This window comes from Artibeus jamaicensis, unplaced genomic scaffold, assembly GCF_021234435.1.
Source record: "Artibeus jamaicensis isolate MK-2021 breed Jamaican fruit bat unplaced genomic scaffold, CSHL_Jam_final scaffold_1689, whole genome shotgun sequence".
In the NCBI taxonomy this organism is placed as follows: Eukaryota; Metazoa; Chordata; class Mammalia; order Chiroptera; family Phyllostomidae; genus Artibeus; species Artibeus jamaicensis.
The window spans coordinates 12,970,442-13,114,620 of NW_026522029.1; the positions used below are offsets into that span (position 1 = coordinate 12,970,442).

A 144,179-nucleotide genomic window follows, 5' to 3' on the forward strand; every position below is an offset into this window, starting at 1 on the left:
TAGTTTAGTAAATAAATGGAAGAAGGAATCTGATAAGCGCCGTGTGCATTAAGAAGAAGAGCTAGATGGGAGCAGTGGAGACGATGTACACAAACACCCAAACAATTTTACTAGAGGGACATGATGGTGTAACGGTGACTGATAACGGAAATAATCATTGAAGTCCAGTTTGGCACCTTTTTTAAATGGTGGAAAACAAGTACTGAACTTTTAACGAACCAACTTTTGAGCCGTTATCAGTAATGTTTAATGATATTAAACCATTTTTATGTCTATTTCCTAATATCACAGTGAATCATAGTCCAAGAAAACGATGACAAAATGAAGGTGAGGCGTCACATCTGAAACCGCTCCCGAGGCCTGAGCTCGCTGTAGAAAAAGAACACGCCACAGCCCGCCCTTTCATACGAAACTTTTTATTAAAATCGAGTCTTTATAATTTATTTAAAGTGACATGTCCCACAGACAATTACGCAAGAAAGAAATTTCTATAGTTCATTATTGGCATACAAACTGGAGAACATAATTAAAACTAAAGTCCAATATTTATACATATACATATATGCATATATAGATATATAGATATATAGATATCCCAATTTGTATCAGTGATCTGGAATACCTGAGCTTCAACCTGTTGGTTTTCCAGATAGCATGAAACATCTTGTGCCCACTCTGTCAAGGACACGACCCACCCGGAAACAATGACTGTGGCTAATCCGTGCTCCCACCCAAAGGTCACGGAAGTTTCCACGGGGTCAAGGATTCTCTTCGCAGGGCTCTTTGGAGGAGAGGTCGCTCTGCGATGCGAGAAAGGTCTCCCACGTGGCGAGGCACTGAGTAAGGAGAACACACAGCACAAGCGGATAAGCAGCAGTTCACGGTCAGTGTCAAAGGATGGAAGCCCTCCCCGATCTGGCCTACAGCAACCTGACACCAGCTTGCCAGATGCCTGTCATTTTCTACATGTTTTCATTCTTAATGAGGGGAACCAGTGCTCAGTTAGGGGGAAGCCTGTACAAGGGGGAAATATTAGCCTGGATTCGTTGGCTGAAATGAGGCACTGTCACCCCGCTGTCCAAGGTACACAGGAAGGGGTAGACCTCTGGGGTCACAGGGAGCAGGCGCGAGGTGTGGGGCAGAAAGGTGGAGACTCGGGTACACCGTAATCGGACCCGAACCCCACGACAGCCAGGGTGAGTGTGCACCCGTCGACCATCTCTATTAGATTTCTGCAGCGATAGCTCGGGTTAATGACAGTGTGTGCTAATCACAGAAGCAATGGTGAGGCAAAGTTAAATTTACGTCATCTCTATAAATCTCTAGGCAGCATGAACGCCTAGCACAAACCAAGTGCTCAAAAAATGATCAATGATGGAATGCTGGTGCCCAGGCTTGGTCGTTAACGGGCCACAGGGAGTGAAAGAGGGCGGGGAGAGACGGGGATGATGAAGGCACGCACACAGTGATGTGGCCCACCCGCCGCTCTGCCCAGGGCTTGTCTTTGCCCTGTGGCCTGGTCTCGGTCGTCTGTGTGAAGTTTCTCCACCGAACGATCTGAACAGTTTGTGTTTTACACACAGACAGAGAAAGACGAGGGGGACCGCGCTTCTCGTCCAAAATAAGGTGGGACAAAAGTACAGCAACATTTTCAAAGCGGTGGAGGAAAGAACACTGTCAACTAGCATCTCCCTCAAAGACAAAGGGAGAAGAAAGACTCCCGGACTTTCCAAAGCTACAGAATTTATCACCAACAGGCCAATTTTTTAAAAAGTCTGTAAGGTGGAGAAGAAATGAGCAGATTAAAAGAAGGATCTGTGCAAACGAATGAAGAGCCCTGGATACAGTGACTGCATGTTGCAGACGTAACATTTTAGTACTTAAATATTTAATATATAGTTGACTACCTAATTAATAATAGTAATGAGATCTTGTGAGAATTATAATAGATATGAATGAAATGTATGACAAAAAGTGCATAAAGGGGAAAGAAATGGAAGACTATAATTTCGGGTACGGAAGTGACAGGCGGCTACGGTATCACTTGAAGGCAGAGAAGACATACCCGCTAAGTCTGAAGGTAGCCACTAAAAGACGAAACGAAGAGTTATACCTAACAGACCGACAAAAGAGCTAAAATGACATTATGCAAAACTGTCTATTAATCCAAAAGAAGGCACAACCAGGAAAATGGGAGCGAAGAACAGAAGGAACAAATAAAAAATAAACAGCAAAATAACAGATTGTGCAAAAAGTCTCAGTGAATTTAAAAACAGTCAAATCATATGAAGTTTATTCTCTGAACATAATAGAATTAAGTTAGGAGCCAGTAGTAGAAAGATATCTGGCAAATCCCCAAATAGTTGAACTATAAACAGGACACCTATAAATAACCCCCTGTATCAAAGAAGAAATTAAAAGGGAATTTAGAAGTATTTTGAACTGAATAAAAATGAAAACACAACATACGGAAATTCGGGGATGGCAGCAACGCAGGACACGGACAGACTTACAGCACTAAATGCCTACCCTGGAAGAGAAGAGAGGTCTTAAATAAATGATTTAAATTTCTACCTTAAAAACTCCAAAAAGAACAAATTAAACCCAAAGTAAGCAGGAAAACCAACCAACCAACCAACCAGAAAAGATCAGAGTGGGGATCAATACAACATAAATGACAATAACACAGACTACCGAAACTCACTCTGGAAAAGCAGATGATCCAAGTGAATTTGCATATGGTGTTAAATACTTCACATGCACACACACACACATGCAACTCCATCAAACATTTAAGGAAGAATTCGTATTAATTCTACACAATTCCTTCCAGAAAAAGTGAAGGCACAGAAATGCTTCCAACGTACCCAAACCAAAGCTAGTACAAGAAAACTACAAACCACTACTCCTCATAAACGTGGATGCAAAAATCTAAACCAAATGTCAGCGAGTCAAATTCATGACCCAATGGGCCGATCAAATTGTGCACTTGGATAGAAACAGATTCCCTGCCCGCCTCTTGGAAACTCTCTGCTTCCACGAGCACCAGGGCCATTTGAAGATGCTGGAGTTTCTCCACGCCGGGCACACAGTCAGTACTCAGTTAACACACATGACTACGAAGAAGGGTGCACTGGCCACCGAAAAACCTGCATTTTCAACCCAACCGTTAATCCGTCAACACGCTGGCTTGCATGACTGTCTAACTTTGTTTTCCCAGAAAGCCTGTCCCCGACTCGGGGTGCTGATGAATGAATGGGGTTGCCAGGCCCTCAAAGCTGATGGTCTGACCTGACGGTGCAGCTGCTGATACTTCCAGGACTGTTTGGGAATCTGGCAGCAATTTTTTTACTCAATAAATGGGAACTGCCACCTCCTGCCAGTGTTGAATATTAAGCCGTTACACATTTACCCAGTTAATACACATCCATCTATTTCAAATAATAAAAGACAATATCTAAGGCACGTGTCAATCTTTTCACATGCCTGCCTTTTTTGAGCATGACAAAGCTAAGTAAAAACTTAAGAAATGGATCGTTTACACAACATAGGGAAACAATTTAGTTCAGTTCAGGACACTGATAATTGGAGGATAAAAAGAATCACCAAAACAACAACAAAAATCCAAAAACCCAGGGTGAGATTTGTTTACCACCGCAAATTACATTTTTAAACAGCGATTATGCTTCTCATTGTTTTCTATCAAGGACTTGGTTTTTTCCCACTTTTAAATCTTCACAATTGGTGAAGTGAGCGAAAATCTACCAAAGTTAGCGTAGCGCCCCGAGGTACTTGTACGACCATTGCAGAAGCAGCCCCAGGAAACCCACTTCTAGTGACGTCCACACTCGTCTGTTTGCTGCGATGCCAGATAAAATCGAGGACCAGCATCTTAACACCCAGACAACTGGGACCCGTAGACGCCAGTGGCCTCCACAGGGTCCTGTGTCCCACGGACACACCGCGGGCCAGCGCATGTCCTGTCCACACTGCCAGGCACGTTTATCACAAGTCCCCCTTCGCTGGGAACCCAGCACTTCTTCCCCAGGGGACGGAGCCAAGGGCCCCAAACTGCAACTTCTTTTTGCAGGTGGAGCCCAGGAGCCACGCTGAGCCCGAGCTGGGGAGAGACCCCGCAGGTGAACAAAAGCCCCTTGTCCCCACACACCTGCTTGGAAGCCCCTCAAAGACACAGACCTCAGGCAAACCTCTGCCCCTCTCTGGGCCTGTCTATGTGCTCCCAGGCGCAGGGGCTGGGGCCCCAGGCGCCCATTACCTGTCCTTCTAGAACCAGAGGGGCAGGTTCCCAGGGACTGACTGACATCACCTATGATTCACAAATACGCCTTGCTCGGGGGGGCGTGACCTAGTGTGAATGCATCAAATGCAAAATTTCACCCCCCCCTCCGTCTTCGATACCTGTGAGATAATTACCATTTCCAAGAATTTCCAGTGATTCATACACAAATAAGACATATTCTCAGTTACTGTGGTTGCTACCAGTAGGTCTACATTCACCGAAACCTTATCAAGAGCTGGGCATGAGTTGAGGACCACATGTATTTTATCCACTGAGCAGCTGGGACTCGCTGGGTTGGCCAGAAAGCTCATTTATTTTCCCTGCAAGATGGCTCTGGTAGTGCTTAGTTGTCTTTAAGTTCATTGGAAAGAATTTTGTTAGACTGTATGGTGACAGCTGTCATATCAGCTTGCATTTAAAAATTCTTAATCAAAATTGGTGAATTTTTGTGTAGCCATTTTAATATCAAAGATGGATGAAGATAAGCAACAACTCAATGTAGTATGCTTTATTATTTCAAGACAGGTTAAAACACAACTAAAATGCAAAAAATGATGTGTGCAGTGTAGGGAGAAGGTGCTGTGACTGATGGAACGTGTCCGAGGTGGTTTGCGAAGTTCCGTGCTGGAGATTTCTCGCTGGACGATGCTCCATAGTCGGGGAGACCAGCTGAAGTTGATAATGATCAAATTCAGACATTTATTGAGAACAATCAACGTTATACTACATAGGACACAGCCAACACACTGAAAATATCCAAATCAATAAAGTTACCAATGACAATGAAAAGTGTGTCATTTATTTTATGGAAAAAACTAAAGGGACTTTTTGGCCAACCCAATACCTCCCATGTTGGCGGTTTCACGCTCAAGGGGAAGAAGTCCCGACTTAGAGGATAAGCTGGCTGAGACTCCAGGAAAGTATTTCCGGGTGTGAAAGAATCAAAACCAGTCATGTTTGTGACTCACTAGGAGAACTGAAATTTGCTTCTAGGCCTTTTCTTCCAGCTTTCTTCACGCTATTCTGTACACATACACCTAAGTACATCTTCATACCCAAACACATCCATGGTGTGGGCACCATGATTTTTAGCGCCTTAGAGAAGAGGACACTGGAATAAGAAGTCTTCAAGGTCTCTCAGCTCAAGGTCACAGACTACCTGTCCGAAGCCCACGCTCTCAGCCACCTCGCGGTAACACCAACATACAGTGTAACACCCCCATGGGTGAGGCTGCAGCCCGCTCACGAAACAGCCACCAGAAAACCTGGTTCTGTCTGAACAGACTCACAGACACAGAGAAGAGACTGGCAGTCACCAGAGGGGCGGGTCCTGGGGGGCTGGGCAGAAAAGGGGATGGGGTTATGAAATACAGGTGGGTAGGTACAGAACAGTGACGGGGATGTAAAGTACGGCTTAGGGACTATCATCAATACTATTTTCCTAACTTTGTACATGCCAGGTGGGGACTGGAAATATGGGAGGAATCACTTTGTACAGTACGTGACTAACTACTGTACTGCATACCTGAAACTACTACAAAATAACACTGAATGTAAACTATAATTGTAAAATAAAACTTAAAAAATAAACATTGGTTTCACCCAAATTATCCCAAAAATCAAATTAATAAATACTATCTCTATAGCCCTGTAACACAGTAAAATAACCACGCATTTGCCTAAAATAATAATACCTATTGTTATAGAACATGATATAAGCCAAGCCTTACCATATATATTTTTTAAATTTTATTTATTTATTATTTTTAGAGCGAGGGAAGGGGAGGGAGAAGGCAAGGGAGAGAAACATGAATGTGAGAGAGAAACACTGATCAGTTGTCTCTCACACGCCTTGACTGGGGACCGACCCTGCAACCCAGGCCCGAGCCCTGACCCGCAATCGAACTGACCGCCTCATGCCTTGTGGGATGACACACAACCCACCGAGCGGCATAGCCAAGAAGTACATGGCGCCAGTCAAGGTCCACATATTTCTTTCCCAACCAGGCACTTCCACAGTAGAGCACCACCTGGAGTGCTTCCTATTTCCCCCACTAATGTGCGTGTCTAGAAGCACCTTTTTTGACAGCGCCATGCCAACCGCGTCTCTCAATAAACTAAAACTGAGGGCCGTGCCTGGGTGTCCTTCAAGTGCTCTCCCGCTGTCTCCAACGACCTTGGGCTTGGATGACATCACTCTTATTGGCAGAGATACTGAAGCTCAACTACGTAAACGCCTCTCCAGGAAGCCCACCCCACTGCAGAAGAAAATGCCTTATAAAAACTGTGGGCAAGAATAGCATGGGAAATATAGAATCTAAAGGACTTGAGACACATGGTCATAAACTAAAGGGGGGTAATGGTGGGGATGGGGGGTAGGGTGGAGGGGAATGAAGGGGGGAATAGAACAACTGTAACAGCATAATCAATTAAAAAATAAAAAATTAAAAAAAAAAACCTGTAGACCGTGCCCCAGCTGATGGCAAGGAGCTGTGAAATGTTTTGGGAATTTCTTTTTTTACCGCCTAACCCTAAAATTCAAATCAGTCGTGAAACCTTTTAGGAGCCGCGTATTTTAAAATTATAAAGTCAATCTCGAAAGAAATCAGAGATGATGTTGCTAGAGAGAAGCAACATCTATTATTTTTGCAACAGCTCAAAATTACTCAAAAATTTCAGTTTTTGGAAAGGTCCGAATTCAGCTTCTAGGAATCCCCTGCCTGCGTATACGTTTAGAAATAGCAATAACTAAAAAAAATGGGATTTGTATTTTTTTTTAAATATTGCTTTTGCATCTCTCTCAAGAACAAAAGTAACAAATGAGCACTTGTAAATAGTGCAAATAATGAAATGACTGCCCAGCGTCATTTCAGCTTTCAGGCTCATTAGCTGTACACGCCATCTTGTGGTCATTTCTTTATGATTGGTCCTCGATCTCTAACTCAAAATCTGCTAAAAAGAGAAGGAGCCTCGGATTTCATTTATTCCATTTCCCGTTTTTACGGCTGGGAAAACGGCGACTGTACGAGGTCTAAGGCGATCGGAATCTTTTTTAGCAAGAATTAATCCTCCAGTCAAATTTTGAGTGCCTATCTTTCACACCCAGACTTTTTCTATGTCATATCATTGTTTTTGACTAATAACAAGCCAATTAGATGAATGAAGTTGGTCCACTTCAGCACCAGATGCTGCAAATCTGGAACGAGCGTGTCTCCGTTTGGTCAGCCGGACCCCAGAAAGCTGAAATGAGCACATTTACCTTCGAATTACTGGGCAATTACGGAGGCGCAGCTGTGATGTGGGACTGCTTTGTTTTAAGGCAGCTCATGTGTTTTCCAAGAGTCGTGAGGGCCATGTGTGGAGGGGAGGACAGGGAATGGGAGTGGGGTCGACCCCTCTTTTCGACGGGTGGGGACACTGGGTACAGAGAGGACCTGATGAAGATTTCCTAATAAGCCAGAGGCAGGCATCCTGACCCCTAACTTTATTTATTTATTTTTTATCAGTAAACCCATCTTCTTTCTTTAAGACCTTATATCTCTTAAAATACTCTGGATATGAGGTCCCTTTCATTTATATTTGCCTAAATCTTTTAACTCTCCTTGGTGGGAGAGTTAAACACTTTCACTGTCCTTGGTGGGAACAACATGAGTGAAATAAAATCGAAGTCCAGTAGTTCTGTTTTCTGTTTCCTTAGCACAGTTTCCATTAGGAATTCGTCTTGCTTATTTTATTAGCGCTCCTGAATCCCTCTTTCTCCGCCTTCCCAGAGCCCATCTTGTCACTACTGCCTGTCACTACAGCAGGGGTCACATCTGCTTGTTGTCAGCTTCCCTCCTGCTTTTAGAAATGGCCACTCCTCTCCATCATAGTCCCTCTGAGAGTCTGTGACTCTGAAAATCACCATGACCTTTTCTGCCATTTTTTTTAAAACTGTTTTACAACATACAGAAAATATGACCGGGAATAGACAGGGGTTCCTTCCTTTGCTTGTACCTCCCACTTGGAAAGGGCACTTCCCCCCAGAACAGTTCCTCTGGGCCGGGTGGTACTAAACCTAGGAACGCTGATTCCCCACCTTCTCTTTTTAATTCACACGGAGTAGCACAAAGGCCACCATCTATCTGTTCCCAGTGTGTTTAAGAACGAATGAAGTTTCCGAGAGTGATCTGAACTCCAGCCACAGGAGTCTCGTCTGCCAGCAGCTCTATAATAATCACTGTCTGCAGAGATGCATCCCTCAAAGTCACTGCAGGGGGTTATCTTTACTTGGACCAAGGTGTTGGAAACAGTCACAGAACTTACAAAATGGTCCCAAGGGGGTTAGTGCACCAGTGAACTTAAAACTAGTAATTCTTTCACTGGAATCTCTCCATTCCCCAACAGAACAAGGAATACATTTCTAAGGGAACAAAACTATCCTTGAAGGATGTCCGGGAAAGTCAGTTACGTCTAGAAGGGCTGCTACAATTACTAGCTTTTAAAGTAATTTCTCTAACTTGACATGGTCCATAAGTACCATATTTTTAGGACTGTAAGATGTACTTTCCCCCCAAATTTGGGAGGAAAAGCAGGCTGCGTCTTATATCCGAAAGCAGCTTTACATCTACGTTGGTGAAATGTTATGTTATTTATCTTATTAAACACTTTACCACATTTTTTGCTTCAAAAATTTTTTTCCTATTTTTCTCTAAAACCTAGGTGCATCTTATGGTCCAAAAATATGGTCGCTTGACTTGGAGTTTAGGAAAATGAGCTGGATTATTCATTTGGCTACATGGTGCAGCCTCGAGCGCAACTTCTTTGTTCATTTACTTTCCAGAAAGTAGCGCCCACTATAATTGTGTCCGTGCTTCCCAGAATTCCCTGCAGATATGGATATTTTTATTGTTCCACAGTGATGCTGCCTTTCTATTAAGACTGTGCATTTTGGTTCAGGTAATTCTCCATTAAAACCTTAATCGGCTGGATAGCTGTCTTGATCAAGTGCAAAATAACATCCTCCTTCTTCCCTAATAAACTGTAACTTCTCTAATGACAAGATTTCAGTTTGAGTTTGGATGCTCCGCGGTGCTCAGCGCAGGGTTTGGACACCCATGGAAACTTAAGCGAATAGTTTTACAAGAGGCATCTGACATCATGAAGGAGACCAGGAGCATCTGAATGGAGCGGCCTCTGACCTGGTGATGCAACGGCGCCTGTTTATATTGGCACAGTCGGAAAGGGCCACGCAGACTTCTAGTGATATTTTGGCCACAGTGAATCACTTTCCTTCCTGTAACTGCACTTGAACGCACCTCTAGGAGGAAAGGCTGTGGGCACACGGTACATTCCTTCAACTGTCCTCAGCTCTGTCCCTGCCATTCCTGCTTGTTCTCAGCATGCCTGCACGGTGTCATAATGAGACAAAGCAGCCTATGAGAAAAGGACCTCCATCCGCTGACGAGTCTACAATAAACTGTGCACAGGAGTAAGTTCCGTCGCTTTAAGCAGTATGTTCACCGAGCAACACACTGTGGTAGTTGGCAAAAGCTCACCTTATGTGTTCTTTTCAGGATCCTGATAGTAACATTAAACGCTCAAAGAGTAGATCTCCTCCATCTGTAATCTACACGTCCTCTCACATCTGTCCACCACCACCATCATCATCACCAGCATCAATAACAAGAGCAGGTGCTCTTCTGTCCAGGCTGGGGCACAGCTAGACAGGTCCCTGCACTTGACCGGACACATCACGTTTTGTGGTTTTACTGTTCCTTCCTGTTCTAGCAGGAAATCCCTGGCTTTGGTTATTTGGGGACTAACAGACTTTGAAATGATTCAGTCATGTTCAATTGGATTTGGAGTTTTATTGTTTTGCTCTTCTCGTTTTCATAAAAATACCCAATAAGATTATTCTTAATTACTGGTCATACAAGATGGGAATAACTTCATTTTGTAAAATTTCTATTTTATATTTGCTGTCAACTGTCTCGAATTAAATCCACACATCGAAGCACATTTCCATATGATAATAACTGCCTTCTGGGATGGACCTCCGCCTTGGATTTATAATCTGATTTTCCTCTATCATTTTGATGTTTAAATTTAAAGTTATAAACCAGCTGTGACCATTTGACTTCATAAAAGTGAGTCCAAAGGCAAATGGTTATACTGTATTTCATCCATCACATTACAAACAGCCCCCTTGGGGGTTTATCTGTGCAAATGTTGATGAAAACAAGCAATATTTCCATAAGAATGTGATCACATTTACAAAGGGGATGGCGGAACACCTCGCTGCCTGTGTAACTGGGGTACGCTGATGTTAACCATCACAGCGCCTCGCGACTGGACCGTGAACAGAGCACAGTCTGGGGGCTCATCAGGGAGCCTTGGCTTTGGGGCTCCAATCCCCCGATAATGCGTGGACCAGCGTGCCACGCACTTAGAAGTTACTCAGGAACAACAACAAAAAACAACAAAACAAGTAACTGGAGCCATGGTGTCTCCTGAGGTTACAATAACGTAAACCAATGATTCCTGCAAAGTCACGTATCCAAGATGAAGGGTGCCTGATGTGTGCATATATTAAGGAACATTTAGAAATATAATTCACTCATGGGAAAGCGTAAAAACACAGCATACCGACACCAAATGCTGTGAAGAACACAATTTGCGACGTGGCAACATGGCACGTGAGGTTAATGTAATTGCTTCTAAGAAAATAGTTATTTTGTATAAATGGAATTCAACCTATGGGAATGACAGAAGTGCGTATTTACGTGAGAGGTATGATCAAAACCAAATACTTCCGTGGGAGTTCTACAGAATGGCTGTGGGCATTTTTTCTTAAAAAAAGAAAAAAAGTCCTAACTTAGAACAATTGTACAGTTCTTATCATTTAAAGGAAAATATAGTAGGTGCATTTGTCATGTGATTTTTATGCCCTAAATCACTTCTGTTTTATCATCACAATCAATTATGAGATATTACATACTCTAATCTTCCAGGCATTTACTTAGGAATGATTTCAGTTGGTTGTCTACTAGCTACTCCGTGAAGAAGTACAATCTTTTAGTTTATGTACCTTCAGACTGACAAGCGCCATAGACTATAAAGCGTGAAACAGTTTTCCTAATGTATCAGTTTCCTGTATTTGTTAATTCAGCCAGAGACAAGGTTAAAGATACATGTTGAACACATACCTTCTAGAACATGTTTAGAACATGCTGGATGAAGAAAGTGACAGAATAAAATTCATTTAAAATAATAACTGCTTTGGGGAACTGTTAGTTGTTCAAATAATAATAATCATTTGAAAAAAGCAAAACAATGACTAAGTTCTTTCTTGGATGAAAACAAGTAAGCAACTGAACTAAAAGGACCTAAACTAAAAGAAAAAGGATGGCTCGCCCCTTCCCTGACGTTTTGATCAGCCACAGAAGGTCGGGCAGGCAGGATCACGAGGGGTGGGACGTGGACGGACTTCTCATTGTAACCACTGCTTCTTTCCTCACTTTGCTGACCCTTCACGGTACAGGAAAGGGAGAGACAAGAGAAGGAAGGCAGGAGAATCATCAGGAAGCCTTACCGAGCCCTTGCGAGGATTGCAAATCCTTCCAGAACAAGAAACTGAGGGGCAAACCACCAGCCACCTGGTGGTATATTCTCTCCCACGTGGAGCTCAGTGGCCGAGGCCCTGGGGGCTTGTGTGGAAGAAAATGAGTCATCCGCACCCTCGTTTCAGTGGGTGGGCTCAGCATCACTGTATTACCCGGCAAGACCATTGGCACCGAGCCGCCAAGTGGCTCGTGAATGTGACCCTTGTTTCCTTAGTACTCTTCCAACACAGGACAGAGAGAAAGTGCAGGAGGAGACAACTCCGCAGACAAATGAGGCGCGACCCAGACCACGAGTCACCTGTTCGTAATACTGGACGTTCCGCTCGGCCATGTCCTCGAACGCCGACCTGATGTCATTCCGCATGCTCTGTCTCCACCTTTCCCAGTCTGCCTTCAGCGCATTATTGGCGCACTCCACCTTGTCCTCCAGTTTCCCGATCTCTTCTGTGAGCTGAATCAGACACAGAGAGGGAGAAGTTGATCGACAGATTCTGGCCCCTAAGCCAAGTCACCGAATCTAAGCCGAGCATTATGTCAAAACAGCTTACGAAGATATATTTTCTGAAGAGTGGCCGGAATTGACTGCGCACAAACTGGTTAAAGTCGGAAGGACACTGGATTCGGTCGGAGGTGTTGAATGGAGCACCTCCAGAGAGCGCCTGGTCCTGGCTAACTGCCACCGACTTGGGCTTCAGCTTCACTCGTTATAAAGCAAAGGAAACTGAACGAAAAGCCATCTTCAAGTTCTTCTGCACTAACACTCTGATTAGCCCTACTGTGTGTGGTGGTAACGTTGATGCTGAAGGGCGTGGTTTCATTCCCTTCTGCTTCCCATTCCTGGGCCCCAGTTTTCAGTGTTCTCTGCAGAACGCTCCACAAACTGGCGTGTTATGACTTCTGCAAAGACGCCCGCATCCAACTGCAAGGCCAAAGGGACCCGTCTGCCAAATTTCACTCAGATAGCAGGTGACGGAGCCGGGTTTCTATCTCAGGATGCCGACAGCTTTCCCACACCCCCCCACAGGCCGAGAGGGACACTTCCACCTCCTCTCACCTTGCCCACCAACCTGCGTGATCCATCCAAGTGCTGTTTTCTATTTGGCATATCTATATTTATATGCATGCTTATATACTTATACATACTTTATATTCACTTATATTTATTCGTATGTAAGTATGAATTTATACTTCATTTCAGCATATATTTATTAAGCACTTTTCCAGGACAGAATAAAGGCAGGCAGCCTCATCAGCAGGCATTGGGCTTTAGACAGACTGTACGTCAGACTAGCCCAAGTTCAAGTCCTGCTTCTGGCTGTTCCAAGCTCTGTGACACTGGGTAAGACTCCCTGTGGAAGCCCTGGTTTCTTCACAGTGCACATATACAAAGATCACATTCTCTCACATAGGAATTTTTATAAAATTGCATATACCGAACATTAGTTGATTTGCACAGTGCCTGACAATGACCTCCACCATCACCACCACCATCCCCGCCAACATTGCCACCACGATCGCCTCCACCCCCTTCACTAGCACCACCATCATCATCAGTGGATGAAATTGAACTGATTTCCTATCTTCCCGGGTACTCTGGTCCCTGGAAACCAGCCACCCCTCTGCCAGGGTCTAGCTCTTAAGTCACTTTCTAGTGCCAATTTTATCCTCTTCTCGCCAAATGTGAACACCTATGTATATGTTTAAGTATACACGGTCACTTCTTGCCCTCTTTGTGGTTATAGCTGAGAATATTTTCTTGCTTTGATTGCTTCATCATTATCTTAGTCAGCAAAGAAGGCATGAAGCTCCTCACGATTTCAATTCAGGAAGCTCTGATAAAAAGCACAAAAAACCCTCTGTCTTTCCTAACAATATAGAAAAAGCATAATATTATTAGATGTGCTTTCCATCAGTTGACTTCGAGGTCGGCAAGTTCTCTGGGACAGGAACCGTGCTTTCAGAGGGTGCCTCCCGGCCCAGCCTTTGAACACACGCCCTCGGTAAAAGTTAACCCAAGTGGGAAGGAAGGCGACTTAGCAACCTGGCGGGCCCAAGGCGCCTCTCCGACCACACGGCGGGCGCCAGTAACTCCACAAGGAGGAAACTCAGCTCCTGTTCTTTGCTGGAAAATAGCACCAAAAAAGCTGCTGAGAAGGCTCTAAGCTCTGACTATTCTTTTCTGAAAGACTGGAGGCTAGTTGGCCCTCTGTTGGTGGAAGCAAGAAGCAAGCAGCCTTTTTTATTCCCCAGTAAAATGTAATACCAGAATAAGTAATCAAAGGTTGTAAGCGAGTGAAGAACAGATTTATATTTAACAGCAAGGCTAATGGGTAATTTTTGGCCTCCGTCGTTATGTATAGCTAGAAATCAGCCATGCCATTAAGTGAAAACCGTTAATACTGAGCGCTCAGGCAAACAAAACTCTCCAATGGTGAGTGCCCCCATTGGTACCAAGCACAGCAGCTGGAATAATGACCGCCTGGGAAGCCATACATTATTTCATTTCATCTGCACAATAATGCCGCGAATTTGGTAGCATTATCTTCCTCCAACAAGCTGGGACCTCAGGAGGAAGGACTGAAAGAGATCGCATGGCTTTTAGCAGCAGGACAAGACTCAGTCCGAGCCTGCCGGGGTGGACGCAGGCCCCCCTCTCCACGCTGACTGTGCAGAGCCAGTGCCTGCCAAGGTCAAGCGGGTTCAGCCCTGACCTCGGGGAGACTGCCATCTCGGGAACACAGACGTGCAAAGATAAAGCAAACCCAAAGGCTGCTGTGCAACGCAGAATAGGATTTGTATCCTAATGGAGGGGAAAATGAAGTGGTCTCCAGGCTTCAGAGGAAGATGCATTCTGGCTGGGGTAGGGGAGGCTGTGGCTGTGAATTCAGTAGGCGGGGACTTGGCAGGGGTGGCGAGGTGACATCTGGATGAGGGGCCGGTGTGAAGGAAACCACAGACTCGGTATGCCGAGGCGGGGGGCAGAGCGTGAGGAAAGGTAGGTTAGGAGACGGGAGGTGGGCAGAGAGGCCCGGGGACACGGGGGTAGGGGGCTGGAGGACCCCTGGAAGTGGGGGCGAGCCTGAGCAGGGCATGGAGTCCGCAGGGAACGAGAAGACAGGGCAAGTTTGTGACCAGGGCAGGGCGGTACCTGCGATGGATTCCCGAGTCTGAGACATGCAGGAATGGTGAGCAGATGGGAGGAAGATGAAGGAAACCGGCCACCTGAAGCAGAACGATGGAGACACAGGAGGTCGTGACAGGGAGGGTTTGCTTCCTTCCGCTCACTCATCCACCCTCCACTCCACAGCCCCTGCCCTGCGGTCTGTCCGGGAGCTCACCCTCAAGGACTCGTGGTTAAGGGGAGGAATGAAAAAGCAGCCGAGGAAAAGGTGCTTTACGTCACATGTAAAGCAACTGGCAGGTGGCAGTCCTAGCAGCTTTCTCTGGGGTTCCTGCAGAACTGCAGGTGGTCCGTGATGGCTGCTACCTAGTGTGTGACTAGGGGACCGTTGTGAGTCAGGGACGGGCAGAAGATGAGGAAAGAGAGGGACACTTGTCAGATCCTAAAGGGTTTCCGCTGAGAGTATTTGGATTTTAACAGAAGTACAACAGAAACACTAAAGATGCTTAAGGAAGGGGCCGGGCCGTTGAACAATCAAGTCTCTGATGCTGGGGTCCTGGGAGGAGGGGGACTGAAGTGCTGGGCTTTGGCAATGGACTGTGGGTGGGCGCAGGGGGAACAAGGCTGCTTGCTGGTCAGGTGTCCTGGAGGAGGGGATGGGGCTGGGGAGAGAAGGCCTGAAGGCAGCAGCCGGAGCCCTGCTGGGTGGGGTGCACCCCCAGTGGAGGTGCAGAATGAACGCTCATTTGCATCCAGAGCAGCACACGATTTTTGGAGGTCAGCAGGCTCCACGATCTCACACTTAAGCTGTGACACCTCCAAAGTGACCTGCTGTGGGAATCTGGATGGTGACATCATCTGACCAGATACACGTGAGCACAGCTGAGCCTCTGAAACGATGAAAAATCGGAGCTCTTTGTCCTAGGGAGAGAAGCAAAATCACAAGGCAGCCACCCAGAGAAGGTTCTCTGCACCTCAGAGCAGTGGCCAGGTGATGCCACCCAGCCAGAGCGAGACCTCGGTTCCTTACCCGGGTTTTTGACTCAGGGTTTTCATGCTGCCCTAGAATTCCTTCTAGGACAGAAAAAAAAAAAGAAAGAAAGAAAAGGAAGTGATATGGGTGCTTTAAAAACTGCTAGAAGACTCGCTCCTATAGCATGTCGGTTGCCCATGGTATTAAGAAGCTGTTTTTGGCTCCTCCTCTTTAGAAAATTCATCATCACACGCCCCAGGTCGGTGACCTTAGAGCCTGGCTCTGAAGTCCTACATCAGCGCAACCTTATACAAGTTCAATTCTTGGAAAGGTGAAGTTTGCTCATCTATATAGCAAGGAGTAGAGAAAAAAATCTACTTCACAGGATCATTTCGAACGATGCCTTTCCCTCAGGACTCCTTCAGACTGCTGGGCTGCAGGTTCCGACTTCCCCACCTCCAAGGAAGTGCTCGCTTTTGGTAAAAATGTTGGAACTACAATCGTCACGAAAATACGTGTCAGAAGTGAATCTGCCTAACCACCAAACTGTATGCTCTTGGCACGATAATTCCAGGGGGGTTCATTGCCATGATCACCAGCAATTTGTCCAAGTATCATTTATAAAAATTACAGATGGAGAACGCAGCTTCCTCATGGTCTATTTCTGCAGCAGTAGTTGCCCGGATGATAGGAGGACACAGATAACCTTTTCCACGCTGGTCCTCTCTCCCCACCACACAGCCGTCTAGGGGGACCCCCCCCCTGCAGACTGTTTCATCACCCACCCTTCCTCACTGATCCCTGAGACGGTCATCTCGCAGCCCTTCCCATTGCCACCCCCGGAATGTATCTCCTTACAAGCTCAGCAGTGGGGGTGCACGTGAGCAAAGACTCCCCACCCCACAGGGCTAAACGGAAGACGAGGGTCTGCAGCTAATGCACTGCAGGAAGTTTCTTTCCCACAGTCACGAATGCTGGCAATCTCCCACAGATTAGTCCAGCGGGTGGAAACATACGATGCCAGCATGGCCTTGATCCAAAAACTGACACTTCTGCTGTGAGCAACGGCACTCACAGGTCATTTTCCCCAGCTTCGCTGAGGCGTAATGGACAGATCTGTGTATCTGTCTGTGTACCACGTGACGACAAGGCATTCTTATTCAGAAACATGGATAAAAAGTCCTAGAAAACTGAGCAAGCCAAATCCAGCACGGGCCACCCCCAGGGATCCACAGTTGGTTAAAATGAAAAATCTCATAATGGAGAAAAATCATACGATTACCTTAGTAGGGATGGAAAACCTGTCAGTGAAATCCAGCAGCCACTTAACATGTCTGGTCACACAGGAGCAGCTAAGAATGGCCTTAATCTGATTAAATACATGTATGTGAAAATAGATACACATACTATGGCAAACATCCTTACTCTAATGGAATAAACCCTGAGAGCCTTCCCTTTAGAATTTGGAATAATACAGGAAAATCCCATCACAAATAACATTATAATGCATTTTTTTAGCCAGCTCAGTGAGAAGTGGAAAAAGAAATGCAAAGTATAGTGATTGAATGAATGAGACAAAACTACCACATGTGTCTGTGATAGAATTTCCTACATAATAAATCCCAAAGAGCCTACAAATTATGAAAATTAAAAATAATTTAGAACATTGCTAGATATAAGATTAATATGCTAAAGTGAACAACATTTCTATACTCTGGCCAAAAATAACAGTGAGGGAAATTAAAAATCCCTAAATACATAATTTACGATAAATAAAAACAGGATAGACATAAATTTATCAAAAGGTGTCGAAGACCTTTTTGGAAAAAAAACATTTTAAACTTTATTAAGAGATATCAAAGAAGACAAATACATGCCAGGGTGTCTGAAGAAATTATTCTATTTTTCAAGCTTCAGGCTAATTCTCTTTTAATTCCAGCTTAAATGCCAGTTCCTCAGATAATCCTTCTGAGCACGGCACTTCTGTACAAGACAGGTTGTTTGTGCTAATTTCCATCTCAATCTACTGCTCATTTCCTCAACGCTCATTAGAACTAGCGATTATTTTATGTATTTGTCTTATGTGCTTCCCTGTCGGAAGACAAGCTTTGCCACGAGGGCACAGGGACCCACGTTTTGGCCACACGATCCCCAGTGCTGACGCTAAGTGGGAATTTGATAAATATCGGTGGAGTGAATGATTTTAGAAAAGTAAAATATTAGGAATGAAACTAAGCTTATTTCCCTACTGCCTATGCCTAACTCTAAAGGCGCATGTCGCCAACATTTTTGAGCCGAACAATATAATTTGAGGATAATAGCTATTCTTACTTAAAAAAAAATATCTTCATTGTGTTCTTTGTTAGAGGGCTCCTCTGTTATTCCCTTTTATGGAATAAAATCAACCATTCAATCTATTTATTCAAATGCTAAAAATTTCCCCTCATAATCAGAAAAGCTGGGAAATTATCATTTCGAAAAGTTCTTGAAAATAATATACCTAAATAAAAAAAAATTCGATTGCCACTCCATCAGAAGACAATAGGAAACTCAAGAATTCAATTCTAATCTGACAGCTACCTCTCCTTAGCAAGCATTAATTAAATTGCAGGGGAGAGATAAGAGCTCTTAACAAGAAAATTACGTTATTTTGCGATTTGCGGGAGAGGCAAGATGTGTCTGAAGAAATGAGATGCTTGATTATACAACGCTGCTCAGGCGAACGTGTGATTACTAAGTAGCACCTTTGTCATACACTTCACAATACGCACTTGTCTTCAGGAGGAGAAGCCCCTCTCCCTGAAGCCCACGGTCGACGCTGTGCACAACACAGAACTTGGTGCAGCGAGACACAATGCACTTTCCAAAAATGACAAATTGAGTCATAAAATACCACGAATGTCGGTGACCCATCACCTGTCACATTGGCGCCTCCAACGCCATTAACATCCCTCACAAAACAGAATAATCGGAGTTTCCTGCAAAGCCAGAGGCAACAGGAAGTCGATTATTTACATGGTCCCTTTTAGGACATGCTCTCCTTTGAGTCCTCTGCACGGCAGAGACACAAAAAACACACATTCGACTGAAGAGGATTCATTTCTTTCTAGGGGCTTCCATGAGTCCTGTTAATATAAACCCTCAAGAAAGAAGAGTGGGTCTCCTGAAAAATAAAACCAGTCCGGGGTCTTTTAACCAATTAGATATGACAATGTCCTGTATTGGTGTCTAAAGAACATTATCTAGGCTTAGGGAAAATGGTGCGTTAACATCAGTACTGAGGTTAAAAATTATTTCAAAGCTCAAATCTGAACTTACTGATGTTACAGAATTTCATGGGCTATATGATTTTGTCATAAAATATTTTAATTACAGCCCGTTCTTAGCCAAACAGCATCTCAAAAATTATCTCATCAAATGCTCATCATGCAGCCACCGATAACTACTGTTTTCCCCATTTTACTAACAAAGAAAAGTAAGGCTTATTGAAGATTAAGTGAGTTTTTTGGTAATTTCTTATGACCCAGGTTCTCTCTGTGATTCGATTCCCCAGAAACAGCTTGGTCTCCAAAGCCTAGAACTAGTTTAAATCAAACTGCACTTAATTTGGAGACAGGGCACCATGCAAGAGGAAAAACTATGGCTCTGTTCTTTGTGGAAATATAATGGGTTTTTTTTTTTTTGCTTTTAGAAGAACTATTTAGATGATTCAGAGTCTCTAACATATTATTCTTTTGTACTTTTTCCCTCTTAACAAGATTTTTTACTGACACAAGCTCTAATTTATACGCATTAATTCATCTTCAAAATATTTTTCTTCAAAGGAAGCATTATTTCTGCATGTTCATGGCTAGAGAATAATTAATGTCTGATTAAGGTCACAAGTTAAGTAACGGTGAATCGAAAACATCCCCTGGCCTCAGACTCCCAGTGTGTTATCGCTCAGAGCATCATCAAATGTTTATTGAGGCAGGGCCTGGGGGGGCTGGGGAGATGTGAAACAGACCCTCGGGGCACATTCCTTATTAACAAAAAGCCTAAATTAAAAGGAAAAGGAATTTCTGTTGCGTTTCTACCTGGGACTGCTGTTGAAACTATCGTATGTCGGTACGCACAACTCCACAAGCTCCCGCCCTGCAACTCATCCACAAGGGTACCCCACGTACCTGCTTTTCAATGCTGGGACGGAATGACCGGGGTCTTCACTCACCCTTTACTCTTTCTGCAGCAGGGGAGACGGTGGGGCGGGGACACTGTTGCTGGAGAAAGTCAGAGAGCTTGCATGCACTCTGTCTGCAGCAACTGGGGGTGGCCATGCCCCACTACAGTGTCCCATTGTCCCCACACACCCACCTGCCTGCCTGTCCCCCGCCCACAGGCCCTAGTCACCAGGACCGCCTGGTGGTGTGTTCTGCTTCCAAACCAGTAACCCTTAAAAATGCAACCACTTCCCTAAGCAAAATTCCGGGATGGGGAATTTTGGAAGAGGCACAATTTTTTCCCCTCGCCCTCATGTTCTGCACGGTAACAGCTGGCGTGTGTCAGCTCAGGTCTGTGTCCCCAACAGACACACGGGTGTTTGTGGATCCCGAAAGGCACAGAACTGAGGACACATTTGGGGGTTACGAATATGTAGCAGAAGCTGCGTAAGTCTTTGAGATAATTTGGAGTCCTTTACCTCTAGTTCTCACTTACTGATTTGTTTCTTCCTTGTTTCCTCTGAGTTAAGATGGCTTCCACAATTCTACCGTAAATACAACTAGTTCTGAGAGGTTCAGTAGATCAAAGACCCTAGTGCAAAGGGGACGTAAGAACAGGGGACACACAAGGTAAAGCTGGGGATGAGGAGCACACACCCAGACACGAGTGGCAGAGAGAGGGGGTCCCAATGGCTGGTGGCCTGGATGGTCTAGAGCAGGGGAGTCTAAGTCGTTTTCACCGGGGGGCCACATCAGCCTCACAGTTGCCTTCAAAGGGCGGAATGTAATTTCAACTCCCTGACTGTTAAGGAGCAGTTACGTGTATCCAGTCCTAACATTATTTCGGCCCTTTGAAGGCAACCGCGAGGCTGACGTGGTTCCGAGTGAACTTGAGGTCGACACCCTGATCGAGTGACTAATGTGAAGAATCGGTGGAAGCAGGGGACAGTTCCAGGTACAAAACCTACTACGTGATGGGCTGGAGAAAGCTAACGGCTAAGGAGAAACGAAATCCTATTGTTGAGACGAGAGGGAGACTTTGCTCCCGAGGCCTCACGAGGGAGAAGCATAACGCAGCCGGTGCAGTCAGCACCGCGCACAAAGTGGTCCACGGTTCTCCTTACAAAGTGTCCTCCTTACACAACAGCGGTGCACACCCAGGTGCAGTTCCGTTAGGAGTGGAGGCTGGACACACCTCCGATGGCCCGTACAAACTCCAATACATCTTGAGGCGGCTAATCTCAGGCCAATTACAGACTTTTTTTTCTTTACACAACACAAAGGCCCAGCAAGCAGGATGACAGATACCATTTTCCGAACTTCGATCTGGAAGAATGAAATGGCCGATCTATACTTCCAAGAATGTTCCTCTAGCATTATTTATAAACTGTTTATAATCTAAGCCTAGTTAGGCTGGGCTATGAGTTTCACATGCTGATTTAACAACCCTCTGGGGAAGCTATCACCCCACCTCTCATGGCTGAGCTGACTCAGCAGGACGGTGGGGCACCGTGTCCCCGATGACAAAGGCAGACATACAGTGCTGACATCACATGCAACCCTGCAACTGGGTTTGAGACCTCACAGTTCTCAGAGGCCGCTCTGGGCGGAAGAGCCAGGAGCCTACGGATCGGTGGCAGGGGGAAGGAGTGATGAGGCCGGATTCTACAGAGATGTCCCAGGCTCAACAGACTCGTATTCACAGGGTATAGCTGCTTTTGCAGTTTGATTGAACATTATCAATCATCCTTTATGAGCCTCTATGAACAGCAGGACGTGGGCATCCTTCCTGGCACTCCAACTCCGATGTCTGAGTGAGGGGCCTGCCCGAGAAGGCACAGGGGAGCAGTCCCATGGCTGCCCGGTCCCGTCCTGCATTCTGGGAGGAGGCAGCCAAGGCCCAGGGTCGTCTGGGCACGGCATCACTGGTCACCTAGCCCCCAGCCCCACCCAGCGTGTGTCCCCACTCCGACATGCTGCCGCACTAAGTATGTGTGGTGCATATTTAGAAGTTGTTGACCTGAAATCCATCCCCTGCTGCCCTTCTCATGACCCGAAGGAGCCCCACCTTTTGCCAGGTATTTGCCACAGGCTGCATCACAGCTGGTCCGAGCCAGCTCTGATGGTCACATGCTCGCTTCAGGCAGCCATCTGACTGTGGACTTCTCACAGCTCCGGCCAGCGAGATGTGAGGTGTGCTGATGCCTTCTATGGCAAACCGATAAAAAGAAATCTACAGGAGCCCTGGCTGGTGTAGCTCAGTGGATTGAGCACCGGCCTGGGAACCAAACAACCATGGTTCCATTTCCAGTCAGGGCACATGCTTGGGTGGCAGGCCAGTTCCCAGAAGGGGACACGCGAGAGGCAACTATACATTGATATTTCTTTCCCTCTCTCCTTCCCTTCCCCTCTAAAGAGAAATAAAATATTTAAAAAAAAATCTACAGGGATGAACCCCCTCCCCCCTGCACTGGGGCGTGTCCTTCACCCACCGCTGTGAGAGTGTGGGCGTGCGGGCATCTGTGTGTGTGTGTCTCTCTCACACACAAAAGGAGTAGAGAGAAGAAAATGAATGCTAGCAAATGAGACATATAGAAAGAAATCATTTGTAAAAAGGTCAGGAGAGAAAGGTAAGACGAAAATACCTGAGAAGAGGCTGGGGCAATCTCATACCCTGCTCCCCAAACACACACACACACACACACACACACACACTCAAAAGCTACATCAACATTATCATTCTGTTAAAGCTCAGAGACAAGGCAGCGTTGTTCTGTGAAGCGCGCAGGGTACTATCAAGAGCACGCGAAGATTAATAACCATTATTTGAAGATAAGGGTAAAATACTGGTTCAAAAGTAGCTCGTCACAGAGAGCAAGGACCGGCTTGAATAAATTTGGTGTCTGTTTGTATCGACTGAATGTGGCTATATGCAAATCCAGGCTATAATGATCTTATGAAAGTGCAAATTTATTTTTTGCTCGCAGAAATACCCTGCGAAACAGCGATGGCATTATTTCCAGCTCCAATGCTCAGATTCTGTGCACAGATTGCTAAATGTCAAATGTATTCATATTCATTTATAACGGAATGCTGCTTTGAGTGGAAAACTATAGCTCACCCATTCAAAAATGAAAAATAAAAATAAAGTGGGCACGCAGCACTATTTGGCACCACTGATGAACCTTATTTATCTTACAGTTAAGCAGTGAAGTGAATAAGCTTTTTCAAGCAGAAGCTCTGGCTCTGAAAACGTACAACTGAACTGCAAACACCTCAAGCTCCTCGGGTCGTCTGGGCTTCCTCATCGTCCCGGTTCTCGTCACACCTTCAGCTCCATGGCCACAAATTCTCTGCCTTTGACTGAGTAGCTTGACTGTCTTTTTCTTTGGGGCCCATAAGAGAGCTGTCGCTGTTTCCTGAAATCCTTTATCATCTACACTTCTCTTACTCATTTGGCCTCAAGCTGATTTCATAAGTGCCTTGTAAATGGGGACGTGCCTAGGGAAGCTGAATGACCCTAGATGCATGTTGAGGTCATCGTATTGGTCCAGTGACCTCCCTACAGCCGGAGCTCTGTCCGTCCACTTTTCCCGCCCCCACTACTCCCCCCAGACACCCCCTCTCTGACTGTGCACGTCCAAGTGGGCCAAGGGTCGGTCATGGGAGCTCTTCATTCGCATCTTTTAGTGACCTCCACAAATCTCATTGCTTGAAATACTGTCTGTCTGCTAATGACTCCCAAATATGTACCTCCACGTGGATTCCTTCCCTGCCTCTGAATTTTTATACTGATTTTTGTACGTAACTCCGTCTTCAGCATGTCCACCTAGGAATCTGATAGACACCTCAGCTTCTTTTTTTTTTAAGATTCTATTTTTATTTATATTTAGAGAGAGAGGAAGAGAGGGAGAGCAACATCAATGGGTGGTTGCCTCTTGCATGCCCCCAAGTGGGGACTCAGCCTGCAACCCAGCATGTGCCCTGACTGGGAATCAAACCAGTGACACTTTGGTTTGCAGCCTGCGCTCAATCCACTGAGCTACACCAGCCAGGGCTTGACGCCTCAGCTTCTATGTCCAAATCCAATGTCTCTTGAATCTGTTCTTTGCAAAGGCTTCCCTGTCTCAATGAATGCGACTCTTACCTTTCAGTTGCTCAGTCCCAAACCTCGTTATCACCCCTGGCCCTTTCCCCTCTCCCAATCCGCAGTCCTCTAAATAGCAAACAGCTCTGTCTTCAAAACATGCTCCAAACCTGAGCTCTCCCCGGCACTTCCGCCCCTGCCCAGCTCCACTGTCTCCAGCACCGACGGTCCCCCATCCCACACACACACCGCACGCGTCATCCTTGTCTCTTCCAGGATCAGCGGCTGTTTTACAGCTTTGTGTCACTCCTCTGCCCCCCTGCTCTTTCTGTCTCACTGAGACCGCACCCTGCGGCTGGAAGATGCTGTGGGATCTGACCCCTGGTTCCCTGTCTGACCTCACTTCCTACAGCTCTTCCTCTTGCTCCTTCTGTTCCAGCAAGGCTGGTCCCCAGGCTCGTCCTGAAATGTGCAGGCATTTCTGGCCCGGAAGGCTCTGGGCCCCTGGGTGGGTCAAAGCCTCACCTCTTCCAGGTGTGACTTAATCCCCTGTTGGGAAGACGTTTCCCGGCCCCTCATTTTAAATGCCACTGCTCCCCAGCATTCTCTCTCCTCCACACGCAACACTCATGAACCCTTTATTTCTGGCTGTCTCTATCCACTCGAACACAGGCCTTCGTCTCCCAGTGCTTGCCTCTCATGTGATGGGTAGTGACATGGGCTGAAAGGTCACTTGGACAACCCTCCCTTAAATGTCATCTCACCCAGACAGGAAACGGCACATCTCTGATTTTCCTCTTTCCTGCTCTAGTTCAGTTTATGGAGCTACTGTCTGCCCTTCCTACAGGCCAGAAAAGTGAAGACTCACTAACAGCTTGGAAAGTTGGCTGCCCCTCATGCTGCAGAGTCAACCAATCCTTCCACCTACATCTCTCTCAAGTTCATGACCCCCCACCCCGCAAGTCCACGGCCACTGACCTCTTCGGTTCAGGCTCCTGTGGGTCCCCACTGCCTCCTCCCTGACAAATGACGAGGCCCCCTTCCCACTGGACTGCAGTTGCCTTCAGAGCACTACCCCACCTCCCCTGCACCCCGCTCTCTCCTCCCCACCTCCCCTGCACCCCGCTCTCCCCTCCCCACCTCCCCTGCACCCTGCTCTCTCCTCCCCACCTCCCCTGCACCCTGCTCTCCACTCCCCACCTCCCCTGCACCCTGCTCTCCCCTCCCCACCTCCCCTGCACCCTGCTCTCCCTCCCCACCTCCCCTGCACCCTGCTCTCTCCTCCCCACCTCCCCTGCACCCTTCTCTCTCCTCCCGCCTCCCCTGCACCCCGCTCTCCACTCCCCACCTCCCCTGCACCCCGCTCTCCACTCCCCACCTCCCCTGCACCCCGCTCTCCACTCCCCACCTCCCCTGCACCCCGCTCTCCACTCCCCACCTCCCCTGCACCCCGCTCTCCACTCCCCACCTCCCCTGCACCCAGCTCTCCAATCCCCCACCTCCTCTGAATCCTGCCTCTACACCACAATCTGGTCTCCTCGGGTCAGGACGCTGCTGGAGGTTTTCCTACTTTCCAGCACATCCACCGATGTGAAGTGTCTTCTATGCTCCTCAAGGAACAACAGCCGCGCCGTGGAACAGGACCCATCTCGGACATTAAAACAATGGCAGCTTCCCTGACTGACGTGGCTCAGTGGGTTGGCCAATCGTACCACAAAGCAAAAGGTTGCTGGTTAGATTCCCAGTCAAGCACATGCCTGGGTTGCGGGTCTCTGGTCGGAGCACATATGAGACAACCAATCAATGTTTCTCTGCCTCTCTTTCTCCCTCCCTTCTCTTTGCTCCAAAAATAAAATTAATAAAAGAAATAGCGGCTAATGACTTCTGAGTGCTTACTCTCATCCAAATAATTTTCTTTCACTGTATTATTTAATCTTTAAATAAGCCTACTAGGTCGGTACCAATAATTTCCCCAAATTACCCATGATAAAACAAGGCTAAAAGAAGCTAAGAAGAAAAAAAAAAAGAAGAAAAAGAAGCAGCAGCTAAGAAATGTGTCCTGGGTCACAGATTTAATAAGCACATGAGCTAGGATTTGATCCAATGTCGATATAATTCCAAAGCCTGAGTGACCAGACTCTAAATGAACAGCTGAGCTGACCTTCATGTGAGTTTGCTCAAAGTCTCTACTGGATTTAGGTCGTTTCGAAGCCATCAGTTTTATTATTGTGAGATAAGAGCTACAAACCACAAACCCTGAGAAGCAGCTGCTCTACAACTGCCCAGGTGATAAATCAAGAAATTCACTCTAAAACGTTATTGTAGTTGGCAGGAAAACACGTAATTTTTGTGGGCATGTCTGAGTGATGAGAAGAACTAACAATAATGCCACCATTGCCGGCGTGCAGCGGGTACAACGTCAGAGCCCAGGTACAGACCGGGGCCTCGCACTGACACGCCAGGAAGCCCACCTACAGATCACCCGTGCGTCCAGCGTGACCTCCGTCCAGCATGACCTCCGGAAGGTTACATCACTACTTCCTTTCCACCCGATCATTCTAACTCCCCCGGTCCTCAGGGGCCCTTCATTTCAATGGCCTCTACATTCCGAGCTGCTTTGCTGGGTCTTCGTACAGCATTGTGTCCAGAGGTGACTTGGATGGAGCCTGTGAAGGCCGCCCCAGTGGGTCTCCATAGAAATGGCCCCGGGGTTGTCTCCAAAGTGGCCTTGCTTGAGTTACCATGGCAAACAACCAGACTAGATTGCTATATTCAGTTCTCTGCCAGGGTCGCCATGGTGACTGCAAAGGATGGCTCCTTAGAAGGACCTCACAAGGGTGCGTTTCCATGGCGACCCTAGCCTGCATATTTCTCAGCCACGTCCCTTCGGTCGTTCTGTGACCAATCACGGCAGGTTCACAATGAAGGTTTCTCCCGAAGATGCCATCATAATGCATGGGGATTTCGAAGAGAGATCTGCAAACAAATAAACTGCTTGAAGGTGTGAGAGGTGCCATTTACCAGTCATTTGATTCGTCCTTGTACGTTTTAGGAGGGATCCGTTTTGATGGGTAACAGAAAAATACGTGCCATGTCTCTGTTTCAAATGTTCATTGATTAAAACTATTTTACAAAATACAGTGCAGATGACTGAGGTTTCCAGTGTCTCTTACAGCACAGCAGCGACCTTGGTAAAAAAGAATTCTCTATAGTGTACCTGGCACACACAGACACGGAGCCAGAAATACAGATGGATCATTAGGTTATAATGAGATATCAAGGAAGTTTTCACAGAGCAAAAGACAAAATATTTGCAAGTCAAATGAAAAAAAAAAAGTGCTTTTTTAGCTGAGTTGGGAAAGCCGGGCCGTATTTGGGCCCGAGCTATTTCTTCCTGTGTTTTTGCAGTTGGAATAAACCCAGCTGTTCTCTTTTCCCCTTAAAATATGAATCTAAGCCGTTCTGAACAGATGCTTGGTTTTTTAAGCCACTTTACTATTCTCCTGAAACTTGAAAATAATTTACTTTTTGAGTATTTGGTCAAGGGCACACTTTTATCTAATCACTAATGTCCATATCCTTAAAAATTATCTCACATATAAAAATATCTACAGCTCAAAAGATATGATTACAATTTCTGTACGAGTGCCCCTCCCCACTTTTGTTCCTTCTCATGGACTCTTCTCATAAAATTAAAAAGTAACACACACACACACCCTTATTGAATGGAAGAGGTTAATCTTGGGTCAGTCCCACCGCCTCGGCATTTTCTGGTATTCCCTCTCAGAGAGCCCACTCCGCTCCTCTGCCCTCAGTGGCCCCCCACGCTGCACTCACACCCCATTCAGGAGCATGAACCTGAGTTTGAAAATGGACCTCATCCAGAAAGATGAGGATAATTCACTGTCATGGTTTAGTGAAGTCTCGGTGTTCTGCACAGAGTCTGAGTTTGTAGAGACGTCTTGCTTCAAGCCATCAATGTAATGGGTCATAAAAACTGTTATCGGTCAGTGCAATTTTCATCCATTTGCTCCCGCCCTGTTTACAGTGCCTTGGACTGAGCCCTGCGAGAGGGGCTGAGAGCCTCAGGAAACAGATAAAAGTCTCCTGCCCGTCAGGTGCATAGATTACAGACAAGGAGGAAAAGAAAAAGAAGGGAAGGAAGGAAAGGAAGGGGAGGGGAGGGGAGGGGAGGGGAGGGGAGGGAAAAAGAGGGAGGACATATAAAGAAAACTAGCGAGGGCATCATATCTTGGGCTAGAAAATGACTGAAGTGAGGGAGCCGTTAAAGCAGTTTCGACGGGGGAACTATGATACTAGGATTAGTGGGGGTTTCAAGGGTGCCCCTACTCACCTGCTATCAGTATACTCAATACTCATCTACATTCTTGAATTTAAAAAACAGATTAAGAAAGTCTCTTTCACAGAACTCAGTAGAAGTTAGTCAAAGCACTGATCTTTCCCGGGTGAACTTGTCCTCTGAAGGGCATCTCGGTCTGAGGCGGGCACGTGGTTCCATCACTCCCGATCCCATCTCCGACCAGAGCCGAATCAACTCGGCCACCTCCTTCCTCCTTCCGAGCCTCTGGCTCAATTTGAACGTGAGAATATGCATTCCAGTCTGATAGCATTACTCTGAGATGATGTATAGATACTAAATATTGTGGGTGCTAATATCATGCCTGGAATTAAAATGTCTAGAACAAAAGTGCCCTTTGAAAATACTCCAGGAAAAAAACAGTGAGAGAAGGAGAAAAAAAGGTAAATGAAACAATTTGAGTAAATACTAGGAAATAATGAAGCCCCAGCGATAGGTATCTGAGTTCATTATATTATTGGGCCTCTTTTTATCTCTGAAAATTTTCATAGAAAGGTATTTGAAGAAAAGCTTAAACGCGAAAGCAAAGATACTCCACCTTTGTACAAGTTTTTACATATCTAGACAAAAGTACGTAAGAACACTAAGTATTTTGTATAAATATCTTATAAAACTAGATAAGTGGATTTATATACCGAGTACTTACTAACCTTCTAGAACAATGCTAGGTACTCTTCATACCTTCTTCTAACACTCCAATTCAAAAATGTGAACTTCATACTTTACGCATCGTCACAGACAACATAAGACAGACAGATGAGCATGACTGTGAAGGTCGAGGGCTCACTGGGAACTCAGTGTAGAACAGACTTTGGGAGAAGTTTTGAGAGGAATTTTGGGATCACTTGCCAAATGCTTCAAAGCAAGCCTGGAAAATGGAGTTCCACACTCCTAGTAAACATTCAACGCGCCAATTCTGTAGAATTGTATCAAGAAACACACACTTACCAGGTCCGTATCTGCCCTTTTATAGGTCAAGGCTTCCACTTTGGAGTCCAGTTCTGCTTGTATTTGGTCTCTTCTTTTCATGACGCCCTTGGGGTTAAAACACACGGACTCAGTCATCTTTGCGTAACAAAAATACACGTTTTCAGAATATAAATTACCCTCATGACTTGAAAAATTATTTTAATCTCTAAAAGCCAAACTGAAAGCAAGTATTTGGAAAGTTTTTCCATAAATCCTGTAGTTTTCCCAATGCACCTGTTACTGGGGTAGGTTTGTTATACATGGAAAGAGCAAAGAACGAAACAGTGAGCAGGAGCCCCGCAAACTTGGCTCTGGTGTCAACTCACTACTGCTGGGTACAGAGGCCGCCCTTTCATCTGGCTTCCCCCCCACCCCCAGCCCCCCACCCTGCGTGGCTCGTCAGTCCATGACAGCTGGGAGCCAGAACATGGAAGGGTGCATTCACATCTGAAGATTTTATTGTAGCTTAAAATATATACGTATCAATCAATTAGCCATGCTTTGGATGAGAAACCATGGCCTCTTTTCTCACTGACAGGGGTTCTATCCCGTTTTCTTGAATGACCAAGACTTCTTGGGTCAGGGCTGAGGCACGGAACATGCCTCCGCAAAGGAATCGGCGTGCAGAACTCGCCTGGGACCCTGACTGTGTTTGCTGGTCATTTACAGCGTCTTCCCTTTGGTGACGCACTTTCCTTGCAGGACATCCTGCTTGGGCTTTGTGGACAGGAGGACTCCCATGATTTGCACTCGTCTGTCATGGAGTGTCTAGCGTTAATCAGATCGTGACACTGTTATTGTGAATACAAGTGGCCTCAACAGGTTAAGAAAAAGAACATGATTCTACCAGGGAGAGTTAAAGGAAAGACATACAAGACAAGGGATTTCATGAGACTCAGGTCTCTTGGGTGTTTTCAGAAGCAGGGAAGAACCTGGATGAAAACTAGTTCAATAGAGGCCAGAGGAGAAGAATCTACAGCACTCATGTGAGAACTGGGAGGCTTTGGGGGGAGAGTGTCCGGAAGATTGCCCGGTCTGGTTCTGTGCCCCCATAACAGCCCTGAAAACATTCAGAAGAGACGGCAATCTCTCCTGTTTTAAAGCAAGCCTTACATAATTCAACTAATGACCACAACTTCTTTTATACTGACGTCCCTGGTTAATTGCCACGAATGTCAGAGACCCTTTCCCTTCCCAATGACACAGATGACAGTTTAGTCCCCTGTATTTAAGATCTGTTTCCATAAATAGAAAGCACTGAGCTTCCTGTAAGTAAGACTGTCAGGTATGAGGTTGACGGTTCAGAAGAAAATGGGTAAAAATTACCCCCATGAAATCATCTCATTGAGGCACATGCTTTTCACTCCTTTGGCTCACACTGAAGAAACCTCCCCTTGGAAAACAGAAGCAGATGGTGACATAAATGCCACTGATTGTACCCAGGAGTCTAACAAATAATACAACCGAATGAGGGCCTAAAAAAACAATTCTTCCTGGTTGCTAGGATAATTTTCCCACACCTTGAACGATACGTGATTTAAATTGCATGATTTCCATCTTGACATGATAAAGAGCAAAACCCCCTAATAAGGGGAAAGAATACAGAATCCGTGACTTTAAAGAATACAAATCGTCTCTTTGAACAGTCCCACAAAGCAGGGATCAATGATGAAGTCAAGCAACGGAGTGTCACCAAGGAAACCGAGGAAGATGAGGAGGAGGAGGGACACGCGTGAGGCCTTGGGGAGACGAGATGGGTTTGTCCACAGCACAACCCAAGGAAGGCAAGTAACAGCAGCAACCCGAAATAGCCACCAAATACTTAATGACTCGGTCAGAGGAAAACCTAGGGACCGTAAATGCAGAAGGGGCAGGTCCCCTGCTGAAAGGGCAAGGCAGCTTTTCTTACCAAGTTAGAAGCAAAACTAAAAAAATTATAACCCCCCTCCTGCAAATCAAGAGTGCAGGCAAACAGAAACCAGATGTGACTCCCATGAGAAGCGTGGAGAAGGTGGGCTCTGCCTCAGCCTGCAGCTGCCTTGGCCCCGCCGCGGTGCTGAAACCCCAGGCCTGCGGGAGGCGCTGCAGGCCCAGCGCCGCGCAAGAAGCACGGGAGCTGTGCAGACGGCACCGCCAAATCCCAGCTATCTGGAAGTCTTATCTCGAACTGAGGAGGTTAAATGCAAAACTTGGCTCCAAGAGGGAGAAAAGCCTTTTCAAATAGTGGCAGAAAAACATTTTCACGGGAAGGATTTCTTTTCAGAAGCACCCGGAAGGCAGAACAAACATGGAGAACCAGCTCAAGGGCTTTCCTGGGTAATGACGCGGACTGTATTGCTGGGGCCAACGCGCCACCGCCCAGCCGCGGGGAAGCGGCGCTCTCACCAAGAGAAATGTCTCACGCACTGCCAATTTTTGAAGATTTTAAAAGGTTGGAAACACGACTCCCATTCCCTAAGTCTTGTTGGAGGATGCTTCAAATCTCCGCATAACATCACGAACTGTTGTTGGTACTGCTTTATAGTCCTCTCTTTTACAGATGCGATCTTCCACCTCTCCATTCATTGGTGCGGTGTACGCACGTGCGCTCTGACTGCGCGCTCTTACCATTAACGTCTCACTGTAGAGCACGTACTCGTGCACGACCGGGAGCAGGGCCTCTGGCAGTCCCAACAGTCGCCTCTCGGTGGCGGTGCAGCACCGGGCCAGGCAGCTGGCCACCCCGCTCAGGGTGTCAGCCAGACCTTCTTCGGACTCCGCCCACAGACTATGAATTGGGCCGTATTCCTTCATTTCGTCCAAGTATTCTAAAAACAAAACAAAACAAAAATAAGTTCTTCCGTTTATGGACGTTTTTAACATCCCTGCTGATAGCAAGAAAGGGCTCATTTTTGTCATCAATTTGCACTTGTTTATACACCAACATGGGAAATGAGACATCATCCTTCATTAACTTGACCCATCACACTGGTCTGCTCATGTCAGCTGGCGAATGACGGCCGTGCAGGGCTAAGAATTAACAGTGTCCTCTTTCATTCTCAAAAGTGTCCTGGCTTGGAGTGTACACTGTGTGGTCACCATTTCTTCACAGGCTTCTGCCTGACAAACATGCACTGCCCTTGAGTGTCTCACAGCAACTTGACCTACAAGAAAAACGTGTCTTCTTTCTCCCTCCTCCCGATTCACGTCCGACGGCTGATGGTAGATGCTCCCAGGGAGCTGAGCCAAAAGTCCCAGCTGCATCCGGGCCTCCCATCTGCACGGCCAGGCAGTCACCAGGTCCCCTGGATCTTCATCGTCCACCACCCGCCTTCCCTCACCTCCATTCTCATCAGCATCTCTAACTTGCACTCCCACAAAGGACTCTGACCTTGTCTGTCTCCTCCTTTCCCTTTGGGTCACAGAACATAAACAACTGACTTCCTTAGGAAATAGAAAGTTCTCATTTATGATCCGTCCTCACCTTGCCTCTCCGAAGCCAACTCTTGAGATTCTCTCCCACAGAGGTTTTAATCGCAGCCCCAGTTCTCGCTCCTGTATGAATCTCTCCTGACTTCTGCTTCCTCAGACGCTGCCTGTACCCGTCAGCCATTGCCACCATCCAGCAAACTGCACTCGGTCCTTGAAATCACAGTCTATGTAAAGCCCTTCGGATCCTGTTCCAAAGGGTTCGGAGATGCTGTGTCCTCAGCGAGCCCCGCATAATGCTACAGTCCTCTTCCAGCCTGTTAGAATTTTATGCTTCTACTATTCCACTCTACAAGGACGGCTTGCATAACCGACAGACTCCTAGGCCATATGCTCCTTAAAAGAAGGGCTGAGACTCATTATTTTTTTTAAGCCTCAAAGCCTGATACATAACGTGTTCAATAAATATTTTCACATCAATGAAAGAATAAATGAATAACAAAAGGACTATTCAAGGCTTGATAAGCCATTTATTCAAAAATTTGAATTTCATTTTAAAATCTGAATATTTTTACATTTTTGCTTTCACACTATCAACTTTCAGCAACAGTTTTTTAAATGGTAGCAAATGTATAAGTGAGCTTTTTTTCTTTTTGCCTGATAACCATATAAATAAAACTAAATTCTCTATGTTTAACCATCTTCTACTCATTAGGGTTAGTTGTAATGTCCTGTTGCTCAAAATTAAAATGTTATAATTTCAAAAGCTGGTACGATAAAATAAACTGAAAAAAAAAGTCAAAAATTTAAAACAGTGGAAATGTTGATGGTCACCTAATGGAGTTAATTAGGTTTGATGACCTTAGACCGCTTCCCAAATCACTCTCCTTACCTAGGCCTACCCTGTATTTTGAACAAGGGCCAGAGTAAAATGATGTTCCTGGAATAGAAAATATTCTCCTGTATTTCTGTTCTCAATCTGTGTATATCTCAATGTGTGTCACTGAATGTGCTCATATTTATTTTTTTAATAATTTAAAAATTTTTATTCTACTACAGTTGTCCCAATTTTTCCCCTTTGCCCTCCTCCGCCCATCCCACCCCCCACCCCGCTCCCACAGTCAGTTCCCACACTGCTGTCCGTGCCCATGGGTCATTCAGGCGTGTTCTTTGTCTAGGCCTGTCCCCTTCTTTCCACCGTTATCCCCCTCCCCCCTTCTCCCTCCCCTCTGGTCTCTGTCAGTCTGATTCTTGTTTCTATCCCTGTGGTTCAATTTTGTTCTTTCGTTGGTCTTGTTCATTAGGTTCCTCTTATAGGCGAGATCACATGGTATTTGTCTTTCACTGACTGGCTTATTGCACTTAGCATAATACTCCCCAGTTCCATCCATGCCGTCACAAAGGGTAGAAGCTCCTTCTTCCTTTTTCAGTAATATAATAAATATAGAGCTTCTGTAAAATTTGAAAGTATGCTTACAGAGCACTCAGGCACATTCGCTTGCAAACGTTTAATGAGTTGCGCTGTGGTTGGTCTGTTAACGTGTTTGTTTCCCCCACTGGACGGCGAGCTCAGCACAGGCACCTCATCCCTCCTCTAGTCTCCAGGCGGATGAGCAGCAGCACAACAACTTGCCGAATAAACCGGGGAACCCAAAACAAACACACTCAAAGAAACAACTGAATTTAAAAATAAAAAGGGAGACCACTGGTTGTGATCACCAGATTCTCTGATCTGAATGTGAGCACAGGACCCTCTACCACCTCGGCCCCCAGAGCCGCTGAAGAGGACACTCCTTCATACCGAACGGAATCCTCACAAGTGGGCTTCGCACTCTTGACACCAGAAATCCCTCAGTGCCCTGGCTGGTGTGGCTCAGTGGATTGAGCACTGGCCTGCGAACCAAAGGGTCGCCAGTTTGATTCCCAGTCAGGGCACATGCCTGGGTTGTGGGCCAGGTCCCCAGTAGGGGGCGTGTGAGAGGCAACCATACACTGATGCTTTTCTCCCCTTCTTTCTCCTTCCCTTCTCTCTAAAAATAAATAAATAAAATCTTTAAAAAAAAGGAAATCCATTCACTCCCTGAGAAAGGAGAGATCAGATTTATCAAGCTTGTCACACAAAGGCCAGTGCGCCTTCTGAGAATTTCCCAAACAGGAGTGTCCACCTGAGATTTCTCACCTGTCCCCTTGCAATGGCCGACCCAAAGCATGTGGATATTTTATAAACCTCTTAAGTGTTCGGAGAGTTTCCAGGGGCCTCTCTGAATTGCTACTCCACTTACCGAGGCATCAAGAACCTACTTAACAGAACGGGAATCACAGAACCTAGTTAAAACAATGAGCTTCTTGGGATTAAAGACCAAATGACAAACGATGATGACAAGGGGGGACCAAGAAGGCTTGAACACACTGTTAAACCACATTCAGTCCCGACGATGCCCTCATCCAGTGTCAACGCACGGAAAAGGCTGAGAAGCAGCCGACTGATTCCCGATGAAGCACATTTTCCTACCGCCACAACGGACGCCCATTCATTTAGTTCTTCGGTCACTGAACAGATTTTGACTGAGTGCCTTCTCCGTGTGAGACACTAACTAGATCCTAGAAATACAGCAAACATCTTCCCTTCTTGTCCTGATTGAACTTACAGTTTAACGGGGGGAGGGGCACAAATAATAAAAAACACCCCAAATCATCAATATAGGGACCGTCAATAGTTCATTTCTAGAGTCAATGTATATTAGGAAATGTAGTTTATGACTTAACTATCCATTCAAAAAATAGGTAAACGCAATTAGAAAGTTAGCAAAAGTCATCATCGAATTAGGAAAAAAATCACGGAATAAACTTTAACTTATAAACTAAAAACATAAAACAAACAGAAAGAAAGTAGAAAAAGGAAATGGTGATAGAAAAAGAAGAAAAAAGTCCTTTTTTCTAACATATAAATCTGTCACACTTGGAGAGACACATAATACAGAGAGGACTTGTCCCTTCCAAAGTCACCCAAATATGTGGAAACACCACTTCCGGAGACTTTACTGCTTTTACTTTAAGTTATGGTCCATGTTGAACATTTACACTAACTCAATACAACTGCATCCCAAATCGTAAGCTCAGGGCTTGCTTTGCCATTACTATCTGTAAGTGGGAACAAGAACAGCTACTGACCGATGAAAGCAAATGAGGACTGGCCATGACTACCTTCCAAAGCAGGTAGGAGTCAGAAATTTGCACACAACGTCTGGACACAAGAGACACTTGGAAAGGGAAATTCTAACTTAATGTCACGTGACTCCTTATAGAAGGACATTGGAAGTTGCCACCAGGTCCTAACAACCAGTAAAATGCTGACCAGGCTGAAAAATCAACATCTTCTCTTGGACCCGCAAGAGAGGGGAGGACTCAGGACCAACCGCTGTCCTGGGGAATGGAGTGACAGGCAGGCATTGAGCCTGCCTGGCCCACAGCCTCGGGAGTGGAAACTAGGTCTGAAAAGGGTGGGGCAGGGAGATGGGGCCTGGGGCTGAGACTCTGCTGGGGCCAGGTGGGCAATTCTGAGGGGTGAAAACTCCAGGGGCCCCAGTCCCCAAGATTTTGTGAGGTTTGCCCCCAGGAGGTCGGCTTGGCTAGGTTCCCACAGTATGTGTCCAACAGAAGCCACGCCTGCTTTCCACAGGGGCTGGGAACAAGCACCCTGAAGTAGCCAGACCACTCAGCTCTTCCTGACAAAGCCTGAGCTCAGGGGACATGGCTTACAGGGCCTCACCTGCTGGATGTCACCCGGGCCGCACCCACCTGCAGGGAGGGAGATCCCCAGCTCCCAACCACTGGGGCCAGCCCATCCCAACGAAGGGGCGGCAGAGAAACCGAGAACCTTATGAAGGTCAGTCCAGAGGCTGAGACCTCATCACAGGTCCCCAGGACACTCCCCTCCCCACACTTCACCACCACGTGGCAACTATTTAAATGATTGCTTGTACCAGGTACATCATGTCTGGCTATTAATGAAAAATTACTAGGCTTATAATAAGCAAAAACCACCATCCAAGGAGATGGGCAAGCCCTGGACATGGCAGTGGTACTGAACTGTCAGAGTGGAGTTGGAGATGATGGTGACAGACACTTGGAGGGCAGCAGTGGGTAGGTCGGTGGCAGACAGGACAGACCAGCGCTGAGAAAGGACGGCAAAGGGGTGCCACCCTCCCACTGTCGGACCGCACTGTCGGGCGTGAAGATCCGCCAGAAAGTAAGCAATGTTCAGTCGAGAACCGGCGACCTACGTACCCCGTTCCTCCTTGTAAATCCTCTGAGATATTTTGTCTATTAAGTTTATTTTCTGGCTGAATGTTTCGATGAAGTCATTCATGTCCGTGAACTCCTCGGGGCGGCTTTTCACCCCTCGCACCGACCAGGCCACCGCGCGGACTGTCTGCCCCATCTTGCTAAGGAGCCCAGGCCCTTGCTTCTTGTGAGAAGACAGCTCCTAGAAATTAAAAAAAAAAAAATTGTCGTCAAGCAAGCAACAACATTCCAAGACCCAACAGAAAAAGAAACCTAGTTAGAAAAAGACTATAAAGAGAACGAAAGTGTTTTATATACATCTTGTTTTTTCACGTTAGTTTGAAGCAGGTGAGTTTTATGGGGGTACAGTTCTTCCTGAACATCTCAGTCACCTCGATAACACTCCTCGTCAAAGTAAATCATGTATCTGAGTTTCCTCAGGGTCTTTGAAAGAACAAGGTTTATAGAGAGAATCGTGCTTAGGAAGATCTTAAAGAAGATGGGATGAGAGGATCGCGACACACACTTTACTGAGGGACTTCATGGGAAAGATGATCGAGAGAAGATTGCTCGGAATCTAAACCACTCCCTGGAAAAGGGCACGGGGAAACTTCATGAACTCTTTAGTACCAAACAGAATAATAGCAGACACGTGTTGCAAGTTTGATACATTCCTGGCCAACCCTCGCATTTTTCTATACATAAGTGATGATACCATGAGGAGGGTTCTGTTATTACCCTCATTTTCCAGGATGAAACAGAGACATGGGAAGTGAAGGAGCTTGTTCATGGCCAAGAGCAGTAAGGACAGGGCTCGGGGCCAGGTGGCATCTGGCGCCAGAGGCTTCTCTGGGAAGCACTGACCTGCTGTCTTTGTTAAGTCCCCAGGATAGTGTGTAAATGAATATGAACTATCCCTGACTGTAGGTAATGAACCTACTGAAGTGGGCCAACTGGTATACCACCTCCCTCCACTGGCTGGCTGTCTGCAGAGAAAGATTCTTTATAAGACATGTCACTAGCTGTTTCACGGTTAACCCAGGAGGAACAGGGACAGACTGGCAACACAGAAAAAATTTCCAAGCAGTATCATTCTGCGTGCAAATGAGAACAGGTGCCCTGCCTGACCGGGCCACATGCCTGCCCAGGAGAGTTCCAGCGTCACTCAATGGTGTGAACACCATCAGAGACAGCACGGGCCACGCTGGCAAGCTGTGACGGCCACTGCCGACCATAGACAAGGTTCCTAACAGCTTCTCCGGTACTGGAGTCGGGCCGCAGACTCAGCTCACGTGAGCCACGATGGGCTTGCAGACAGCAGGACTGTCTGTGAGGACGGAGACGATCCGCTTTCTACCTTCCATCACTTTGGCAACAACCGAGAGGTTGATTAAACTCAGCACCAGTCAGTGATTGTTTAATACTGACTGCTTGTCCTATCCAGGATTTTACTTGATGAATTCTATCTTCACAGTTAAATATAAAAAAGAAGAGGAACATATAGTGTATGTACAGTAGAAATTAGAGTCCCCTCCCCCCAAAAAATAGTAATTGAAGGGAACTTAAGAAATTGCATTATCTATCCAGGTTATCTATCATTCTATCCACGTATCCATCCCAACCATCCATTTAATAATGACTTTTACCCTAATTTGAAAAGCCCTAACTAAAATACCCATTACTACTCAAAATAGTGTCAATAAAAGAAATAAACATATTTGCATATATTCAGTATTGGCTATGCATGAATTAAAAAATCAGCTACCAAGAGAAATGTGAGTATGTAGGATGTGAGAAAGGTACAAGGTTTCTGTAATGTTTACGCATCGATTTGACACAGGGTTAAATCTGAAGGTACCCCTCCAATGCTTCAAAATTCTTCTTAATTCCAGGCCCCTGCTGTCTGGTTTATAGGGGTAAACAGGGGAAGGGCACCACCGTCTAGCCACGTAGGCACTGAAGGATTGCATATGTCAAACGTCTTTACCCACGCTTGTGCAGTAAGAAAAACTTTGAAGTCTTCATTGAATGTCAAAGTGGGATGATCGGCAATTCGGTTCAAAAACGCATGGAGTGCCTTCCGGCGCGTCTCGATGAAGTCATCGTTGAAGCGCTCCACCATCCCCTTCACTATGAACTTTTCTGGCAATGGCTGAGGGGAAAGAAGAAAAGTTAAAACCGTATCTGAGTATGAGGTGGCAAAGGCTTGTAAGGAATTCTGCATGTTTCCACGTTAGAAGACTATTTGTGCCTGTGATCATTTCTCATAAAAATAATTCTAAAAATTCACAATGCTAAAACCCAAAATGACAACATGTTAACATGATGACGGTTAGAAATAAGTACATCTGTACTTAGATGGAGAAGTACTTAGATTGAAAAGTTTAAAAACAAATGTTTCCGAGATAAAGGAATTACCCAGAATGGCAAGGTCTGACATTGGGTCTTGGGCATTTATTTCTTCGATTCAGAGGAGAGTAGCTATTCAATGAAAACCAAGGTCAACTTACTGGAATGATCAGAGTCGGGTGTGCCTCTTCCAGCTTTCCTTTTAACCAGAGGAAATCTTGATACCGCCTCCTAACTTCGAATTCACTGGAGTCAAATTCCCCACGAGACGTCTGCAGGAAGCAGGAGAATAGAAAGACACATGCGACGTGAGATGAAGACATTTGCCTGCTGTTAGTTTAGACTTTCTAAAATAAATGGGTCTCTAAGAAACATGAACAAATTCTAATTATTCAGTGTTTGTCAGCCTGGGCTTTTCATTTTTTTTTTTTTTTGCAGTCACTAATTCATGTAGCAGATGAAACAAAGCGAACTTTCCAGTATTTCCAGAAAGAAAGCAAACATCACACTCAAATTTAAAATCCAAACTGAAAAAAAATCTGTCTCAGAGCGACCATCTGCCTTCCACAAGATTTAACGACGATCATCTTTGGCATGCCTTTCTCGCTAACGAGAAAGTGTGTTCTGAATTTAGGTTTCAAAGATATGTCTTCTCTCACGATGATCAGAATTCAGAATTTGAGGAAAAGTTCTATTATTGCAACTTGGAAAAGAACTTGAACATAACTGAGAAAAAAATGTTTTCCTGGAATTTGTGCAAATGGATTGCTTTGCTAAAACCTGCTTTCTGTATATGAAAATTCTAACATTTTATAGAGTGATTTTACCCACTGTTTTAAAAAATGTTATTAATGGAGACTTGATGTGGAAAAAAAAGTGTTCCTGTCATTCGCAAGGAATTTTATTTTGGGTGATATGCTTAACTCCTAAAAAAATTAAGCAAATATATTAAAATATCTGTTCTCAACAAACCAAAGACCTATGCCAGCACATTGACAAGAACACGGGTACAGTATTGTCAACCTCCCCTCGACTGTCCAAACCTGCAGCCAAACACAAAAAGACCCGCTCACACACACTTGCCTCTCAGAAGACAGTCTCGCCCGCCGACATCTTATTTAACGGAATTTTTGCATATTAGAGCTCATACGCAGTAACACTAAGGTTGAAATGTTGCTACAGGAGGAAAGAAGACAATACATGGCACACACGTTTCACGCTCACCAGAAATCTCGGTCACACGCACACATGCACGCACGCACAATTGTAAAAGGAAGCCATTCAAGTGGTCAGCAACCTTAACTGTGGGAAGTAAGGCTCACAGAAGCTGTACTTTGCGATTTAGTCTTTGGAAAGGACTGTTTAGAACACCATACAGTGTATCTCAGTAAAACATTCCCTTTTTTGGTGGGGAAAGTGGAGGTAAATGAGATGCGGAAATCTACAGAACTAAATGCTCGCAGACCACGGCACAGTCTTGACTGTTATGCAAAGTGGTGCACATTATAGCAATGGTAAAAATAGGAAGACTAAATTTAGTAGAAACACAGTTTAACAATATATATGAGTTGGTGTGCGTACACATATAGCTATGTGAATACACACATATGCACACAAACCATGCTTTAGAGCCTCTCGTCAACAAGTTTTTATTGAACACCTCTTGTACCGGGCATAGATGTCCAGGCTCACTGCTGATTTCTTAGGGGAAAAAATGGCCTCGCTAAAAATAAAAACACTCAAAAACTGAGCAGTAAAGATTGAGCTTTTCGGGGGGGGAAAAAAGGTCGAGTTTTTCGTGCCCTCGAGAATGTCTAGCACTTTAAAGAGAGTGAGACAAGAGGAAGATGTAAAATGAAGTCATGTGACAGTTGACTCTGTCCGCACTGTGGCCGAGGACCCAAAGCAGTCCCCTCCCATCCCTGCAGCGGCAGGGTGAGCACAGGCCTCAAAGGCAGCAGTCCTTCCCTCCTGCCGCCAGGCTGTCTCCTGCCCCGGAAAGGTTGTGAGATACGTATGTGGCTGTGACGAGGAAAACAAGTACCACTGGGGGGCTTCAGGTCATCGCTAATTTCCCCAGAGCACAGACAGCAGCCTGGTCCCAACAAAAGCGGCGAATCGGGGTCATCTGAAGACACATGAAAGCTGAGTGATGAGATTTGATGACCGATCTCCAACTCCAAAAAGATGTGTGATCTAAAAAGTGAATTTGGATCACAAACCACGTTTCCCGTTGAGAATACAGTTTTCCGTGGGTGTTATATTGGAAATGGTATTTAATTGTTCATGTCTGGCCACGGATGATTGGGTACTAGAGTTTAAAACTAACAGCCTCATGTGATCAACACCCCAAAAGGAATTCACTCAACAAACTCTGACCTTCGGTCCAGGACAGTGACTTCGCACTGAGGACACAGAAACTTGTTCCCTTGTGTTTTTGAGGGAACACAAATCTAGAACCAAGAATGTACTTGAAGCCCGACCTGGACTTGGGCGGGCGTTTATGGTTTGTCTTCTCGGTGCACGTGTGTAAGGAAAGACCCTCCTTCAAATGTCAGGTCTCATGTTCCTGTGCACTAAGTGGTGGGCGGGGGGGTGGGCACAGCCTTAAGGTCTCCAAAATAGAGAGTGCTTCCCTAGAGCGGGCCCCTCCCAGAGTCCCACCTGGAGAATGGAAGGCCATTTCCCACAGGGCCACAGGTGCCAGGAACGAGGGCTTCCTGGGGTCATTGTCTACGGTCAGGTCATTCTTAAGGGTTCCTGAGTGCGTGTGTGCGGGCCCACCCTTACGATCTCAGTGCCCATCGATATCAATTTTTATGGAACAAAAATCTCAGGAAATGACCTCTGAACCTCGAAATTAGATGGGGTACCCCATGCTCAACAAAGCGTCATTTTTCTCTGCTATTACATGTGTAACTACAATCGAGTCATGAAGCATATAACTGAAGGTCCATAGTGGTGGGGGCACAGTCTGCTTTGGTTGATGTAGTCTTAATAAGCAAGCACCTGAGACATAAATGACATTCCATAAACTTTGTGGAATATACACATAGATGAAGCCTTGAATAACAATGGAAATCCTATGTCTGATGACATGATTTACATCTACAAAATGTTTATACTCTTGTCCTTGTACCTGCAAAGCACAGTCTGCTCTATCTCGTATTGACGCTCAGGCTATATCCTGGGAGGGAGTAAAAAAAAATAACTAAAAAGAGAACAAAGAAACCTGAGTTTGTAAGAGTTCCACTGGAAGACAGAGATGCACAAATGTGTCACAGGAAACACGTGTAGCACGAGCGTAAACTGTTTGGGGTGAAATCCCAGCTCGGCTAACCGCTACGCGGTGTAAGCTTCGGCAAGTTCACACAGAGCTGGGTCCTCACGCACAAAACGGGGGCAAATCAGAAGGGCTACAGCCTGGGAGGGCGGTGACCTTAAACTAGCTCCTAGGGACTCGGTGAGAGCGCCGCCTAGTGGGCAGGCGCGGTAACGCACACGAATTGTAAGCTAGAATCAGTAGGACGTCCACTTGGGGCTCATCAAGAACGTCTTCCTGAGAGAAACAAACGATGAGAAAATTATCCAGTTTCACAGTTTCTTTGCTAGCAAAGGTGCTGACAAGGGGTGATTATAATTATAACAGTAGTGACAGGAGAAAGCCGGCACTGTTCTTAGTAGTGTGTCTGAACACATTAAATATTCACAATGACCCTCCCATGTGTTGGCTGTTATCCAAGTGACAAAGAAAGAAACAGCTTAGAGAGGTGAATTCAAGCGCCCAAGACACAGAGCAAGGCAGGGGAGGAGTCGGGATTCAACCCCACGCAGCCTTGCAATGCTGAGGAGGCTAAAAATTTCTTCCCTCACCGACTCGTTCCCCAAAAGGCAAACTCCTGACTTAGGATATAGCCCAAGGATTGTGGTTGGAATTGCGGAAAATGAAGACACAGTGAACCCTCCTTGGGCAGCTCACATACTCACTGGGAACAAACACAAACACATGCCCCTGGCCAGTGTGGCTCAGCTGGTTGGAGCGTCATCCTGTAACCAAAAGGTTGCAGGCTGGATACTCAGTCAGGGCACAGACCCAGGTTGCAGGTTCAATCCCTGGGGGAGGTGCGTACAGGGCACAGGGGGAGGGGCGCACCTGACTGATGTTTCTCTCTCTCTCTCTCTAAAATCAACGAACGAGTCCTTAGGTGAGGATAAAACAATTGTAGCGGAAGCAGAAGAGGGCTGCCAGCCTGCAGGAGCGGGCGCGCAGGTGTGGACGCCCTTCTGAGCGCTGTCTCGAGACAGAAACAGCAGTTGTTCCGTCGGAGATGTGGCAGGGCGGACTGGACAGGAAGGACGCACAGGCGGCGTCAGGAGAGTGAGAAGCGCCCGCAGACACTCGGTGACAGACGCAGATGTCCAGGTGACACAGTGAAGGGGCAGAGGTGAGTCCGGCCCAGGGCTGGGCTCAGGGCTGAGGGTGCTCCGGTATCAGACCACGGGTGTGGGCGCTCTCTTGGAAATGGGGGGCTCGGAGGGAGGTCAGGCGGGTCACTCGAGTGCAATGACACACGGTGGGAGGACAGTGAGAGCGGCACTGGACAGGCAACTACAGGACGACGGCCCCAAACCTTGTCAGCTCCAAGAGAGACGCAGGGCGACGCCGTGTAAACGGAATATTACAACTTAAAATACAATTCCTACAGGCTGCCAGGGTACACAGGACCCTTTTTAAAATTGTTATACTACAGGGTTGCTTTATTTTATCAGAGGTCAAGTCATTTTGTGGCTCTTGTCCTGGGATTAGGGACCCCTGGAGTCGAGATCTGCCCTGGAATCACTGAAAACCAATAGTCCCTCCTGTGTAAGGTACAAAGACCGCCAGCCCTTCTTTGGAAAAAAGATGACGTTCTTTGTTGTAACCTTCAGGAGGAATGGGACTATAAAATACCGCATCATGTTCTTAGCACACTGCTCTCTCTATGAGCCAGCCAGGGCTCTTCTTTCCCAAAGATATTTCTTTTCCATTTTTTTAAACTAAAACCTTAAAATGCTCTTCTTTTAAGAAGCACAACTGCTAAGAAACGAGTGACTGTTACTCAAGATACCTCGAGTCTGACTGATCTGACGCAGAGAGTGAAGTGTAGCAAGGACGCGACGTCCAAAAGGCTTGAGAAGCACAGAAGTCGGTCCAGCAAAGATTCTCGGAGGGTGAGAGCCCCAGGGAACAAGAGGCACTTCCCACAGTGGAGAGGCGGCCACAGGACTCAAGAACGTGTCTGCTCCGTGCTTACCTTGGTAACGACCCTGTAGGTGATGAAGGTTTCGAGGGTGGTGACGTGGCTCTCGGGCTCGTCCACCGTGATGAAGAGATCTTTCAAGTCTGGCTCGTCTTCGAACTTGACCTGGTTGATCATGGATAAAGGGGACGTTGGCATTGTAGGGCTGAGGGAATTCATGTCCATCAGTGAGGCATCCTAAGGAAGAAAACGGTCCAACATTAACAGCTATAGAAAAAAAAGTTAAGATCCTCTTTTTTCTTAGATGCCACAATGGTTCATGAAATATGTCAGGAACAAAAAGGGCCGTTGGACACCTGGTTCAAGACTGTATGCTGAGCATGTGATTTTTTTTGTCTTAGCTTTCTCTCAAGCCCCACAAATGACAGTGAAGAGACAAATAAACTAATAAAAACCAAACCAAACCAGAAGGGATAAACCCTCGAGGTAACAAGAAGACACAAAGCGAAGTTTTCTTTTTGGAAACTGGAAGTCTGGTGACTGAAATGTCAGCGCACAGAAAGCTGAAAAGTAACCCTAGGAGAGAATGGTAAGTTAGGAAGAAGGCAGGTTAATGACCGAGAATCCCAACGACACTCAGAATGAGAGCCACCAGGAAGCGTGGACAGGGAGTAGGGATAGAGCTAAAGCCAGAGAATTAGTTGAAAAGCTAATAAAACAAAAAAAAGAGTTAGCACCTCAGAGTCCCTCACCTATCCCAGGGGTCAGGTGGCCTTTCCCCTCAATTCTGCAGAAAACTGTAAGTTTCTTTTCAGAAGTGTCTCTGATCTCAAGGGCACCAGGCAAGATGGCGGGATGGTGGCCCTACGAACATACGAACTTTAAGACCAAGTCCTACATCCTAGATGGACTGGTACCCATCCCCATGCCTCACAGGCCCCAGAATGTCGGCAGGAGGGCTCTTATTTTTCCTTCAAATCAGTCTGAGTGCTTTGAAGCATCAGAAGTATTCAGAGCGCTGGTCTTGGGTGCCCCCCTCTACCCCACACAAAGTTAGTGGTGTGAACTTACAATTCAGCGTCTGGGTAAGCTCTCAGTACAATAATGTAAGTGATGTTAGGGTAGCACACTAGTCGAAGAGACAAGAGTAGCGGTTGTTTTATTAAGAAGGTTCAGGTTACTGTGATGACAGAAAGGTTTGTGAAACAAAAGAGACAAAAATCATCTAGGAAATCATCTAGGCAATCATGGCGAGGACCAAAAAAATCGGAGACCAGTGACAGTTGGGTTAATCAGACAAGCAAAAGCATCAAGACAGGAAAGGTCTTGCAACAAAAGTTGAATGAAATAAACTATGGCACGTCCCTTTGATAGGGTATAATCAAGCGATTAAAAGTAATGTTTTAGAAGAATGTATAGTAACTGGGAAAAAGGTTCACCGTGAGTAATTAAGAGAAAATCACGGTTCATAAAATGTGTGTTCAAGTAGATTCTAATGTGCACACGTGTGTGACGGAGGGTAGCCAGAGGAAGGAGAGTAGAATAGTGTGTGTGTGTGTGTGTGTGTAAGAGAGAGTGAGGGAGAGGGAGGAGGGGATGGAGGGAGGAAAGACACACTTGGGATGGATGAACGGAAAAGTTACACAAAAAAAGTTAACCGCTATTCCAGGTGTTGGGATTGCTGTTGAATTTCATATTTTTTTCTACATGTTTATTTTTTTAAATAAAAAATAAATGCGGATTTTGAGACAACACTAAGCCCATCAGAGTAAACACTGAATGTCGTGCAAGAGGTGGAAAGAGCCACTGATATAAATGAAAAGGGTCGCCCAGGGCCATTTTGGCAGAAGACCTTGGGGTGACATTAGATGTTCCCCTTAAGTCACCAAAGTGGCAGAGTTCCACGGGAAATTTAAAACTAAGCTGGAGGCATATAAAAATGGGATTGTCAAAATACATTATAAGAAGCTAAGACAATGGCACACTGAGCAGCCGTCAGAAACAGAGTTTCGAGGTTCCAAATAGATGTGCAATCGGCAGGCACACAGATCTCCCTCAATAGCCATTCCATGTAAGTGGCAGTTTTTTTAGGCTGACGAATTTTGATTTGATGGGCAAACGTCCTTTGGAAGTCCCCCCACCCGGCCTCCGACCACGGCTCTCATGCTCTCTGATGCCACCCATTTTACTCGCCACAACCCACGCCTCGCACCTACTACATAATTTAGCAATTCTATTTCTCCTGCTTAAAATGCATCCTTTTGTGGAGCGGGGAAGAGCTGCATGCATTTACAAAGGCTCGCAATCCCACTGAGTGTACTGCAGTGTCGTGAAAATATGCCTCCGCACCGAGCAAAGGAAGAAAATTACAGGCTGAAATTTAGCAACATCCAAGATTTCAGCAGAAGGATTTAAATGACTATGAATCACTCAAAAAGCATTCTTAAAACCTCAATAAAACCGACTATCCAAAGTGTTTTTACATTCACTTCCAAAAAAAAAAAAAAAGAAGAAGAAGCCGGGGGGGAGGGAGAAAATATGCTGATAATACATTTGGACAGGAATAAATGAAGAAGGGTTTGAGGTGACCCAAAAAGCACTTAACCAAAAAGGGCTCCGCTTAGCCTTTGGTGGCTGATGCTTTTCAGGAGAAATGGATCATTAAACTTTGGTTTTTTTCCAAGCAAAGGCCTCGCCTCCCCAGTGATGATGCAGGCTGGTCCTCCCTCTTTCCACCCCTCCTCTCTCTCTCTGCACACACACACACAACTTCTTCCACTCATTCATTCATTCTTGGCAATTGGGCATGTGCCCATTATCTTATGAAAACGTATCTTTTCATTGTTTTCTTCGAGCAATTTAACCAAAGGGTCGTTACCTGTGTGGTAAGGCTCTAGGTCTTAAATACCACCCAACACCACCTCTCCTGTAGCTGGCAAGCTGGAAAGATGGACACAGATGTCCACAGCTGCCCACACTCACGCAGCCAGGAAGTTGTGTCTGGTTTCAAGGTGAGAGCTGAACAGGTGGAGTGGAGAAAGCCCTCGGCTGCAGGAAGTCATTGTCTTTTGTCCCCACGCCAACCCACGGGAAGAGAACCCACCCAAGGGACCTGACTGAAGCGAAAGAAAAGGACATCACTGGAACCATCACTGGAGACTGAGACTGACTGACAAAGCCACGTCCAAGTGCAAGGATTCCTCGGGTTCCTCTTGGTTTACTGTGAGCCTTTGTTAAGTTGAATTGTGCCCTTCCAAACTTCGGATGTGGAAGTGGCCTGGTTAGTGGCCTCTTAGAATGTGACCTCTTTTTGGAGAGAGGGTCTTTATAGAGGTAACCAAGTTAAGACATGGTCATGGGGGTGGGTCCTGATGCAATGTGATAGGTGCCTTTATACAAAGGGGACGCTGGACCCGGAGACTTCCACAGACAGAGGACAATACCACCTACAAGCTGAGGACAGAGGCCTGGACATACCCCTCCTTGCTGCCCTCGGACAGAAGCAGCCCCGCTGAAAAACCAGACTTCAGACGGTGAGCTCCGGAACTGTGGGAAAATAAACCTGTGTTGTCTGGGCCACCTGGTCTGTGGACCTTGGTCACGGCACTCCCCCCCTCCCCACGGATTCCCAGCACTCCTAGCAGAGAGCCGCACAGGGTAAACATCTAAGGCAGTGAAGGGACAGAGGAGGAAGAAGGCATTATGATGGAAACCGTTCAGCCTTGCCCCACGCATTGCTTTTTTTACAGGTTATCCATCCACTTCTGCAATTTCTGAGAAACGTGGGTGCCTTCCTCCTTTCCTATTAGGTGTGTCCAAATTGCTGTTGAAATACATAAAAAAAAAGGCAAGGCTGGAATGCGGAACAAACAAGGGTTTGCGGATGTGTGTGTCCTCTGGGGGGCAAAACCAGGAGAAACGGGTCAGCAGGGGAGACAGGGCCTCTCTGTGGGGTCCTTCCCGCAGGGACGTCTGTGACCTGCGCACAGAACCGCTCACAGAGACGCGTGGGTGCCTCGGGGAGCCCCACACCGCGTCCGCCATCTGTGCCGGCGGCTCGTTCCCTTCTACACGTGGAGGGGGTAGCCATCCACACCAGAAGTGTGATAACCCAGAAAGGGCCACGCGAAGAGAGCCGCCGATGCCCGCGGGGGGCGCACACCCGGACAGCGGATGGGACAGCGCCTCGCACGGGAGGAGCACGCCGTTCTCAGGGACGCTGGTGTGATGGGGCTAAATTTAGCCTCCGCAGCTGTGTTTGGGCCTACGACTCCTTCCAATCTGCCTGCGTGTAATCATAATGCTGAATCGGAAAGGCCCGCCGTGGAAGGCTGGCGAACGGACGACGGGGGCGGAGCCGCGGGCCCCGAAGGTGCGCACAGCACACGCGCCCCGTCTAACGCACGTCCAGTCTGGGGGTACAGCACCTGTGCCCCACACGCCCTGTCCTCCGCCACCTCAGCAGTGTTTGTGCTGCTAGCACTTCCTTTTTCCAGCTGCGTTGCCTTGCCTGCATGCACTTGGACTTGAGTGCGTGCACACTCGGGTTTTGTGTGCTACAAGGCTACACTGACCACAGAAATTTTTCACATAACTTTATTTGACATGATTGTCCCCTCTGACAAAAAAAAAAAAAGAGGTATATATATTTTAAAAGTCTTTGTAGTAGCTAGGCAGAGCTAAACCTAGTTCAAGTTTACACATACACCACCTGTGTGAGTCTGGGCAAGTGGCACTACTTCGGAAGTGCAGTTTTCTCACTCGTGACCTGCTAGAGAGGCCATGTCCTGGATCAGAGAAGGATGTAGCAGAGGTTACAAAGAGGTGAGTAAACGTGACATGTACATTCTCTGCTTGAAGGGTTTACATGAATTAGCTTACACACGCCTTCCCACGACCCGGGCCAGCACGCTCTGTTACACAGCGAGAGAAACCAACTACACCTTCATGCAAGAACAGAGGTAACCCCCGTAATTAAACCCCCGTGGGAGGGGAAAAAACAAAGCAAAGAGGAATTCATACAGGACGACATCACTTTTAAAAGTCCTGAACCATACAAGATCCAAAATCGTATAAATCCTTAAAATATATTGCCTCAAGATATGTATAGAAACTTTTATGAAAACCAAACAAATAATGAACAAAAGTCAGATTCTTATTTTCCTTTAAGCAGATGAAAGACAGTCCTGGGGAGGACCACACAGGGATATCAGAATGTGGGGTTACGTTTTATTTCCTAAGCTGAGTAGTGGGGAACACAGGATGCAAATTTTATTATTCTATTACTAGGAGTCTGCAAACATTTTCCAAAAAGGGCCAGATAGTAAATTTGGGCCCCATGGGCGATCTGGTCTCTGTCACCTTGCCCACGGTAGTGAGTATACATTCACAGGAAATACAATAATGACCAGGTGAGACTGGGTGCCAATAAAACTTTATTTACAAAGCAGACCAGATCCGGCCCACAGGTTGTCATTTGCCTCTATGGATGTTACATAGATATATAGAGAGACAGCCATAATATACATACACTTTCATATATATTCTTCTGTATGCATGAAAATATTCTACAATAAAAAATCATTTTAAAGTTTTAAGAAGCATTCAAATGGTACGATCAAATAGGATAAGGGTATATTCTTGATTATTAAAAATAGGGCATTGATTTTCTTCTCACGGTTTCCTCATGAAACCTAGAAATGAAAAGAAAGTCCTTGACCTGTGCAAGGTCGGCGGAAGGTAAGTCTGTGCTGGGAGTTTTGGCATCTGCGTTCCTGTCAGGGGCGTTTTCAAACCCTCAGACCCTCACGCACACACACTCACGAACCCACGGTGTTACTCCCCACCCATAAAAATGACTGAAGCAAAGAGCAAGTGAGACGCTGAGGCCGAAAGCTAGGCAGAGCTTCCACTAACACACGCAGCAAATGCATGTTAAAGACATTCCAGGTCGGGGCCGCGAAATGCACAGATGACCAGGGACTCCTGACGCTGCCTGAAACTATGCCTGGGGTTGACACCCGACAGCAAAAAGCAATCCAGGCGCATTTCAGAAGGGACTCACTAGATACTTAGGGCATCAGGAAAGGTAGCAGCTAAACCTGTGCACCGAGAACTCTCCTCCCTGGTGCTTCCCAGTGGCCTGGCAGATACCTGGCTAATGACTCACGCTGAGTGGAACTCGGTACAAATACAGCCTTTCAGAAATGAGGCCAGAACATGGGGAATGTTCTCAACAGTAGCCGAAAGCACACACCTTCATTATCTCCAGTTAAAAGCTCCCCACCTCAACTTCATCTCCACGGCCTGCGTTGACTCCATAGGATTTTCCCGTGGTTTTCGTGCAGTTAGTGTAAGTCACTGTGGACAGGCACGTGTCCCCACCCCCCTACCAGTGCACAGCCGGGGGAGCCTCCCTTCCATAGCAGAAGCTCCTTAAACACAGGGACACCTGTGTGTCTGGGATTCTCTGGAGATCTCACTGCAAATGCAAAACAGATGCCTATACCAGTTAAAAACGTTCACCTTAAATACAGTAACAGCAAATACCGATTGCTTTCCGAGTGCCCTGGTACTGTGAGCTTGCCTCATCCTGTGGGATCTGCTCTACAGCCCGATGGGCCCCGGCAACCTGGTCAGAGCCAGCATGTCCCAGACAGCGCTCTTCCAGGGTACGAATGATGCTGCTTCCCCCCAAAGCACTTAGGTCTGAATGGCGGAGCCAAGACCCTGCCACCCCCCCCCACCACTGCCATCACTGCCACTCCCTCCCACACAGAGCACCCAGTGTCACAGTGTCACCCTGTTTAACAAGCAGTCATTGAACGCCCCCCACGTGTCGGCCCCGGGCTGGGGATACAACAGGAGCCAAGTCTGACCTGGCTCCTACTCTCAGGAGCTTACACTGTGGTGGGGGGTGGGGGAGGGTAACAGCTAGTAAACAAATATGCACAGGAGAACAATTCCAGGTATGACCAGGCGTTGGGGAAGAAGGGGGTGAATTCCAGGGAAAGAGAAGCGGGCTGTGAGAGTAAAGGGTGGGGGCCCAGGGCAGGAGGATGCTCGGGCCAGAGCTGTGGGTGGGTGGCGCTGTCTTCATGGAGGGGGAGGGGCTAGCCACGGGGGACAACCGGGGACAGGGTCCCATCAGGAACACACAGGTCTAGGGCAGGAAAGGACTGAGGGCCTTGGAGGACGGCCCAGCCACAGGCTCCAAGGAAAGGGGAACCCACAGACCTCACGTGGAGATTTACTGGGTCAGCACTGTGCGTAGTCACGTTTTGATCGCCCAGGTCTCTAAGACGGAGAGGAGAGCGCCCCCTGATGAACGAAGGCTGCACCCCCAGCTCCGGAAGTGAGACATTTGGTACACGGCCTGAGGTCTTTGAGGAGCTGCATGGTCTGACTCAGACGACTCGTGAGACGCATTAGCCAGTTGGAGGCTATGAATTATGACTCATGCCTCTCCATGTACCTCGGTTATGCTCGGGCAATTTCTTGCCTGGTGGAAAATTTCCTTTTTCATATTTGACACAATAGGAAAAAACTGGTTTTCCTCATTCTGAAAGGCCCAACGTGCCACTGGCCTATAACTCGGCCACCAGAGCACTGTGGGAGGTGGGCTGATTGTTCTCGATGACCCCTCACCTTCCCACGGGAAGGTGACGCCTCCTGGTCCATTTCCAGGGGGCTTCCAGCGTCTCCTACGGAAGAAGAGTTCGCCACCTCATGGGTTTGACCAGGGACTTGCTCTGGGTAGCAGCGTGTGCGTCTGAGCAAGATTCGGAGCCACACCTGAGTCCAGGACGATGTGTCCCAGGCAGGGGTGACTCCCTCAGTCTGGGCCCCAAAAGGGAGAAGATTGGAAGCAGATGCAAAGCCTGGAAGAGACGCCCAGCCCAGCCCAGCCACAGGTAAGGGGCACACGAGCCAGAGACAAGTCTTGGCTGTAGGTCTGCCCCTGAGATCCTAAGGTTGTGTGGACTATGGCCTGACCTCGGGTGAGCTGATGATAACACTGTTCAGTGTTTGATGAGATTAAACACATGCATGTACATGTGTGTGGACATATGTAGACACATACACACACACATTTAACCTGCTCAAAGTTAGTACAAATGAACAAATTAGGGATTCCGCCCCCCCAGTTTTGAAGATTCACATACCAAGGGTTTGCCATGTGTTTTTTGGTCACACATAATAAGGCTCTTATTTTCATTTTAGACAGAGTTTCTACTAATGTGTCACCTTAAATGATTAAGCTATGTTTTTCATTTTAAAGCTTTACTTCATATATCAAAAATTAAATCTATGACTAAAAAAATAAAATCACAACAAAAATAAGCCTAAGATATTATGCTAAATAAAAGAAACCAGGCATAAAAGATAACATGTCACGTGATTCCATCTATATGAAATTTCCTGGAAAGCAAATATATAAAGACAAGAAGTAGCAGATTAAGGCTGTCTGTGGTTCGGAGTGAAAACCGATTATCTGTAAATGGCCTGATAGATTTGGATTTGGAGGAAGGGACACAGAAATGTTCTAAAGCTGATTTACAGTGATTATATAATTCAGTAAGTTTACTAAAAAAAAAACCATTCACCCCAAATGGGTCAATCTTGTTGTTATGTAAATTATACCTCAATAAAGTTAGTTGAAAAATCAATAACAAATAGTATGTCATACCAAAGCTATGCTCAGCATAAAAAAAATAAAATGATTTCAGTTGCAATTTTAAAAACTACTGGTTTAACCTTCTGTTCTGTCATAAACGTGTGTTTCTGATTTTGATGTCACCGCTTGCTAACTCCTTTGGTGGCCCAAAGGCACCCTCTTTTATTAGTCCTACTGACCACGCTGTGCTCCCCAGCACGACCCATCCACGCAGCATCAGAGCCGGTCACACATTCCGCTTCCATCAAACGGAACCTTTCCATCATGCACCTTTTCACTCATTTGTTGAGAAATTTTTAAAGTGTATTCTTAAAGTGTGTAACTGCGAATGTAAGTTTTCCCTTCAGCCTTATACTCTCTCTGGCAGAGGCTGGATACCGGCCAGTCACCGATGAACCCGCAATGACCGCACAGCCACTGGGCTTCGCCTCTGATGCCACTGACCGCTCCTGAGACAGGAGCCTGCATCCGTTCAACTGCGCTGGGGCGTCCACCAGAACCGGGAGCACGCGAGGATCTCAAACTGCACCTGCACCACTCTGTCCAGGACATTCTGAGCATGGAATGTGCAAGCCTGGAATCTCTCAACATCGTTTTTCCAAAATATTTGTGGAAATAAAGAAATGAAATGCTGTTGCCTGCACAAGCGAACGGTGGCCCCCTTCCTGCAGGTCCCTGGGGTGCGTTTTCCCTTTTCCTTTTGGTGGCATGACATCCACCCACCTTTGCAAACAGAACGTTGGCTTCTGGTTTTAATCTCTCCTTCTGCACCTGCGTTCGCAGCCCCCGCCCCGGGTCTACTCCGGAAGCTGCCTACTACTCCTGCTGGAGTGGGATCCACTCCCTTGCAAAACAGTCTGCGAATTCGAATTATCACCATCCCCCCATTGAGACAGGTGCTGTTAGCTTAAAGGGATTTATTTTCCAAAGTTCAGAAAGGTTCCTAAATAATTTCACTGGGGTTTTTTTTGTTTGTTTGTTTACGCTTTGTGTTTATTTCTTCTAACACAATCCAAAGAGAAGACCCTGTCCAGACACCTGACATACCTCTGTCACCAGGCCATCGCCTTTGCTCACCATTTATTTATTAGATTCACCAATTCGTTTTAATTACATCTGCCCCAGCATCCTGCTCAGAAAGACCAATACAATACAAACTGAATTTTCTGAAAACAGATCAATGAGAAATTACAGTCATAATTGGGTTTGTACACAGGAAAAAGGTCACGGGCCATGCCCTCCGCTAATGTCTTTATTCCATAAACATTTCGATTTCCTCCTCTTCTCCCTTCCAGGAGATTAATCCGTTAGAGAGGGACAAGCCACCAAGGTTTTGGAGGAGAGAAATACCAATGTATAAGGTATTTACTTCGCTCGGAATCAACTGAGTTCATGTATTCAGAAATTATGAGATTTTGAAACCCGATTATGAGGAGCAGAGTGGAGAATTCATTCTAGCTGGAGATGAAGAGGCTCGTAGGGAGGAGTCAGCTTTCCATGGGGCCGCAGATGACAGGAAGGACCTTGTCTTGTTGGCCCAACAATCACTGAGACAGAGGCCGGGACTTACAAAGTTCATGTCATGGCCCGTGGACCGACCTAGTTCAGGGCTTTTCAACTTGCGAGGGGCCAAAGAATCACCAAGCCCTGTTCTACTGCAGACGCAGCCCCACTGGGTGTGTGGTGGGCTCCAACAAGCTCGCGGGGGACAGGGTGGGTACGCAGGGCAGGGGACAGAGTGGTGAGGCAGGACAGCCAGGGGCAGAGCCTCAAACGGCCAGTGTGAGGACAGGATCAGCGCTGTGTGCTCTAGAAACTCACCAGCTGCAGGCACACGGGACAGAGTCAAGGCCGAATTGCTGAGGCTGCGACTGGAGACTACACGAGGGCTCTCGAGGTAACCATGCTGACTGTAGCCATGGAAACCGGAGGAGGGCACCAATTCCGAAGGTAGCAAGAACATGAAGCAGATGCCGGTGTGGAGAGTGAGTGAGAGGGATAAGGAGAAGGGACCACTGGGTATTTCATCCTGGATGTCTGAGGGACTGTCACCTCATTAGACCAGCATTAAACGGGAGGGAGAACAGGTGCGAGGAGAGAAATACGTGAGAATTAGGAAATGGCAGAACACAGTCCAGTGTGGGACTTGGGTTGAACGGTGAGTAGGGCCATGTAATTAAGACTTTCCATTGCTCCGGGAGTTCAATTTAGTAGGTTAAAACTGCATTTGTGACAGCTTCTTTATGTAGGAGGGACAGTCCAACCATCGCGCCGCCCTCTTTGCTGGGACAGTTACTCATGCAACTTGTACTAGAACATTCCTAGCGACAGAATTCATGACCGTGATGAGTGATCCCTTTCATGCTGGACCTTCCACTAGAAAAGCCTTCCTGAAATGGACCGACAACGTGGACTTTAACGTATGTTTGACCTAGTGGTTCTAGTTGTGCCTGCAAACATCCATTTAATCCACCTGGACCATCCTAACTTGTCACAGAAGACCTGTGCTCCTCCCCAGCCTTTCTTCCCAGGCCCTGGCTGCCAGACACACAGGTGAACCCCCTTTGCATGGGTCCTTCCCAATGGCCCGTGATGGCAGCCCCTCACCTCCTCGCTGAGGCCCAAGCCCCCCGCCTGCAGAGCCCGCTCCAGACCCGCGGCTCCGTCCCAGTCTGTGCAGCAGCCCAGGCATCCATGGCCAGCCACCAGGGCCCTGACTTCTGCAGACGAGGTGACAGCCCTCTGCCATCTTCTGCCGTGAACTGTCCATTCCCCTTTAAGATTCGAGAGTGGAGGGACCGCAGAAGTGACAGGGACGGTTCCGATTACAGTCCACCAAACGCTCCAAGTGACCTTGGAAAGACGGCGTCTGTTTAGACTCAAAATCACGTCTTTGTGTAAGCCGATCTTTCCGTCCCTGAAAACCACGAGGGATGTGTGTGCGTACCACGGCCCTGCACAAGGTCCCCCGCCCGTTCTGCAATGTCCTCGTGTGTGTTACTTCCACCCAGAACCTGAGGACTTTTCTTTTTTTCCCTTGCTCCTCTCCCCTTCCTCCCCCGCTCCCCCCGTCTCAGAGACACAGGAAACAGTACTGACCGTAGCCAAAGCCAGTGATAGCAGAGAGGAGCTTCTGGGGGTGAGAGGCAGGGGGGTGGATATAGCAAATAGTCCAGATCAGCCCTTTGCCTCATTGGCTCGTCTTTTTTAACCACCTCACTCTTAAGACCCTCTGAGGCGGCATCAGCCTGCAGGCGAAGGCAGCAGGACACAGGCCCTGCCTGCTGGAATCTGCCTGCCTGCTCTGCCGTGACCTGGGCAGTTGCATATTCATGCAACACATATGCACTCATGCATGCATTCATACGTGCACACACTGTACATGCTTGCTGTGTGTGTGTGCATGCATGGGTGTACTGTGTGTGTACAGTGTTTGATATAGCTCAGCAGAGCATCAAGGCAGGAAACCACTCCTTCATTCAAGGATAGTCCTGCTTTGTTCCCGAACTCGGCCTCGAATTCCATGGCTCCTTCCTGAGTTATCTGTCTTCATTTGGATGAATCACTGGAGAGAATTCTGACTCTCATTGGGGCCAGAACCAGGACAGGGACACAGCAGACAGTAAGGAGAGAAGGTTCAGAGAACAGATGGGGAAAATCGATACCCAAACTTCCAATATTTTCTCCTAAGTATTCGACAGAATTGCTGAATGGCACCCCCACAGCTCTGCACCCGCACACTGAATTTCTGGGTTGGCCGAGATCCAACACCAACAGGCGCTGGATGCCGCAGCAGCTATATCCTACTATTCTTTCAAAAATAATTACTTCCATAAACACAAGGCTCTTTCAAAACTGTGTTCAAATACACACGTTTGTTGTTATATTTCTGATTAATCATGAAAACAATCTTAATTTTCCATTATTCTTATAAAACATGATCACCTCTTTGTTTTTTTAAGTGTTTATAAACAAAAGACTAAATTGTTCTGTAGCTCCGATAGTTTTGCTGGAGACTGAAATGAAGCCTAACAGTCTGGAACATCCTTTTTGCCGATTATTTTTTACAAAGACAGCTATCCTAGCTTGCGGGCACCATACCCGGATTCTACAACTTCTCAGAGGTGATTAGTGGCAATGAGGATAATCAGGTCTGTAAAGTCTCTGAATACCCTACAGGACAGAGACCTCATTTCCTCATTTCATTTTACACCCCCGAACACCTCGAGAAAGGCCGGCAATCAGGTCTGCCCTCTCCTGAGAGCCAGAGAGGCATCTCGGTGTCGCTGGGACCCGCTGGCCAAAGCTGTGACTGTTTCAGTGACTAGTTCTTCTGCATGTCATGTCGCTGAGTAAAAAGATAAAGGTCGATTTATTTATTGTAATATATTATTTTTCATCTGAAGGAGAACTTTTCCCTTTAAATGTACAGCAATGGTTCCCCCCCCCCAACTTGGTCTAATTAAGATGTTTGCAAGCCCCCTCTCATTTGCCCAGGCCCAAGGCTGGTCTTATCCTATCGTAATTTTCAACCTTCTTTGTTGTTTGAGTCATCGGTTCCGCGCTCCGACCTTCCAACATCAAAACTTGATCTTTGAGGTCAATGCCTTGCACCCGCCCCGAGGTCCCTGGAGGCAGGGCATCATCTCTCCTCACTGGATGATTCCAAAACTTAGAACAAAGCTCGCCTGTTGCACTTTCCAGGTCTCTCCATTGGTTTGCCGGCTTCAGTGCTGCCCCATCTCCCCCCTGGGCTCCAAGAACGGAATCTCACAGTTCTCCTTTTCCAAAGAACCCTTATTAGCACAGCATCGTATGCAAAAACACTTAACATGTGTTTACCAAGTACTTCTACTATACTGGGGGGGGCAGTAAAAAGAAGTAATCGTAAGTCAAAGATCCTACTCTGTCTGGTCACGGGCACGGTATAAACTCACAAATTATCTAAGGGAATAAGGGACCACGATGGTGAATAGGACAGCCATCGGCGTGAACACACTACAGGGCAACATCAGAGTCTCCAGGAGTCATCCCCATGCCGTGCTGGGCCAGGCCGGCCAGCGGCAGCTTGTGCAGAAATAGAGAGAGGCCAACAGAGAGGGCTTTCTTAAATGTGCCTGTTTGACTGCCGGTGGTTAATGGTTGAGAAATTCAGCGCACTGGAGTATCAGTGGAAAGCTCATTAAAAAATTTCCAGGCATTCTTTTCTGATTTTCACCGGCACTACCGGCTCACCTTAATCTGTGTGGCCACCTTCTAGAGAGGCGGTCCTTCACTCTTCTCAGTGTCTGACCCAGGTCCTTATAAAACACTGACAAGCTGGGTGGAGCCGGGTGTATGGGGCAAGGCTTACATTCTTTTAAAAAGGAATGTAAAATTACAAATGCAAACTTAGGCAGGAAAACAGGTTTACATTTACAATGAAAAAAGATCTCAACCAATGACTGGAGATCTAAAAGCAGTTCTTCTGAGAGCTGGAGACAATTAGCAGAAATGCTAATTTACAACTGCTTCTGGTTGTTCCCCTACCCCTGCTTAAACCCTTCACCTTTTTCACCCAGTCCCCCCCCCAAGCCCTCCTCCCCTACACAGCTGTCAGTCTGTTCTATGTGTCTATGAGTCTGTTTCTATTTTGTTTTTCAGTTTATTTTGTTCATATGGTACTTGTCTTTCTCTGACTGGCTTATTTCACTTAGCATAATGCTCTCTCTCCAGGTCCATACACGCTGTTGCAAAAGGTAAAATTTCACTAGACACCTGTATGGTTTTATTGACTAATGTCACCCCAATAAATTCAATAAGAATAGAATAGAGAAGTGCTTCTGGCTGCAACCTGTCATTTCCTTCCCCCCTAAAACACTATCAGCTCCCGGGTATCCCCAGTATTTCCAGAGGCCTAAGCCAATGAACACCCAGAGATCTGAGTTCATTAGCTTCCCTGAGGACTGTCCCTGATAACAGGCGCTCATTAAGAGAGGGCTGGGGCACTTAGAATCTGGGACAAGCAGTCACATGACAAGTTTGAAAGGATCCCAGCTGACTCCAATGCACAGTTGCCACTCCCATCACCCCGAGCCCTCGGAGGTGGGCAGGTTCACAAGGCAGAGCCATACCCTGACATTCACCCTGACATTTGTGGACCAAAAGCCCCTTAGAAGGCAAGCAGAGAAGAGGCAATTGCCCTTCACTGAAAACAAAGAATATGTGGAATAGAAAAGGCAGTGTTAACTTGTTACAAGTGAACCTAAGTAAGTCCATTGTCTTGCAATGGAAATACCATGAAAGGTCAAATGACTTTAGAAAGAGGACAAAACTGCCACTGGCTGAACCACTTCATGTCATTTTAAGGGGAAAAAAGTTCTACAGACTCCTCTTTGGGGTCATAAAGTAATTATTGTTCACTTTCCAACTTGGGTCGCTGTCCCAGAATAAAGCAATGGTTACATCTGCTGCTTTACCTGACACCTCAAAGTAACATCGACCCAGTGCCCGGCCCTCCTAGTAACGAATACAATGTTGTCACCTCAGGTCTTCCACCAGCCTCAAGGAAAGAAACCGGGTGGCATTCTACGGCCCCGCAAAAAAGAATTCCTTTTGCAAAAAGAAATTGCAACCACAGTCTAGCACACACGAGTCCGCGGCAAACCCGAGTCAGTCTCCCTCCAACTACAATACGCGCTAGGGGGTCGGCGGGGGCGTCCTAGACGTCGGGAGGGGGGCGGGGGATGGAAGCGTTGGCTGTGGGTCTGGTGGCCGCGGCTGGTTGTCTGAGATCCTGGGCTCCTCAGCGGAGCTTCCTATTGGAGCCCCGAACCGGCTGCTCGAGAACAGGGGACTCCGTGGCACCAATTCCTGCCAGACTTCAGACGCACCTCGGGTGTCTCCGGGTCGCAACTCCACTACCAGCGACACTAAATCAGGCTGGCTGCGCCTGAAAAGAAGCTGCTAGGGGCGGGGCACTCTGGGCCACCGCCTCCCGGTTTGGGCACTGTCCCCAGAAGTCCACGTCGGAGAAGGAAAGAGCAGATCCAAGGGACAAATCACAACTTTGCAAACTCCATGAAGCTACAGCCCTGCCCCGAGGGAGGTCAAAGTGCAGGCAGAGGAGGGAGCGCCGGCGGCCGGACCCACCCACCTCCAGCCCGCGGGGCGCACGGGAACTTTCGGGGACGCCGCCGCGCTCACCTTACTGAACACCTCCAGGTCGTCCTCGTCCCCGTCCAGGTCCAGCACCTCGGCCGGCAGCAGGGCGGAGGGGCTGTCCCCGCCGCCGTCCCCCGCCGGGAGGCCCGCGGAGCGCTCGGGAGCCGCGGGGAGCTCGCCCTCCATCCCGACAGTGCGCGCCCGCCGCCCGCCACCCGCCGCCGCAATCCAGGCCCCGGAGCGCGCCCATTGGCTCCCGCGCAGCCCGGCCTCCCGGCCCGCTCCAGCCCCTCGGCCGCCGCGCAGACGCGGAACTGTCGCCCGGCTCGTCCCTCTTGGCCCGGGGCCGCGGAGGCGCGGACTGCGCGCGGGCGCGGGGAGGGACGCTGACCACGGAAGGCAGCGGCGGGTGGGCGCCCTGGCACCGCCCCGGCCCCGACGCGGCTCCTCGCGGCCCAGCGAGGGGTTCCGCGCGCGCGCACACGTGGGGGTCCCGGCTTGGCGACCCGACAACCCTGCGGACCCGCGGCGAGGCTGGGAGGCGGCCAACCTGGCTGTCCGGCCCAGGGAAAAGGCCGATCCTGTGTTTTAATGGTGGCCTTTCTTCTCGGCGTGTCTTTCGACTCTTTCACTAAGACGAGTGCAGAAAAACTAAAAGACGTGAAAAGCTCTTTTCGGTTTCGGAATTGATTTTTGACCCAGTGACCGGATTGTGTGGTCATTTCACTGTCAAGACAGGGAAGTTGGATTGAAAAGCTATTTTCAGCCACGTTCAAGTGTAACTTTACTACGGGGAGCCTTCTTGGCGTTCTTGAGCTAGAATCAGGGAGCAGGACCGGTCCCTGCCACCAAGAAATTATCTTCAGTCTCTGCCACTGCAAACCTGTGATTAGTCGTTAGCTTTTTATTTTTTAAAAACCCTAAGTTCCAAAAATAGTGGCAAAATTGAATGCAAATGGACATATTTTGGAACTGACTTCAGGCTTTGCTCCCTTAGGCCCTAGAGAGAATGTCTGAGATGTTTGCACAGAGCCAGGGAGCAGGCTGATTCAGACTTGAATTCTCAAACCGCTCCTGGCAAAAGATGTGTGGCCCACTGTTTAAAATTGTTTCACTTTAAACAAAGGACAAGATAAACGCAAGATAATTGGGGAAACACAGAATTACCCTATTTCTGATCGGAGGGCAGACCTGAATAATATATTCCCTCTGAACTATTCAAATGGTTCCTCTCATTGGTTTCTGTTCTCCACACTCCTTGGGTCAGAGTGGCCTCAGGTCCGTGAATGTCCAGTGTCCCTGTTCCCAAAGTGCCATCCCCTGCCCATCCTTCTGGAATTAACGACAGCCCCATCTCTTTCAGGAAGACTTCACAAGTGACCCAGTCTCTCAGCATTTGATTTTATTCCATCGTATAGATTGCGTTTATTTCATGTAAATGCCTTTCTTTGGCAAGGCATAATATTTTAAGGTCAGGGATCACATTATTTATTAATAAACTGCAGTATCTGATACTGTCCCTTAGAAAGCCTCCCTGCTGAGGCCTATACGGAATGCAAGATATGAAAAGACTATTTTCCTCCTCTCTAAGCTCATTCTGGCTCCTGAGGAAGTTCAAGGTTTTCTCACCACGATCTGAGCCAGGAAATCCTTCGGGATACTGGGACTCAGCGTTGCCGGGGAGCACAGAGCCCGGCTCGGAAAACGGGCAGAAGGAACCCGGCCACACAGCGGGGTCACAGCGGACTCCTCCGTAGACGTGAGGGGGCATCCACGGTGCTCCCGTTGTCCAGCACTGGCCGCCGCAGGGCCCCCATATACTCACCCACGGGATCGGGTGGGATCAGCCAGAGCAGCGCTTAAGGAGAAATCTACGCCGCTAAACATTAATACCGGAATTGAATGAAGATCCTAACCAATTACTTCCGTGGCAACCTCAACAAACTGCAATAGAAAAAGAGGAGCAAGTAAAACCCAAATACATTAGGAGACATAATAGAAGTCACAGGGAAAATCAGTGAACTATAAACCAGAAATACTTATTATTTGAGATCAATAAGACTGATAAACCTCTATTCAGATCAGTCAAGTAAAAATTAAAGAAGGCACAACCTATCAATATCTGGAATAAGAGAGATAAAATTATAATTTCTCCAGATACCAAGAAGATGTTCAAGTTATAATATCTCCAGATAACAAAAGGATGAAAGCCTACATGTTATTTAAATCAACAAATTATAGTAACCTTATGGAAAAAAGGGGAAGTAAAGCTCTAAAGAAATAATTAAAAAGAAATGTGTCCTCCAGGTGTTCAATAGTCCAGTAGTTTACATTTATTCGGTGTTTTCTCATGATGAGGCTGACGTTTGGCAAAGAATACCAAGAAGATAAAATGTTTCCCTCTCTCACGTGCTCTTGTATAATCGAATGTCCCCCACCCGGGTCCCAGGGACACAGATCTGTCACCTCTCTTCATAGTTTTCTTTTTCACAGTAAGTCATCTACAAAGAAAGTCATACAACATGTAGACTATTTAGCTGGCCTCTCTCACTTAGCAAAATGCTCGCAAGCTCCATCCATGCCGTTATGTTAATCACTTCATTACTTTTGATCATCACCGAGCAGTAGTCCATCGTGTGAGAGTAATGCGGTTTGTTTAACATGCACTCATCCGGGGACAGCTGGGTTGTTTCCGTTTCCTGGTAATTGTGAATAAAGCTCTCAAAGTGCTTACACACACTTCTGTGTGAACGAAAGGCATCAACTCATTGGGATAAAGACCTAGCAACAGGATTGCTGGGTTTATCTTGTAAGTGTCTGTTTAACTTTGTAAGAAACGGTCAAGCCATTTTTAATTTTGGTTAAGCCCAATACATTATTTTTTCAAAGGGTTTATATATTTATTTTAAGAGAGAGGGGAAGGGAGAGAGAAAGAGGAGAGAAACATCAATGTGTGGTTGCCTCTCAATCGCCCCCTACTGGGGACCTGGCCTGCAACCCAGGCATGTGCCCTGACTGGGAATCAAACCGCGATACTCTGGTTCACAGGCCCGCGCTCAATCCACTGAGCTACACCAGCCACAGCCCAATACATTATTTTTTATGGACTGTGTTCTTAGCATCATATCTAAAAACTCTGCAAAGCCTGAGATCATACTACTTTTTAAAGAAATTTGATAGTTTTGCATTGTGCAGTAACACCTGCCATTCCATGTGAGTTCGTTTTGGGGTCAGGGGCCAGCAGTGGCTGACACTGAGGCCAGGCAGGCTATCCCGAATACAGTCATCGTGATCACTCTGGCAAAGACTGGGCCTTCCCCATCGAATTGGTTTTGCATTTGTGTCAAAAATCAGTTGATTATATTGTATGGGTTTATTTGGGGCTCTTTATTCTGTCCCACTGATTGGTGTGCCTACTTCTGTTCTCAAACAGTACGTGTTCTTTCTTTTCTGCGTTACTGTACCTTTTATGCAGTCTTGACATTGGCAGTGTGAGTCTTCCATTTTAATTTTTTCAGAAGTGTTTTGACTATTCTATTCCTTTGTATTTCTGTGTATAGTTTAGAAGCAACTTGTAAATTTTTTTTAAAAAGCCTTGGGATTTTTATTAGAATTGCATCAATTCCACTGTATACACTGAGGGGGATTTGTATCTTAACAATACTGTATCATAAATTCATAAACACAGTATATTGTTCCATTTTTAAGGTCTTGTTTACTTTCCATAGTTTTTAGTTGTAAGCACATAGATTCTGCATGAATTTTGTTAACTTTGTTCAAATGATTTTATATTTTAGAGTGCTATTATGAGTGGTATTTTTAAATTTTCAAAGTTCAATATCTCATTGCTGGTACTAGAGAATGTGAGTGACTTTTGTATATCGATGCTGAGATGAGCCTAAAAATGCTAACTAGTTCTAGAAATGCTTATGGAGACTTCTGTGGTTTTCCTGCATACGCAATCACGTATTTGGATATCAGAACTATTTGAGACAGTACTTTGGGACAGTCTTTTGGGAGACCGTGTCTCCCAAATAATTTACATTTGGGAGTGAGATGATTACCCCCCCTGTAAAAAAATTAAACAAGTAAAATGCATGAGATTATTCATTGCATTAAGTTTGCAAAAATAACCTTAAGATGTGTTCATGTTGAAGGAAAAAGGACAGGTTCTCAAAATTCTAATCATAATAAAACTATCGCCTAACTAATATTTTGAAACCTAGCTAAAGAAAATACTACTAGATATGGAATTTAGAAAAGATCAGGTATAGGGGCATGGTGTGGGCATTTATGGGTTAGCCAGAAAACCAGTGGCACTTTTCAGGGAAGACGGATGTCACATCTGAAGGAAGATGAGCGAGGTTTCTCTTGCGGACAGGAGAGACTCATTGTATCCCACGTGGGCTGCAGACAGCTGTTCCCAGAGGCGTGACTTCTGCAGCCCCCTCTGTGCATTGACCCAGGCGATTTTGGGCCTCTTGTTGATACTACTTTTTGAAGAGTTCAAAACGACAGGATCCACAAGCTGGGCATCCATCTTGGCCCAGAAGTCCGCCATCAGTGGGATGCAGGACAGTAAAGCCCCCATGTCTCCACAATCCACAACTAACTGCCGTTTTGCTGTCTTCAAAATGCAGCCTCCTATATCAATGGCATGGCCCAGGGCCCTGATTATTGGAAAGCAATCCAAGCAAGGGTGATTTAGAGAGAGCAGCTCCAGGAAAGATAAGCAAAGTCAAGGAGAAAAACAAAGGTGACTTATAAAACTGACCCAAATCAGAAATCAAGTGGGTGTTAGGATTCGAGCTAATATTTACCAGTTGCTTAGAAAAGAGATTTCCCTGCAAGAAAAATAAAAATGGTGTTTGAAAGGCTGTAAATTAGTGAGATGTCTATAAGCATTTAGACAGGGATACAAAAAAAGAAAAAAGAATGGGAAGCCCTAAATCGCAGAATTTTTTGAGTAGAAATCACAGACTTTTTGCATCCACTTGAAACACCCACAGCTATGCGGGGCTTCCCTCTGCACCCCTTAGCCCGTCTCATTGTTTCATGTAATAAAAAACATCAGAGTTGCTTGCAGTGTTTTTAAACTTACATGCAAAAGGTATCGTTGGTGTTGGTAATAGGTCCTTTCACGTTTCATGAACAAATAAGCCGGGCAAGGGTCCAATCAGACCCCACGCCTGGGGACTCCCCACACACAATAATCCCCATGGTGACTCCACTTTCCAAGCACAGTGCACGCCTGTGTCCCGTTTGGTGTTTATTTCCTGCGTCACTCACCGGGTAGTGGGCTGGGAGGGAGCGGGCGGTTCCCTTCTACCCCATCATGAGGAGTAGATCTGTTGGTACGTGGCGAGCGGAGGGGAGAACAATGAACACATTTAACTGATTGCACCTACGTGATTTTCATTGATGACTCTCCGGTTCCACAGTCAGGATATCGTGACTGAGCCCCAGAAGAATAGGACTTTTCATTTTTTTTAGCTTACTACACAATTAACCCAGCCGGGGACCCAAAGTAAAACTCAAACAGGAACGCCAAGTGCCGGTGGGGAATGGTGAACTATCACTGACTTTGAGCTAAATTATCAAATATATCACAGAGACTCGAGGGAAACCTCTGGCAGTGTCTGTTAACTCAAAACAGCAAGACTCTGAAACCTCTCCAAAGCCCTCCAAAACCCCCCAAAACGTGACATCAGTGCAAGTCAGTGTTAAAAACTCATCCGATTTGCATTGTTAGTGAAACTAAGTTTGTTTATTTTCTCATGGAGTCTTCAGCATATAAAGAAAAAATACATTAAGAAGCAATATGCCTGTCTTCTCCGACTTGGGCAATTCTGCCACAGATGTGATTATGCTGCTTGTTTCTATGATTAGCATTTTTACAATATTTTGATTCCACGAATTCTTTGTCAATCAATACTTAGAGCGTTTTTTCTTTTCTTTTTTCTTTTTTTCTTTTTTCTTTTTTTTTTGCAGCAAGTTTGAAAGTCTGCTGACAAATCTTAAGCCTAAAATATTTACCAGGTGAAATGCTACCAAGTCCTTAATTTTTTTTGTCAAGATCTAAAAACATTGGCTATGACACCCTAGAGCTGGACGTATTGATTTTTTTAATGGGTACACTCTTCTCAAATGGAGTCCATCACTTAAATCCAACATCCGCTCCTTTGTTGAAGGAGCAGTTTCTTGTTTCCAAGTAATTACTGTTCTCCTTTTTGCCACTGATAATGCTGTAATATTTAAGAATCTATATATTCTCCCAAGGAAAGTTAAAGTTGGTCTTCTATGCCGGGAAGCAGAGAGGAGATTGGATGTTAATAATTGATACGTTGTTGTGTTATTACACAGAACTTTAAAACATAGAATTTTAAAGATGAATTGTGAGCTTTATTCTGCATAATAAACATACTTTCTATCTGGGTGTCTCCCCAGATGGGGTGGGTAGGTCTGCTGTTTTTTTCCACTTTGTATAGATCCCCTCGAGAGGTTGGGGACTGCCGAGGCTGCCAGAGGTTATGACGCTCTATTCCACAGGAATGAAAAAGAGTAAGTGCAGCCTGAGCACGAGGAAGTCGAACCCTTTCAGCCCAAGTTCCGGTCACTCAGATGGTTGGTCACCTAAGCACTAGGTATTCCCTAGTTAGTCAAGCTACGTGGTGTAGAAGGTGACAGAGAGGGACTGCTCTGCTGGATTTGCCAGGACCCTCCTGTCTTGGGCCAGGTGGGGTGGAGATGTGTCTGTTCTCTCTCTATTCTCTCTAGCTCTCTGGATGAGGCGCCCTCGGTCCATTTTGACCCCTACTCCCTGCCGCGGCCTTGCTCATAGAGCCGGGCTCTCCGCCAACGTTCAGTCACTGGAACAAAGCTAGCAGATACCCGACGAATTCGAGGACAGCTCGGTCTGTCCCTGCACAGTGGGGGAGGGGCAGGCCAGCCAGAGGAAGCAGAGACTGGGCTCACAGTGGACAGGATGAGAACTTGGCGGGGCTGAGCTGTGGCTGCAAGAAGCTCTGGAGGAGGCCAGGGACCAGCAGGAGGCCGGCCAGCCGGCCAAGGAGGAAGGAAAGGGAGCCATCAGGTGCCTTACCTGCTGCCCGTATTGAGTTTGGACCCAGTTCTGAAGCTGGAGACCCACTGGGTGACACCAAGCAGGAGAGGAGCGTAGGAACCCTTGTTTTGTCTTGCTTTGTGAACGTTCACCCAGGAAATCTAGGGAGAGAAGCTTAAAGCATGGAGACTGGAGGCCCTCTGAGGGGGAGGAAGCTCCTGACCACCTTGCTCAGACACCTGAATGCACCATCCAAGGAGCAACCATGGACCGATGTGAAGATGAACTGGGAAGATGGGGAGAGAGAAGGAGAGGGGTCATTTATCTCCTGATGAGACACGGGGATACAGGGAAAAGTCAATGTCTAAAGTGGCTGCAGAATCTGCTTTGAGTAATGGGGCGGAATTGTAAATCTATCGTTTATCTTATATACCAACACACAATTTTTCAACAAAGTTTAAAGTGACTTCAAAGAATTATGCTTAAGATGATATTACAATAAGAACTGTAAAAATTCAAGGAATTCTTATAAAGATAAGTAGAATTTCAATGTTATACATTAAAAAATATTTTTCAACTCTACAAATTATTAGGTTTTCAACTTCCAAGCTTCAGTGCATTTTTTACTACTCCAGCTCTTCATCTCTGATCTTCAGCATCAGGTAAAACTCAACAGTAGATAGATTATTTTCTTCTAATGTGGGTCACTCGCGCTTGATTTCATTTTAACTTCCTCATCAAAATTTATCTTAAGTTCTTTAACAGATTCAAAGGCACTAATCCACTGGATTTCTATCAGCTTCAAATCAGCATCCATTCAATGGTAAGGATTTTTAAAAATCATAAATGTCAGTTCAAATGATTAATGCTTTCAAAGCAGAACTTATGGATGCATTAAAAAAAAACCAACAAATCCTTAAATTGTATGTTTGATTAATCTAATGGACATGGGAGTCCATGTCAGTGTGTCCGCTCTCCCTGTTTATACCCGAAGTCCTGCATCTGGAGACGGAGGGGGACATGGGTATTTAAATTCCTGCCGTTCATCCCCGGAGTTTCCAGATGAAGAAACAGATGCTTAGAGACATCATGTGGCTTCTCCAAAGTCACAGCAGTGATGGTACCATGTTAAGGGCTTATTATCCTTGAAATTTTCCCAAAATCCCAAGATTGATTCAAGGCCATTCTGTTACTCCTCTTTTTGCATGAGAAAAGAGCAAAGTCGGGATATCAGGTAACTCCTTTTTTCTAATTTTTTTAAATGTTTTAAAAATGATTGAATTTGCTTTTAGTGAGACCAGTTGATTCCCGAAATGTTCAAAGCTGCAATCAGTCAGAGCGATAACAAATAGTGACTGAACACTTACCACTGAGCCCTTTGGTCCTGGAGACAGTGGGCTTTACTTTGATCTTAACACTTTACTCAAAAACAAGAATGACACTATGTTGCTAAGTCCCATGAAGGGACGTTTGGGGGAAGGCCTTTGCTATAAACCAGCCAACCGACCAACCGACTGACCGACCAACCGACCAACAGCTCCGTGGACTTTCCACCGATATGTTTTCTACCCATCCCTGCATTTTAAGTTCCCAGTATCTTCGGTTGTCAATACAGGTGATCAGGGGCAAGTACAATGCAGAGACAAACTGGGACCCAACTATCCCACTGGAGCTGGGCCTGGAAACACGTGGGGGACCAAGATGGAGAACAGGTGGTGGGAATGGACGCGGACACCTCAGAACACCCAGGGACCAAAGTCGTCAGAGGAAAAACCAGAAGCACTTGAGATGGCAGGAGGTGGACAGAGAGGAGCTTGTCAGTGGTAACCCGGTGGACCTTGAAATGAGGGTCCTGCCGAGGTCCAGGAATCGGGGCACATGAGACAAGAGACGGAGAGGACAACACTGTCCCGGGCAGAGGCTCCCAGGCAGGACCGTTTGTGGAAGCGTGAGGGGCATTTTGAGAACAAGTACAGGTGAGGACACTGTCTGTACCCAATAGAAGGTTCATATACACTCAGTGCCAATAGAAAAGAAATTAAAGAAACAAGTGTCAGTCAGTAAATCAGTCAGTCCTGGGCTTTGCACAGTCCAGAGTCTCCTGGGGAGAGCATGTGAACGAATCAAACTGGATAAAGAAGAGAAGAGAAGAGAACCCACCAGAAGCTACTAGTCCCTGTTTTCTGTCAGATGGGGTAGTTGGCTTTCCTCCTACTTAAGATGTACTGCTCTGTTCTTTTTTAGTGATTTGTTTTTAGAGAGAGAGGAAGGGGGAAAGAGAGAAGCATCAGTTTGTGGTTCCACTTACTTATGCATTCATTATTTGCTTCTTGTATGTGCCCTGACCAGGGATTGAACCTCCAACCTTGGCGTTAGGGGATGATGTTCTAACCGACTGAGCTACCCAGCCAGGGCCTGTAGCGCTCTATTATTATCAGTCGTTATTTGTGCGGCTGCCTCTGTAAATTCTTCCACCAGAGCATGATGTTCTCAGACACAGTGTATGTGGTCAAGTGTCGTGGCCTCGGGAGTATTTATATCCCTGGGCAGACTGATAAAACATCCGTGTTGCAGACTTCAAAGACCTCTCCTTCCCCTTTAATACTTAAGACGTTTGGCAAAATAGGTTAGGATTTGCCGAGTGTCAGGACGACCTCCTATTAAGTATTATAACATGAAAAACTGTTGGCTTGATATTTGTCGTTTGGTGTCTTAATTTTTGCACCTCTGGAAAAATTTTCTTTTTTAACCCATGAACAATCATCTTCACTATTTTCCCTGAAACACTTTCAACGGTGAGCAGGAAAAAAAGGAGCATAATTTATATTCTTCCGTGAGCTTTCCTCGGGCTTTGTGCAGCGGGAAAGTTGGATGTCTGATTAATTCTGCCCCTTGGGATTTGCATCCTTTCATCCACCTGGGCTACCATTTCTACTTTGCATGTCGGACATGCATCCTACATGGTGTTCATGGAGTCAGGTGTGTGTGCGCAGCCCGGAAACACGAACCAGCTCACCTGATCCTTCTTTTTCCTTTAGAGGGGAAGGGAAGGAGAGAGGGAGAGAAATATCAATGTATGGTTGCCTCTCACATGTCCCCTGCTGGGAACTGGCCTGCAACCCAGGCATGTGCCCTGACTGGGAATCGAAGTGCAATCCTTCGGTTCACAGGCCTGTGCTCAGTCCACTGAGCTACACCAGCCAGGGCTCACCTGAGCCTTCTTTACAAGACTGATGTCCCTTGGTGCACTGCTGCATTGTCACCGCTACAGACACAGAGCCTTCGACGTTCGTAAAGTTGGCCGTCAATGTGACATCATGGTGTCTGATGAGTGCTTTATGGCAGATGTAAGTTAATAGATGAGCCGGAAGATGGTGTTTTGTGGAAGAATAGAGTTTTATCATTTCTGCCCAGGGCTTGATTGTAACCTACACTATGTTAAGTTCTGAAAGGTTAGCTTTTTTAATGGAAAAATTAAGGGTGAAAACACCTTCATTTCTCTCCCACAAGTTCACCATGTGAAGAGTGTACCATTTAATAGTGGAACAAATGACAATTTTCCTGATGGAGGAGAGTGAACATGTATACCCTGGGCCATAGCGTAATGTCACTAACTTATAGGAAGAGTGTCCGTGGAGCCGTGTGTCATTTGCCACAGCGCCAGTGACTGGGAGCTGATCCAAAGCTGCTGAGGGCGATCAGTGCCCAACCTTAGCAAACAGTGACACAGACACACACAAGTTTTTTCAAATAACTGGGTCTGAAATCAGAGAAGGAAAGTTTTTACCAAGGTCACCAAACAGAGTAATTAAAAGGAAGCTTTTATTTTAAGCTCTCATGGCATTTTGCCGGGTGAGATTTTTGCCTCTGCTTCTTTTCTGATGAGTAATTCGGATCACCCACAAATAATGTGGAAACATGGAATAATGGGTGTGACTTTAAGGAGAGGACACCAGCGAAAAAGAGGAGAGAGGAGCGCTCAGAACTGTGCACACTAAGGCACTAGGTAGACTCTCAGTGCCTGTGTGTGCGTGTGACCGGATAAGGGAATAAATGTTGGGGGAAAGGGGAGGGACAGGGTTGTGGACAGAAAACAGACGTGAGGATGCTGAAAGGCATGCTTTGCAGATAAGAGGGGAACATGGACCCTGTATTGGCTCCGTGGCTTTTGGCGTTCAGCGTCGTCCTTCCAAGCCGGGCATCCCTTACGGGATTGGAGAGCCCCCCACACGAAGGGGATTTTAGAGGCTCATACAGGAGTCTCCAAGTGTGGACAACCTCCCTTGCTCCCAGGAGATCTCTGCAGTGTCAGAGCGTCCAGGGTCCCCAGGGGAGAGACTGCTCATAATTCTCACGTTCATGGCCTTGGAACAGACTGGGGTTCAAATCTGGGCTCTGTTCCTGCACAGCCGTGTGATTTACCTCCAGCAAAAGGCTCCACCATTCAGAGCTCAAGGGGGAGACTATATTCCAATGGCAAGAACCATGATGTGCACCTAGTAGGCACTCAATAAATGTGTACTTAAAATACACAATTTACACAAATAAATACTTTTGAAAACAGGATTTCTATATGCTGTAGGTAGAACCTTCCCTTACATACTCTGATTTGCTTTTATTTTCGGTCAGGCTGTTCTGAGCTCTTTTCTGAACTGATGAAAATATCTTCCGACTTCTGCCGACCGCATACGCAATTAACCTACGCCATTCTTTGCAGGTCTTCTAACAGGTCTTGTAAGTCTACGGTTATCTGCTGAACTAAAAAAAAATATTCATGTAAAAGAAAACCTGTTCCTATTGCTGATTAGACTGTTTTGACCATAGAGATGTATTATTGTGAATGATTTCACAAATAAGAATGATCTATCCATATTAAAATGTTCTGTTCATGCAGCTAAGCACCCAGCCCAAATAAAGCCTGCGTGATGGATTCTTATTCTGAATCTCCCTAACTTCCTGCTTCCTTTTTCTTATCCCTCATTCTTTATTCTAGAGGCTAGTCTTCCATAATAAAATAATGGGCCATAAGATCCCTGCCTCAGGCTACGATAACCCCCAAATGGAAATGTCTAGTAAGCAACTGGATAGACAAGTGTAGAGTTTAGGGAAGAGGTCTAAAAAGAGAGACTTTGGAGTTGTTAGCTTGCTGATCAAACAGGCAGCCTATAGACCGACTCAGAAGCCCAAGGGAATGAGTGTTGCTGAAGGAGGCGTAGGGGGACCGGAGGGTGGGACATTTCATTATCCAAAATTTACAAGATGAAGAGCAGCAGCAAAGGAAGCCGAGAGGGAACAGTCGGTAAGGTAAGAGGAAATGAGGAGACCGTGTGGCTTCTTAAAGTCCTGAAGAGCGTCCTTCAGGAGAGCAGGAAGGACAGTGCCGTCTGCTGCTAAGGGCTGGCGTAGGATGAAGATGGGGTTTTGACCATTTTGTTTGTCCACACCGTGATCGCTGTGTTTTTGGGGACAGGTTTTTGCTGGGTTCTGGGGCCAGATTCAGACGGATGAGTTCAAGACAGGATGAGAGAGTTGGAAGTAGTTACAAGGAGTATGGATAGCTCTTACGCATTTTTCTCTTTGCATTTATTCTGCTGATGACCGTAAGCAGTTTAAATGCATTAAATGTCATCTACCTATTGAAAATGCCCAAACACACATATCCAGCCCAGACTTCTCACCTTTTCTATAAAAGTGTGTGTCCAAATACTGTCTCGACATCTCAACTTTGATTTCTAATAGATAATATACATTTAAAATATCTAAAACAGCTCCCCAGCCTCTCCCAAAAAAACCTTGTTCTCCTTTCATCCTCCAGTAGCTCAGTTAGTAGGCATTTCATTCATTCCAGTTGTACGTCCCCAAATCTTAGAGTCTCTCTCTCTCTCCGTCTATACCATTACCTTTGTTAGTGAACTTGCTTTTCCATCCTGGATGTTTCTCCGAGTCTGGGAACACTCTGCATTTGGGGCTTTTGTGTCGGCTGTAAACTCTGTCTGGAACACTCTTCCACCCTGTAACCAAAAAAAATCGTTTCCCGACTTCAATCAAGTCTTTTTTGCCCAAGCATGACCTTCTTAATGAGGTCGTTGGAACCCAACCCTGGCTCTCTCTGTTCCTCTTACCTTGTTTTATCATTTTTTTCCCTGTACTACTTACACTTTCTAACACTTGTAATTCATCTACTACGTGAGCTGTCTTCTTCAAGGAGAACGCAAGTTTTTTTCACAGAGATTTTCATCTGATTTATTCTTTGTTGTGTTTTTAATACCTGGACTACTGCCTGACATATAATAAGTATTCAAAATATATTTGTTAAATGAGTAAAAATCATTATTGATACACACACATATGTATATGCATTTCTTGGGCAGAAAATGTTGGTAAGATTTTTTAAACAAGCGTGGTATCATCCACATTGCAATCAAACTCCCTTGATCCGCCAGCTTGCTCTAAAACCAATGTAATCTTTGCATCGAGGATGTACAGTTTTTGATGTCGATGTTCAAAGGTGCTTGCCAGCTCTGTCCCGGCATGCTGGGATGCTCTCGCTCCGGTGGAGAGCCAAAGATAAGGCAGCACCAAGGAGAGGATGAAAAGACAGGTGTGACACAGGGATATTTGGGGACATTTGCTCACCAAACACAGAAGTGAGGTGTGTGGCTATGGGTGTCTCACTCAGAGCCAAGTTGGGCGACGCATCCCATTTCCAAAGCTTCTAGCTCTTTCCTTAGAAGAATGTGGTGAACCTTCTGTTTTATTGAAGCTTCTGGTGATAAGAATATTGGGCTCAGATTAATTTGACATCTCTTCTTTTTCTTGAAATCCAGTGAAAGCATTTTATCACCTATGAGAAAGACATTTTACATTCAGATGAAAAATAGCAAAAAAAGTCAGCTTCTCACCGCGGGCAGTCTACATGGGGTTTCAACCTATCGCTGTTAAAGACCACTTTCTTCCATTTTCTAAACAAAATATGTTATTTCTGAAGACATCTTTTATTCCTCCTTAGAGATGTTCTGAAACTCAGCAGAGAAAAACAGTTTGTTAGCGCAGGACTTAAAAACGAAACAACAAAAAAGCCCCCAACACAAGGTCAGAAGGATGCCTAGGAAAGCGTGCAGCTCCGAATTTTCAGCTTTGGTCATAGAGTGACGAACGATGCCTTTACAAGCTCAGAAATCATTCTTTACAGAAAAAATTGTCGTTGTCAGACATGGAGACCATTTTTAAAGTGCGATGTGAAAAGCAATATAAAACTGCAGGTGGGTGATTGGCAAAGACAGCCCAGCATTGAGATCAATGACCTTTACGGTGGTACTAGAATAAAAACAACCCTTGGCCAGGCTCCTGCAGCCCCGCAGAGGCAGAGGGCGTGGCTGGCGGCTGGCGAAGGCGGGGCCTCCCTTCCGTGGCGTCTGGAAGGACTGCTTCCCGTTCACTTTGCAAGACAGGCTGGTCTATCTACTTTTCCCAGTCCGTCTCCTTCCTAGGCTTTTCCCAGAGTGTACCATTGGGGGCTTTTTCCCTTATATTTTAATTTGTCCTCAGAAATGTGAGCTCATTTTCCTAGTTGAAGGAATGGAACTTTGCCCAGATGACAGTGAAAACTGAAGCTTTCAATCACGAATCCCAGTTACTGAGTTACTTACTGAGTTACTTACTGAGTTGCTGCCATATCCAAACTTGTTGAATGGCCAAATTCTTGAACCTTTTAGTCCCTGTTACTATTTTACTATTTTTTCCTTGGGATTCTTTTTTTTTTTTCTTATGTCTTTCTTCAGTTGTTTCTCTGTAACTTTATCAAATATTTTTATTTGTCTTTTGGGGAATATGGATTTGACATTTAATAAGCCTAAATACCTGTAACATTTATAAAATTGAAACCCATCATGGGAGAATGAATGGCTTAATTTAAAATGTCACTACTTTATATTTATATAAGAATCTTATTCAAAATGATGACCTTATTATGCAGGACTTGCATAAATAATTCTGTCTCAAGTATAGTGAGAATATTTTATATGTTCATTTAATGGTAAGAAGCATTTCTAGGCTTTGGCTACGTAGCATATGGGGGAAGTTATTTCTATATTATGTAAATATTTGCTCCGGCAATTTCTACAGTGCTTCCAGTCCCAGGCAAAATGAAGTTCCACTTCCTCTGTCACTCCACCCGAATGCAAATACCACCCTGAACAGAAGGCACCTCAGCCGCCTGAGGACTGAGAGTAAACGGAGACAAATACCCTTGGGAAAGAGTCCAGAATGTGGGGTACTGCCAAACCCAAGGTAAGTGTCCCGCCCCTGTTACCACCTGGCAGAGGCCACCCGGAAACCCGGCAGTGCCACCGGGCAGGGACAGGGAGGCTGGAAAGAAGGCTCGTGGCATCCGGAAAGAACAGGGGTCAGCCCCCTGCCTTCTCTTCTTCTCTCTGTCGTAGTCCCCAGGCAATAGGTCAGTGGCACAGAGGCCAGGCAGGAACCTCAAACATGGAAGGCGAGGGGCCTCCTTCTGTGAGGGCCCTGGGTCACGAATATTGAGAGGTGTGGCTCCTTTTGGTCCATTTTTCCAAACTAACTCGGTCCCCCATTGGTCCCCAGGGTCCACATCACAGGGATCTCCTCATCACCCACCTGAGACCTGCATGGCTTCCTCCTCTCCCCACCCTGGTTGGAGCTGGAAGTCGAGGTCCTTGTCATTTAAATTAGGTCAAGTCGTAACATCAGCGCGTTCGACGTGAAGGCCTGGGAGGAAGGCAGCGGGGATTTTCACATCCTGAGCCCTGAGCTAGTGGGAAGCATCAGAGTGCCCTTCAGTGGGGAGGCTGGCGGAGCGGATCCTGAGCAGCCGGAACCCTGAAACCCCAGGGAGGCTCCAGGGGCCCGCAGGCCCTTCCAGGGGTGAGAAAGGACAAGGGTTTGTGGCTGAGGGTTGCCCCATTTCTATCCTGGGACCACCCTTTCCTCCCCAGGGAAAAAAAGCCTTCCCTTCCAAGATGAATTCTAACTTTCCCCGGATCCTGGCCGGATCCTCCTTCACTGCCTTATGGAGCGTACGTCTTCACGTCTGCTTCAGGTGTGAGTGTTGAGATCTGGGAAACTGAGAACATAGCCTGACCACAGCAAAACAGGCTGATTGTAATCTGCTTATCTTTGAATTTTGAAACCCCACCCTGTTCCCTCGCGCAGTCTCTGTCAGCAAATAGCTAACTGCCACATCTGCTTCTGTTCAACGCTTGCTTGCTTGTCCCTATATAAGGACTTAGCTGTAAGCGCTCGCCAGGACTCTCATCTGCAGCCCTTTTGGGCACCGTGTCTCTGGACACCCCGAGAGTTCGCCCCTGTGCAGGTTAAGCTTGGCCAATAAAATAAGATCAAAACCCTGAAAGGTCTTCGAAAATTATTCTCGTGTCCGGTGGATACAACACGTGCTTGGGTGGCATTCACGGTGGAGAAACTAAGGCCTTCCCACCAGGTGCACGGCGCCTTCAACTCTGCCTTGGCTTCCACACCAAAGGGACAAAGCGGTCTCCGACCCAGAACCGCTGGGCGTCGCTCACTCCTGGGTCGCGTCCTTCCCCCCCCTCACAGGGCTGAACCACTTTGCTGAAGGCAATGATCCTCTGTGGTCTTTCTGCCGGAAATGCCGCAGGCTCTAGAGGGTGAACTTGAAAGCTTCCAAGGTAAATCCCGCTCCACATGAGTGGCCCAGGCTCCACCTGCCCGGGCTTCTCCTCCCACACCGACCTGTGGTTGGAATGGACTATTTCACCATCGCCTGTCTGCAACAGGTGTCGGCTGCGACCATGCTGGGGTGCTCATCGCTGTTCTTTGCAGGCCAAACCCCGGGGTATTGGGACGCCCCCCATTTGCCGCCAGGCCTCCACGGGGATTGAACAAAGTCGCGTTCTACCCAGAGCCTGTTCTTGATCCCGAGTGAGGTCCCTGCTCTCAGCACGCCTTCAGGGACCCACCAAAACATGGCATCACTGACGTCCTCTCTAAGCGAGAATAGACACCTAGTTCTGAATAAATGAGGGGACGATTGGAAGGCAGTGAACGCACATACCCACCGTGATGAATTCATATGGATTTGCTTTATGAATATCAACAGGGAGTTTGCACTTGATTGCAATGTGCATCAGGATGGAAAAAAAAGCGAGAGAATATAGCAGCCTCCTTTATTTGCAATTTAACATTTATTTCAGCGTCTCCTCCTTTAATTAAACAAGTGTGCGTGACTTCAGGACCCAACTGAAGCGCACTCCTGGGCTAGGCACCATGGGTAACGGAAGGAAACCAGCATATCGCCGTCCCGAAGGTTGTAGGTTTTGTTCTGAACGTGAAAGGAGCCGAATTCATGCAAAGGGTCATCACATGGACTTCCAAATTTCCTATTACAATCTGTCATACTGCTGTTCTGTACGTTTAGTTAATAATGTATGACAATTTTTCCAGTTAAAGACACTTTCAAGCTCACTGGCGTAAGAATCAATCACACAGGTTATTACTATTCCTTACTCCTTGTTCTTATATTTTAAAACAACTAATGGCCCAACCTCTGGTAGTTTTTCTGCGTGAAAATGACCATCTGGGCTGCAGGTTTGCCTTCTGGGTCTTTTTTAAAATACAGATTTGTATAGAAGTCTGCCCTTCCCCTACTTCAAATAGTTCTGAGTGTGTCTAAAACACACAGCCATTTGCGTCTCGTTACCATTCACCATCTTTGCAGAAGGGTTGCGCCTCCTCGGTCGTCGTTGGGTGGGTGTGAGGAGGACTCTGACGGAGCAGAAACGATTTTGGCCTTCATCTGTGGGACAGTCATACACGGTGGTATCAGTGGAATTAGAAGCTTGATGAGAATTTATTCCAACCAAAGAAGAACGCTTTTGAATAGGGACTCACAGTGAAAGAAAAATAATGGTGGCAGACATATGAAGACGTGGTATAATCGCCAGAGTGTGTTTGCATACTCTGAAGTAGAATAGTACGTCTACTATTCATATTTCATATTCTGGGAGTAGAATAGTATGTCTACAGTTACAGAACTCTCCCCTGCATGCCATTGTGAAACTTTTATGTCGGGCGCAGTTGCTGATCTGGCAAAAAACCTGGGCATCTGGGCATCATCGCAGCTGTGGTATGAGGAGCTGATACTGTCCTCATGGTGGAAGCTCCTGGGACTGGCTGCTGGGTCTAGAAACCTGGCACAGATGGTTAGCAGTCAGCTCAGAAGCGTCCCTCAGACCCTGAACGCCACGCCCAAGAAGTTCTAAAGGCAATTCAGGCCAGGGTCCTGTGCCCTTTATTTCCTCAAGTCTGGGAGAACGGAGGATGAGAAGGAGTCCAGGACTCAGGGATCGAGACCTCCGCTTCGATAATAGGCTGTGTTTTTGCTAAAGGCTGGTTTGCCTGCAGGGAGGGCGGGGAGATAGAAATGCTACTTCAGGAATGCGAAGGGCTACAGGAATCCACCCTCCACCTATTAACAGGGAAGATAAGGAGTCAGTTTTCTGCGGAAGTTGGCTGCTGCCCTGGGGGAAAACTTTAATCTTCTTTGATCACAGCTGGAGCCTGTGGGGGTAGGGGGCGGGGGTCGGGAGTCGGAGGTTCCCCCACAGTGCATAGACCCTGATACCACACAGGGCAACTTGAGGCAGAGAGAGGGACTTTCTATTTTAAGGGGTGACAGGAGAAGGGGGTAGTCACGGGTGATGACTGATTCCCTCCTGTATGTGTGGGGAGTTGGGAGGAGGGGCAAAAGGGGCCAGGAGATGGGGATAAGTCAATGGAGGGGCAACAGAAAGCTCTAGTCCCGGGTCCAACTGGAGAATGTGGGAAGGGGTTGGCTTGAAATCGACCAAAGAGGAGCATGGCGTTGAGCTTGCACAGGGTGCTCTGTATTTGGTGCGCACAGAGGGAACCTGAAGTCTGAGGGTCCACCTGAAGTGCTTGCTAGAGGGGACATGTAAAAGGGCTTCCGGCTCTTCGGAGACACCAGGGTGATCGACCCAGGCAGGGGCTGAACGGTGCACAGCCAGACCACAGAGGACCCGAGGGAAACCAAGATCAGGATGGGGGAACCACTGGGCTTCAGAGCTGAGACAGGTTCTTTCCCTGCATGCTCCAGGCCCCAGTTTCAGACAGCAGTGCCCAGGTGGGCCGGGCACCTCTGTCTGCAAACATCCAAGGCAAGAACCAGCCCACCTGATTCGTCAGGTGGCAATCACTCCCACCCCGTCTTGAAGAAGAACTCTTGGGTTAGGGATAGGATGTTTCAGAGGTAAGAAATGCCAAGAAATATACAATCAAAGGAATATTTCCCATCACAAGGCTAAGTTTAAGGTGCTTTATCTGTTCGCATCGTAGAATTACTTAAATTTGTCCCCCAGTTACACACATGTGTTAGTATATATAAATATATGTTGTTATGTGTTCTATGACTTCTCTCTTAAAAGATTATAAGAAAAATGCCCTGGCTGGAGTGGCCCAGTGGATTGAGTGCCTGTTTGTGAACCAAAGGGTTGCTGGTTCGATTCCCAGTCAGGGCACATGCCTGGGTTGTAGGCCAGGTCCCTAGTTGGGGCGGCTCAAGAGGTAACCACACCGTGATGTTTCTCTTCCTCCCCTCCTCTCTCTCTAAAAATAAGTAAACAAAATCTCTAAAAATAAGTAAAAAAAAAGATTGTAAGAAAATATTTGCCAAGCCCTGGCCAGGTGGTTTAGTTGGTTGGAGCATCATCCCTTAAACCAAAACGGTTGTGGGTTCGATCCTCGGCTGGGGTCTGCGTGGGAGGCAATGGATAGATGTTTTGCTCTCTCTCTCTCTCTCTCTCTCTCTCTCCCCGTTCCTCTCCAAAATCAATAAACCAATCCTTAGGTAAGGATTTAAAAAAAGAAAATATTTGGCAAGTTTGTAGGCAAAACACTATCATAAAACTTGGAGGACTTTGAGAGAGTGTACTATTAATAATTACCCCAGCACAGCAGGCGTAATCCAGGACTATACCATCTGAGACACCCCCTCTGAAAAAAGCTGACTTCTGTTTAAGATGAATGTTTTTCTTTCACTGAGGTATGGAGAGGACAGGGAGGAAAACCTTTGCTTTAACGTATAGATCAATCTATAAAATTAATATTTTCTCGGGCCTATTTTAGCTGAGAGCGTTTACAGAAATAAGAATTGGTCTGTGTAAGAAATAAACAGAAATTCAGTGGATAGAAGTTGGCTAAACACTGGAGACAAGAAGAACCCTGAGACAGAAAGAGAAACTTGAGAGAGGAGCAGTAATTTATTACCTAAAAACTGGGTTGGGTGGGGAGGGTACATGGTAGGCGAGAAATTTCCAGTGGATGGATCGTGATCACTGATACAGATTTAGTTTTTTTAAGTTTCACTTATTGATGTGTGTATGTGTGTGTGTGTGTGTGTGTGTGTGTGTGTGTGTGTATCTGTGAGAGAGAGAGAGGCATTGATTTATTGCTCTACTTATTTATGCATTCTTGCAGGTGCCCTGACTGGGGATTGAACCCGAGACCTTGACTATTTGCTGACGAACGGAGCTACTTTGCTTTGCTCCCATCTCTGTCTGCACCCAGAATGCCCAAATCTTTGTAAAATCTGGAATGTCCTTCTGGTTATAGTTCAGGAAATGGGAGTGAGGGAATAAAGGCGTAAGACTATTTGAAGTGAGGCATAAAGCCAAAGCCATGTGAAAATAATTCATGAAGCCCGAGAAGTCAGTCCTGGTGGAAATTGAAAACTTACCAGCAGCAAGGCATTGGCGAAAGATGGGGTCGTGAGTCTGGGAGCTATTCACGGTGCAGTGAGTGGGCGTGGGTTCCACCAGTGAGATCAGACTTCCATCAAGTCTACCGAAATAAGAAAACGTTGTTCTCTTAAGCCTGGAGACTTAGAAACAACTAGGCTGTGGAAATCTAGGTTAAAGTCATTTTCACTATGGTATACAAGTCAGCGATAAATTTCAGTGATCAGTCGGTAACACTTATGAATTAGCCATTCCAAACGGGTTGTTGTATCCAACGCAATGAGTGTCTTTGAACACACAGACTCAGTTAATTCCATAGGAAAAAGTAAAATAAGAAAAAAAATTTTGCATTAGCATTCTTCTGTGGCTGTTGAAATATCTCTTCCTTCTCATGCATTACCTATAAATAAATAATACCAATTCTCCACACTCAAATTATTTTTATTATCATTAAAGAAACCACAGCTTACAGATGGTGGCGTAGATCTAGGCCCACTGGTTATTTAAAGTTTAAGAAACGCCTTCGGCTCCCTGGAGGAAATGCACCGAATATGTATACAGGAGTAATAAAATGATATTATGCCCAGGGATAAAGTGGTGTTCCCCTGTTTTCAAACTGTGAGCATCCCGGGCATTTTTCAGCGCAGGTTGCTTATAAATGAGGCCCCCGGCTGAGACGGAGCCACTCAGGCAGAAAGGGGGAGTGAATGGAGGATAATCACCCTGATTACAAGGGGATGCTGTCTCCGTACTGACCCGGGGCGAGCTGCCTCCTCCCGGGGGGGAAACTGCACAGTCACGAGCTCCTCAGAAGTACCACGTGGCGCATTTCCTCCTTCCAGGTGCTAAGCAGTACCTGGATGCCTTGGAAACCTTAATGGGTGAGGGGTTTACTCCGAGAGCATTTTATTCCCTCTGAGTCCACAGAGGATGCTGCCCAATTAAGTCTTGGAGGGCAGAATTTGCCCTAGGAATGGCAGTTTAAAGGTTTAAAGTCAACAAAGCAATATAAAAACTAGTCCCCGAGGTAGAGAAAAGAGAGGACTTCTCACCACGGGTAAGAGTTTCATTATCAGCAGAGTTATAACATTTTCCTCAGTGGCCCGATGAAAGGAGGAAAGGGTGGGAGCTGCCCTTAAAATATGAACTGCATTAACCTTTTCTTACGTGGATTTATGTATAGCCAACCAACCATCTCTTGGTCTCTTCCGGAACATGCCACGTCATCTGGCCAGTATCCCAGTGTCTTGGACACTTTAGAAGGTTGTCACACCAGGTGAACAGATATTACGGTTTCCTCTAGAAATATACTTTCTGTGTTTAATGCATTATATGTATTCATTGAGATACCATGGAACTCAAATGGGCTGGAGGCAATATTGGATTTTGAACTAATTTTTTTTAATAGAGAAGGCTAAAATGGCATTTTGCTCGGCTTTATCTAATTATTTCTCCAGCTCTGTTCTACAGTCGGTGCAATTAAATTAACAAAATTGAATAATGAATTTTTGAGGAGGGTTTTCTTTAAAGAATCTGATATTATTGTGGCTATTTAAACAAAATGGATATGCATTTTTTTTATTTAGTAAGAATGCTTCAAGTGTCTTTGAACCCAGTGGAAGTAAAAATTATCAAGTACATAGTCTGGCAGTACTGACTCACAAGGAGGTCTTCCTGTTATCACTTGGGTAAGGCACTTTCATTTTCTGAGACATGGCCCATCTTTCGGTCCAATATTTTCACTGTTTGTCAACAGGCACCCTCAGCGTAGGGAAGGGAGAGACTTGCTCCGTTTGTTGGAAGCTGAGGCTCTAGGGTGGGAGGCCCCGAAGGGCTGTGTCCCCTCCTCTAACGCAGCCCCGCTTCACGTCGGTCCAAGTGCACGTCGGAAGGAAAAGCCCAGTCACGAAACCGTAGCTGTGGAAGTGGGCGCACCTGCATTTTTCACTAACTCGATGACTGAGCAATGCATGGGACTGCTCACAACTACTGCCTGTCACTGCCCCTTAGTCGCTGGGCAGTCATCTCCGTGAACTTCAGACTTCTCCTCTGCCGTGTGGGAAAATAGTCACATCTATTGCCGGCAGGTGTCTGATGATTAATTTAAAGCACTGAGCACATTGCCCAGCAAGGACACTCCTCAACAAACGTGAGATGTTATTGTCACGTTATTGCTGTCGTCAGAAGTATTGTTCTAGTTTTGGGACCTGCACTGTAAATGACATAGAACACACAGAATTTTGCTGTTTGAGAAAGTGATGTGTAACACGGGAGAATGTATGAGTGTAATAAGCGGAGAAGGATGGTATATTGTTATATGTACGATAATGTGGTATAGATAATAACTACCATCGGGGATACGTTTGAGAGTTTTTTCAGAGTCAGAATCCTGTTCTCATTTTTGTCCCTGAGCACAAATATCAAAATACATGAATTCATTCAGTAGCCTGCCCGTAAGTACAGTGGAGCAGATACTTTTGTTTAGTGGTAGACAAAGCCGATACACTTCTCTTTCTGGAGCTTACCCTCTAGCTCAAGTCGGAAATTGCCCCATACTGATGGAACTCATACTTTTCCAGTTCTGTGTCCAAAGGTACTATTAAAAAATGGCCTCAGAGGCAACTAGAAACTGGACCCGAATCTCAAGGCATTCTTGTAATCACTCCTTGCTTAGTTTTCTCCGAGACCCTCTGCAATGCTGGCTCTTAAATTCCAAGGACCTTGTAGAATCATTTGAGGAGATGGCATCTCAAATTCTCCATCATCCTATTACAGCAAAACCGAACGGTAGAGATGGGAAATGATCGCGTCTTCCTTTTTCTCTACCGGACCGCGCATCAAAGGTGTTCTTGGTACAAATGAAGCATGTTCTTCATTTATCCCAATAAGTTCTCTGTTGGGTGAACAATTTGCATGTTGCAATTTAAGGTTATACATGGTCATTAGCCACAAAATACTTCAACTTCAACACCCCAGTGCTCTGCCCAGTTTGGAGGGTGGCCAGTCCCACTGCTCAGCACACCTGGCAGGAACTCGGCCTCCCGGCCCCGGCCCCTCCCCTTTGCCCACCTGCCCACGTAGGAGAGTTGTGTACAAGGCCTGTAATGGAAATGTGTGAACGAAGCATCCCAGCAACCATGACTTAAAAAGACATGGTTCTTCAGAAAAGTGTTCTGTGCTCATTCCCAGAAACTGAAACGCCATTACTTTTTGAATACTTCCAAGTGAATTACACGGGAGAGGTAGAAAACAATTATATTCACCAACATTTCTTCCAGGGACACTGTATTCATTCTGAAGTAAACGTTTTCACAAGCCGACTTGGGGCTGGGATGTCTCCAAAGTTCAGTCCTAAAGACATCCCTTGAGGTGCTGAGTATTAGTCACTGGAGTCAAGCGGTGAGAACTTCCATAACTCGAGGAGAGAGATAAGAACAGGGGGGAGCGGGGGAGAGGTTGCTAGAGCACAAAAAACCAGACAGTCTCTTGATAAGGAGACAGTCACCTATAAAGAAATTCCCATCAGACTGTCAGCTGATTTCTCAAAAGAGACCTTACAGGCAAGAAGGGGCTGGAAAAAAGTATTCCAAGTCATGAAATCCAAAGACCTACATCCAAGATTGCTCTATCCAGCAAAGCTTTCATTGAGAATGGAAGGGCAGATTAAGTGCTTCTCAGATAAGGTCAAGTTAAAGAAGTTCATCATCACCAAGCCCTTATTATATGAAATGTTAAAAGGACTTATCTAGGAAAAAGAAGATAAAAAATATGAACAGTGAAAGGACAGCAAACTCGCAGTTAACAACCGCACCTAAAACAAAAGCAAACTAAAAGGACAGCTAGATCAGGAGCAGAACCATAGAAATGGAGATCACATGGAGGGTTAGCAACAGGGAAGTGGGAGGAGGAGAAGGGGGGAGAAGGTGCAGAGAATAAGTAGCATAGACAGTAGGTAGAAAATAGACAGGGGGGAGGGCAAGAATAGTATGGGAAATGGAGAAGCTAAAGAACTTGTGACACATGGACATGAACTAAAGGGGGGGAATGTGAAGGGAAAGGGTGTGCAGGGTGGAGGAGAATGAAGGGGGGACATGGGACAACAGTAATGGCATAATCGATAAAATATATTTAAAAAATAAAAATAAATAAATTAATTGAAATGTAAAAAAACAAACAAACAAAACCCCCGGCTAGTGTGTGGTACAGGATAGCAGAGCACCGCTGCATGATGTGAAGCTGTTTTTGCACCTCTCATCATAAGGACAAGTTTAACAAACAATGAACCGTATAGCTGTTGTCATTTGTGAGGGCACGGGCTCTGAAGAGGTAGGCTCCAACATCCAGAGAGTCTTGGTTCGAGTAGACACAGCCATGATGTAATAGGTACACAGTACACAGACTGTGTGTTCAGTTTTGAAAATGGACCCTTTGGGAATACTGGGAAATGGAAAACATTTGAAAACTTATTCTACACTGTTACTTAGGGGCTGCTGCCTTGCAGCAGACAGGCCTGGATTCAGATGTAGACTCCTTACCAATTATGGGCTTTTTTGAATTTCTGTTTGTGGGATTTGAAACAGCGTATGTAGAGTTCATTCCCAGATACACATTCAATACAGTATTCATGACAATGAAGAAGAAGAAAGAAAGAGGAGGAGGAGAAGGGGAGAAGGGGAGGAAGAAGCCACAGCCCAGCAGCTGACAGGTGAGTGTGCAATTATGATAACAGACTAACGCAATAGTTATTGGCATTAGCATAGCACAGTAGTATTTAAATATTAAGCAAAGGGTTTTATGTTGACAAACATTCATACAAAGAAAAAGACAAAAGTGAATAGGAATGAGCAAAGATGTGCGTTTCTGTATTTCATATTAGCAAACTTAATGGTAATAGAAATAAAACTCCTATTAGCAGCACTGTGATTTCCAGAAAGATATCTGGGAGTCATTAGGAAACCAAGAACAGAAGATAATGCGAACAGTAAATGACTTCTCTTAAAGTAGCTTTGTTTCTAATGAACACTGACATGGGTTTTCCGGTAAATATTGACTTGGATTATTACCAAAAATCAGGCCATTTTAATTTGATGACTCAAGGGCGTATCGGGCAGACCTTGCATGAGGAACTCTTGACCCTCCAGAAAAATATAAATATGGATTGTTCTCTGGATGGGCACAAATATAAAACCCTAGGATTTTTTTTTTGGGGGGGGGAGGGCGAGTGGGCGCTGTGTCTTTATAAAATATCAAAAGAGAGGGAAATGTTGCTCTTTTAAAGAATACTTCCCATCAGACTCCATGCTTCAAGGACTCTGTGGTTAATTGGTAACCAAAGCAACAGTTTGCCTGTAACACCACTTATGACAGAGAGCTCGCACCTGTGCAAAAATCTTCATTAATTACTGAGACTGTCCAAAGGAGTAAATGTCTCCAAGGTTTCACTATCAAGGTGAATGTTTGGCCCTGTCGTTTCTCATGACACTGAACCAGGGCTGGGATGTGGCAGGTTAGCGTCCCCAAACATTGACCTGTTATAAAGACCCACAAATAAGGGTGTTCTTCCTCTTTCTTTGTTCTGCTAGTTGAGACCACTTCTTGGCTATTTATTAAGTCACGATTGATTCAAAGGCGCTGTGTGTACTTTCTCTGTAATTGCTGATGTAATATATATTGTCTTTATTTCCATTCTTAGATGTATTCTTCAGAAAGATACACTCACCATATTTTAGGTGTGAATAATTAGGTGTAATTGAGAAAATAAAGTTGCAAATTCTTTCCTTATTTTCTTGACGAATGCAATTTCTAGTATGTTCAGATTTCTACTGTATTTTTTTGTTTTTGCTATATTCCAGCTTTCTCCTCTATTTTTGTTTGAAAATTCTAACACAGAATTTCATGCCAAAAAACTTTTTTTTCTTCCTGAAAGCTGAAAGGAATCATTTCAAGTTTCAAGACTGTGAAAACTGACTGTGCCTGACTTTTTCCAAAATGACTTGTAATGATTTTGCCAGGCAGATTCTAGGACGAGCGAGCTTATGTTCAAAACTTACAGACGGGAGTGATAGAAGGCTAGCCAGTGGGGTGTTTTTCAAGAATGTCAAGATCAAAAACTATAATTAAAGGTTATTTTGGGAAAAGCCAACGTCCCCATCAAACCCCACAAGGGAAAAAAAGAAGAAGAAGAAGAAGAAACGATTTTGTGACAAAGTAATTGCTGGCAAAAATACTGCAACCCCACATGCCATTTGAAAACAATTGAATTTCCGGTCTTCCCCCTGCAGAACCTTGGCTTTCAAAGTGACGGCCAGGGTTATAATGCATAATGCTGACTTTTCCTCGAGATCATAGGTTATTTCTCAGCTGTCAGCTTTCCGCAGTCATCTTCCCTCTCACCTGTGACTGTCGCCCGGGCTTGTTAGTTGATATCTTTATGCCGAACCCTGGTAGCATCCCATCAGCGCAAGATCGAGGTCGCGTGATGGCAAGTCCGCGGTGAAATTTTTACCTCTTAATGACAGGACCCATGAAAGTGTTAGGCGCAGAGACAACAGCAGAGAGATAATGAGTGTGCAGAGTGTCATTTCCGTGTGGCAGGGCCGGGACTACCGGGGTGGAGCAAGAGACGACTCTAGGGGGCGGGCTGGCGGTTTAAAGAAGATGAATATTCATGATTAAAACTGCATGGGTCTGTGCCGAGGGGCTGAGACAAAGTGTCAACCTGCATGACTGTGTCTGTTTCCGTGCCAGATAAGAAGCCTTTAAAGTGTCATAATAATTGCTCTGTTTCTTGTATAGAACAAAGTCCTCACCCCCAAGTCTTGCTGACAATAAAACCATGCATACCTGTCTTGAAAAATAATCCATTTTAATTATATGTATATTTTTATGTACTGAGTGATAAGCAGTTTTTCAATCTCTTTTATGTCAGCCAGCCTAATGTTGCATTTCTACAGGTTCATCTTTTTTCCTCCTAATTCCGGAAAGTCTAGGGGACAATTCTATGACCACAAAGTACTTAATTAGTTCTTGAATTAATATTTGTAGTTCAAGTATATATTCCTTGATAATGAGGGTACATTTATAATATTTGTTGCTCGGAAAAAAAATGGCAAAGCCTATTTTCTGTATCATTTATTTATAGGTTGAAGTTTTTGTGGCTAATGACCATGTATAACCTTAAATTGCAAAGTGCAAATTATTCACCCAACAGAGAACTTATTGGGATAAATGAAGAACATGTGCTTCATTTGTATTAAGAACACCTTTGATGCAAACTACTACAGAGGACACTTTGGAAAAGCATCCCTCAATATCTATACTCCTTGTATTTCCCTGGTCCTGCTTTTCATTAGAAATCTGTATTAAAAATACTAGCCTTTCAAACAAAGACTAGTTTGCAACTCTTGAAGAATATTTAAAAAAAATAATTTCATGGATAGTGTTACTTGTCTGAGAATTCTTGTTTGTTTTGTTGGGGTGTTTTTGTTGTTTTTTTTTTTTAATTTTAGAAAGAGACTCTGAGTTCACCACAAAGCAAAACTCAGATATGAAGCTTTTTAAATACAATGCTTTGTTGGTTAGGGAAGACCTAAGACAGACTAATTTTCTCCGTAACAGGCAAAAAAAACTCCCACACAGCTCGTGTCCAGATCTGCGTTTGGAGCTGAGTTTTGGCCCCAACATTCAGTGCTCTGTTACTTTGTTTTGCTCAGAGTCGAGGGCCTGAGTCACTGGTCAGCACACGACACATAATGAGTCACGATGAAAAGTCCTGAATCCAATCTGGACTCGGAGGGGGAAAAGGAAGTGCCCCAAAGGCCAGTGTTCTGCACGTCAATTCTATCCGAGGAGGGGCTGCAGTTCCAGATTTTTACGTTCGAGACACGATCCGAAGGGCTCTCTTCTATTTTTACCTTCCCGATGGGCCAGGAGATTTTCACTCTGGGGATGACGGCTTCCACCAGGCTGAAAAGCCAGCGCTGTGCGAGAAGCCACCCCAGCCGGGGCCTGATGAGACACGCAGAGGTTGCCATGGCGACCCCGTTGGCTGGGATTTCTCTCTGTTGACTTCCCTCCGACATTACAGCCTAAAAAAAAAAAATCGAATGAAAAGGTGTGGTGCCTGTGAAGACAAACGCGAGGCCAAGAAGATGGAAGGAACTTCTTCATCTTTCTTTCTCCAGAAGAGAGGACATGTGGTCCTAGAGGAGAGGTGGAGAGAGAGAGGGCTGGCCCCGGAGGCGCCATCCCGAGATGGAAACCCCAGGGTGGATTTCTCTTGGCTGGAAAATCGGCCATTCCCGGGCCGTGAGCAAATTCACAATGTGGAGAAGGATGCTGAGGGCAGTTTGAAGATAGGGGGTCTTCGCCTCCAAAAGGACCAAGGTCTGTTTTGTTGTGGTGGCAGTCATGGAATTGTTTAGCTTTATTTTAGCCGAGGTTCGGTATTATGTTAAAATTTCACTTCAACCACAGCAAGTGAATCCCAGACCTGAATTTCTCTGAATGAGAAGGGAGTTGTATTCATTCATCCGGTGCCATTTCTTTCTAGATAGGCCTTCCTTTCAGAGATTATAAACCACACAACGGTTCATAACGACAACCTCAATTCGAGTCTCACGGCAGGCATTGTGTCAAGCATTTTTTCCTGACTAGTATCACTGAACCCTTCCCAAACACCCCCGTGGGGGAGATACTATCGTCCACTCCATTTTGCACTTGAAGAAAGGGAGACTCAGAACATGTCAGTGGGCTACTGTGATTAATCATCTGGCAAAGGGAAACCAGGAACCTAAGCCCAGAACCCATCTCACTGGGTAATTAAACAGAACTCTGCCAAAACTGGGGGAGGAGATGGGGTTCCTAAGAATTTACTAATAAGCAGGGAAATGTGTAGTTCTGACACTACTGTGCAAACACCCTTTTCCAAATTACAAGATAAAACCGATCAGGTGAGACTAGGCAGGTGACGTATCAGAGAATCTTGTGCCTTGGAAAGAATCCTTTTTGCAGGTTTGATTCAACAAGAGTCCTTCATGGAGCTCCGAGTATTTTTTGCAGGCACAGACCAACGTCTCGGACACCTGCCCGTGCCCCGGACACATGCCCCCGTTCCTGGGAGAGGAGAACCAGCGAGGAGGGGAAGGACCCGCCGATTCAGTGCTGAGCGCATTTGGCTCTAAGACAGAGGCTTTGAAGGACTGGCCCGAGGGTGTAAATGGCCATCAGACATGTTCCATTGGTCAAAACACAGTGTGATTTGGGACAGTTTTATTCCATGACCACAGTTAAAAACTGAGGCGTTTCACATAAAATCGGAATCTTCTCATTAAAAAAATCTATCTGTGGACACAAAGGCATATTACCATCTGATAATAATCGGCTGGAGCTAACAGAAAGTGTCCGTGCCAGCGGTGGCTCTCCAGAAACCCCCACTCGACCACCGCCCCTCCCACACTGAAGTTCATTGGCAACTGTCATTCAGGTAAAGCTTGTGTTGTTATTCTTATTCCTGTTACATTCAGGGTAGGACAAAAGTAGACTTACAGCTGCTCATATGGAAAACAATGCCATACTTCATAAATAATAGCACAAGAATCGACTCTGTGTACTGCATACTCACAACTGTAAACCTACTTTTGCCCCACCCTGCATGTTTTTTTTTTTTCCTTTCTGCCCTCTATAGGCTTCTGAGGTTGTCGGTTTTGTTGTATAGACTCTAAAAAGCATCTGAGACGTGGATTAGTCAGAGGTAAGGACAACAAGTCTGTGCTCCCAGGAGCTACAGAGCGTTCCTACTTTCTCTCTGCTGGCATGGGCGTCTGTGGATGTCCTCCAATCCCCACACAAGAAATCTGGGACAGGAATCGAAGTCATCGCCACTACTGAGTTTTTCAGAGACAGGGCGCACACTGCAAAACAATTCCAATTTCCCGCAACCTGGAGAGGGCGCAGGTCGCTGAGAAGCCCGGGTGTGGGCGCATGGGGTGAACAATGACAGATCATTCTTTCTCCGCAAACCTTCAACTCACCTGATTTTCTCTTACTTGCATGGCCCTGGCTCAACAGACTCATTTTTCTGTTGCCGTTTAGAAGAAGGACCTATTTCCTCTGGACTGCAGATCCCTGGTGTGGACTTCACCGGTCGGACTAACGGCGTCTCGCGGAGGTGATGGATTCACTCTCCTGCTGCCCTGGTGGACGGCCTGCTCTTCCTCACCTTGGCCTCCACCGCAGCAGGCCAAATGTTCCTTGAAGAGTTGAATGAACACATTCTCCGAAGGGAGCCAGATGAAAGTATTGCATTAAAATTTTCTTGACCTATTGGCTGAGTAAGGAGCCGATCCATCCCCCCAGTAGCGAGCGTACTTCCATAATTACTCATTCCGTTGGTAGTAATTCTGACCCTCTCCTGAAGTTATATGTGTGCATATAGGCAAATACCTCTACCTGTGTGTCTATAACTATAATTAGTGGAACAGGGTCTTCCTCTGGGGGTACTAAATGAGTCACTCCAGACAGCATCCGAATGAAAACTTAATCACATAATTAAATAAGCATTTAATTTCATTAAAAATTTTACCAACTGTCCTCCTTGTCCAGCTGCCCACTAAAGTCACCATGTTCTCTTGCATTAAAATATTAACCAAGACAGGGAAACAACTGTGAGCCTTCTGTCTAGCACCTGGGGTATAGATTTCCCTTCACTGCAAACGATGAAGAAAAGAGCACGTAAGTGTGCAGCTCAGCTGCACACATCTGAGTGACGGGCCCACCAGCTCCCCAAAGCCCCTTCTCCCCGCCCCCGTTCACCGTCCTCTCGCCAGGTGTACCTGGTTCCAGACTTCTAAAGGCACAGGTTCGTTTTTGCCCGGTTACAGTAGCTGGAATGTCTGCTCCACTTAAAGTACGTATTGCTGACAGAACATACGTGTTAGGACCCTGTTAACAAACGTGCATCGTGACTCTGCAGAGTTAGAGACATGGTCTTGATGCCCCAGAGGTTGATCTGGTATAGGGGGAACACGTACCCCAACACCTGTGGACGCCCAAGTATACATCGCAGTGGTAAAAGGGTTCTGAATGGCAGCGGAGACTTGTGAGGGGCAGCTGTCCTCGGGCTTCGTGCAACCTGTGGGACATCTGCCTGCAGAAAAGGACCGATTTTGAAGCCCTACATCCAAGATTGCTCTATCCAGCAAAGCTTTCATTGAGAATGGAAGGGCAGATTAAGTGCTTCTCAGATAAGGTCAAGTTAAAGAAGTTCATCATCACCAAGCCCTTATTATATGAAATGTTAAAGGGAGACTTATCTAAGAAAAAAAAGATAAAAAATATGAACAGTGAAAGGACAACAAACTCACAGTTATCAATCGCACCTAAAACAAAAGCAAACTAAGAGGACAGCTAGATCAGGAGCGAACCATAGAAATGAAGATCACATGGAGGGTTAGCCACAGGGGAGTGGGAGAAGGAGAAGGGGGGAGAAGGTACAGAGAATAAGTAGCATAGATGGTGGGGAGAAAATAGGCGGGGGGAGGGCAAGAGTAGTGTGGGAAACGTAGAAGCTAAAGAACTTATGACACATGGACATGAACTAAAGGGGGGGGATGTAGAGGGAAGAGGTGTGCAGGGTGGAGGGGAATGAAGGGGGGAATAGGAGACCTGGAATAGCATGATCAAAATATATTTAAAAAATAAAGCCGGGTTCCCTCCAGGTTGGCAGAGACAAAGCTCCTTGTATCTATCTCCCTGATCACTGTGAACTGGTCTCACAGGGAGACCTTTAAATCTTCTCTCTGATCAGACCCTGAGGGAGGGTAAAGCGCCAACTTAACCCCTGGGGTGGCTCCTTGGAGGAAGAGCTAATCAGCAGCAGCAGGGTCCTTGGTGGCCTGAAAGGTGTGTTGGGAGGCTGTGTTCCAGAGCTCCTCTGACTCACAGATAAGAAGCCACACTAACCATAAGGAAGAGTTTGGCTAGGGACCACTTTTCTGTGGGTGGCAGATCACCCAGGGGTGTGCTTCCAGGCAAAAAGGCTTCCAGGTGGCACAGACAGGTAGGATGGGGAGGGTCTGATTTGTATCTGAGAGGCGAGATAGCCTCGGGCAACCGGGAGTGTGAGCTGGTGAGTGCCATGCAGTTCTTCAGAAATGCCTTCTGGATGCTCCAAAGAAAAACACACTGCCCTCTGTCAAATGCTCTTCCTTGGGAGTAGAGTGGTCCTCACTCTGCTGAACAGTTGTGGCTGGAGGACCTGCTGGATGAGACTCTCACTCCGGGGGCCCATCGACCCTCGAGCCTTGCACACCAGGCTGGGTTTCATTCACGCCTCCCACTCCAGGCTACTTTCCGGAGCAGGCCGTTCCTGACCTTACTCTGGTATCAGCCCAGGGAACCACTGGCTCAGCGTCCTCCCCGAGACCCAAACAGTTCCCCAACAAAAATTCTCAAGAAACTCCAACCAGTTTTGGAGAAAAAGCACCCCCTTGAGTGACCTCCCACACTTGGAGGCCAAGCTCTTGCTGCATCCGGTTCCGAGAGCGGCAGTGTTGGGCGCACTGGGGCCCTGAGCTCTGGGTCTGAAGAGCACCAGCCGAAACCACACCGGGGCTCCGAGGGACTCCTGCGCCGGTGTCCCCATGGAGGAGGGGTCAGGCGCTGGTGCGCACTGGGTGCTGCTGCGGGTCAGCCCCCCTGGGGCTCAAGGAGGGACGCTCCAGCCGCGGGATACAGGATACCACGGCGGGAACGGAACAGAACAGCCCGGACTCACCCTTCTCCCCCTGAGCCCTGCTTCCTCTCCACCTTTCTGGGTGATTTGTCCCAGATTTGCTTGGGGAGGCTTGCTCTCTCAGGGCCCAACTCCCGTCAACACGGGTTCTTAGATTCATGGGAAGGATGATTCATGGGAAGGATGCATTGGAAAAAGACCAAGGCCACAGCGTGGTCTCAATTATGGAAGAAACAAAACAAAAGCTATACATTTATGTAGTACCAGAGACAGGAACACACACACACACACGTAATATAAAGAGAAACAAGACATATCCAGAGATTTCTCTTTCTGGACTGCCAGAGGACATCAACGTGAATTCTGTTCCCAAGCTCATCTTTAATCAGAAAGTGTTCCCGGCACCGAACCGATTGTCCAAAAAGTCTGCGACTCAAAGTGAGTCAGGAGGACTGACCGCTGCGCAGTCCCTTCGATTCCTGGGACGGCCTCGGCCACAGCCCTGTGAGGGCGTGGGGAGTGTTATTTGCCTCTTTAGAGAGCAAAGCCATAGAGCGTGCAACTTATCTTTGAGTAGTAGTTACCGTAGCGACAGCCACTGAGAGTACTTTTCCAGAGAAAGTCGACATTTTCAGAGCAGTCCAGTAAACTCCATTCCCCCACAGTGAGAAATGGGTTCCAGAGCGTGGGACTTGACCGGTTCCTGAAACTCCCATGGGAAACAAAAAGGGAGGGGACGTCACACACACCATTGACTTTGTCTTCGTTGGACACCTGCCCTCTGAAGACCTTCAAGAGAAATCTGTCCTCTGGGATGGATCCCAGGTGCCCTTCTTCCCTAGGGAGGGGGCGCTCTCAGCTCCTGGACTGTCCCCATGGTAAATGAGCAGGGACCCCTCTGTGACGTGTCTATTATCAGACTGAGCTCTCACTTAAATCTTGCATTGCCTTTTTTTTTCTTAGATAAGTCCCTTTAACATTTCATATAATAAGGGCTTGGTGATGATGAACCCCCTGAACTTGACCTTACCCGAGAATCACTGTATCTGCCTTTCTATTCTAAATGAAAACTTTGCTGGATAGAGCAATCTTGGATGTAGGTCCTTGCCTTTCATGACTTGGAATACCTCTTTCCAGCCCCTTCTTGCCCGTAGGGTCTCTTTTGAGAAATCAGCTGACAGTCTGATGGGAACTCCTTTGTAGGTGACCGTCCCCTTAGCTCTTGCTGCTTCTAGAATTCTCTCCTTCATTTTAATCTTGGGTAATGTAATTATGATGTGCCCGTATATGATAATTATATCATATAATATATCATATAATTATGTCATATACCATATAATGGTATATAAGATAATTATAATGTAATTACAATTGTCAGTGAAAGGACAGCAAACTCACAGTTATTAACAACCACATCTAAAACAAAAGCAAACTAAGCAGACAGCTAGATCAGGAGTGGAACCATAGAAATGGAAATTACATGGAGGGTTAGCAACAGGGGAGTGGGAGAAGGAGAAGGGGGGAGAAGGTACAGAGAATAAGTAGCATAGAAGGTAGGTAGAAAATAGACAGAGGGAGGGCAAGAATAGTATGGGAAATGTAGAAACTAAAGAACTTGTGACACATGGACATGAACTAAAGGGGGAATGGGGGGAGGGGGTGTGCAGGGTGGAGGGAATGAGGGGGAAATGGGACAACCGTAATGGCATAATCAATAAAATACATAAAAAATAAATCTTGCATCGCCTTTTCACTCCTCACTTATGCATGCTCTCGCTCTCCAACAGAAACCGTGAGGCTCGGGAAGGTCACAAAACACGCGTCCCAGTTCCCATCTCAGCACCGTGCCTTTCAGAGTCTCTGGTAGGCACTCAATAAATATTGATAGATCGGATAAGATTCAGCTGAAAACACCCAACCTGGGCTTTGCCTCTCAGCTGCCAGTCCAATTTCATGACTTGCAAATTTAATTTTGAGTGAGTGCAAAGTACTCACTTATTCGGCAAAATGAAAAACTGTGCATATTAGAAAGAATCGATCTTCTTCTAATGACATCAAAATTCCAGATTCCCTTTCTCCCCGAAAGGCCCCGATGATCATTTCCATGCTTCTATGTTAATTTCCAAGTACCGTCACTTAAAAACTCAGCATTTCAAAGAAGCACACCTGAAAATATTTCTTTTAAATATGGCACTTCTATTTATGATAGGCTTTACATCGTAGAGAATGAGTGAATTCTACCCGTGAACTATAAACCACTCCATGTAAACCTTACATCCTGAAACACCAAGGCCTCCTAAATTTTGAATTAATATTCAATATAAGTTACATGCAGAAGGCAGATGGGATTTTGACTTAGTTTGCATTACGCAGGTAAAAGGTAAAGGCAAAATCACATACTATTAGGGTGGAGCTGAATATTCTCTACTTAGTGGAAAAGATAAATAAATGGTCAAGTACCTTGGCAAAGTACTTGAACAAGGAAATGTTTTCTTGATGACAGGGAGGGGTTATTTGGGCAAGAACTCCAGTCTAATGCATCAGTACTGCCTAGCGTTGGAGTATCACCCGGCAACAGCTGAGACCCAGCGCAAAAGATACCTTGCGTCCAATCAAAGGGTGAGAAATGTAGCAGCGTCTGTTTTCTCATGATCACCTTAACATTTTCAAACCAAATGACACAAAACTATTAAAGATGCTGAAGTGGGAAAAAAAGATTATGTAGAAGCACTGGAATATGAAACTAGACGTAGCAGCTTGAAAAAATAGAAACTTTATGCTCCTCAATAACTTTCATATGCCATTTCCCCCCTTTCTCTGAAATAACAAAAGCTTTAAAACAACATCCAGCCTTTGAGTAGTTTCAAAACACCAGGGCAAGGCTCTGGCCACTTAACTAACAAATTCACACCATTGCTGCTGTACTGTGGTTTCGAAATTACTGTCCATTTTATTTTGGTGTCTAACTTTTGTTTCTGTCTAAGCAAATGCAGTTTCTCCACATTGGCTGATAAAAAATTCAGGGAATCAGCCAAATTGTAGCATACATCGCTATGCCCATTATGTATCTCCTAGGACTTGATAATTTGGAGGAAAAAAATAAAGCTAAGTGGTTCTGATAAAACAGAAATTTAATACTCAGAATGAATGACATGTTATGGTTCTTAAGAACATGGTGGACATTTGCAAAATTGTGTTTTTAAAGAGATACATTTTCTATGTGCATGGACAAAGAAAGAGCCTGGGAAATGGCAAAATTTTGGAAGTAAGACGACAGAAGGCCTGTCTGAGGCCTTGGGTTTGTCATTGTTGGTGACGAAGCTGCCACCCACTGAGGTGTGAAGACTGGACTCCTGCCTCCTCAGCCCTCCTTCTGCCGGAACTTCCTCTTCCTGATTGATATCCACGTGGTACCATCTCCCTTTACCATAGTGGTGTTATTTTCTTTTGTTCGTCTTTGCTCTCTTAACACATGAATATTATCTTAAAATGAGTCTTCTTTCTGCAGGCTTAAGAAGTTCTTCCTTCCTGTAGTATATCCTGGTTGGGGGGTGGAAGGGGGGAAGACTGGAAACGGTGGCTTGGATTCACAATAATTATTTACACTGCTTCGGATTCAGGGACTTGAAGAAGACAGCGTGGTTTCATTGACTTCTAGTGTGTTTGGAATAGGCTTCTTCAGAAACCTTGACAACGGCTTGCCTGTCCAGTGTCCACTAGATGACACTGTTGTATAAGCACAATAATGAGAGGCCACAGGATGACAATAACCAATTTATTATATATATATATATATATATATATATATATATATATATATATATACTGTCAGCGTCTCTGGTTCAAGATGAAACTGGCTTAGCATTTTTAATTGGCTATGGCTGGTAACTACAACTTCATATAATTAAAGTAAAGTTACCCTCAAAGGTTAAAATGTAGGGGGGAAAAAAGGGAAACATATCTATTTCACAGCATTCATATTTTTACAATAGGAAGGTCTTTCAGAATCTGGCTTTTTCCCAGTTAAAACAGACTTCATTATAAATTTTAAATTGGGCCATTTCAAATCGAGGGACGATAATTGTCCTGATAATGTTGGTTTTCAAGGAGCGCTTGTCAGTGATCTTTTCTCCTCTCTCCCTCTCTGTCTTCCCCGGGTCCTCGTCTTTCGGGATCGATTCTTCCCAAACCAGGGAAGAATCGATGATCCTAGCAGCCTCTGAGCCGCACGGTTGCCAAGCCAGGAGCCGTCACCCCAGGAAGAGCAGAGTCCAACGGTCATGCTGACCGGGTAGACGGGGCTGTGGAAGGGAGCTCTGCAGTTGTATGCGAATCTCTGGATACAAACATTGTCCTGTAAAATTCACGTTCGGAGGCACCCTGTAGATGACGGAGATCGCCTCTGGTAGGAGGGAGGAGTCCTTCTTACCAATCTCCCATAGGGATGCTCAGACCCACTGCTCTGTTGAGCTGATTGGCTGTGATGTGCACTGAATAGGGTGCTGCTCCTAATGTGTGTTACAGTACTGACCTCGCACTGCTCACCTGAGAGTCTCAGAGGCGGGGCTGGCCCTGAACAGGAGCGACTCCAAGGGCGGGTGGCAGACCAGTGCGTTCTGGCGCATGGCATGTCTCAGAGGAAAGCGACAGACACGTCACGTTGTTTTTCTCCTTTTGAAAAGCCAGGCCTGCCAGAGCTAGGGGCGCAGAGGGCCCGATGCCCTGAGCTTCGGAGGCCACGCCCTGTGCCTCAGTGGGCCACGCCCCGTGCCTCAGTCCAGCTGGACTGTGTGACCGAGCAAACTTATCAGATGACGCCATCACATTTCCAACAAGGTCTGCAAAGAGAGCCTCATGCTGAAACTTGTTTTCAAAGACATGGTCATCCCGCTAAATGTTGGAACATCCTCAGAGCAGGCGGATGCTGGGCATTTGGACCCGGAACCTCATGTAGAATTTACTTTCTCTTTTTTTTCACTTCTCTGTGCTTTCTTTTTTTCCCTTTCCTTGACTCTTCTCTTTTCTTTTCACCTGTGTTTTTTTGTCTTCTTCTTTCCCCCCCTGCTCACTCCAAAAGGAAAACTGTTCTCTGTAACTTTAACTGAAACTCTATCATAGATAGAGAATACTTCTAAGTGCCCCTCCACTCTGGGCATAGTATACAATCTCATGGAGCCTTGGATTGCCCAGCATGTAACTGCACACAGGTTATGATGAAGGTTAAACAAGATCATAGTATCTGTGAAGCAGAGGGAGGGAGTTTGATACTCGCTCGGTAGGTGTTCAGAAAATGTTGACCTATAGAAGACTTCCTTTAAACAACTGGGTCTTCTTATGGCCAGGTGGCTCAGGAGCTTAGAGCGTCATCCTGGCATGCCAAAGTTGTGGGTTCAATCCCAGGTCAGGGCTTATCTAAGAATCAACCAATGGATGTTTAAGTGGAACAAGAAATTGGTGTTTCTCTCTCCCTACAATCAATAAATTAAAAAAATGTTTTAGAGTGATTCAAAAGGGGGGTATCCAATTTAATGGCAGACCATCAGGTGAGGCTGCTTCAGGTCTAGGCAGAAAGCAGGGGAGGCAGGAAAGGAGCAGAAGAAACTAGAAAGTCTCCTCAAGTCAGAGGGAAGAGAGCCTGGAAATGGTGTTACAAGCAAAACAGAGAAGGAATAAGATTATGACGGGGAAGGACCGTTTCTGGAGTGGCCGACTGTTGGGGGGCTTAGGCACTCTTTCTACATCCTCTCTCTTAATTCCCACAATGCCCCATAAAGAGTTCTTATCAGCATCTCCTTTCTCTAGTGGAGGAAGCTGAGGTTCACAGACTTCAAGGATCAAGTCCAAGGTCTCCTTGGCTCTAACGCGGTGAAATCTATTACACCTCCAGACAAATTTCCCCTGCCATTGAGACAACCCCCTTTCTCCCAACAGGTTGCAGGTGAAGCAAATGGGACTCGGGTTTCTACCTTCTGGCAGCCCACGCTGATACACGTGGTGTGGGAAATTTCATCTGCGTACTCTTCATGGATGTTCCTGTAGGAGTAAGATTGGTAGTGCTGGGTACTTCTTTAGACTTTTCTTTTTTAATCAAAAGATTATTTAATTCAAAATGTAGCCAGTGGATAGTAGGGTGCCCGCAGTGGAGGCCACTACAAGATACTGCACCTGCAGGAAAGCTATTCCCTCTTAATTCCAAATGAGCAAGTGAAAGCCTCACCAGTCTTTATCACTTTTGAGTACTTAAGCCACATCAAGAGGCCACTTCTCTGATCCTCGCCGCGGATAGATTCAGCACGGGCGAAGATGAAGAGGAGAGACGGATTTCCCGGAATATTTAAGGAATGTTACCGCACCCATCACCACACTCTGCTAATTGCGAGCTACCTGTCAGGTGGGTACCATGTGTGATGCTAAATAAACGCAGAGTCTGGCAAACGTCCATCCCCACGAGACTCGGTTTAATGAAATGCACAGGCACAATAAATTTAGTTCCGGCACCAGTGTGACGGCCCCTCTGAGATCGGAGATGTCCCCAGCCTGGCATTTCCCCCCTCCCTGGCATGCATCGACAGCCCAGAGACAGGGAATCTGGGTCTCTTACCCGGAAATTACTGTCACAGTGAGTGAGAGGCAGCTCAACTTCAGGAGTCGTTTGTGAAACTGGGCACACACTCCTCTCCCTCACAAACATCCATCTTGGCGCCACGGTCTGGATTTTTAACGTGTCCACCCACTCAGCTGTGGGCCTGTGGGTGTGGCGAGTTTTTCACCATGACTCCCTCTGTTCCTGAGGCCTGCACGGGATCACCTGTGATGACCACGCACTGGCCCAAAGGACCTATCACTGTCCTTGGTGTACTGTCCACCGACATTGCAGGAGATGAAAATGCCAGTTGATATTAGCTACATTTTTTCCATCTTCAGCTAAATATCTCTGGTAACCCCCCTTCCTGCCTCTGGACCCCCTAACATTTTCCCATTCACCCCATAGTATCCTTTCCTTCTGACATTACCTATGATTTAAAATCATTTATTTTTCTCATTAAAATTTTTACTTATCCCTCTGTCTAGAGGTTCCTCAGGTGCGGCACCTGTTGGGTACTTACAATGATAAGAATAGTTAGGGAACCCTAAAATAGGGGTGTCTAACCTTTTGGTGTCTCTGGGTCACAGTGGAAGAAGAATTGTCTTGGGCCACATGTTAAATACACTGCAACACATAATCATACAAAAAATCCTACAATGTTTCAAGTAAATATACGATTTTGTGTTGGGCCGCATTCATAGCCATCCTGGGTCACATGCGGCCTACAGGCTGCGGGTTGGACATCGTTTAGGGCCTGAGAGATGCAGAATAGTTCCCAGGCCTAAGGTTTTCTGATTTAGTTCCCTGAAGACTTAAAAGTTATAACTTGGTACAGGTGACAGGATTTCTGGGATGCTGGACCCAGGGATGAGGCGTCACCCACGACACAGGACCAGTTGTAGTTGCTCCCCAATAAATTCAGGCTGTGGCGGTCATCTCTATCAAGGCCTCTTGTAGGCCTGGATTCCGCGTTCACAGGGGGACCCTCATAGTGCCCAGTCACACCTTGGACATCGAATGGCTGTGGGTTCCACCTCTTTGTTCAGAATGACATTATTCCACGCATCATCTTTGCAGTCAGAGAATTCACATTACACGTGAAAAAGAAGCTCTTTCTTTTTGGCAAAATGCTGAAGATTTAGAAGCAGTACGAGTGTCCAAGTAAGCTGGCTCCTTAAACAAACATGGAGACAAGCTTCTAGAGGTCTTTGTCCCCAAACCATAAGGGTTGCATACATTTAAAAAATTAAAACATTTTAGAGACTAAAGCTTTGCCTTTCTCTTTCATAGCCATTGGCTAATTTCTCGGTAATGGGATGGTTTCATTTGAACGGGAAAGCATGATTAGGAAGCTTTTTATTAATTTATCGGGAGATGTATACAAGTATAGATGGCTCTTATGAAAGTAGCATCCCTTGGACTGAGGAAGTCAAGGTCAAATGTCGGTCATAATGGATAAATCATCAAAAAAACAAGTACAGCTACCTGTCCCTCACCCAGCCTGCGTGGGCTGATTTTTCAGAGCAAACACACACACGCACACAACACATATCTGTCATGTCTCCTTGGTGTATAATTCAGTCACCTGCCAAATGATTCACTCAACAGCTGAGGCTTGGCCCCCTCATTTGGAGAATGGAGATGCTGTTATTTTGAAGTCACTCTGAGCATTAAGAGGCCATAGAAAGTATGTGGACATGATTTGTAACAAGTAGAGGGTGTTATTGTCATTTTCAGAGCTTCCCATATATCCAGGATGAACTATGTCTAAAAGACAAAGTCAGCAATTAACCTCTGAGACACCCTTAGAAATTAGGAGCAGTGAAACGCAGTTTATTTTTCTAATCCAAAGGGCTGCTCTTATGTTGACGTTTTCTTGTTTGGCATAGACAAGTAAGATCTGGTTTCTAGGTAAGAAATGATCTTCTAGCAACTCAAGGAATCCACCCAAGCAAGTGGCTGCCTTCTGAGGCAGAGAGTTCCCACCACTAGAATGTTCTGGTGACGTTCCTGAAAGGGCAGGGGGCAGTGCCACTCTGTTTAAGGTCTGGTGGTGGAATGTTCATCCAAAAGAAGCATTCTTTTGCACTTGGCTTTCCAATTTTAACAGCACCATTTTTTGAAGGGGGTTTCTCTTCTCCATTGTATGTTGTTGGCTCCTTTGTCAAGAATTATTTGCTCATACGCATGTGGGTTTATTTCTGGAATCTCGATTCTGCCCCATTGGTCTGTGTGTCTCTTTTTCTGCCAACGCCATACTGTTTTGATTATTGTCACTTTGTAGTGTAATTTGAAGTCTGGGAGGGTGAATACCTCTGGCCCTGTTCTTTTCTCGATTGCCATGGCTATTGGAAGTTTTTTGTAATTTCATACAAATGGGATACAGAATCTGTGGTACATAATGGAATACTACTCAGTCATAAGAATAAAACAAGATATTGTGCTTTGCTACCACATGGATGAATCTTGAGCAGAACATGCCATGTGGGAAAAGCCAAGAATCCTATGACTTCTATGCTGGGCATAAAATCAAAAGCAACAAATGAAAAACAGGAGAAACAAATGTACAAAAACTCACAGACACAGACAACAGTATGGTGGTGACCAGAGTGAGGGGCCAGTGGGGAGTCAGTTCAGGGCACAGGGGGTCAAAAATGTGGTGACAGGAGGAGATTTAACTTTGGGCGGGGGGCACCCATGCAACATACGGATGACTTATTGTAAAACTGCACAACTGAAACCTATGTAATTTTATGAGCAATGTCACCCCAGTAAGTTCAATGAAAAGAAAAAAGAAAAAGAAGCAATCCTTTGGCATTTATTTCCTAGTCCTTCTCTCCTTCTCTTGATAACTATCTTGATGGAAGCACTTTTCTATAGAATGTTACTTATGCACCTGATTTACTGTCTCTTATCAACACGCAGTGTCCATAAAGGCAAAGAGTTTAATTTATGCCCCTTCTTGCAATGCAATGGGTACATAGTAGGGACACCACGGATATTTTGAACATATGAAAGAGTGGATGAGTCTGTAAAAAATGAATTCTTATACAGAACTTCATTATATAAATGAGGTACAGGTCAGGGTTTCCTGACAGTTTAAAGCTTCATTGTTTAGCAGAAAATATTCAATATTTACATAATATTTTCCCACACCTCAAAGCACCATCGTGAACCCCTGAGATGTGAACCCCTGAGTTTCCTTGAGCAACAGTTTGAAAATTACCCAGCTCACGAGCAGTAGTTTATGAGAAAGGACACGACGCCCAGACTTCAGATCTCAGGTTTAAATGGAGTTTTCCCCTGGGCTGCGTGGAAAGCAAGAAAACTTCTTGAGAGTCACGGGAAGGCTTGTATTGATCCCCCTGAGAACTGGGGCACAGCATGACTCTGGGCCAGTTGCTGAACCTCCTGCTGTTTTAGGGTTCTTTCTGTAAAATGGGGTAGTTGATAGTTGCTGCCTCCCCTCCACCCCAGAGATGCTGGCACCATGAATGAGTGGTTGCTGCTAAGGCTTTAAAGGGTCCTTTGGAGAAAGGCTGTAGGTAAGAAAAGATAACAATGTAATTCATTCAATCCTGCTCAGTAAATGCTCTCAGAGAGACAAGAAACAAATACCAAAGACTCTTAAGTGGAGAGTGTCAGGTCCAATTTCCGTCTCTGCCCAACCGAGGGGCGCTCTGAGCTCCAGAGCCCAGTGTGGACCGGCTCCCTGGAGCCTGGGTGTGTGGAACAAAGCCGGGTCTGGAGCACAGGGCGCGCACTGGATGTCACGGGGCCCAGGTGCACCAGTGAGCGGGGTGCAACAGTGAAGTGGGGGGGGGCAGAGGGAAACCCCCTGGCAGGAGCCAGGTGGGCGCGCTTTGGAGAGCAGGGCTACTACTCGAGCGTGCGCACCAGGCGCTGGCTACAAGCCAGGAGCAGCTGTCCCAGTGGCAGCCGGTCCTCCAGGTGTGTAGTGTGGGAGGCAGTGACGCCGGCCCACTGCACAGCCGTGGCATCTAGCCAGCACGTCTGTCCAGCCCCGGGCAACATCTTCCCGACTCCAGTGGTCTTATGCACGCCGACCTTTCTCACTCACTGTGGCAGAGAGGAGCATTTGTGGAGAGGGGAGGGAGGGTGGGACAGCCCCCCTGGGGCCAGCCCCTGGGACGGATCTCCTTCCTTCCACTCCCACCCACCGCCCCCAGGTCGGCTGTCTTCACTTTCAGCCTGAATGACCGCAGCGCGCTGTTCCTGGCACGGCAAGTTGGCCGCCCGGGTCTTTCTCCAGCTTCACGCTTGTGCAGAACGTGGCCACGCGCCCACTTTGACCCCAGCTGCTCTTGCCCTGCTCTGATCCCGATCCCGGACGTGTTAATTTTGGGTCCTGTTAAGGTCCTTCATTCTCTGAACCAGCTCACACAGACAGTCCTTCAGCTCGAGACTCTGCCCTCCCTCTGAGCACGTCCTCCTTCTCCTGGCTCTCGGAACTCAGTCCAAGGTCTTCTGTTCAACGCCTTCGCACTCACCGATGGGAACACTGAGACCCTACCCACCCTTCGACCCCGCCCAGCTGGCTGCGCAGGGACCCTGGATGACCTCCCCTCCGCGCCCCCCCCCCCCGGCCGTCACTGGACTTATTTCACCCGGGGCACCTGCAGCGGCCTTGGGGTCCAGAGTCCAGCGCTCACCAAGAGCCTTCCCGTGTTAGTAGTGAATGGGGGGGGGGGGCAAGAGATCCCTTTCTTGCAGCTTCAATTTCTTAACCTGTACGTGGAACACAATACTTTAAAATGAGGTAAAGCACATGAAAGCCCTTGGCCTTGTACCGGCACAGAGGCAGGTGACAAGCCCTGATCTCATAGGGAGGGAAGGAAATGTAATCGGGTGGAGCCTATAACCCGACAGGCAGCACCTGGACCCTTGCTGGAGCAGAAGGACGGCGCTTTCTTGTTCTTCAATCCCCGGGACGAGCAGACGTGTGACAAGCGGCCCATCCCAGGTGGGGGTCAGCCCACAGTGGCAGGCCTAGCCCGCCAGCGGTACCCACAGCCGCAGGCATGAGGGCCCTGCACTCTCCCCTGGGCTCAGGCGTGAGGCCTCTCGGGACGTCAGGTCCGCTTACCTCCACATCCACTTGTCCGGCGTTTTGCTTGCTCCGTGGCTGCCCCTCCACCACTTCTCTTCCACCAGACAAAGCGCGAGGATGGGCTTTGAAGTCCCGGGAAGCCGGGCTGTCAGTTTCGGGGGGACCCGAGGAAGCACTCGTGAAAGCGGGCATGAGAGGCGAGAGGCACGGAGATCAGAGGCCGTTCCAGAGGCGGGGGCAGCTCAGAGGGTCTCACTTCACGGGGCCGGGCTGTTGGATTCTTCTGCACCACCAGTTGGAAGCATGTTTGTCATTCCTCAGAGTCGAGATGCCCAATCGCCCAGTTTCGGGCGGCAGCGGAGGCCAGTCCAGGCCCAGACCGCAGCAGCCCGGCCGGAGGAGCTGTGTGTGCCCTGCACCAGGTCTGCCATTCCCAGGGAGGGCTCTGCAGGGGGTCAGAGGGAAACCGGACCATTTAAGGAGTCTTTCGCTCCTGGGACAGAGTCATGGGAGGAGGCTGAACTCCAGCACCAAAGCAGAAGCAGACATTCAGCAAACATTTGCAGACTGGTCTGCTCATTTACAGACTTCTTTCTTCGCCCTCTGGGGCAGCACCATTCTTCCTCGACGTTACAAATTTAAGGAAGAAATGTGGGCAACCCCGCAGCAGGGAGTCCCTCTGAAATCTGAGTCTGACGACCGAGAAGAAGAGACTCCTGGCTTATATTTCACCGTGTGCAACGTGATCAAGTTGAGGATGAGCAGACTTCTCGAACTAAAATATTAAGTTGCATGAACAGAAAAATTGAAGATTTTCAATTTTCATCCAGTTAGTTGCCTCTGCCTAAAAGCCTGTAATGGGCAGGGGGTGGGGAACGTCCCCAAGGGTTGCAACCCTGGCCTGCCCCGCATCCCCTGTGATAGCAGTCTTGTGATCTGAGCTTCCAAAAGCACTCCGCGGACCACAGCGATTACCGGGTCACGAACTGGAAACTGGAATTAAATTTTACTACGGTCGGGTGGAATACCTCGAGGGAATAATGGCATAGAGCTTTCACACCTGAACCCCAACGATGATGAAAACAGCACTTCCCTCCCCCGCCCTTCTCCTTTACATCAGGGCACTGTATTCTATCTTAGGAATCAGGACGCGCAAACTTCACGCAACTGAAAGCCAAACACCCCGGGTTGAAGGGAAGACCATGCTATGTTTGAAGTCCGACTTCTTATGTCAACTTACAGCGTATGATAATGCAGTTGTACTGCATATTCAATTTTGATACGTAACCTTTGAAATAAATTGGAATATTCTTCCCTGCTACTCTGGGCGCACGCCGAGTGACCAGAAACAATAATCTCATAAAGGTCACCGGCTCGGTGAGCGCTGCGTTTGGTAAGAAGCACTCGGCGCTACTCAGAAATAGTCCCCCATCTCCCCGACAGTCTTCATTTATTCTTTCTTGCCTCTCTGAAAAGCTCCGAAAGAACACCAATTTCCTCACGCCAGACAGACTCACCGGATTTCTGGCGTGTTTATTGTTTTTCTCTCTTTCTTATACTTTACTCTTTTTTAAAAAAACTTAAATTGCCTGATGGAGAACAAGCAGAGAAGGCTGGGGAGGGGCAGGGAAGGGAGTGAAGTTATTCAGCCAAAAATGAATTGGCTATTTCAAAGAAAATGCTTATTTGATTTCAATTTCCTTTCTCCTCGAATGATGTGAATAGACATGGCTGTGAAAATAAATATAATGTTTTCTCTTACAGAACCTGTTCATTTACACAGTGCATTTCAGGAATCCCAAATACACCTAATAATGCTTTGCCACGGCCACTTCAGCTCGTCTTGCGAAACTAAAAACTGTATTTTGTTAAATCCAAGCCCCAATCATGTCCGTTGAGCATTTTACTCCTTATTCCCCAGCAACGCAGCCCCAATCGATACGATACTACAGGCAGATAATAACTTCTCCGAGGACACGCCAATGCCATCTGCTGCCAGAAACATAGGGCCCTGTCTCTGTTACAAGAGAGTGACATAGAAGAGGACTTCCTTGCCACAAACCCACCTAAAGACATTTCATGGGTCACAGCCCTAGTGCCTGGTCACCCGGAGAGCAGTGTGGGGGCTTCAGGAAAGCTGGAGGGCCACCCAAAACCTTTTGTCCAGACGGCCCGCATGCACCCCCACCTTAAAGACCACTCATTTCAAAATCGCCTTACGAATTTTAATCACAGAATGAGGAGAGGGCACTTTAAGGATGACAGTCGTAATATAAAACTTTTGTTCTTATTCCCCTTGTTCTACATAGATGTGAAGCAACCAAAGACGATTAGTTGTGATTTCGATGCACTAAATGCCAAGTTCTTTTTAATCCTTGCATTCACAGTCTGCCTCCCGGATGTCACGGAGCCACTTAGCAATGACCCTGGTTCTCGCTCCATCACCCTCTTCCTCACTCTTTTGGAACATGAATGAAATACCATAGGTTTTAAAGTAAGGACGGATTGGTTTGATTTCCAGCGAGGGCTAGGGTGAGAGAAATTATAGCATCAGTGGCACTTGAATTGGGCCTTGAAGCAGGAGCAGGTGCCCAGGGACACAGGGCAGGAGTGAACTTGGACGGGCGAGCGCGACAAGGGCAGCGCTCTGCGAGAAGCTTCCTTTCACGGTGTGTCAACCCTGGCATGTCTACAGTGTCCAACATTTGGGACGACTGGTGCTCTTAGAGTGGACTTCTGGGAAATGCCACGTCTTGGGACACATTCCTGGGAGACCTTGTGTTCTACTCCAGTAATCACAAATGGAAACATGAGAGACGAAGCACGGGCCTTAATGGGAGCACACAGTTCTTACATTCTTAAAAAAAAACCAGTGGTGGACTTAGATAAATCTAACAGATGTTAAAATACAGCCAATACTGTGCACTGAACCAACTTCTCAGCAACCGAACGCTAGCAGAACACACGTCTAACAGGAGCCCAGTTGGAATTGACCTTGGGAAGGAGAGGAGCCTCGTGCAGCCTCTGGGAAGGGGGAGACCGCCGTGGCTGTGGCCGCTTCCCACGGAGCTTCCTCTTTTGCTGATGGCTGAAAGCCAGACGGCTCCACGTGGGGTCAGAATCCGTGGTTTATTTCACTGTCTGGGTAATTTCAATTTCAACCTTAGGCGCAAAATACCTACTCAAAGCATACTCATCCAAACGAATTCACTCGGATGTTAAATATTTAAACAGAGGAATTCATATATTTGGGACCAGTTACGGTGCTGATATACAGTAGAGCAGATGGACCAAATAAAAACTCCGAACCGGACACATTTCAGGGACTGTGAACACATTTTGTGGGTTACCTCCAATTTTTCATTCCCCCCATTGTTTTCTTCTTTATTTAACACACCACTGTAGGTGTCTGGCACCTATAGGGACTTACCTAGAAAATGTGACTTGACTTTACGAATCCTGTAAGAATTTGCATTTATCTTTGTCAAGAGGCCAGGTGAAGGCAGTGAGGATTCTGTGAAATATTCTGATTAATCCAGCTCACCATGGTTTTGTATTCTGAAAATCCCATCAACTCAAATCCAGGCCTCCTCTGAAGAGGAAGGAGAAGAGCAGAGGTGTCCCTGAGGAGGAGAGAGAGAAGCATTAAAATTTAAAAAGTGACGAGCACTCAAGGAAGGCACCAACACAGGACACTTTTGCATAAACATCACCCATCTCTCTGCTTCCCTTCCAGCCACCCCTGACCCCTACCTTCCTGTTGTCGGGGAATACTTCACTCTTCCAGGAAACCCAGAAACTTGTAAAGGGTTGCCTTGAACTTGGCCAGCTTGTTAGCTGGCGTCGGCATTCTGGCCGCCTCGTCTGCGGGTGCGGCTGTCCCTAGTGGCCGGCAGATGGGGTCCTTTCACACGCCAAGGAGGGCCTCCCGGGCCTGAGTCAAGCAGAGGCCCGTCTGCTGAGACTCCGCACCTGAGTCCCGCTGGGAGACTCTGCCCAGATGCGGGTGAGAAGATGCAAAACTCAGACGGTCCTTCTCCTGATTAGCACTTGGCCAGGACGCCTGTAAGGCTGCCTGTTCGATGTGCATTGTTGTATTTGTAAACAGAGCTCCCAGTGCGGGTGAAGGCCTTCCTGTGGGTCGAGGGTGGGCAGCCGCACGTTCCAAGAAGACCTCGGTCCCATTTTGTAGCTTCTCACAGTCACTTTTCAAAAGCTGCCTTTGGCCCTGACAGAGTGGCTCAGTGGGTTGGGCGTCATCCCTCAAAGGTAAAGGTCATCAGTTGATTCCAGGTCCGGGGAGATGCCGGAGTTGCAGGTTCAGTCCCTGGTCAGGGCACTTACGGGAGGCAACTGACGGATGTTTCTCTCCCATGTCGATGTTTTTCTTCCTCTTTTTCTCCCTCCCTTCCCCTCTCTCTAAAAATAAGTAAGTAAAATCTTCAAGAACGATAAATAACAGGTGCCTTTGTCAGCACATTTCAGGTGGGACACTTCCCACTGGGGGGATGCAGCGCTTGGGTGTCAGTGAGCGTAGGCAGGTAACTCCCCAAATCTGGGAGCGAGTGCCCCAGTTCACGACAGGATTCACGACAGGATTAGGGAGAGACCCCACGTGACATTTGTGAATGTGGGAAGGACAGGCGGGCCATGGCCCTGACGTCCACTCTCCTTTGAATGTTTAAAAGTCTCTCAAACATGTATTATTTGAAAACTAAGTGTAAGCCTGTCACGGTGAGTATGAAATAACTGTCACTGAGAGCAAAGTAAACCACATGCGGTCATTTAAATGACAACCAAGGGTGGTTCGCAGTATGACAAAGGACCGTCGTACTTGTTGAACAGTTATTCCAGATGACTTCATTTGTGAGCATCATGTATACCCCTGAGAGTGCAGAGATGACGTTAGGATCTGCTTAAGGACAACAGTGACAACTGGAAAAGTACTTTGTCCTACGAGAGTTGTTACGTGTGGGAGACTCGAGGTCCTGCTAAAATCGCCTTTGAGAATGTCCAGACCTCCGTTACTGCAGTTTGGACACAAGGAGGGCGTGGCCGGCAGCCTGGTACAAAGAGAGAAAGGCAGCGCCCTTTGCTCTCTGAGCACAGTTTGCCTAGCAGGCCTGTGACCCTGTTGAACTTGGCCTGCTGGTTTACTCTTCAGAGCTTGTCCCTAGGACTGGAAATGACTGGAAAGTAGGAACAGACCGTGACTAACAGCTTCCTACGGCCACAGGAGGAAGATAACGTTGGAAAAAAATGCAGCTTCTGTTACGGCACTCCAACAGCCCAGGGCCATACCTCAGCACCCTCACTCTTTTTATAACACAATTGTAAGCCAAGGAAAGCTCAAAGCCCACACCCCTCCTTGTCAGGGTATCTCTCTGCAGTGGGCCCCTCTCCTCTCTTGGAGACTGAATAAAAACTTGACTCTCTACTCTGTCTTCTCTGGGAGAATTCTTTCACAGTCCATGGGGCCGACCACCCTAATGTAAACGATGGGATCTAAATAGTGTAATTCAGTGTTTGTGACTGATATGCTTCTGGGAACTGAGCTTTTGAACCTTTTCAAGTTCATCAGGCCCTGCTTTCATGGGCTCTTCTGTGGATAAATTATATTCTTCTAAATTCCTTAGAATTGAGAACATCAGAATTAAACTCTATCAGTTGAGTAATAACACTCCATGAGCCAGATCCCGGTCATTCATAACTAATATAGTGAATCCCTCAGCCCAGAATGAGAATAGAATCACTCAAATAAGACATTTGGACTGTTACAAAGAACAAAAATACAGATTGGCCCTAGATTTTCTTTTTTTTTGCTTAATCTGTCTAAATCAATTAGACATTTGAATTGTGGTCTTGTGTTTCCAGGAAGCTTCATTGCTTTCTATTATCCTCATGACAAAAATAAACAATTCCTTTTGAAACTGTAAAGAAAAATGCCTCCTGCCGAGTTGCTGTTGTGTGCTGTTATAGGCAAGAACATGTGTCATAAAAAATGAGAAATTATGGATCAAATAATGATGTTTGAGCCACTTACATAAACAATAGAGAACATTTGGGATGAGTTCCAAATAGCATCACTGTTGTTTAATTTCAGCCCCAGCTACGCATCTGCCTAGGCTCGTGTCAAAGAGATGGATCACACCAGATAGATGTAAAATGCACAGCTGAAACCCCACCGCTTCCTGCCTCTATTTACACACCCACAGCGGTAAACCACGCTTTTGCAGCGGACTGACCCCAAAGCGCATTTTGTCCACCGAGCTTCCTTTAGAATTTGCTGGGCGGACACCTGTTTCCTTGTACATATCAGGTCGTTTGGTACCAATGTAGAAATACAGTAACCAAGAAGGAGCATGAATGTGTGTGCTTTCTAGTGAATCTGTGCATTACCTCTTGCACTCTCGCCTTTCACACACAATTGAAGGTTTTTTTAAAGCCAGGGAGGGCCGATGAGGAAGCCACAAAATGCAGATCACAAGAGATATGCAGATGCTGATTGTCGAATCCCTGATCCTGGGAAAGGGAGGCAGACAGGGGGAGCTTGGCGTTTCAGCCCTAAGTCTACTCATCGGCACACAGTTCCTCCCCAGCAGGAAGGTTTGGAAGGTTCTTCAGTCCAGGACTCTGTCTTCCATTCAAAACCATTCGTCAGAGGAAGTCTCCACAGACGAGACTAGTCAAAAAAAAAAAAGGTAGGCAGAAACATTCATTGCCTAATTTATGCCTAAAGTGTAAAGGTCATTTGGAACACTCTGATTTGTTGCTGGGAAGAGACCTCAGACTCTTTGTTAAGTCACGGACCGAGGGACACAACTCTGGTCACTCGTTTCCCTGCTTAGAGAGCCTTTGCCCTCTGAGCAGGATGGACCGGGGGCGGCCTCTCCATCACTGAGAGTTAATAATTAAATCAAACATTATATTCAGCAATAGAACATATGCATCAGCTTCTTTCAAATTGCATTTCCTTCCTGTTAGGTCCATTAGCGTAAACCAGACTGCCTTTCGAGAGCCTCTGCCGGCCGCTGTCTTTCAGCGCAGTTCCCAAGATGGGTAATGCAGTGCACATTATGGGCAATTACACAGAACTCCCCAGCGATAGGGTTTGAGAGTCGCAGACTCACACAGCTGGAACTGCAGAGCCACCAGCTAATCATAAAGAAGGAAACAGTTAAAAAAATAAATAAATAACCCGGACAAAGGAAAAAAAGAAAAGGAAAGCCCAAGAGGTTCTATGGAACCATTGTTCTCCGAGATGCTGCCCAGATCTAGAAGAATCCCCGGGGTTCACGGTGCATAACCCCCTAAATCGCAACACGTTATTTCCTTAAATGCCTTTTGCTAGGTCTTTTCAACCACAGGATCTAGGAAGCACAGAACAGGCTGCTAGCAACTGCGAGGTGCTAGAAACGATGGCCTTTCTCTCTCCGGCTGTATCAAAGCCGTTTCTCCTTGTTAGTGGCGTTGTGAGGAAGCCAGGCTTCTCTTTCAGTGTTATTTCCACGAACACCTCTGTGGTACTAGAAGATGCGTTTTCTATTTCCTAAATGAGCCACGTTTATGATATTTTCATCTTGTTCTTCTAGGCTCGGACTCGGTGCGCTGGGCTTTTGCAGCACAGATCACAAATGACAAAAATCTATCTCCCCACTTGGCTCGGGGACGGCGCCTGGAATGTTCTGCTTGGAAAACCAGACGCAAACATTACACGCATACCTAAGGGGAACGTTTCACATTCAAAGGCAAAAACATATATTCCAATCTCTTCCACGGTTTTAGGAAAGAGAGTAATAATGGGTTCTGATGGCAAAAATGTTGCTTCATTTGGTTTTAAGTAAAAGGCAGTTTTCGCTTGTGCCGGTGGAGTATTGTTTTGAAATTTCTCAGTGAAACGACTTTATGACTTGAGAAACAACGAAACAATCACAGAGTAACTGCCGTGAAATGACAGGAAAAGGGGTGCAATTTCCAAGTTTACATATAGACAGCGAACTATTTTCAAATTCGTCGCTAAAGCAGTCTGCAACAATCTGAACAACGTTACAGGGGGGATATCTGTACTGCTCAGAGGGCTATTCTCGTTCCCTGCAAGGAGATGGCCGGCACAGTCTCAGCCACATTTGTGTGGCTGTTTACGTACTTTCAAAGGCCTTCAGTAGCCGGGGTGCATTTCGGCGATGATGGAATGCTTCAGGAGAAAGGCTTCAAACCTGCTACGCGGTCCTTCCACTGCTATTAGTGCCCCTCACCCCACCCCCTTTTCTAGTAAAAGCTTTATTATGACAGGGGAAGGAGGGGAAACAGAGCTGTTAGCAAGACAAAATATTACAGTAAAAAAAAAGACTATGTGTCCTCCTGATGAAAAGCAATGCTCATTTCAACAGAAAAACCTTTGCTTGTTTTCATTCTGGAAGCTGTATTGGTGGCCGTGCCATGCTGTAAGTGAACAGGCTCTGAATTCCCCAACCCATTTGTTATGCAACAGAGTTCAGGAGACTTAATTGGAGGCTGTGGCTTTGTGTTGCCCCTGTTTTTAATAAAGAGGGACATTAAACGGAGAGCAGACAGACCTAATAGAAGTGGTGTCTGCGCCAGGCAGAGGGGCAGAGAAACCAGTAACTGATAACGTGGAGAAACTCCTCCCCTCTTTTCATTTCCATAGAAATGTACCACAGGGAAAAAAAAAGTGTTGTCTTGAATTTCTGATACAGGAAATTTCCAGAAAAAAAATATCCTTATTCTTCATATTGAAGAACTATTTTTTTTGGTCTCCTTATGCTTTGCATTTCTATTTAGACAGAATAACAGCCTCGGAGCGCACTCCTGCCAATGACTGAAGATGCACTTTGCCCATCTTTCTGATATAACCCTCTGACCGCGCTGTGGCTTAGCTGCTGTTGTTGCTCCCATTTTGCAGAAATGGGGGGAAAGCAAACCAGAAAACATACTAATGGGCCTGCCCCACGACCTGGTGAACTGGGGGAGCTGAGATTTGAACCCAGGCAACTGGACTCCAGAATCTGAGCTCTCGAGTGTTACGAGGTCTGTTGCCTTTGAAGACAGACATATCACAGAGCTTCGTGGTCTATACACCATTAGGTGTCAGAACAGTCTTCTCTCCTGGGTCAGGGGGGACTCACCAGCAGTGGGTGACACGTTCCTGTGAAGTGCTCACATTCACCTTGGACCTCATTCAAAAAATAAATAAATAAAAAGGAGGTGAAGCCCATCCTGCTGAGAATGTGCTACCTTACTTAGTTCACTGATCTATTTGTGCATTTAAAATATTCTGCCTCGTTCTAACCATTGCTCTTCAGAAAGCTTCAGACTCTCGGCTGGGAGGCTGGACGGCGCACGGAAGAATCCCCTCTGGTAACTAGTGCATATGAGGTATAAAATTACTGCCTCATTCTAAGGCAGCCTATCAGCCATAATAAATGAACTCCACTTTAAGATCTCTTAAACTTTATGACGTTTTCATTCTTCTTTAAAATGTTAATTGCGCGTAGAAGCAGTGTTTTTTTTTAATGAAAATATCAAAAGAAAATAGGGCAAAATATTTGTATGATTTTGAGGCAGGTGAGCCTCTTCCGAGGCAGCACAGCTCTCGGAATTCATAAAGAACTGGATAAATATTCTTGAATACACAGCCGTTTTTAAATGTGTGCTAACGATCCCACAGATTTTAAAAATACCCCAGATTATAAACTAGGAGAATATGCACCTCCCACACGCCGTGGAAAGGGCTGATATATGTGTCTATTAGCAGACGTGAGGTGCTTTTAGCATGAAGATTTTCTTTTAATGCACCGTCTACACCAGCATCTCTCAGCCTACACCTGAGCCAGCTGGGCAGTCTTCCAGGGGGCGGGGCCTGAGCCTGAGCAAAAAGCTCTCTGGGACCCGGGCTCCTGCCCCCAACTAGGAGCGGCCTTGATCTTGGCCACTCCCATTCCTGTAACATAGAAATCATCTAACTGGCTTCACACACAATCTTAAAGGCAAATGTTACGTTTTTATTCATGGAAGTGGTTTGAAATGGGTTATTTTGAAGCAATACATTTCCTTAACCTTGGATTAGAAAATAGATTTCACACCCATGTGACCTAAGAATGAAGTGAGAATTTCTCCTTCCCTGCCTGCTCTAAATCTAATTTTGAAAGAAAGAAAGAAAGAAAAAAGAACAGGACACAACCATACAGAAAATTGGGCAAATGATAGTCGAAGATAACTGACATTAAAGGAAGTTAAATGGACAGGGGATTTAAGAAAGTGTTCTTGATCTCAACTCTTAGTCATAAAGCACAAACGGAAGCAGTGAGAATGTCCTTATTTTTACTTAGCGTATTGGCAAAAAGAAAAAAAGTGGAAATAAAACATTCGCTTCTATGCAGGATGTAATAGGTTATGGCAGGTCAATACACCTGTGACTTAAAAAAAAAGCTACGTGAGTTACACGTAATAGAGCGGAAACAGACCCAGCAAAGGTGAGTCGTCCGACATCACACGACTGGTAAATGACCGAGCTGGGCTTTGAACCTAGGTCGTCTGCATCTAGATTTTACTGTTATTATTTACTCTCAAAAAATGCCGATTATTTTAAGGTTCAAGTGATTCCATGTGTTACCACAGTAAGCGCTGCCTGATATGATTTTGACAGGAGTTGATGGGATGTTTAAGCTCTAGTGTCCCGTGTAGATACTAAAATAAATCCCGAGCTCGGCCCTGCAGGTCCATGTCTAATTTATATGCTATTTGATAGCAAAGCACATGGATACGAAGGCGATCATTGTAAATAAGGAAAAAAGCTGTAAACATAAAGTTTATAAAATCCCGTGCTAAAAAAAAATTAGTTCCATTCAGAGAGAAGAGTTAGGTGCAAAAATGAACACATACTAACATTAAATGCAGATGTGCTCTGTGATTTCTGGACAGAAAGGCCTAAAAGTACAAGAAGAAAACCCAGAAGAATTGAGATACGGTGAGAAAGAAAGGAAAGAGAGAGAGAGAGAGAGAAAGAGAGGAAAAAAAAAAAGAAGAAAGAAAAAAAAAAAGAAGGGGAAAAAAAGAAGAAAGAAAGAAAGAAAAAAAAAGAAAGAAAGAGAGAGAGAGAGAAAGAAGGAAAAAGAAAAGAAACCTCTGGTCAGCAGTATTTCCCTGTTCAACATTTTTAGTGTGTTCCTTTATGAATTGTATTTATTCTTCTGAAAATAAGCTGTTTACATCCGTGGCCAGTTTTTCTCTGTTAATTTGTGCATAATTTTCTTATTAATTCATAGGACTTAATTATATTGACCTGCCAAGTGTGTTGTCAAATACTATTTCTTCATGTTTGGTCTTTCTACTCTGTCCTTAATGTTTTTTTTTTCTAATCTAGATTTCTTAAAATTAATTTTATTTAGTTATTTTTCAAGTACAGTTTTTTTGTCTATTTTTCCCATCCCAGCCTCCCCCGCCCCTTGCTCCCCACCTCCCTCCCATTTCCACCCCCCTTAGTTCTCGTCCCTGTGTCCTTCCTATTTGTTCCTCCAAATCCCTCCCCCTTTTTCCCCTTAACTTCCCTTCCTGTCCTTAATGTTTTGGCATTATTTTAACATATCTTCTGATTAAAAAAATATATAAATAGACCCTCTACCAAAGAAGAAATACAAACGTACAAAGAAAATAAGGAAAAAAGTTCAACGTGACTTGCTAATGGAAGGAATTTCTAAAAAACGAAATATCGCTTTCTCTCATTGGGTCAGAAACAACTTAGACTTCATGATAGTGCTGGTGCTGAAGCAAATTCAGCTACAGGTTAACCTTTATAGACTTCGAGGGGACGTGTCAATTTGTATAGTATTTCTGGACGACAATTAAAGAATTTATAACAAGAACATTAAAACATTCAGTCCCATCAATCTCTCCCTTCGATGTGTTCGGGACCGTGTCAGCTCCCAGGGTCAGAAGTACATGCGACACAGTGTCTGCCTGTCTGGAATTTGGGGGTCAACGGTAGGACAGAGTCAAGTGCTCCAGCAATGTGGCCTTGGCCAACAGCAGAATAAGTTACTCCGATCATCCTCCCTCTGAAACTGCCTAAACATTCTGGGTGACGTGTAATAAAAATGTCTTCCATACACTTGATAGAGTTTTATATTGCTACAGAATTACACATGGCATTTCTGTTCTAAGGGTATTTTTTTTGTAAATAGGCATGTTTACTATTGAGAACTACTCTGGAAGAATCTAGCTCTAAGAACGGTTGGACCCAGCTTGTTCAACAGGCTTCCTGAGCCCTGCCTGTCCTGAATGTATTTGCCATCTGGACTCAGATTCCGGGAAGAGTGAGCTGGTGGTTTGCGTCTTCCAATGAATCGGGCCATTTCGCCGGAGCTGTCGAACTAATATGTCCAGTGTTGTCTGTGATATTCCCTTATTATTCTTGGAATATCTGTGGGGCCTCTCATGGCACCTCCTCTTTCATTCCCGATATTGATCATTTGTATCTTCCTTCAATTTTTTTTGTCAGTTGCTCTTGAAGTTTATTATTTTGTGGATGTTTCTGAAGAAAACAGTTTTGGATTCGCTGATTTTTCTCTCTCTCTCTTTTTGTTTTTAATTTCATTGATTTCTGATCTTATTTTAGTTTTGCCCTTCCTCTGCTTTCTTTAGGTTTCTTTTGCTCTTGTTTTAGTTTATCGGTGTTTGTAAGGAGTTTGGGGAAAAGCAAAGCGGAGGACAGTCATGGTGACCCCAGGAGCTGACGGCCGCTGGGAATCCAAGGAGATTCACTGCAGACAGAAGCCTGCAGAGTGTTGGGGCGGTGGGAGGAGGAGAGGCTGGCCACTGCCCAGCTCCAAAGGGTCATTCATTTCACCTCCTGGCTGTGGTGGGGGCGACCGAGAGGTTTCAGTACTGGACACGACGTGGGGGACACAGAGGCCACACGAGATCAGGTGAGTGTATGATGACATCCACACATCACCATACTATTGCACACACGTCCAGATTGTCACATGAGCAAGAAGGCATCTGGGACGTCTCTTGAGTGGGCACTATGTTTCCTCCCTGGGATTCGGATAGTTTGATGAGTGTTTATAAAGTTCCCTGAGATGAAAGCTTGTGGTCAGCCAAAGCGAGTCACTAAGAGAAAGAAGACAGAGTCCCTTCTGGGTAAAGTGTCCCAAGATGTCCACTGTCCATCCTCAAATGAGAAGTCAAGTCTTGAGATCCGGATTTGGGAGCCACGAGCGTGAAAAACCCTGGAGAAGTGTGCCCAGGGAAAAGAGAAAGTCCAGGAGGCCCCCTTGGGAAACAGCACAGTTGAAAGAAGAAAGAAGAGAGATCACCCGGTGGGCGGTTACCCGGTGTAACCAGTCACTGGAACCATGGGAGTGCAGTGTTGGAGAAAACAGGGACTGTCAGGCAGAAGGTCCCAGGCCAGAGGGCCATCGGGTAGCATGTGGACAGCCTCAGTCCACTGGCCCTTCTGTCTGCCTGCGGCTGTTGGCCGTGTGAATGGAGGCGGGAGGGCGGACACAGTGCGTACAGACCTTTCTATCGAGAATCTTGGCCGAGGAGGGGGGAGGGGAGATAGAGGAGGAGTCCGCAGGCAAACAGCCAGAAAGAAGTAGCAGCTGAAATCTCAGGAGACAGAATTGCTGAAGAAGCAAGATGCTGGCAGAGATAAAAGCCCACCAGGAGTGACTGGCCTTGAATAGGGTCCCAGGGACTGCTCAGCAGCAGAGAAAGAAAAGTGCCTAAAGGAAAGAGCCGGTGCCTAAAAACGAGTGTTGCCTTTTTCAAAACTCTCTCTTTGAAATGTTATAAAATGACTACGACGTTGGCTCGGTTGCTTAAAATGTTTCAGGAATGTGCCTCGATTAAGTTCACCCTCCGAGTCGGAAGAATGGAATGCACATGCACACACACGCACACACAAGAGCCATAAAAACATGTCAGTACCAGATTAGTACCAGAACGTTTGTAGAAGTTCTCCTCACAGGAAAAACATTGTAACTGTAGTGAGGAGTGTAGTGCTGGGATAAGCACTTTGCAATCCAGACATGTATCAAATCAGTTTGTCGTGCACCTAAAACTGATAAACTATTAGGCATCAATGACATCTAATAACAACAGGTGAAAATTTTTTAATAACCTCATTTATAAGAAACCAAACCAGGAAACCATTCAAGTGTCCCTCGGTAGCAGATGTGTTCACAGGTGGAATACTACACACCGATGAAAAAGAATGAAATACCAATAGTGCTCAGGACCATTCAAGAGCCTCATAAAACTGCAGAGCCGAAGGTGCCTGGAATGAGAGAGAACACGCAGTGTGACTGCAGCACAGGAAGGTCAGGGCAGGCAGAACGAAGATGCAAAAGCAGGACGGTGTCTGCCTGTGGGGGTGGGGTGACAGATGCATGAGGGGACACTTTCTGGGACGATGGCAAAGGCTGACACCTCGAAATGTGTGTGGCTACGTGGGTATATACACTCTTCAAACTGGTCACTTCAGATCGGTGCACTTTGCTCTCTGTAAATGGTAGCTCAAAGTTTTGAAAGTAGGCTTGTGGTGAATCTCCTTGTAAAGAAAACCACCTGTTTGTAAGCAACTTCCACCTCCTTTCTGCACGTTATGGATTCCTTTAGCAGTCGAAGGCTTGCTTAGAGTAAGGAGTACCAACCGGAGGACTCTGGCTGAGTCCTAATGGGCCTGGATGCTCAGCTTCTCCTTCTGTGCTTTAAAGTCAGGCGTCAGGATAGAGGTTACCCATTCAGTTATATACCCACTCGTACCTTTATTCTGACAGATGAGAAATAGCCTATCCCCACCTGGACGCCATTTTCCAGCAAGTTGATAATAGCAGGTGTTAAAGACCAGCTAGCCCACAGGTTGATTGCTAACAACTGCTTCAAGATATGAAACCGTTACTTGCCAACTCTTTCCAGGCATGACAAGTGTGACCGGGGCCTTGGGAGTCTGTGCTGGAGAGCTCCTGCATAAGTGGGCTATTTCTGACCAGCGCTGTGCTACAGACAGCCTCATCATCGGGGCAGACGAGCATCCCCAGGTGTCCCCTGCCCTGTGTTCCTGTCCCCTGAGTACTGGCAGGTCACTGGACTGTGCAGCGAGCTGTGCTTGCTTCCGGAACATTCCATCTGTGGCCTCTGCGCAGAGCCCACGAGTGAGGCTTTGACTTGTGCCAACTGTGCTGCTGTTTTACGGCTCTGCTCATCTCGGATGATCTACAGCCTCTCCCGCCACGCGAGCTGCGGCATCTTGGCGCCTTCCCAACTGCTCTATTGATCTGAAAGTTGGCCAGCGAACACCATCTCTTGTTTGTTCGGGGCAGGGGGGGGGATTATTTTTATTATCTGGCTCCAGACAGAGGGCGCGGAGCGGGGTGGGGGCCGCGGAGGAGAGAGGGCAGCCACTCTGGGAGCTGCGGAGGGCTGGGCCTCAGGGCCATAAAGAACAGTGTTCCGAGCTGCGTGGAGGTTCTATGCTGACGGCACCAGCCACTTGGGGGGCCCCCATCTGTCGGAGCAGAAGGTATTCTACAGTTCAGAGAGTCAGGGCTCAGGGGCACCTCTTTCCGGAGTGATCTACTGCAAAGCAGCAGGCGTGAGTTCAGAGAAGCCTGGCTCTGCCCGCAGACCAGGGAGCGGCTCCCTGTGAGCTGTCGTTGGAGGGCTGGCCACCGCGCCAGGCCTTGAGGGATCCAAGCTCCCCAGAGTTTTAAATGCTTCTAAACCCGTGATTTGAAACCCGGGTGCCCAGGTGCCCAAGTCAGTCCTAGTGACAAGAGCCATTCTTCAAGAAAGGAATTTTTGGGGGGTGCTCAACTATTTTGGGAGAAGAGCAGCATATAATATTCATTTCTTAGAGACGTATAATTTGTTAAGACATTTAAAAGCTTTGAAAAACCCTCTGGTGGCGGTAGTAGGGGGGAACCTGTTCTTTCTCTTTAAGCCAGCTTTTCCCAAATTTCTTGCCCCATTTAAGAGGTTTTGCAAAATATATTCAAGATTGGAATGTAAGCATGTTCATGGAAAACCTTTCAGAAGAGGTCCTGAATGAAATATATATCAGAGTATAAATGATTAATGTCAGGCCTTCCCTAGAGGCAGATTTTGACGGGACGGAGTGTATGTGTGTGCATTTTGTGTGTGTTTTCGTTTGTGTGCGTGTACAATCCATGTCCTATTCTATAGTCGCAGAGCCATAGCTCGAAGGCAGCTGCCCAAAGAAAGACCGCTTCTTCCAGGCCCCCCACCGTCGCTGGATACGGCCAATGAGAATAACATGTACCAACAGAATATGAGCAAAATTGACATGTACCACTTCAGGCAGAGGTGTGAACTGCAGAACGAAGGTAACACCAAGACCCCCTTCGGGCCATTGCATAGACATCTGGTCCCTAAATTGGTCCTACGTTAATTTTGTTTTTCTCACCCTTAATTTTTTTAATTTATTGATTTTACAGAGACAGAGGAAGGGAGGAAAGGAGGGAGGGAGAGACAGAGAGAGAGAGAGAGAGAGATTTTGTTGTTCCACCCATCCATGTATTCAGTGCATTGGTTGCTTCTTGCACCTGCCCCGACCAGGGATGGAACCCGCCACCTCAGTGTGTCAGGATGATGCTCTAACCAACAAAGCTTTTCTTCACTATTTCCGTGACCAGCCTTGGAGGTAAACTCAATGTAATGCTTGACTCTGCCACTTACCAAGATGTGTCTATTCCCTTGGCCAAGTCTCAGTTTCTTCATGAGAAGAAATGGATAATGCTTTTCAACGTACACAGTTATTTCAGAATTAAATGAGAAGACTTACACAATGTTTAATATAGTGTCTGTCCAGCCCTAGATGGTGTGGCTCAGTGGGTTGAATGCTGGCCTGAGAACCAAAAGGTCACTGGTTTGATTCCTAGTCGGGGCACATGTCAGGGTTGTGGGATAGGTGCCCAGTAGGGGGCGTGCAAGAGGCAACCACATGATATTTGTCTCCCTCTCTTTTTCTCCCTCCCTTCCTCTCTAAAATAAATAAATAAAATATTTAAAAATAAATAGTGTCTATGCAAAAACTCACATATAAAGTGATAGTCATTAAGGCCAATCGCTTATATTTTATGTGTCTGCCTTTGGGGCACATACTATAATTTCACTCTCCTATGTCCTTTGAAATCAGGAGCTGTCATGTCACCTCCTGGGCCATAGTTCCAAGAGCCATTACAGCATTTTCAGGTCTCCACTTTCCTACCTCAGCCACCGTGAGACCAAGATGGGTCCCCCGTGGCCTGCTACTTGAAAGGGGACGAAGGGGGCTGAGTCCCCAGCTGACCTGCATGGGACACACAGCATTCAACGAAAAAGGAACCGCTGTGTCTTTAAGCCTCTGTAGCCAGTAGTGGCCTTTACGGAGTGATTCAGACACTGGTCCCTAGGGTTAAGCATTCCACCACACGGCGAGCCTGAACGGCACTCACAGACACAGCATTTGCTGACAGTTCGATGGACGGAAAGAACTGTTACTGCAGACTATGGAGCAGGTGACTGATGTCATGAAGTCTCGAGATATTCATTACCCTTGTTGCCGGAAATAACTTGGAAGGCAAGCAAATGCCTAAGGAACTTGGAGTTCTCAGAGGAGAGACCAGAACACAGAATGCCAGCCCTGGTTCATGTTACTCTCAGGCGTATGTGACTGGGCGGCAGGAGAACAAGGGAGGCTCGGAGGCGCTGCGGGCCGGCCGGCTGGCGGCCAGCAGGAAGGAACGATGGGGCGAGGGGGAGTCTGGACCTTGGCATTGGCAGAGGGCTGGAAAGAGAGTGCTTTTCAACCCCAGTGGTGACAGATAAACCTGAGGGAGCCTTTTGAGTGACAAAGGCCTATTAAATCTGAAAAGCTTCTGCAAAAGAAACCACCAACTAAATAAGAAGGAAACCCACTGAATGGGAGGACATATTTGCCAATGATACATCTGATAAGGGGTTAATATCCAAAATTTATAAAGAACTTATACAACCAGGCACCAAAAAAAGAAGAAAGATAAACAAGCAACTCAATTAAAAAATGGGCAAAGGACCTGAATATACACATATACTTCTCCAAAGAGGACATACAGATGGCCAATAGACATATGAAAAGATGTTCAAATCACTAATCATCAGAGAGATGCAAATTAAAACCACAACGAGATATCGGCTCACACCTGCCAGAATGGCTGTCGTCGATAAATCAACAAAGAACAAGTGCTGGCGAGGATGTGGAGAAAAGGGGACCCTTGTGCATTGTGGGCGGGAAGGCAGACTGGGGCAGCCACCGTGGAAAACAGTATGTAGATTTCTCGAAAAACTAAAAATGGAACTGCCTTTTGACCCGGCAATCCTACTTCTTGGAATATATCCACAGAAACCCGAAACGCTAATCTGAATAAATATGGGCACCCCTGTGTTCACTGCAGCATTATTTACAATAGCAAAGATCTGGAAGCAGCCCAAGGGCCCATCAGTAGGTGAGCGGATAAAACAACCAAGGGACAGCTACACAGTGGAATACTACTCAGCTGTAAAAAAAGAGAAGAGAATTTTACCTTTTGCAACACCATGGTTAGATCTGGAAAATATCATGCAAGTAAAATAAGCCAGTCAGAAAAAGACAAATACCATATGATCTCACTTACACGTGGAATCCAATAAACAGAACAAGCTGATGAACAAAATAAGAACACAGAGAGGCCTGGACACATGGGAACAGACTGAGGGCTGTCAGAGGGGAGGCGGGGAGGCCTCAGTGGAAGAAGGTGGGGGGGATCAGCCACAGAACATACATGCATGACCCACAGACACAGTGTGGTGACGGACAGAGGGGAAGGGGGTGGGGGTAAGTGAGGTGGGCGAGGGGGGATAAATGGGGACGGAAAGAGACTTGGCTGTGGGTGATGGGCACGTGAGGCAGTGTGCAAAGTGGTATCACTTCGTCTTCCCCGGGGACCACCGGGAACATAGCTACGTCTGTCCTGAGTGGGTTGGGCTTGCTGCATAACTGACTCGCGGGCTTCTCGAGAAGAGGGTGCCGGACCCCACTGCCCCGGCGAGCTTTGGGGAGGCGGGGCTCTCGGCTGCGCCGGACGCTGGGAGGAAGCGGAGGCGGTGCTCTGATTGGGTCTCTTTACGCCCCTCGCCTCTCGTCCAGAAAGTGAGAAGAAGGCAGCAAAGGTCGAGTTTCGATTCGAGTGAAGCAGCAGACACTCATGTTCACCAAGATAGGAGCACATATGGTCTGCTTTTGGGTTGGGGGCGAGACGTCTGTCCCTGTCTGTGTACGTACATGGCTGCGCAGTTGTCTTGTTTTGTGTCTTGATTTGTCACAATCACAGAAGGGTCTGAGTCTGGTAGGCTGCAAAAGTGTTCATTTTTGGCAGCGGAACCAAAGCTTAGCTGTAGGGGCGGGACACTTCCTCCCCAGCGCACCCAGCCCGGGGCGGGGGGAGGCCGGACTTCTGTGACTTTTCCACCTGCTGCCGTTTGGAACGTGGTGACCTGCTCTCCCGCACAATTCTCAAAGGCAGGGCTACTATCAAAAGTCCGATGAGACACCACCTCGCTCCTGTTAGTATGGCTACTCTCAAAGGAACCCTTGTTCACTGCTGGTGGGAATGTGAACCGGTGCAGCCACTCTGGGCAATAGTCTGGACTTCCCTCAAAAATGAAGACTACAGTTACCAGATGGTCTAGGAACCCCTCTCCTGGGAATCTACACCATAAACTTGAAGACATGTCTGCAAAGATACATGCATCCCTATGTTTGCTGGGGCATTACTCACAGAGGCCAAGACATGGAGACAGCCAAACGCCCCTCGATAGAGGACTGGGTAGGGGAGACGTGGTCCATAATACACACTCTGGAACAGTACTCAGTCATAAGAAAAGACATAACACATCCATTTGCAGCAACGTGGGTGGACCATGAGAATGTTACGCTGAGCAAATTAAGTCAGGCAGAAAAAGTGAAGAACCACATGATTTCATACGTGGGACATAAAATGGAAACTCATAGAAAAACTATAATACATAAAAACAGTATAGCATATTGTTGTGTATGTTATAAAATATATTATGCATTTGATGTTTTACTATGTATTATTATAAATTTTAAGAAATGGGTTCGGGGGGCGCAGCCGGCGGGGGAAGATGTCCCCAACAACGCAGTATGTTGTATTATTATGTCAGCACGTGAACGAGATCTGACGTCCACGTTGACATCCTGGAATTCGGTGGAGGGCTACTCGGTTTAGGTGGAACTGATATAAACTTCTTTCCTCTCTGGGTCTCCTTTAGGTGAAATTCAAGTCTGGCCAGAGTAGTACGTTCTGTTAAGAGGGAGCGGAACAACTGCAGCGAGAAATCGCTATAACATGATCCCTGACTTTTGCATCCATTTTGTGGGAAGACGGATTGATCTCAGAGGGGAGCCGTTTAAGGAAAACATGGGTCGCAGGGAGATTAAAACACATTTGTCTAACATTTGCAAAATCGCTCTGCTAGCTTCCTACCAAAACCAGTCATTTCTTCATCATTCGTTATGTGCTCAGCATGGGCCCCTGACCAAATCCTGACCTCATCTGATTCTCAGGACAACCCGGAGAGGGATTCTCTCCCTACTTTTCAGATGAGGAAATGGAGGCCCCAAGGAGTTGTGGTTTACCCCAAGTCACACGCTGCCGTGTAGAAGATCAAGGACTGTCCGCAGGTCCGATACTACACGGGGACATCTCAGCACCGAGGATCACTGCGCTCCACGACCACATTTTCCAAAGGGCATCGTGTTATTCATACCACAAGAGAGAGTACGCTTTTTATTTGAAAAAGGCACAAGGCAACATCTTTGCAGATGGTGACCTAGAATTAGTAAATATGTTCAGCCACGCTAAAGCCGTAATGAGTGCAGGGAGGGCGCCATCGGGGTGTGGGAACATTTTCAGGACATCTGGGGCCCATCAGCATCAAATCATTTAACAGAGTGCAAACAATTTAACACTGAGAGCCTCTCAATTATCTGCTTGCAAGTAAATAGATGGTAAAGTATAAATCTTTACCCTGTGAGCAGGGCTGTGCCCTTGTGAGATGCCTTCTCCAATTTGGCCTCATTAGTTGGTGAACGTTCAGAAAAATGTACACAAAATGTACCGTCCATCTGGGCAAAATACAATTTAGATAAATAGGCCACAGCACGGGGATACCCTAAAAAGACTGCATCACCATCGTCAGACGGACATGTTTTGTCCAGGATCCATCCGGTTGGACCACTCGGGTTCTGGTTGTGTGAACATTCACAGCACGAGTCCAACTCATACCTGGGGCCCTGGTACCAAGTTCACCTTGTTATGAACTTCCTGGTATCATGAAAAAGGCCAGACAGATCTCATCTGATTTTGTATTTGATAGTTTCTAAACACATTTTTTTAAAAAAAAAGGAGGGGAGAGGAACAATGCTGTCTGCCGTTCTCACAAGGAGCGTTGTAAGAATGGAAGAAAGGGGTGTGTGTGGATTCCCACTTGAACTTGTGTGTTGGAGTGGCTGCTCCCGCTGTTATGATAATCACTGCTGTTTCCTTCACGTGACTCACACATCTGACAGGAAGGTCATGGTGTGAGGGATTCGGAGGCCCACGGACCTCAGTTCTCCCAGAGCTCTAAGAAAAGTAGCTGATTTCCAGTTTGTGTGCCTTTGTTACTGTTGTAAGGTTGGGAGTGATGTCCGCCACGCTCTTTCCCCGCCAGAGTGGACACTGGAAGTCCTGATGAATTTTTAAAAGGGATCGTCCAAGGGTTTCTGCCTTAAGTGGAATGAGGGTGTGAAGTGGAGGATTTCACACCTGGGCCCCCAGAACAGAACTTAAAAACCAGAAGACTCACTTCCTGGAAACGCCTTATTTACAGCAGATCAAGGCTTAGCTCTTGACCAATGAATGTCGCCCAGAATCTCTCCACATTGTTAAACCAATGAACCCACAGCTTGGATTGGCTGGCATCCCCCTCTTTGCATTCCTTGCCCATAAATACCGCGCACCCCAAATCCCCAGTGGACTCCCTCCATTCCTACAGCAGGCATTCCCAGAAAAGCCAGTCCTCTGCTATTTCTGAGAAAATGCCATTTCTCAGAATTCGAGCTTGCCTCAATTTACCTCTTTAATTAGGCTGACCAGGAAACTTGACCTCAAAGGAATATATGTTTTCATGACGATAAATTTGCTATCCCCATTATAAAAATATTAGAAAACAAAGCAGATGAAAGATAAAAAGAATTTCACAAAATTCAGGCTCCTTAGTCCTTTCTATTGCTAAGATTTTTTTTTTAGGAATTTCAGTATTGACGCACACACTTATTTTATTTGCATTTTCCCTCTAAGCCTATTTAATTTCATAATTATTTCACTTACCGTCAAAAAATCATGGAGAATTATTCATGAACATCATTCTAATGGATGGGAGTATTCGTCTTGGGCATCCTATTAGTGCTCACTCACCATGTGTTGTGTGTGTGTGTGTGTGTGTGGGTGTGCATGGGCGGGCCTCCCTGAATCCCGAGTGGCCCAAACCTATTTCCTCACTCTTCTCAGTTTCGCATATTTTAGCACCTGTCCATTCACGTCCTCCTTTATTTCTTCGCCTATTCCATGATGCACTATCCCTCATATCAACAGTGTATGAGTATTATACATAATGCTCCAAGTATAATGGGTTTGTGATATACAGCCTGAAACCTGCAGGTGTTATTTTAAAGCACGAAATATTTTATGTTCATAGAGCTTTCTGGCTTCCTAATGAATGGTATAAAGCATTAGAATTCCCAGTGCTATAAGCCAGAGGCTTTGTCTTTCCTGAGGATTAGGCTCTCTGCTCAGCGTGGGTATAATCTGTCTCTTCTCTGCAGAGTCCAGCGCACCAAGGCGGCACCCACCGCCCTGCCCAGGCCCCGCCCACACAAAGAGACAGGAGCGAGTCCTCAGCCCCGCCCACCTCCCGCTTGACCAGCATGTCCCTGAAATATGGAACCCAGATCCGGTCTCTTGGAGAAGGGGCATTTGTGTTCTCCCAGAAATGTTGCTCAGTACGGACATGTTCCTTTCCGCAATGGTTGAGATAGTTCACAGTCACCTGAGCTGTTGATGAGACTTCTTCTTACCCCTTCCTTGCCAGCTCTTGGTGTTATCTGAGATACTAATTTTTGCCATTCTGATGCATATTTATTTGTTGCCTTAGTTTGCATTCCTCAGCAGACTAGTAAGTCTGACCACGTCTTCCTATACCTCAGTCATGTGGACTTCCCCTCTGGGTCCTGCCTGTTCATTTTCTTTCATTCTTTTCTCTTCTTTAAATTTTACTTCATTCATTTTTAATCCTCATCCAAGAACATTTTTTCATTGCTTTCAGAGAGAGAGGAAGGGAGAGAAACATCGTGTGAGAGAGCAACATCGATCGGTTGCCTCCTCTACGTGCCCTGGCCGGGGACTGAACAACAGACCTGGGTCTGTCCCCTGACCAGGGGACAGAATCAAAGCCACGACCTTTTGGTTCCGGGACCACGCTCCAGCCAACTGACCTGGCCAGAGTTTATCTGTTCATTTGCCATGTTCATTTTATTTCTTTATTTTTGATAGTTTTAAAAATATCTCCACAAATTATTATACATTCCTTCCAGCAGGAGTGTTGCTTAATTCTCTTGAGTGTGGGCTGAACTTTTAAAGAACAGAACACAGTGGAAGCCATGGTGTGTCCGTTGGTGTGGCTGCCTCATTACTACCTACACGGAACTATTCTGTTTACTCAGATGTGACTGTGTCCTTCTGTCACGTCATCACACCTAAGAGAACAAGTGTCCCAGCCTTTTTGGAAGTTAATCTGAGTATTTGTAGATTCTTACCCTTCTACATTTATTTTAGAATGAGTTTATTATCTCTTCCACCAATGCCTGCTTAAATTAGATTTGCAAAAATAGAAATACCATGTTTTTCTTTTGACAAAGAAATAGAAATATGTGCAAAAGTCTCATACCCTTGTTGTTCCCTAGTAAGTGTGCTATTCGAACCATTGTTGGCTGTTACTCCGAGGACCTTGGGTTCTCTACCCGCAGGTAGACTCTCCCACTCTCCAAGCAATTTGAGCCCTGCACTGGCATGAGACAGGCAGCAAGCAGTGTGAGTGATGGTCACCCTCGGCCAAGGTGCTGCCATGCATGGCCATACACCTGCTCCGGCAAACGGGAAAATTCCAGAGGTGGTTGGTTGGTTGGTTTTCATTTTTTTTTCTGCAAACATTTCTGGAACAACTGAATGGCAATATCTGTTCACACAAATTCTTGGTCTTAATATCCTTAAGCCTTAATCCGTTAGTCTATTCTCTTTGAATTGAACAACTATGAAAGTAGTTTTAGGTAAGAATCCTTTCATACTGGACAGGATGCTGACGAGGCCCCTGCCACTTCTGCTGTGGGAATTTGCGTATCTTACCGGCAAGGACCCAGCCAAGAGCAGGGACGGTCCTACTGGTGTCTTCTCTTGCAATGAGAGAAAATAGATATCATACTACATCGGAGAATTAGAGGGATTATTGGTCCCATTTGGTGATTTTTTTTAGAAGCAGTCCATATAGGTGTTTATTATGGATCACTTGGAAAATTAAAATTATGGAAAGCTCTTTCTGTCAGCTTGTCTCCATGCATAACAAAGAGTCCACTTTAAGTAATTAAGTTGTTGGGTCAAACCTCACCTGAAATGAGTTGGTCTGATACCGTCACTTATGAGATCAAATTCCTTGTTTTGTTCAAGCTGGTTTGGGGTGGATTTATTGTTCCTCACCACTTTAAGAGTCTTAATGAACGCATGATACAAAGCTCATGTTAGATTAAGATTTTAAAGGCAGGCCTTGCAAAATGTCTAGATTGGTCGTAAAACAGAGAGAAGCTGAACTTCTCTCAAAGTGTTTTGTGCTTCTAAATATATCTCAAGTTCCTAACTAGTCCCAAGTACAAATGGGAAAGGGACTCCTAACCTGTGGCTGCCAAGTCTGAGAAGGGACCCCTGGGGAGAAGGTCACTGGGAGGCTGGTACACACAGGTATGCGGGAAGACCAGGTGAGGAGTATCTCTCCAGGATTTTTGAAGGTAATGAAGATATTTTGCTCCTTTACACGTAGCAAGGAATAGAGAACTCCGTATAAACATTTTCCTGCAGTTCTTTGTATGATTATTATTTAAAATGCAGTGCGAGAAAGCTCCCAGTAGCTGATAATGGTTGGAGATAAAAATGTTCTTTGTAAAGCAATTTCCACTATTATCCATCTACACCCATTTAATGTATTCGGTTGTTTAAAACAGCTATTTTTATATTCGGTTAACTGTAATATTACAGTTCATATCATTTTCTTTTCACAGAAAAGTGATTCTATGAATCCACATCTTAAAAAATGTAAATCAGGAGAAAACAAATGTATTTTTACATGAAAAAATTCTGGAATGCTATATTAGTTAAAAGATTGAACTGGACCAACTAATTGTTTATGTAAATCAACAGTTACTTGATGATTTGATTGGTCACCTTGGCTAAACTACTGATCCAGAGTGTTTTGACTGACTTTTGCTAATTCATCAAGACTCAGCCCGCTGAAGGGTGGTATCATTCAGGAGACCTTGGACTTGCCAGTTGACTCCCAGTTCTCCCCAGGGTTTCACTAACATCCTGTGTTTACCTGTATCACAACTCTTATAATGAGTGTTATTCACCGAGCCGGGCACTAGTCTTCCTCCATGTTATCTCGTTTAATCGTCCGCAAATCTGAGACAATTTTGTTGGTGCTGCTGCTTTGTTCATTTCATGAATAAAGATAGAGGCTCAATGAGTTCACTAATTAATGAGTTCATTTACCCACAGTAAGTTAGTTAATACGTAACCAAGCCAGGGGAGGTACGGTAGAGAGACAGGAAGAGAACAATGAATAGTGTTTGGTTTCGAAATTAGAAAAAAAAAGATAATTCCAAGAAGCAAAGGATCGGCAAGGAAATCAAAGCAAGAAAAATGAGGGCTACGAGAGAGCAATAATTATCGGGCATTGACTTAGTCCGGTATGGGTGGCTAAGACTCTACATTGGATTCTAAAATGTCAGAGTACAAAGAGCAGTCGAGATTCAGCCTGAGTCTGTTTGATGTGAAAGGCTCCCATGGCTTCCCCCACGCTCGTAGCCCTGGAACGTTAGCGTGCATGAGAAGTTTCCATCCCACACAGGCGGTCTCTGGAGTGAGGCACGCATTCTGAAGCTGCAGCACCCCGGGTGATTCGGAGGAAGTTGCCAATGGACCCCGCTTTTAGAAACATTGTCCTCCATTGCACCTCTAGTGGGAGCTTCTCCAAGGCCCGGCCTCTCTGGGTTCTCAGCAGTGAGCAGAGCGCTCGAGTCCCAGTGAGCGTCGGATGGGACTTCAAGGAGCCCAGCTCCACTGGGCTTTGGAACATGAACTGACTGTACCATGGGAATATTCATCTGTCAGGGGCGTGGCCTTAATTTCCACACTCCAGCCCCTGTTGTTTGTGTTTGGAATTCGCACACTGATTCTAAACGGTGTCCTTTCAGGTCCCCACTGAACCCCTGTGAAGGGACGCATCCGTGGGGGCCTTTGCCTCGGGAAGCGGCTCCCGGATTCCTTCGACTGGTGATATTTCCAGGGACTATTACAACCATCAATCTAGGGGCTTTCACCTTCCTTTGAGCACACTGGACTACCTCTTACCAATTCATCTTTTTTCTAGCTTTTGTGATATTTTTTAGTATTTCAAAAATCACATGTCATCATTATGGGAAATGTGAACATTTTAAATAGGCAATAATAAATTTCTCTAATTGTCTCACAGTAAGTGATATCTTCATGTACTTCCTTCTAGTCTTATGTTTATAATAATAATATATGACGTTTTATAAATTACTTTGGACTTGATTTTAAATACTTTTTGTATTGACTTTTCTAGAAACTGCATTTTAAATAGCCATGTATAGCATCAAAATGAATGTATATATTACAGTTTTTAATATTTTGCATGCTTTTTGGCTTTCAGGATATTTTCAATGGTTTGGTAATACAAACAGTTGGATGAAATGCTGGTATTTTGATGTTTGTTCACGTTTTTTATCCTCCCCTTTGGCATACATTTCTAGAAGTAGGACTGCCAGTTCAAAGTATGAATCTATTCAAGCCTTTGCAAGATTGTCATCCAAAATGTTTTACAATTTCCACGCCCCAAGGCGGTGCATGAAAATGTTTCCAGGGCTCTCCTCAACATTGGATTTTATTACCTTTTAAAATTTGGTCTCTTTGATAGTGACAAATAATTTTAATTAATGTTTTCGCTTGATTACTGGGAAGCTAAATTATTTATTGTAAGCTTATTGTGTGTTCATTTTTTTTATTGCAAAGTGCCTCTTACATCCTCCGTATTGGGTGGAACTAATGACTTTGAGCACCCCACGACAGACCGCAAGCAGGGCGCCCCCATGTCTGGTGGAGGCTTCAACCTCATTCCCCATTCCATTGTCACTGAACGGGCTACATACACACTGTTGCCCCGCAGTGGGTGGGACCGCCCTTGACCCTGGTGAGGGCTAAGGGAGGTGTAGCAGGCGACATGCTTATTTCAGTGCCTGACACACAGCAAGCACCCAAAAAGAAATGCGAAAAAAAATGTCATTTCTATATTAGGGAAACACAGTCCTTAATGCATCTGACAAGCAAAATGATCACCCAAACCGAAGTCTATAAGCAGGAAAATATAAACATATCTGGACGATTCTTGTGCAGCTAAAGGAAGGAAATGTACATGTTTGCCCCCTTGAAATCTAGAAAGATCCAAATGTTGACATGATCACTATAATGAAAATGGTATCTATAATCTGTTGAGTGACTAGTGTCCGGCAAGGCACGTGCCCTTATTTTTCCACTTTGGAGAGGAAAAGAGTGAGGCAAGAAAAAGTTCAAGTTCGCCCAAGATGACAGCTCACAAGTGGCAGGGCTAAGGTCCCAAATACAGGGTCATCGGGGGAAGTGGCTTTGGAGATGTCTGTAGATGAGACAGATTCACCAGTTCAGGTCTGCAGTGGGAGTTCTCATTTTTGTTTGAGGAGGAGGTCAAGGGCTACTTTGGGGATGTTGCGAAAACCCTGGACTCCTTTCTCAGAAACTGCTCGTGTTGCTCTTAGTCACTGGAGGTCAAGTTCTGCTCTGATGACCTCACGTGATCACCACACAGTCCTGTGAGATGAACACTGTTTGTATTTTCATTTCACAGGTGAGGAAAACAGGCCCGTGGTGATTCAAAGAGTGAAGAACTACAGTAACAACACACCGCACTTTTACACAGTTTATGCAGATTGATGTGATGATAACAGATGCCTCAGAAAATTGGGGTGTGACCCGTTTTCTGAACTGGGGTTATGTTAGAGGGGAGTTATTGTACTTTTGATTCAAAGCATTATAAAACATATCTTACAACTCTTTTTATAATTGTTTTTAATCTGAATCACAAGCATTTGATCATTGTCTTTTAATGTTTAGATCACTTAAAAATATTCATCAAAACCTTGTGTTACTTTATGCTTTGATTAAATATTTGAAAACACAGAATAAATGGCTGATGGCAGTCTCCTGCAGGAAGGTGAGTTCTGCTAAAAACTTACGAATCATTAGAGTCCTACTGCAATAAATATTTCTTAAAGTAATGACTGGTTTAATAATAAAAATGCTATGATTATTTGGTTTAACTGCCTTTTAAAGCAACTAAGCTCTTAAAGGTTAACCTCATCAAAATCTCAAAGAGCCGCTCCAATCGGCAGCAAAAACTTGACACTGTAGTGGCATTTACATCGCAGAAAGGCTCAAGATCAAACAAATAAATGCTAAAGGTTTGCATATGGATATTGTTTCTCAAGTCACATGAGACCATCTTTTTATTTTTTAAAGAAAACAGAATGCCCGTATATGCAAATTGTAAAGCATATTCTAAAGAAGCCTATGACAAGAAAGATTTAAAAAAGAGCAACATCTGAACTAGAATAAAAAAAGACCCAAAGGAGCAAAGGTGTTTCAAATAAGATGTTCAAATAAAATAGGCAAAGGCATAAGACACCATTGAATTACAGAAACACTAGAAAAAATACGTTCAAGTGAATAAGAACTATTTTTTTCAGATACATTAAAGAAAATGACAATTAGCAAAAAGTAAAATATATACCACTAATGGCCAGACAGACAGTGGCATGAAGTAACTAAACACTCTTAATGGTTCATGTTCCAAATAGAGATCCAGGTAACGTGGTACACTGAGGACAGACTTCTCTTTAGAAAGGGTGATGGGCGAAAGGCTCATGGAAGAAGCGCTGAAAGAACTGGACTCTGAGCAAATTTCTAACCTGGAGGCTGTAGATTACGGAGACTCCGGAAAGAACTTGTAATCATCATCACTGAGTCCCTTAAAATTATCCTTAAGAGCAAGACAAGTCTGAGAAGGATTAAACAGGAAAAACAAAACGAGGGATCTGGCCTGAGTTACCTGAACAGGTGACTCTGGGAAGGGCTTGGTGAAGTCCTTAAGGAAGAAGTGAATGTTCTGAGGCTGTGCTGCCTGCATCTGTCCAGTTCTTAAAAGGAGTAAGGATTGTATCTTTTCAACAGATTTACAAAGTTCTAGGTGATGGTTGCTCTCTGTGACGATAATGAAGTGGTAGATAGGAGAGAGGACAGATTTTCCAACACAATGGTCCTACTGAAACAAACAAGCAAAAGGAATACTTCGTGAAATATGAAGAACATCTACTCTTTGGTCCATCCTCTGTTCATTTCCGTATGAGTGGATAAGCTAAAGAAATGCTTCCATGTTCCTTCTGGAAACACATAAAATCAAACCACAGGCTCCCAGTCAGTATTCAACCCACAGAGCCAACTTTATACTGTGTCTGCTAAGAAGGAGGCGGAGCCTCCCGCAGAAAATGAGGAGATGAGAAATAATGTTTTAAGAGATTTTATAGAGCTTGCATTCTAAATATCTCACATAATAAAATTCAAAACAATAAGCTATTAATAACCTGTGCTCACATAACCTTATAAATAAGGCAGGGTATGCTGAGAATCTTAAATCACGAACATTTTTTTACGTCTGTGTTTTTTTCCCCTACATGAACAGTCTGAGCCAGTTTGCATTAATTAACTTTAAGTTGGATTTCTGAGCCTTGGTCATCGAGTCTCTGGCCTGATTTAAATCTGCAGTAAAACATTTCTCCATTAAGTCTTGTGCTTTTGTGTCATATTTCATAAACTAGTTGTCTCTTAATTAAATCCATGATGGCCCACCAACACAGACTATTAAAATAACTATACTTTGCTCTTGACATATTTATGAGACAGAGTCACAAGACTATAGACTGATACTTGAACTACTCACTAGAAATGCTAATAAGATCATGATGAAGGCAAGATTAGAATATTCCTCTTCTTTCTAGAGATTTATTTTTATAACTGGTTCGCTTTTATTTCAGGTTTTGACTTTTCCCCCAGACCATCTGAAAGCTCTTTCATTATAGAATAGCTACAAATTAATGGTCAATAGAAACCTTGCAAAGTGTTCACTTATATTACATGATGTTCATATAAACATCGAGGCCCAGTCTCTTCTGAGTTTTGCCCTATTCCCAGCTGCAAGTAAATATGTTAATCTGGATATTTATTTGCCAAGCCTTTAGGTGATCAGAGTGAAGAAACTTCACGAGGACTGAGAAAGGGAAATAGCCCCGAGGAGGAAGAAAGCAGATGGCTTTCAGGTGGGAGGAAGTACACGCACGTCACCCTCAGATGTATTGAATTTTCCATCTCCTCACTGCACAGCACGATGGATCTTCCCCCGTGAATCTTCGGAGAACTCAGCACAGAGTGAAAGAGAGTTTCCGAGTTTATTTTGCTCGCTCTTGGTAGCTCGATGTACGCTTTGGTTTCGTTGTATTTTTCTTAGAAACATTTTTTAACTGTTTGTTTGCCAAGGAGGTGGAGGGTCTTTAAGGGCTAGGACGTTTCAAATGACTGGAGGCCGTGTCCAAGCACAGAGTCGGGGCAGAAATGCAGGGAAGCCCTCCGCTAAGACACACAGTTTTAAGTAAACTGCAGAGCGATGTGCTCTGATTGGTGTGGCTCAGTGGGTTGGGTGCTGTCCTGCAATGATGGGAAAGGTCGCTGGCTTGATTCCCAGTCAGGACACATGCCTGGATTGTGGGTTTGATCTCCAGTCTGGGAGCATTTGAGAGGCAACAGACTGATGCTTCTCTCCCTTCCCCTCTCTCTAAAAACTAAATACACAATATCTTTAAAAAAAGAATACTATGCAATTCATCATTCTGCTCTATTTTTTTTAGCAGAAGTTTTAAAAAGTACTGAAAAGTGAGAAATTAACTTACAACAGTTTTCTTACACCACTGGTCTGTGATGAGCAATGCGAATAGAAAATAAATTCTACCATCTTGTCAAGAACAGGAGATACAGTCAGGCAGCTCCGCCAAACACATTAAATCTAATAAAATCACCCGCACGTACTCCTGACACTAGTAGTAATTAAAATAGCTTGTTTCCCAAAAAATGGGTCCTATATCTGAATACTTATCCGCAATTATTTCTTAGTTCTTCAAACCAAAGATAACATAATTTGACTCTCACACAATTTACTTGTAAACGCAGTTCACATTGGGTTTTATATGCAGCTTAAGACTGTTAATTGGCATTTTGAGCCTCACAGTCAAATAGAGTTCAATATGTCACTTTTCTGAAGCAGAGAGAACGTTTGAGAAATGCTTGTCCTAGCCTAATGAACTGTGAATAATTCACATCCTGAGCCCTGTTTTTCAATATAAGTGGTTCTGACTTTCCTTAAAGCTTGTGAAGTCTGATCAACCTGTTACGTTTGTCCGATGGAGAAAACCTATGGCAAGGCGGACAGACGGGTGCGGGGCTCCTTCAAGGCCGCTGTGTTGGGGTTTTCATGTTCTAAAGGCCACATCCTCACTCGGACTCTTCCCCCTGCCCGTTCTAGACAACACCTCCTGAACTAAGGAGTTTACTCTCAGTATTCGGGAGAGAATATTAGTTCTTTCCAAGCCCCCTGCCTCTCAGCAGGCACACACGACAAGTTCCTGGATTTACAGAGATCTGGCTGTTCTGTCAGGAAGAAAAGGGAGCCATGGGGGGGTTGTAAACATGATCATTTCTGAAAGGATTGCAGGCAGGAGCTGTGACTGCAGCTGGTTCTGAGCCCAGGCCCGGAGATAGGAGAGTGGTCTCTGTGTGACCACAGCCGCCGCCCCCGCCGCGGACACAGCAGCTGAGTCTGTGAACAGCTTACCGGCCCAGGAGTGCGCACACGTAAGCTCGTTTGGCGCTCAGTATATATTTGCTCAAGGATCGTTGTTTTTTGTGTAAAAGGCATGATTTCTTTTAAGAGGACTTAGAAATATAATAGAGGGTGTGCGAGGCAAAAAGGACTTTCAGAGACAGTTGGATCTTACTCACTTTGTGACAGATGACGCGGAGGTCCAGAGAAATCAGGAGACACATGTAGTAGTATCCCAGAACCTTGCAGCCGAACGAAGGCACGTGATGTTGTTGACTATTTAAAATCGGGGATGTGAACAGGGGGTGTGGGAAGGACCAGCGAAGGGACCACGAGGTCCTGGGGCTGACGAGGAGATCTCTGTGGGAAGCTGCCTGTCCGCCAGCTGTGTGACTTCTTACCCTCAATGCGAAGGATGAAAGCATATGTGTAGTGAACAGTGAAGGGGAGGGAAGAAAACGATTTCTTTGCATTTTGAATCAACTCAAATATTGAAAGTCCATGAAGTTAAAAGGCAGCGTGGAATCCCACTATGTTTATATATAATATATAATTCAAGTTATATTGTTCCTGGGTAAACTGTGATTTAGAATATATCCGAAGAATCATCAAGAAAGTCAGAATGCGGGTACCAACCACCCAGAAAGGCTGAGGCAGGGGCACTAAAACAGAGCTGCTGGCAAGAAAGATGAGGATGCAACAAGGTCAAGTTTAGCAGTGAACGAGCAACAAGAAGACAGGTCAGGACACTTAAGCCAAAGACTACGAGCCGAGAAATGACTTACGTGTTGTGGGAATCAGGATCTAGGCACACATGAGAAAAGTATAGGGTCAATGGCTGCAAAGGTAGTAAATATTTTGGGCTTTGAGGGTTATATGGTCACCTTTATAACTAGTCCAGTCTGCCAGCCCTGGCTGTATTCCAATAAAACTTAATTCACAGACAAAAGGAAACAGGTGAATGTGACCTGCGGGCCGCAGTTTGTGCCTGTTTTTGATAGAAAGGTGAATAGTGACAGGTGATAGGTGGGTACGTGAGGGACAGAGAGATGATAGATACAAAGACAGGTACATAGATACGGATACCAGTCTTTTCCCTCCATAAACAACACACGTGTTCTGGGTTTGCATCTAAAAAACACTCCGAGAGTGATAGAGAAGTGTAGGTTTCCATGAAAAATAAAGAATACATCTTTGCTCCCCAAATCCTCTATACCACAGCCAGCGTAACTTTAAAAAAACATAAATTGGATCATATCCTCTTCTGCTGAAAACCCTCCAAAGGGCTTCCCACCGCCAGTAGAATAAAATCTGAGGTGTTGGACCATGACTAACCCTCTGAGTCCATCCTTTATCATTCTCTCCCTTATTGGCGACACATTAGCCATACCGGCCTTTTGAATTTTCAAACACTGAAGCTGTCACCGTAATCACTCTGCCCGCTGGGCTGTGTGTGGGAAGCCCCGTCGCAGAGGTTGGCAGGACTGGCTTCATTTCAATATTCACGCCATCCAAGACCTCTTTCCTTTTCTCGTTCTTCACAGCACACTCGCCCGTGTTGGAAATTACCCTGTTTACTTGTTTGTTTTGTCTCCTTTCCCAGCCTCAAGCTGCTACAACAAAAACAAAGGCAGCTGGGGGGCTCCACACTAAATTCCAGGACTCGTCAGAGTGGCCGGCTCCTGGTGGACGCCCGTGAAATGTATCTGAATGAATGAACCCAGCGGGCCCTTCCCCTGCACTTTCTTTGTGATGCTCAGAACAGCCCACGATGTATTGTAAATGTGATCGCCAGACAATGGAACGAGGCCTCACAGAAGGTGTGTGATTGGCCCACGTGCACTGAGTTACGCAACAGCAACACTGTAACGTTAACTCCACACCCAGTTATTTAACGAGCATTACCTATCAAAAGCACTGCTAAAACTTGACCATTATCAGCCCTTGATAGTTGTGAAGGTGGCCGTGCTGGGGGGAGGGAATTTAGGTGACTCTCCTGTGCACTGAGTATTACGATCGACCTTAATTCTGTATGTGACAAAGCAGGCTCGCAGAGGTTACGTAGCTGCACAGAGCGTCCCCAGCGGCACATGGGGGGAACCTGGATTCCAACCAGGGTGTTGGGCTTCTGCAGCCCTTGCTTGGATCCAGCCCCCTCTGCTGTGTTTGTAAGGCACAGCCTTTGGAAACTCTTGGACCTGAACCACCCTACATGACGGACCCATTTCCCATGGGCACTGTCACCAATGACCTTGAATTGCTGACTTCCAACAACACAAAGGCATGCTCTTACGGTTCTGAAGACTGGAAGTCCGGAAGGAATCCCACGGAATGGAAACCAAGCGGGTGGCGAGGCCGGTCCCTCTAGGGAAAAGGATCCGGAAAGGGCTCCTTCCTTCTCAGTTCCAGCACCTGGAGGCCCCGTGCATTGCTCAGCTCATGACACCTCCCTTTCCCTTCAAAACCAGTGGGTGGTATCCTGCGTATTTGCCTCCCCTCCCGCCTCATGGCTTGGTTTCAACTCTGACTGTCCACACCCTCTTATAAGGACCCCCGTGATTGTAGAAGGCCCATCCAGACCGTCCAGGATACTCCTGGACCCCCTGGACTCAATCACTTTAACGGCATCCGCTCCTTCATGAGATGGTAACATCCTTGGGGTTTGGGGATGAGGGTGGAGGCCTCGGGAAAACTCCCTCAAGGAACATCCTAGTCAACTGCTCCACGTCAAGCATTTTAATGGCAACCACCTGCAGGTGGAGTGGAAGCGAGTCGCAGTGACACTGTTACTGCCCCCACGAACGCTCGATGTGGTCCACACTGACCCCTGTTCCACACTGCGCCCTGGCACTCGCCCCTCGGTCTGGTTTCCAGCTGACAGCACACAGTAATCGGCGCACAGTAACTGCCGACAAACCGAGGCGTGAATAACCACCATGGCACAGGCCAGCCTCGGAGAGGGCAGGGCGAGGCTGATGGGACAATAACTTTGTTTTTCATTGGCTACTTAAAAATGTTTTACCTGGACTATTTTGCCACAGCCATACAGTATTATTATTGAACGCTCTGTGATTGAACGCTCTGAAGCACACAATCCGGTTTTATAACACATCCACGGGAGAGAAGATCGACTGGAACGTAGTAGGCCCTCAGTAATAGCTGCAGAATAAATGACTGGATCACAGATTCAGACACACACACACAGAGCCCTCTGCTCTGATGTGCTCACAGCTGCGCTTGAAGTCTGCTAAAAATTGTACTAGAGTATATCAGAGTTCTAACAGCATATTCAATGACTGTATTTATATATATAGATCCTCCAAAGTTTTCTGTGCTAATGGTGTGTGTGTGTGTATGAGAGAGAGAGAATTAGAATATCATCGTCATAAAATGGAATTGGTTTTCACTAAAAAACTCACTTAGAACTGAGTTCAGCATGTTCCTGCTGGAACTCCACGCCAGTCTGGCACCCACCCGCTTGGTTGGGCGTGGTTAACCCTCCAAGTCCGTCCCTTCGTCACAAGCAGCAGGGGGTAAGGAAGACCGAGGTTCCACTGATGACACAGTGGTCAAGGCAGAGCTTTGACCTGGTGACCTGAGGGGTCAGCAAGATGCTGAAGAGGAACAGACGGCTGGGTGCAAATGTCCTCAAAGTCTGTGATGCAGCAAATCTTACTTGGCTGAGGTCATCTCGAGAATTCTTTTCTGGCTATGTCACGGTTTCTAATTGTGTTGGCCATATAAATAGGAACATAGAGTAGCATTAATCTTTACCTATATCGTTATAGCGACCTTAATGATCTGAAGAACATGGCCATGATCACACATGGGCTCTCCCTGGCATTTAACTTGAATACGTAAGAGCATCCGAGACTGAGCAGGGTGAGCGGTTTCTGAGTTAACTGGTCCGTTTTCCCCTGCACCCGTTCACTCCGGCTGCGTGTGTGGGTATCTGTGAGTAACTCAGATGAATCACTCCTGGCATTTGAACATCCTCCTTAATCCTAACTTAAACACCTATTCAAATACCCCTTATTTTCTTTTGCTTTCAAAATGGTAGCCCCTTCTGCGGACAATAGTCTTGCTTCCACTTGAACTTACAGGGTATCTTCATGGTTTAGGTACAGTACATAACTCTTTCGAAATGGTCCTTTAAAAAGTGAAGATCCCAACTTTCCAGAAAGCCTTTTGTGATGAATGCAAAATGGCTCTGCGGTGTGGGAGCCCCCAGGGCTCCCCTTCCGAGAGCCTGCCGGAGCTGGAAGGACCCTTCCCACTGCTGCGAATTCGGAATGGAAATGACCTCACTTCATCATTGCACGGATGTGTCTTCACTTCCAATCGGATAAACCGTCCATTCTATTTAAATAAACTACATATGTCTTCTTACTCCCCCATCCCTCCTCTCTCTTTTTTAAAATTGAAACTAACACAAAGCTCCAATTGCGAATGTTTCACTTGACTTTTCTAAAGTAAAAGTTGAGTTGGCAGCGATGTTCAAATTTATTGGCCCGCTCCGGGAAAGACACGACATCTACAGATGGACTTCTGCTTCTCTTTTATTCTTACTCCCCAGAGCTGGACTCCTGCGTAAGTAGGAGGTGTGGAAATTAATTATTCCCATGTGCAGACTCCTCTTGTGGCTTCTGTCACAAGCCCGCACACTTGGGGGTTGTGTAACCAGAGCTCTGCCTCTAAGAGTGTCTCAGTAAGTGGATAATGTCACCAAATCGAACTTGGTGATTGGCTCGTGTTAGTCACATGACCCGTGGCATCTATATGTGTGTGCGTGTGTGTGCGTGTGTCTCTTCCACCCCCACCCTTCTCCCTCTCTCTCCCTCTCTCTCTCTCTGGTATTCAGGCAGGGCAAGAGAAGTCTTGTTAGTTGTATTTATAAAGTGGTCGAGTTCAAAATGAAGAAAGAGACCAGCCAAAGAGGCTGCCAAGGCCATTAGTCAAGGTCTTCATTTACAATGAAGAAAAGGACTCTGGGGAGTTGGAGGTCACTCCCGAGGGCCCCATAGGTGGCTGGGGGCAGGCTTCCCCCCTCTACTGTTGTGGTCACTCTCATTGCCCCCCAAAACAAAGTCCCATTGGAAGCACTTAAGGAGACTTGTGACCGAGGGTCATGCGGTGTAGGTACCAGACTTGAGTTCAGAAATCTAACCACGCCGCTCCGCACCCTAAAGCAGATCTGGCCCTTGGCATATGACCTGCCTCTTGACTTCTGAGGTTCCCGCCCTGAGACCACCTTGCAGGCACCTCGTTAGAATCTCACTAAGCAGGCCAGGCCCCAGCACGCATCTCCCTGCTTGAGAACGCTGTCCCTTCCCTCTGCCTGGAGAGCTCTAGCTGATGACATTGTCCCCAGGAGCTGAGCCAGAACTACTGTCTTTGGGAGCATTTCCCAGGTCTCTTCGGGCCGCTGAGGGGCTCTTCTCTGTGATTTCCCCATTATTTTCATGCCCCCTCTACTTCTCCTGCACCATCTACTGCAATCACAGGTTTTCTCGTACCTTCCATTATTAGAAGCACAGCGATTGTAATGACTTTAAACTTCCTCACTTCTGTATTCCCAGTGCCTAGACGGAGTCTGATCCCAGTAGGCATGCAAGATGTTTCTTATGAATGAATGGAAATATAAATAAGGGTTTAATGGATGATTCAACTTCCACGTCTCTGCCCTGAGTCTTCCTTTCCCCTCCACGCTCATAGCCACCGCCCTGTAGACTTCTACCATGATTCTCTCTCAGACACATGAGCACGCCATCCTAATCATAAGACAACTCCTAGCAACTCTTTAATTGCCTTCATTTTCA

At 46.0% G+C, this 144,179-nt stretch overlaps 1 protein-coding gene across 2 annotated transcripts; it reads right to left on the minus strand.

Moving 5' to 3' along the window:
- Positions 1–407: 407 nt before the first annotated feature.
- Positions 408–60,977, minus strand: SNX7 (sorting nexin 7). 2 transcript variants are annotated; one of them, XM_037153058.2, is made up of 9 exons: positions 60,775–60,976; positions 44,967–45,149; positions 39,834–39,944; positions 39,311–39,475; positions 37,327–37,525; positions 32,239–32,438; positions 29,611–29,697; positions 12,203–12,355; positions 408–836 (listed from the first exon to the last, which is right to left on the minus strand). In XM_037153058.2, the coding sequence occupies exons 1-9, from the start codon at positions 60,916–60,918 to the stop codon at positions 759–761; spliced, it is 1,320 nt and encodes a 439-aa protein (XP_037008953.2). In that variant the 5' UTR covers positions 60,919–60,976; the 3' UTR covers positions 408–758. The 2 variants fall into 2 exon arrangements, with proteins under 2 accessions (XP_037008953.2, XP_037008954.2); XM_037153059.2 differs by lacking the exon at positions 12,203–12,355 and having other exon boundaries at positions 60,775–60,977.
- Positions 60,978–144,179: the final 83,202 nt, after the last annotated feature.

Bases quoted from the DNA above. Each gene is read 5' to 3' on its own strand.
- SNX7 (XM_037153058.2), bottom strand. From the start codon at position 60,918: ATGGAGGGCGAGCTCCCCGCGGCTCCCGAGCGCTCCGCGGGCCTCCCG. The intron at 45,150-60,774 runs GTGAGCGCGGCG...TTTCTTCCTTAG, and splicing joins ACCTGGAGGTGTTCAGTAAG to GATGCCTCACTGATGGACAT. The intron at 12,356-29,610 runs GTAAGTGTGTGT...TGTCTGATTCAG, and splicing joins AAAGGGCAGATACGGACCTG to CTCACAGAAGAGATCGGGAA.